Here is a 141,757-nt window from a genome sequence, read left to right as displayed (position 1 = left end):
TCAAAAAGGTTATGAGCTTTTGCCTTGAGACACTCGCTCCTATATCCTTCACCAGAATTTTGCACACACATCTGGCATCTAGGACCCACTCTGCTTTTCTCTCTCTCTCTCTCTCTCTCTCTCTTTGTGTGTGTGTGTGTGTTAGCTAGTAACTTACCTGTTCCTAGGCCCTGGGTTCTCTTCCTTGAGAGTACAATCTGTTTCGTTGTATAGCTGTGAAGGCTGTATACTGCACAACCCAAGGAGACAACTTTTCTGGAACATTTTGGGTGAATGTTTGTATGCAGTTTTAGCAGGTGGGAAGGAAGTCTCTTCAAGGGGTTTACAGAGAGGAGATTTTTTTCTAACTTGCACAAAGAAGTCTATGGATTTTCAAATATTAATAATGTCTGCATTTCTGATACATTTCAAAAACCCTAGATTTGAAGTTCCTTCTTGATCATGAAAATCATGAAAAGGATATTCATAATACTGATAATGTAGCTTTTACTTATTTTCTAAAAATACTTGGTGTTTCTGTTCTGACCAATGTATTTATTATTGCATGCATGATTTATAATAATTTTTATGGAATAGCTATCATTATTTCTCCCTCCTCGTCCTCCTCTTCCTCCTCTTCCTCTTCTTCCTCCTCTTCCTCTCTTCCTCTTCTTCCTCCTCTTCCTCCTCCTCTTCCTTCCTTCCTTCCTTTCTTCCTTCCTTCCTTCTTTCCACTGAGGATTGAATGAAAGGATTATATGAAAGGTCTAATGTCTGCTAGGCAAGGGCTCTATAATTTGAGCTATGACCTCAGATCCCAGACCTTCTTTTGTTCTTGTGATCCGTGTAGATACATTCGTATTTTTTGCCTGGGACCCACCTCTGACTATAATATTCCTACTTGTCTCTCATGTAGCTGGAATTGCAGTTGTCCACCACTACAGTCAGATTGTTTATCAAGTTGGAGTATGGCTTTTTGCCAGAGTTGGTCTAGAACCTAAGAACAATAGGTGCTTTTAGGATTTCTCTGTGCCAGATATGTCTTCCTAGCCCCATTACTCTTTGTAAACAGTTTGCAACTTTTTAATGTCTCGAAGAAGAAAACAACACATACATGTAGCATAGCCCCTTTAGGTCTTCTAAACATCTAGTTATGGTAGGAAAGTAGCTACTGGCTGGTTTTATTGTTAAGTTTCTGTTTCCTAGTTTTAATATCTGAATTTGGCCTTTTGAGTATTTGTTAATGTTAATTTCCCTGTCTCTTCATATATCCTATTTCCAAACAATCTAACCAAGGCAATTTAGAAATTAAATTTTAAAAATATGATTCCTCAAATGACCTTGCTCAAAGATGTGATGTATATGTATGTGTGTGTGTGTATGTGTGTGTGTTTGTGTGTGTGTGTGTGTGTGTGTGTGTGAGAGAGAGAGAGAGAGAGAGAGAGAGAGAGATTGAGATTCATCCAGATGGCATGTGTTTACTTTATTCTGCTACATATATATGGTTTGGTAACTGTGGTGTATGTATTCTTAGAGGGAAAGTGTCTAAGGAAACCAAGCATAGCTCAAAAGTTTGTTTGGTGGGCACTAAATTGGAGTAGAGAGCTCAACATATTTTTTAAACCTTTTTATTTTCTTCTGGCTATGAAAGTTACATAGAAATAAAAGTAAAATTTGTACTTATTGTGTTAAAGTTGAAAATGAATAGAATGAAAACTATAACCAGTGATTAAACTGCATTAACAATGTGTATCCTGTTAGTACTTCTACTGTTGAAATATATGATTAACAAATAAATGTTAATAAGTGTACAATTGTGCTGTATAGTGAGTGATTTCACTGATGTGCTTGTCTATCTTATGTTGGTTCTTAACTATTATATCATTTGAGGAACATTTATATCACTTGTATTTTTCTCTAACATATTTTGTTTCATGGAGTATTTTCACTAAAACATAATATCTGAATTGTAGGGAACTTCCTGTCTATGTTGTGACACACTAGTTATTTTAACTGTCCCTACCATATAAAACAACAGCAAAGGTCTTCTCTTATTCTGAGCCGATATGTTACAATTAATTAGACAATTGCTTATTTTATATTGTTGTTTGTTTTTCACAGCTTAGAATTACAAGAAATTCTCTCATCTTCATAATAACACATTTATAAGATGCTAGCAACTATGACCTTTCAGTGGTATTTACCAAGAAATTATAAAACTCTGTTTTACTTCAGTGGTAAATCTATTTTTTTTGTTACTTTGCTTATTTTTTCTGGTTTGGTCATCTATTTTTAGAATTGAATGCCTACAATTTAAATTTTGTCTTATTTCATCATTGGCAAACATCGTGTCAAAGGGTGGTAGTAAGGGGAAGCACGACATCTTGTGGCCGTAACCACACATACCACAGTGGTCACATGACTAGAGAGCTAATGGGGGGGGGGGGGGAGGGGAGGGAATGCCCTTTTTTCCTGAGAGCAAAGAGTTACATAGAAGCTGGTACAAGTAGCAACACTTGCAGATGAAAGCTCATGAATGCTAGAGAACACAGCTTACCAGCTAGAATCCCAGACATGCTGAGTTGCCTGAACTGGTAACAGAACAAAAGAAAAACAACCTGGGAAGTAAAAGCTGAAATTTTTCTCATAGTGTATATGATGTGTGCTTAATGTTGCTGTGGTTACTTGAATCATTATGAAATACTCTTCGTGATCACACTTTAAAAGATAAAAACTTTCTATGAATGGCCAAAATTTCTCATTAGATTATGTTTTAAACTACTATTTATTTTTTCTAATTAACTACAGTGAATGCAACAGTGACAATCACTCTAATTTGCATGACTTTAAACATTAAACACGTTCATGTATGGCTCGGTATTTATAACTTTGAATCTGTAGAATCTGGATGATAATTTTTGTTTCAACGAATGATCCCTGGATTATAACAATATTACAATATTTCTGCATGACATTACCATTTTGTATACACAATATATTGTTACTTTCACAATTCAAAAGCATGTAGAGCCGGGTGCCTGTGGCTTATGCCTGTAATCCTATCTACTCGAAAGGCTGAAAGCTGATCGTTATGATTTGAAGCCAGCCTGAGCAAGAAAGTCCATGAGACTGTTATCTCCAATTAACGACCAAAAAAAAAAAAAAACAGAGTAAAGCTGTGGCTCATGCGGTAGAGTGCTAACCTTGAGCAAAAAAGCTCAGGGACAGTGCTCAGCCCTGAGTTAAAAGCCCAGGACTGGCACACATGCACACTACACACACACACACACACACACACACACACACACACACGTTGAGATTCTAGAAATTTCCCAAAGACCTCAGGCATTGCACTTTTACTCTGTAAAGCTTGATCTTCAAGCTTTACAAGGTATTTGTGGTAGGAAGTGGATAGTAGATGCTGAGTTCCTAAAAACTCAATTTTGGGGTAAAAAAACACCACTTAATTATTTTTAAAGTTTTAGAAACTAAATGTATTTTGAGTTCTCCTGCTGTTTTTGAGCATCTTTCCACTTGTCTTTCTCTTTTTATGTGAGCAAGTTTGATGCTAAACTATGCTGTAGTTCTCAGGTCACAGTTTCATCCTAAGTTTTCAAATAGGGATTTGTGTATTAACTACAGTGTGGGAAGGTTGGGTGATTTCTTATTGGTATATTGGTTTACTTATTTATTTTAAGCTTAATAATTCTTAAGGTGGAAATTTTCAAAAGCTGTAGCAGGAATCTAGGGAGAATTTGTGTCTTGAGAGGTTTCCTGAACCATATTCAGTCCAAAATCTACAGATTACTACCATTCAGGGTAGCATTCTTTATTACTGGTAGCTGAAGGAAAACCCATGGTACTTTGAAACAAAAAGACCTGTTTCAAGGCCACCCACTAAGTCATGAAAAAGGCTGAGATACTTTGTCAGAAATACTTTAAATTTGACCAGTTACCTTCACTGTAACAAGTGATAAAAAGTTGAAAAGCCCCATATTAGCGTTTATAGACCTTATTGTGATTTTGGAAATCTTGTCATACTAACATGGTGATAAAATAGGTATTTTTGAAAAGCAAAGATGCAAGCTGAGCACTAGCAGCACATGCCTGTAAGCCAAAGCTACTCAGGAGACTTAGGTCACATTTTATGGCTCATACTGCACAAATCCTCCCCTCCCCAAATCATTTGCAAAGAAGTACTTTCTATAACTCATGTTTTGTGAAGGGTCATATTCTATGGCTTAAAAAAAAAAAAAAAGGGCCAAAGGGAAAAAAAAACCTTCTAATAGGCTCCTCAAATTAGAAGAAACTTGAGTGGCTAACCTGCTTTTTGTTTTTGTTTTTTGCCAGTCCTGGGGCTTGATCTCAGGGCCTGGGTGCTGTCCCTGAACCTATTTGTGCTCAAGGCTAGCCCTCTACGACTTCAGCCATAGCACCTCTTCCAGATTTTCTGCATAATTTATGGGAAATAAGAGTCTCACAGGGGCTGGGAAGGTGGTTCAGCGGTAGAGTGTTTGCCTTGCATGCATGAAGCCCTGGGTTTGATTCCTCAGCACCACATAAATAGAAAAAAAAGGCCGGAGTGGCACTGTGGCTCAAGTGGTAGCGTGCTAGCCTTGAGCTGAAGAGCTCAGGGACAGTACCCAGGCCTAGAGTTAAAGCCCCATGACTGACCAAAAAAAAAAAGTCTCACAGACTTTTCTGCCTGGGTTGGCTTCAAACTGTGATCCTCCAATCTCAGCCTCCTGAGTAGCTAGGATTACAGGCATAAGCCACCAGCGCCCAGCAGTTATCTCATTTTAAACATCATATACTATGATCTACTGAAAAGCTGGAGGCACAGAATTATACACAACCCCCACTTTTTTTTGTTTTCGTTTTTTTGTTTTTGTAGGTCGTGGTGCTTGAACTCTGGGTCTAGGCCCTTCCCTGAGCTCTTCAGTTCAAGGCTAGTGCTCTACCACTTGAGCCACAGTGCCACTTCTGGCATTTTCTGTTTATGTGGTGCTGAGGAGGAATTGAACCCAAGGCCTCATGCATGCAAAGCAAGCACTCTACCACTGAGCCACCTTCCCAGCCCACACAAACCCAATTTTAGGGGGATCCCCCTGGTATTGAAAGACATGTTGGCTGCTAGCCATTTATCTTCATCCCTGAGGGATATTTAAGATAGCCAGTAGCTGGCAGAATGGTCAGATCAGGGTCACATAGCCATACTAGGATAATAAAACCATTCTTATACTATCTTCACAATCCAACCTCACAGGAACCATGTTCATCATATCCAGTACAGCAAGGGCTATGGTTGAAACTATACAGTGAAGCCATTTATGTTTAGTTGTTCCCTATTTTAGTACAAAAACCAAAAAGGTCCAATTACACAAGGGAGTGTGGAGAGGTGAGTACCTAAGGAACCATCCGAAGAACATCCTTATATGTCAAGTAATAAAGCGTATAGTTTTGTCTTGGGCTTTAATCAAAGCTACTCCAGTATGGAATTAATATTTATAATAATCCCCAGGGCAGAACAATCATGGTAGTGACTGGCTGAGATGACTATTGGCTTCAAGATTCCAAAGAAGCATCTCCTGGACTGAAGCAAGCCCTGTATTCATGAAAGATACAAGACTTGGTCTGTCCTGGCATGCTGACACACTGATTACTACTCAGAAAAGGACACTCTCTTATAGGTCCTTTCTCTGGAAGTAGAAGAAGGAATTGGGAACTATAGGTTCTGGTCAAGTACTTTGGAAGAACTTCTCAAAGTCCCAAACAAATGATGTCTGGCTTAAAAAAAAAAAAAGGGCAACTAACATTTAATATACAGACTATGTGTAAAGGCAAGATTTTGGCACTAATATGTTATTGTAAAAACACTAAACCACAAATTAAGAGAAAATCCAAGCATTTAAAAGAAAGGCACTTGAGCTCAGACTCAACTTCCTGGTACAACTTTTTAACTTATGGAAGGTTGATTTCAATGTTGATTTCAACATGGAACTACAAATGTTTCCATTAAGGTTTCAAGTTCTTAACATTTTACAGCCTATTGTGTGTTCTAGCTGATTTTCAGTTGACATGTTCTTTTTATAAATTATACATATTAGAATTACAATCTCATTAGGCCATAGTATTACACAATTTTATAATAATTACCAGTAATATATGTGCATTCCTTGGTACGCTAGACATCTAATAGTATAAACACGATCCAATATACTTGCAACTGTACCCAAACACTAAAAGGCATTTTTTGTGATTTTGGTGACTCCAACTTTCACCTAGAGGCTAATTTTCCTTAAAGCTATTTCCCTCTATCCCCAATTCTGAGACACCAGGGCTTCATATTTGATCCTTTCAAAGTCTGAAGACCAGGAAAACCTAGGTATAATGAGGGGGGGGGAGATTGAAATAACGAACTGATGGCTACTTTCACATACATCTCCCTTTGATGGCTATTCCTAGAATAGAGTGGATATTTACATGCAAGCTCTCCTTACATTAAACTCCCAACTGTGCAGGGAGGGATGAAATAAAACACACAAGAAGCTCAGTGTTTGCCCTCTCAAGATCTCCATTGAGCCCATTGGCTTTGACTTCACTTCATCGCAACCCCCAACTTGCTCAGCGACTTCTAGTCAAATGCTGAGCCCTTTTAAAACTATTTAGGTGGCTCTTAAAAGAGCCTTTGGGTTCTTTGAAAACTGGTTTTGTTTAAAGCTCTTCACTTCGACGTTGCCTTCTTCGTAGCTTTCTGCAGGCCCAGCTTTGGCTTGCCAGCTTTGGGCTTCCCTCCGGTCACCTTCGCCGGACTCTTGCGCTGTTGAATGCCCTTTGCCCCTTTGCCTTTCCTTCCACTGCCGGCGGTTTTCTTAGGTGTAGCCTTCGGCTTCTTGACGCCCTTGTTGTTCTTGGCGTTCTTTTGAGATCTCGAATCCCTGGATAACACCAGCTTCTTGGATTTTCCAGGCTTTTTGGCTTTGCCCTTTGTTTCAGGAGCAGCCTTTTTGCCGAGTTTGAAGGATCCGCAGGCACCCGTGCCTCTAGTCTGAACCAAAATCCCCTTGTTCACCAAGCTCTTCAGAGCCAGCTTGATGCGGGTATTATTCCTCTCCACGTCGTAGCCGGCAGCTGCCAGTGCTTTCTTGAGCGCGGCCAAGGACATCCCTGACCTTTCTTCAGACATGGACAGAGCATCAGTGATCAACTTGGATACGGAGGCATTCCGAACATTGCGACTGGCACCAGTCAAACCAACGGGTTTCTTCCCTCGCTTTTTGACCGGAGGCTTCTCCATAATGCCCGGAACAGGTACAGTCGAAGCTGCGGGAGCCGTCTCGGACATAACACTGCAGACAACCGTAAAGCATAAAAACCGGCAACAAGTGCAAAGTGCTGCAGGCCCCTCAGCGCCTTATATAGGGCAGGGCGCGCTGTGATTGGTGCATCTCTCAGGCGCCACCAACGCCCATGAGAGGGAGAATTTGTGTTTGTTTTACCCTCAAAAGTTGAATCCCCCAAATTTGCTCTGGACAGAATCACCCAGGTTCCACTGCCAGATGATCCGTGGGGACCCGGATTTCACATGTCTTTTTATCTTTTAATGATAAATGACCTTTCATGCCAAAACTATTCGAGAAAGCCTTCAATTTGCAGCCGAAGTCAAGGAGAGAAATCAAACTTCCACTTTTCATTGTAAATTCAAAAAGTAACTTTTGGCAGAAAACTTATTTCATCTCATCTGAGTGGTCTTCTATATAGATGGCTTCTAAGTGGGGAAGAAAATAAATTATTCTTATCCCAATTTTATTGAAAATTAGTTATATGTGTGAGGGAAGTAACACAGTTTTCTTGGGCTATCTCTCTATGGAGTTAGACAATATGTACTAAACTTTAATAAAAATTTCGGGTTATGTGCTTATTCAGGTAAACTTATTTAGGTAAGCATAATGCAATAAGGCCTAATCTACACAGCATAAATTGTCTGTGACAAAAGCTACTTCATGTCTGAAGCAACATAGGAAAACCCATAAGGATGGAGTAAAACAATGAAACAATGACTGTGTCTCCACTACTGAGTTTTTCTTCTCTTTTCATTAAATTAATCCTCTGTGCCACTGTCCACCCCCCACCCCTTATTCTGCCTTTAAACAGACACAATCCCTGCTTGTAAATAATTACGTATCATGAGTCAGGAACCTTGGCCTGAATAGCCCAGTGGAAACCACAGATCCAAGCTGTGCTAGATGTGTCAGAAAAGTGATACTCTGTTAAAGCTTCTCCTGGGAGGCCTTTGTGATAAGGCTGGAGCTAAATGCTTGATCATGAAGGCCAGGCCTTTCAGGAAAATACTAAGAAAAGCTCAATGTGATTGGAGCCCAAGGTTTCAGATGAAGAAAACCCCTTAAGACTATTTTGTGAAGATCCTCAAATGTCTGTATGATAACTTTGGTAATTATTATAGGCCAAGGAACTGTAGGAGTTTATGTTTTGTTTTCTTGAGAAAAAGTTCAACTCATGGTCTGCCTGCTGTGCAAATTGTGGGACAAGCATAGCCTATTCTTCATCCCTCCCTCCCTCCTCCCTGCCCCAGCCCCTTGTACATGCAAGGCAAGCACTTAAGCAAACAATCTTGGCCATTTGTTGACCTAGTTTTCTCCTTTTAAGAAAAGGTATAGGGGGGTGGGAAGGTGGCTCAGTGGTAGAGTGCTTGCCTTGCATGCATGAGGCCCTGGGTTCGATTCTTCAGCACCACATAAGCAGAAAAAGCCGGAAGCAGCACTGTGGCTCAAGTGGCAGAGTGCTAGCCTTGAGCTGAAGAACTGAGGGACAGCGTCCAGACCTAGAGTTCAGGACCCATGACCAGCAAAATATATGTGTGTGTGTGTATGTGTGTGTGTGTGTGTGTGTGTGTAAAGATAGGTGATTTGCATGACCTATATTGCATTTAAAAAGGATTCAAAATACTCAACAACATAGAACTAATCACATAAGTCTCCATTCATAAATACTAAACATCCATAATTGATTTTAACTGAAGCTATAAAAAACTATGTTTATTTATATCACAACACACATTTGTATTATACATTGTATTTATTTATTACATGTAGATCATATATTCATATTTATATAGGTAATTACCTCACATATATGTAAAAAGAACAGGAGATACCAGGAAAAATATTCTTTGTTGTACATTTCTGTTTTTCACAGATTTCAACAATAAACACTTAATATTTTTATACTTGGAGGAAAAAAACTAATGTTTTAATATTAAAATACTGGTTGCTTATCTTCTTCTAATATCATCCATTTTCATCATTTCATTTGTGAGATGAAACAGAGTCCAGCATAGAAAAGATATGTCTAATGGCTGCTTCTCCTGTTTAAAAAAAAAAAAAAAAAGACCAATTTAGTTCTTTAATTCATCAGATATCTGATATTCTGACTCTTGAGAATAATGGTATGTTTTCTCGTTCTAGAAAATTACTTAAGCAATTTATAGATAAATGTGTTGGTAAAATTTTTACATATCTGTGTCCAGAATACCTAGAATTTAAGAGAGGAAGGATTTACTTTAGCTCATCGTTTCAGAAATTTCAGACCCTCATAGTGGGGAAGAAGTAGCAAACCGGATCAAATCACGGTGGGCAGGAAGCAGAATGAATATAGGAAAGGGCCAGAGCAACATATGGCCCCAAGGACACCCCCTAACCCCAGTAACTTATACACTCCATAGATCCGACCTCCTACTTTTTTTTTTAACAACTCCCAATAATGCCATCATCGTATGTCTCCACCAAAGGATTATTAGTATACTTATTTACTTATAGCCTGCAGAATCCAGTCACATTCAAAAGCCCATCAGCTAACAACAAGATACCCAACACATGAGGCTGAGGGGGAGCATTTCATAGTCAAAATATAATGATAGTAATGCATTCAGTTATTGCAACAACTGCCATTTTCCCTGCGTTATAGATGAGGAGAAAAGGCATTCATTTCCCAGGTAGTACAGCTGTTGAGTGGTGGGCCTCTTCCATGAATCCACACACTGTATACTTGTGTGTGTATACTGCTAAAACAAATGATGACTGTGACCTAGTCAGTGTCCCATGAGTACCATTTTAGCAAAATATTAAAGGATATGAAGTTGTCATGTGAAAAGAAGAGTTTTTCACAAAGGAGACACACATGCCAAGGTGAAAAGACTGTTTAAAATGGTTACATTAGATTGGCCATGATCCCTGTGGAGCTACCAGTGAGGGATACCAAAGATCCTTGAATGATGATAGGTTACATAGTTCATGCTTCTTATTCACACCAAGAGCAGTTGTTAAAAGTTCTTAGAAAACTGGGAGAGAATGAGGAAAAGGGTGGCACTGTCCCAAAAGAAATGTACTCATTACCTCACCTATATAACTGTACCCCTCTGAACATCACCCTTATGATAATAAAAGTATAAAAATATAAAAATCAAACCTTCTCTTCATAAAGTGAAAAAATAAGTTCTGAGAAGCATCCCTTCTGTCAAGTTCTAATCCCTTTGAGTAGATGGCAGAGGAAATGACTCCATGCCTTCTTTCTTTTTAAGAAGTGATATCAAACAAAATATATCGAATGGAAAAGTGACCAAATAAATGCTCTTTCTTGAAGTATTATAAAATGTATTTTTTTCCTTCTTCTTGACAACGTAATAATAATGAATCCTGTTTTATGCTCTCCACATGTTGGAATCTGCTGTAGAGAAAGGTATGCAGTGTTTGCTTAATAGAGAATCATCTCAACTATCTCTGGGCTGACCCATTGGTCTACCAGGAAGATGTGGGTTTCTGTGACAAGCATTCCCACATTCAGCTCATTTGAGGGTTTGAAATTGTGACTCATACTTGTTACATCAAACATAACTTCATTTTTGAGAGATTTTTTTTGGGTGGGGGGGGAGGTCTGGTCGTGGAGCCTGAACTCTGGGCCTGGGCACTGTCCCTCAGCTCTTCAGCTCAAGGCTAGCACTCTACCATTTGAGCCACTGCGCCACTTCTGGCTTTTTTTTTTTCTTCTACTTATGTGGTGCTGAGGAATCAAACCCAGGGCCTCAAGCATGCAAGGCAAGCACTCTATCACTGAGTCACCTTCCCAGCCCTGAGAGATTTTTGTTACATCTTTTGCATGCACTTGCTTAAAAGAGGATGGGGATAATCAAAGTCATGTGGATTTGATAAAGATCTACCTGGCAGAAGAGCCTGTAATCAGTGTAGTCACAAAGAAGTTATTCCTTCCTATTGGTGAGGGTCATGGTCTTTGACCATCTCTACAAACTCAAGATACCATCTTTGATGTTCCCATGCTTATTTGTTAAAGCCCAGTAGCTTTAACAAATGTAGTGTACATGTTCTCTTAGACACTATTGAAAAATCACCAAACTTAAAGACTGCTGAAAGTAACCCCATACCTCTGTGTACTTTCATGCATCTGTACACCAACCTTCCTAATTTCACACATACAATCAACACAGCAAAAATAATAGTGAAGGATAATAGGACTTTATTTCTCCATTTTTTCATGATTGGTTTATCCCTAAAGGGCTTCCTTTATGCTTTCCCACTAACATTTTACTCCTGGACTATAAAGTTAATATGGCAAAACACTAGAACACTACCTGGTGCTTATTCAACATCACAGTTAGCTACTATTATCATATTAAGCATTTGCATTGATATTCATGTTTGCAATATCATATCATATCAACTATATATAATCTCCCTTTCCCTGTTTTGTCTTTACCCTTTTCCTAGACCTTATCCCTTGCTTGAAGTCTATATACTTAAGTTCTATTGTTTGCTGCCAGTCTTCTTCAGTAGAGACATTTTATATATATATATATATATACACACATATATATGTATACATATATACATACATATGTATATATACATATATGTATATACGTACATGTATGTATATATGTATATATAGATATATGTATATATACATTTATATATACATATGTACATATATACATATATATACATATATACATGTACATATATACACATATGTACATATATATAATGTATGTATATAAAGTCATTACTCTCAGGATATATATGTATGTATGTATGTATATATATACATACATATAGATGTATGTATATATGTATATATACATACATCTATGTATATACATATATATATATACATATATATGTATGTATGTAAATACATACATACATACATATCCTGAGAGTAATGACTTTCTCCTTTTCCAGGGAATTAGCCAGTGACAATGGCTCCAAAGCAGCTGGAGGAACAAGAACCAGACGAGTTCTTCAGGGTCAGGGCAAAGTGAAGAAGCTCCCTCTGTCAGTCATCTAAGAATTGGCCTGTATTCAACCTGAGCTAGATATTGTTATGGCTAATGAAAAGCCCTTGTAGAGCCTTTTAATAGGAACCAAAGGGTTAGAGGAATAAGAGAAAGGGAAAGAAGAAGAGGGGGAAGACAAAGAAGAACAGGACATAATAACAGAATGTACTTGCTTCTCACACATCAAACCTTGCTTTTTACCTGCATACGTACATTGACAGTCTCTTGCTTCACTGGGACATATGTGAGACTGAGAATAAGTTATGGCCAATGGAAGGCATTCAGAAATGATGTGTGCTACTTCTAGGCCTGGTTCATGACAATCTCTCTCACAGTGGCACTTGTCTTTCTTCCACTGTCTGTTGGACTGATGTGGAATTTCCAGCAGAGATTTCTGGGACCCAAGGATACCAAATGTACAAGATGGAAGATGTTCTTCCTGAAAGTGGAACCTCATCCTCTCGCAATGCTGAGACAGTACATAATGGAGTAATAAACTATGGTGTTAGTTACTAAGTTTTGAGGACTTGTTTAAGGCAACAGTATTACTTACCTTATTTGGATCTTTGGTTTATCTACTGAAATAAAGTCAATATTCCCATCCATATTAACATACCTCCTTCACCCGTGCTACCCCCTAATTTAGCCCATCATGCCTAAGTCTTAATATCATCACAACTGGTCTCCTAGTCAGTGATTTCACTAAATGTTATCCCCCAGCAAACCTCAAATGCCTCAAAGCATCAGAGATACTAGCTGGCTTAGATGATCACAGAATGAGTAAATTTTCTGAATAGAATAGAAAGGAAAAACTTTAAAGAACACGGTGAAAAATATGGTAACAACAGGAAATCAGGAAAAGCTTGATGTATGCATATTTGGAAATACACTGCATGACAGAGAGAGGAGCAGAAGAGACACAACAGAAGGAGGAGGGGAAGGCCTGCCAAACCATATGTCTCAGGTGTTTGTGGCATTTCTAGAAAGCAAGATAAAGCACTTTCCAGGCCATTCTAGAACTGTGATGCCACAAACCATGTTAGCAGGACAAAGGAACTTCCTCTCATTTGCAGCTAGAATTTTACTTTGCCTAGGCTGAAGGTATATGGTTCAAGTAGTAGAGTCTCTGCCTAGCAAGCTCAGTGCTTTGAGTTCAAAGCACAGTACTGGAGAGAAAGAAGGACCTGCTTAGCCTTATTTATGCTTAGAATTGATGTGTCTAAACTCAGGCTCTGATTCTTAAAGTATAGAATATTAAGTGATTTTTTTTTTCAAACTCTCCAAAAGACTCTTACTTCTACCTGAGCATCTTCAGCCCACAATTGAAGCTACAAGGTTTTTATTTCCACTCAAGATATCAGAACTTGCATCGTTTCTGTAGAATTTCTGAATTATACTATCATATATATATATGTATATATATATATATATATACATGTATATATACGTACATATATTCTCAAACTGCATTTATTTCCACACATTAAAACACAAAGTGGGCATTTAAGAATCTAGTATATGGGGCTGGGAAGGTGGCTCAGTGTTAGAGTGCTTGCCTTGCATGCATGAGGCCCTGAGTTTGATTCTTCAGCACCACATAAACAGAAAAAGCCAAAAGTGGTGCTGTGGCTCAAATGGTAGAACGCTAGCCTTGAGCTGAAGAGCTCAGGGACAGTGCCCAGGCCCTGAGTTCAGGCCCCACTACCAACAACAACAACAACCAAAAAAAAAAAGGAGACTTATCTCCAATAAACTACTCAGAAAAAGCTGGAAGTGGCTCTGTGGCTCAAGTGGTAGGTGCTCATCCTTGGGCACAGAGAGGCTCAGAGACAGAGCCCAGGCCCTGAGTTCAAGCCCAGGACTGGCAAGAAAAAAAAAAAAAAAAGAATCTAGTATCTAAGGTCCACCACCTAAATTGTTTAACAAAATCTAAAAATAAAATCAAATTTAAAAATTCAGTATTTCTATATACTATATCTAAATTTGGGCCAATTACAGTGAAGAAAATATAAAAATTAAAGGACAGAAAATAATGGAAAGGTGAGAACAAAGTTTCGGGTTTTTTGGTTTGTTTTGTGAGTCACAGCCTCACACTATATTTTAGGCTGACATTGAATTCACTATGTAGATGCAGTTAAGGCTAGGCTCAAACTTTTGATCTTTCCTTAACCTGTCCAGTGGATCAAAGGAATGTGTCACTAGGTCAGCTTATTCTTAACTATTCTTATCAAATTGTCTTAAGGTTGAGAACATAAGATCAAAGGATAAGGAAAAATAATGAGGTCACTAGGTTTACATCAGAGTTGCCTCCTTTAGTGTGACTATCTCCTCATAATGAGGTAAGTTCCATTGTTTTTATCCATTCATCCCTAGTGAGCCAGCAGCAAGGACTAATACTGGGATATGATCAAGTATAGTGACATGAAGCCAGATTTTTGTAGAAATTATTCTACCAATTATTCATTGGGCAGTAAGGGCACATGAGTCATTAAGTTAACCAATGTTTCATCTTTCTGTTGTTGTTGTTCCTACTGAGATATTGGAAGAAAGTAGCTTATTGTCCAGATCAACTTCCCTTTGTCTCATTTATGGTCAACCCACAATTCCCAAGACACGTCAAGCTGACTTTTAATCCAAAGCATTGAATTAGGACATAGTGGTATGTCTTGCAGATAAAGTCCCAGTCAGCTGTGCACTCTGCCTAATCTAATTTAATACTTAGTCAATACTTTGTATTGCATGAGGTAAAGGTTCAGAAAAGCTAATTTTAATACCTTTTAACAAATTACTGACATGATCTGATAAGATGCTAAATCTACATAATGTTCCAAATTTGGAAGATTCAAAGTCTATAGCTATGGATTTTTTTTAATGTTCTTAGAAGTAATCCTATAGAAATAATTATGTGTTCATAAAAATGAATTTTCTCTCAATCTGTTGGGTAAAAACAGTACAATCAGTTGGCATTTATATATCAAATAATTAGTAAAATTCCAATATGTGACATATTAACTCCAATCAAGGTTTTCAACCATAAGCTGCCTCATTTTTTAGTATAAGAATGTATATAAGAATTTTGTGGGGGCTGGGAAGGTGGCCCAGTGGTAGAGCGCTTGCCTTGCATACATGAGTCCCTGGGTTCGATTCCTCAGCACCACATAAGCAAAAAGAAAAAAGCCAGAAGTGGCGCTGTGGCTCAAGTGGTAGAGTGCTAGCCTTGAGCTGAAGAGCTGAAGGACAGCGCCCAGGCCCAGAGTTCAGGCCCCACTACCGGACCCCCCCCCCCCCAAAAAAAAAAAGAATTTTGTCAAATACCAGCAGACAGTACTTTGCATGCATTAGAGATCTTTAATCCTTACCCACTGTTAGAAAGCAAGAGCTGTTATTATCATCTCAAGGTACAAGTGAGGACTCTGAGGCACAGACATATTGAATGACTTGCCTCAAAACCTCACAGCTAACAAGTGGTGAGCTGAAAACCAAATTGGCTCCAAAATCTTTCTTCAGAAGCTTCACGTCTTTCATGAAGGAAGGATGTTTTGTGACCATTTTATTGAGATAATACAGTTAAGAGACTAGTGTTTTGTTTAATTTACTATTTCATATAATCCTTATCCTGTCTTTATGATCAGGCATTAGCACCCTTTAGGCTCAATGTGCTTCATATTGTCAAACAGTAACTCAAGGACATATAGACATACATTTACTTATATGCAAGGTTTGTCAAACAATAGAATGATTTAATCCAGTAAAGTTAAAAAGACTTTTATAATAGAGAAGTAAAACCTGTAGACTATCTGCAATAGAAAAATTAACCAAAAGTTCTGCAAAGTTTGTATCTGTGCCTGTTGATCTGAGCTATTCTCTGCTGTAGTTACTTTACAACCACTCTGTACTGCAAGAAAGACAGAATAAGAATCTAGAAATGGTTACCAAACTGCCCCTCAAACTGATAATATCATCTTCTTAATCATCTTAAAAAGAACAGTCCAAAACTAGAAGACCATCTTCCAGGCCCAATCTATTCTATTCCTTCCAATGGTAAAGTGAAAACTCATCTGAAACTCCTTGAAAGGCAGACTTAGCTAATGATCACCTAGATCATACTTATGACAAGACTGTTTAACTTATTCGTACTCTTCACCTCCTGATTCCAATTGTTCTATGTAACCTAAAGCCAATGTCGATACCTTCCAAAAATGGCTGAAGATGTACTGAAATGCTGCCTTCCCATGGCTACCATGTAATAAATGTTCTTTCTCTACCCTTTACCATGTCTCTTTGTTCAGCATATGAGGGTTGAGTGCCTACACCTATTCTGGGAATCCAGAACTTTGGACTTGAGGTCTATAAAACCTGGTATTATACCTAGACATAGGATATTAGGTTTCCACATTATTTTTAGTAGAATATGGTATAATTATGAAAAATGATTTTGCATAGAGCAAAAGGGATTTCCAAGCATTAAAAAAACAACAAACCGGGGCTGGGAAGGTGGCTCAGTGGTAGAGTGCTTGCCTTGCATGCCTGAGGCCCTGGGTTCGATTCCTCAGCACCACATAAGCAAAAAAGAAAAAAGCCGGAAGTGGCGCGGTGGCTCAAGTGGTAGAGCGCTAGCCTTGAGCTGAAGAGCTGAGGGACAGCGCCCAGGCCCAGAGTTCAGGCCCCACGACCGGACCCAAAAAAAAAAAAAAACAACAAACCATTACATCAGTGAACACATAAATGGACATGTTGAATTAAAACCTGCTCATATAACAACAGAAGATATCAATTCTCATTAACTGTTCTTTAGAAACAATGAAATACAACTAGTTGTTTTGGCATCCTACCTTTAATTAAGCTATGGGGGAATTTTTTTCCCCAAAAATGTCATCAAGCAAAGTCCAAAGATAGTTTTGGTGCATAAAAGGCATGTAAATTGTTTCCTTATTTTGAATTTAGAGTTTGAAATTAAGATAGGTAAAGAATAAAGGTGCCTTAGGAAACAGGTTATCATATGAACATTCATTATGACTACATAAAAACAAGATAAAGGATGTAGTTTTAGAGTGACTACATAATAAATTGAATTTGCTATATTCTAAACAGCACCAACTAAACATGTATGTGTGTGTGTGTGTGTGTGTGTGTGTGTGTGTGTGTGTGCTTCTCTGTAACTACAGAACCTGGCAACACTAGTCTTGAGCATAAAAGCTCAAGGACAGTGCCCAGGCCCTAAATCCAAGCCCCAAGACTCTCTCTCTCTCTCTCTCTCTCTCTTCTCTATCTCTCTTCCTCCCTCTCTCTCTTCCTCTCTCTCTCTCACATACACACACACACATACTATAAGGATTCACTGGACACTGTTGTATTTGTATTAACAACAGTCCTTAAACAGAACAGGCAATTGTTTCCTCAGAGGGACTAGGAAAACAGGCAGCTATCCAATACCTGTCTGTCCTCTAAGCTCACGTGTATATTGTATATGTCAAAAACACATCTGTCATTCTTAACGCACTGTCTACATGTTCTATAACTTGTTAATAATGGATCACTATAAAACACATAAAAATAGATGACTAGTAGAAGCTCTTTTGTGATTTTTACCTTATAATCTTCAAGTTAGATACTATATTGGTAATATCCAATGATTAGGAAATAATTGATTTAATATTTTAGTTAAGAGTTATCATAAACTGTGTTTTCAGTTTTTTAACTTGACATATTGAGGCATAGGAGTTTTTTTTTTGAAGGAGGTATAGTACTGGATCTTGAACTCAAGACCTGTCCTTTAGCTTCTATACTCATGGCTGGTGTTCTACCACTACAGCCACAGCTCTACTTCCAGCTTTTTGCTGGCATATATATATATATATATATATATATATATATATATATATACATATATACGTATATATATGTATATATATGTGTGTGTGTATAAATATACATATATATTTATATATATACATATATATTTATATTGATGCTGATATATTGGATACAAACTTTCTTGCCAGGGCTGGCTTTAAATCTTGATCCCCATATCTCAGCCTCCTGAGTAGCTAGGATTACAGATGTGAGCCACCAGTATCCATTGAATCCTTATAGTGTGTGTGTGAGAGAGAGAGAGAAGGAGGGAGAGAGAAAGGGAGAGAGAGAGAGAGAGAGAGTCTTGGGGCTTGGATTCAGGGCCTGCCTGGGCTTTTATGCTCAAGGCTCATGCTCTATTACTTGAGATGCAACTCTACTTCTGACTTTTTCTTGGCAACTGTAGTTGAGAATCTGACTAATTCCACTACCTCAAATCACAGCCTCCTACGCAGCTAAGATTACAGGTGTCAGCTGCTGGCACCTGGCTTAGTCCATATAATTTTGAACATTATAAAAATATATTCAACTTTTAAAATGACATGATTTATTCTATGCATAAGTTACAATTTTTAAATTATATAAAGTGATTTTTACTCTTCTATATCTACTCAAATTTAGTAAATGTAAATGGGTTCGATTCCTCGGCACCACATAAGCAAAAAGAAAAAAGCCAGAAGTGGTGCTGTGGCTCAAGTGGTAGAGCGCTAGCCTTGAGCTGAAGAGCTGAGGGACAGCGCCCAGGCCCAGAGTTCAGGCTCCACGACTGGACCCAAAAAAAAAAGAAAAAGAAAAAGAAATATGTACTTTTTCTTACAAAAAGATATACCAAGTATTAAACTTTCCAAGTTATTCTAAAATCATATATGCTTTTTATTACAACCTGCTAACCAAGACCACTAATGAAATTCATAAAAATCTTTCATTGGGTTACAACTTAAAGCAGCACCTTAAAGCACCTTAAAGTTTGAGATTTGGAGCTTTTAGAAAATGAGCTTTGGGGGCTGGGAAGGTGGCCCAGTGGTAAAGTGCTTGCCTAGCATACATGAAGCCCTGGGTTTGATTCCTCAGTACCACATACTCAGAAAAAGCCAGAAGTGGGTCTGTGTGGCACAGGTTATAGAGTGCTAGCCTTGAGCAAAAGAAGCTCAGGGATAGCGCCCAGGCTCTGAATTCAAGCTCCAGGACTGGCAAAAGAAGAAAATGACCTTTTAATGAAAATTAATGCATTATAAAGTCTTTCATGTAATCCAATTAAATTTGGGTTGATATTATAATGTATTCATTTCCTGTTGAGGTACACAGTATTGAAAAATTACTTACATTCAAACAAGTAGAAATTTTTTTTCAGTGGTTGTACAAGATAGGATAACTGTAATAATGCAATAACTCAAGTTAAAAATCAGAGCCACAGACACAAATTGAAGTTTTCAAAGAAATATAAAAGTATGTAGGGTCAGAGGCACTATTATTTAGATGAGCAATTTTGTTACTCTGTTAAATTTGGTAGGAAATTCACTTTATCCCTTATAATAAATGCATCAAGGTTTAGAAAATATTAAATCTTTGTTTTACACACGTACTAGAAGCACTCTTTTTTTCAGACTTAGTAGCCCGATTTCTCACCACTTTATCCTTTAATAGAAAGCCTGAAAGGACAATCATTTGGAATTACTGGATCATATTTTAAATGATTTAAGGCAAGAAATTCTTGGCCTTCTCTTGTTAGGTTCAACATGGAATGTGGCTTAGTGGTAGAATGCTTGCCTAGCATGCATTAAGTCCTGGGTTTAATTCCTCAGTACCCCATAAACAGAAAAAGCCTGAAGTGGTGCTGTAGCTTAAGTGGTAAAGTGATAGCATTGAGCAAAAGAAGTTCAAGGACAGTGCCCAGGCCCTGAGTTCCGAGGGGGGGTGGGGGACGACATATTGTGGGGAGCTATTTTATATTCAAATTGTCATTGACACAGGCATACTATTTTTGCAGATAATGAAAAGTATTTGGACTCATAATGTATAAGCACCACACAAAAGAAAATTTTCAGGAGAAAAGATGCATACAAACACAAACATGAAACACAACTTCCCAGCAAAGGCCAGAACCAACATTTGATTACATGTTTTCAAACAAAAAAGTATCAAAATTCCCAAATATCATCAATCCTTAAAAAAATTAATGAGCCAGATTTCATCCTTAACCATCAATTAGTCAAAATACACACACATACACACACACACAAACACACACACACGAAGAAACAAGACTTGGGAAATCACAATATTTTATCTTTCAAGGGCCAAATGGAGGGCTAGAATGGCTCTGTAGGACAGTATCTTCTGTTTAAATTCCAGGAGCACCAAAAAGAAAAGAAAGGAAAATGTCAAAATGAGAACTTTTCTACTCCTCATTCCCATCACTGCCGATTCTTGTTATAGGATTAAGATAAACCATATCTTGATGTGGAACCTTCAAAAATAAACCCGCTAGGAGTTAATGACTAATGTACTTTTTAATTGCATTGGAGAAAAAAACAAGTGACACTTGTAGTGGGGAGAGAATAAACAGAAGATAATTAAAACAGCAAAAGGGGAATTTATGTAGAAGTTAAGGCTAATGCATCCAGCCTGTGCAATGACTGCATTTTATGGTTAAAATGATTACTCAGCAGGCAGGGAAAGGACTGAATTATACAAAAAGCAATCTTGCCATACACTGAAAATCTTTGAGGCCCGTTGTGGAATCACAAACATCTTCCGTGTCCTGACTTGCACTTTCACTTTAATTAAGTGTAATAGCTCAAAAACCTAACACTTTATCAGGATATTGCATATCCAAGCAGCAGAATGCAAAGCACTGGTCAAAGGGAGGACTCGCCAAAGTCTTTCATTCACTATACACTTCCCCAGGTATCAAAACTGCAGATTTTAAGATGAGGGTCCTATGAGTAATTAGGTAGCCTATGTATTTTACAACTTTTCATGTTAGCTGTCCCCTAAACTTCTCATAGTCTAAACAAGTTTTAGGTACTGAAAAGTTGCCAGGGACAACGAATAAAAAGGATTGGTGAAACACACCAGACTAAAAAATACCTAGGTAGCAAAAGCACCTCTAGTGGAAGAAATAGCTTCTTGCTAGTTTCTGACGCCAGTACGATCATGACTGGGTCTTTCATTTCCCAGGACATTACAAAATACTCCCCCAACGACAGTGTGTAAGAAATGCCACAAGGTTAAAGTCAGCCTCCACCGTCTTAACCTCATTGAAATGCTAGCAATGTTTAGTCTTTTGGCTGGTAAAAACAGCTTAGCACTACAAGACACTTGCAGCTCTGTTTTGGTAATAGTAGGTGGCTCTTAAAAGAGCCTTTGGGGATACGAAGTTGAAGCTTACTTGGCAGGTTTATTTGGAGCTGGTGTACTTGGTGACGGCCTTGGTGCCCTCGGACACGGCGTGCTTGGCCAGCTCCCCCGGCAGCAGCAGGCGCACGGCCGTCTGGATCTCCCGAGACGTGATGGTCGAGCGCTTGTTGTAGTGCGCCAGGCGCGACGCCTCGCCCGCGATGCGCTCGAAGATGTCGTTCACGAACGAGTTCATGATGCCCATGGCCTTGGACGAGATGCCCGTGTCCGGGTGGACCTGCTTCAGCACCTTGTACACGTACACCGAGTAGCTCTCCTTGCGGCTGCGCTTGCGTTTCTTGCCGTCCTTCTTCTGCGCCTTGGTGACGGCCTTCTTAGAGCCCTTTTTGGGAGCAGGAGCGGACTTCGCTGGCTCAGGCATCTTGAGATGTCCAAAGACAGGAAATGCAATAGTAACAGAACGGGAATTTCCCTTATTTATAGAGCATTTATGCTAATGAGGGATACTAAGCAAGTGTTATTTAATTGGAAGAGAAGCCAAAAGGCTGTCATTCGTGGGCCGGGTTATGTAAATAAAGTATGGAAACTCGGCTTTTCTATTGGCTATTTCATAGATGTTTGCCCTAGCCAATCAGAGAACCAAATCTATTAACCCGGAAATGTCTATAAAAGCAGCCATGTTTTACGCACTACGTGACTATTTTCTTGTGGTTTTTTTCATCTCCTTTTGTGACGTTTGACGTTTGAAGATGTCTGGGCGAGGCAAGCAAGGCGGTAAAGCTCGCGCGAAAGCGAAGTCTCGGTCCTCTAGAGCCGGCCTCCAGTTCCCGGTGGGCCGAGTTCACCGGCTGCTCCGCAAAGGTAACTATGCCGAGCGCGTCGGCGCCGGCGCCCCGGTGTACCTGGCGGCCGTGCTGGAGTACCTGACGGCCGAGATCCTCGAGCTGGCTGGCAACGCGGCCCGCGACAACAAGAAGACCCGTATCATCCCGCGCCACCTGCAGCTGGCCATCCGCAACGATGAGGAGCTCAACAAACTGCTTGGCCGAGTTACGATCGCTCAGGGCGGCGTCCTGCCCAACATCCAAGCGGTGCTGCTGCCCAAGAAGACCGAGAGCCACCACAAGGCTAAGGGCAAATGAATTGGCAAATGAGTTGGCGGACACCTCATCTACCGGAAACGCTTTCAAACCCCAAAGGCTCTTTTCAGAGCCCCCACTAATATCAAAAAAAGAGCTAAAACCACTATCGATAAAGTTAGTAAATAGGATAGTTCTGCCCCAAGCTGTAAAGTTAAATGTGTTTTCTGAGATGTTGGTTGGCACACGATTATAGCTCCCAACCAGAACTAAGATGTAGGTAGTTATCTTAAGTAGCTCACACCTTTAATCCTAGGTACTAAGAAGGCTGAGAATTACGGACCACGGTTTGAGTCCAGCCTGCTGCAGACAAATCAAGGAGACTACAGAAAACTGGAAGTTGGTTGTGTAAAAGCACTAAACTCGAGAAAACGAGCTTAGTGACAACCTGAGAACTTAATTTTCAGTTCTGGCACACGAAAAACAAAGCCCATGAGCTAAGTTTGAGAGATTTGGAAGATGGGTCACATATATATACTCAGGTCTTTGGAACCGAATTTACTGAGCAGAAAGATAAACTGACTTATCTTAGAGATCATGATTCATTTAAATGTTCCTAATCTAAAACACTGCTCAGCATACAAGGATATAACTAAATTTTAAGGACTCCTAATGCCTCTGAAAACCTTTGCTAACTAGTGATCTTGTAACAACTACAAGAGACAAATCTGAGACCATGCAAAAACCTCTTGGATTCTGTTTCCTTGGGTTCTTGGTGTTCAATTTTCTCCAGGATGACAAAGTTGGGGCATGAGTGGGAATACATAGGGAGGGAAGCCCAGTGGACTAAGGCTTGCACATGCCTTCCCAGAGCAGACTGGTCAAGCAAAGCAGTTATGTAATTAGACTTCTGTAATTCCACACTGAATCAGTGAAATCATTCAAATCATTTCAGTTCCTGGCAATCAAATACTTTGATTTGGTCTTTGTTGCTTAATCCAAGCTAAAGCTGTTTCAGATGACTTCTATTTAGCAGATACTTCCATCTTTAGGGTCTTCAGGCAGCCTCTTCTCAAATCTATCTCCAGCAACTACCCTCTCCTCATATACCAACTTAAAAAAAAAAAAAAAGTCGCTACCTTGATTAGCATTTAAATTTTTCTGGGGTGTCATGAGACCGAACCACCTCACAATGCCTTGAGGCATTTTCTGAGGTGTCATAAGACCTAACCACCTCACAATGCCTACTGTGAGTACTGGATTATTTATTTATTTATTAAACATTTCCTTTGTATACTTGGGTCAAAATTACTTACTATGAGCTTCCTAGGTGTTACCCTTAGCCTAGGTGTCTAACTTCTCTTTGCCTCCAACTCTTCTTATATCTGTAGTCACTTGTTATGAATACAAGCAGCTCAGTAATGTGAGTTCTGAAATTAGAACACAGGCTGGTCAAGGGAAATGGAAATAAATACCTAATAAGGCATTATTGTGTGCTAGGCATGTTCCTATGTGTTCTTATTCATGTCATCCATCAATCCAAAAGATAAATTTCATTTCTCTTCTATAATTATTGATGAGCAAATGGAAAAACACAGTCTAAATTAAGTCCCAAGGCCAGAAAGCAGTACTTCTCATACCTGGTATTGAGATTATTTTTAATGACAATACAAAATGACAACTTTGCCCACAAACCAAAACATTACTCATGACATTCTATAAACTCTGTGGATAACTTAAAGGAAGAACTTAGGTTTCTCTGAATCTACTTAAAGAGAAGAAAATCTTTACAATGTGTGAGCATAATAAACACTAGGGAGGGGGTAGAAACCAGCACCAGTTTAATTTAGAGGGTGATAAGTGAAACAAAAAGACTTTTGGTATTAGGTATTTTTCCAAGGACATGATAAACTGATTTGGTGTGGTGAATAAAGGAAAAGATAATGAAGACATGAGATTTTAGTTCTCTCTTCTGTGTTCCAACAACAAAACTTTGTATTTAATTATTTACTAGTAAATGATACATTGTGAACTTTCTTAGCTTTGATATTTTCATCTTCCCAAGACCAGTGTAAGGTCAAGGGCCTATTTTGTTAAATTGTATTCTGCTAGATCCTAGCATAGAATAGATACTTAATAATCAGGGAGGAAATGTTGGCCTAAATAAATCAGTAGCTGAGCAGTCAGGAGGCACTTTGTTCAAGAATCTCAGGTTACTACTAGATAAGGCTTAAGTACAAAACTGTCTAATGCTGACAATAACACCTTCTTTTTCCAATAGAAATTTCCCTATAATCCAGGTTTTGTTGGGAGCTTTTAACTTCAGAGAAATAAAGTGCCAGTCCTTCAACTCTTTTCCTAGAGATATTAGTAATAGCCCTCCTTCAAGCAAAGTTTAGTTCTTACAGATGTATCTCAGCTCCTCACCAAGTTATCTACCTTCTTTTTTAAAATATATATATATAATTGTTATATATATATATGTATATGTGTGTACACACACACACACACACACACACACACACACAGAGGGGTTACAGTTACATGAGTAAGGTAGCACATTTCCTATCAAATTTGTTACCCTCTCCTTTGTTTTTCCCCTACCATCCCTTCCCTCCCCACCTCCCCAACTCCTCCCTCCTTCTACTTTGCAGTATCACTATTTATGTCTAAATGTTCCAGTTACTGCTAGGGAAAATTCTCTAATGCACAATAAATGCTCAGGAACTTTAGCTGGTCTCCAGCCCTTCAGAAGGTCTCAATCTATCTTACCTCAAGGGTCCTGGGAAAAACTTTAATTTAGGGCAATTTGATGAGAAGTTTAGAGTCAGGTCTCTCATTTACTGGTGGCTAATGGAAAACACCAATGACAAAAGTCTATCTTAAGTTTTTAACTGAAATGTGAGCATGAAAAAGAATCATTATTTAGTATTATAAGCTATCATGAGCAAATCAGACCAGTTTTATACAATATTGGCCAATTTTTATATCTCCTTATAAATTTCCAATTTGTCTAGAAAAATCCTTCTCCTTACTACATCTGTAATTTCCACTTCTTTGTTATTTTGTAGCATTTGAACTATTTTTATAGTGTAAGTTTTAAAACCAAATGTTACATATACATACACACACACATGTCAGCAAGGTATAAGTAGCTTCCTAAAGGCATCTAGTGATCTTAAGTTATAATTCTAAATTTACATATTTATATTAAGTATAAATTGCTAGGAATTTAATTGTTTCCATGAACCCTGAAGCTAAGATTAAAGCTCTTATTTTGCCACATGATTCTCTACTCTGTATTTTATCTCAGGATTGTAATATTAAAATATGAAGAAGGGCAGGGAAGGTAGCTTGGTGGTAGAGTGCTTGCCGTGCATACATGAGGCCCTGGGTTTGATTTCTCAGCACCACATACCAGAAAAAGGTGGAAGTGGTGCTGTGGCTCAAGTGGTAGAGTCTGGCCTTGAACTAAAAAGCTGAGGGACAGCACCGAGGCCCAGAGTTCAGGCCCAACGACCAACCAAAAAAATTATATATATAAATTGGCTTCTTCATTTTATATATATATATATATATATGCATATATATATATATATATATAAAATGAAGAAGCCAATTAAAAGACAATCTACCTAGAAAATAATTATAATATCTTTTTAGTAAGTATATCCATTGTACTTTCCAGAGAAATTGGAGTATGGCATGTAGGCTTGAAAATAAAGTGAATTATCAAGCAGTGAATTAGTAGTAATACTCATAAAAGCATCAGAACTTGATTGGATTCTATTTATAAAATTATTAGTTGTAGTGTGGGCAGAGAGGGAAGGATTTAGAGCTTATGCACATTGCTTTTAATTGATCCTTTTCTCTTTTTAAGGCTTGAGGCTTCTAATTTATTTTAATCTGTGTAAGCTTGAGAGACAAGTTATAAGCTTCTAATATGCAATAGGACAAATATAAGATACATGTTTTCATCCCTAAAGAAAGTAAAGAAGAAGGGCAGATGGTTGCTAAGGAAGTCCACCACCTATAATGCAGTCTTGAATAATCTGCTGTGGCTATCTGATACTCTGCCTTTCAGGAGTACTCTAGTGGCAGTGTATCCATCATGATGCTGTCTGGTTTCTCTGCCTGGAGCTTGCCTCTTCAGTATAGTAGAGTCCCACCCAAGCAACTCTCTGTGAGAGACTGGCCCATACATAACTTTGCAAGACATTGTTCTGAACCGAAATGAATTCAGGCTTGTCTGCCTGCTACAAACCTGACTGAATCCCATGCGTACCCAAAGCCTGAAATGGACCTTAATGACTTTGGAACTGTCTTTCAGGTCCTTCTATTTTCTTGAATGACATTAGATGTTTATAGCTGGTCAGCTCTATGGTCTCTTTCTCTGAAATTCTAATAGCAGCCAGATACCAGTGGCTGACACCTGTAATTCTACAGGTGAGGATCTTGTTTCACAGCCAGCCCAGGCAGGAAAGTCGGTGTGACTCTTTATCTCCAATTAACTACCAAAAAGTTAAAGCGGAGATGTGGCTGGCTCATGTGGTAGAGTGCCAGCCTTGAACAGAAAAAGACAAAAGCAAGCAAGCAAACAAACAAAAACTAAGCAAAAGCATTAGGCCCTGAATTCAAGCCTCAGTACACACACACACACGTGTACACACACAAACACACACACAGACTTCAAATAACATCTATCTCTCTACTATTTCATAAGCTTCCTATAGATCTTCAGTAAATACTTGGTACAAATGTTAAGAATGACTAGGTTGGCAACAAAACATACCTGAGCAGAAGAGATTATTCACTGTTTATACTCTAGGGGCCAGAGATTTTTCCTGAGTTATGAACCAGTTTAGTCTACAATTATTCTTAAATTCCAATAGCTAAATTTGGAGAAAAAAAAAACCTAGTACAGCAGCTGTTAGAGCTACTTGTCAGATTTTAAGTTCAATAATTTAAAAAATCATTTTCACAGTCTCACTAACTATATTTCAAGCTGCCAGTGGCTACTGTGTTGGATACAATGTATATAGACAAATGTTGGTCATTACAAATATTACTGTGAAAAGTAATGCTCACATTTGGACTCAGAACTTTATGTCTGTTAGTCCACTGTTTTGTCACTTGAGCAACACCTCTAGCACCATTGTTTGTTATTTTGAAGAGGTAATCTAGCAAACTTATTTAAACTGGGTTGGACTCAAACTACAATCTGCCATATCTCAGCCACCTAAGTAGCTGAATTAACAGTACATGCTACCAGAGCCTACTTATTACAGAAATTTTAGTGGCTAGGACTAGGCTAGGCATTTATTGTCCCTTTAGGCTAATAAGGTAAGTGCACTTAACCAGCTTTCTCCAGGCAATTTAGGATTAAGGTCACCATAATATCAGTTTGATCTGAAATTCAGATAAGAAACAAATATTTGTTTTAGTATATCTGCCAATGTTGAATAAGCCACACTATAGTCAAAACCAAAAACAATTTTTATTTCTCTGAAATTCAATTTTAACCAGACATTCTGTATTTATATGGCTAAATCTAGCAACTGTATCTGAAGAGGAAAATTAGAGCATCTTTCCCAGGAGGTAGGTCCTTTGCCACTGGGAGTTCATATGTGAAGAATTGAGAAGAACTAACTCATTATTGAGAAGCTAACTCATTATAAGGAAAATTGAGAACTGAGAAACTAAGTCATTATAAAGAGAAATATCAGTACATGCATGCAAAGAGTGTGGAGAAGGAGGTTCCCAGATAGATCTAATTTGCTTTCTTCTTGATTAGGTTTCAAAAGCTGCTCATTCCAGAGAGATGTCAGGATTGCAGGTATTTACTGAACCCCTACCGCATCTCAGAAATAAATGGGTGAACAATGTCAATGTTCCTACATCACTGATTCTGAACCTGTAATTTTTTATTGAAAATATATTCTAGGTTTATTTCAGTGTATGTACATGTGTGAATTGGGAATAATCAGGAGCCAGATGACAAAGATTAAGCCAGAGACTCTATTTTTTGTACAAAATTTCTAATCTTTTGAATGAGGAATACATTCACAAAGTTCAAACAACTTGACATAAGTATAAAAGAATTCATCCTGCCTCATCACCCCACTTGATTGTCTTCTTGTTGTTGTTTGTTTACTGTATATCTCCCAGTATTCATTTGTGCTGATGATAGTAAGGAACCAATATATATTTTGTCTCACACTTTTTCAGTCTTAAGAAGAAGTAGATTGTACATACTGTTCTGTAGTTTCTCTTTTAGTAACAATTGGAGAATATTCTCTAAAAGAACACATGGAGCTTCCTAAACACAGTTACATTACATTGTACTGTGAGGATTTTTCTTAATTGTGAAACACATCCTGTATTAAGGTTTAGGGTTTTCCAAAGACACAAACTCAGATGGATAGACAGATTAGGAGAGAGAGGCAGGGGAGAGGAGAAAAGAGAGGGAGGGAGAGAGAAAGATTGAAACATAATTTTTTTTTTTTGGTCAGTCATGGGGCTTGAACTCTGGGCCAGGGCGCTGTCCCTCAGCTCTTCAGCTCAAGGCTAGCGCTCTACCACTTAAGCCACAGTACCACTTCCAGTTTTCTGGTGGTTTATTGGAGATAAGAGTCTTACAGCCCAGGCTGGCTTTGAATCGTGATTCTCAGATCTCAGCCTGAGTAGCTAGGATTACAGGCATGAGCCACCAATGGCCAGCTTGTGATTCATAATTTTTAAGGGCATTTACTTACTCCATAATGAAGAGTGAAAGGTTCCATAACAAACTGTAAATTGGATTCCCTGGGATGGAGACTTGGGCTTTAGCTCTGTCATTTGCCATGTGTCTGATTTGGAGATAGTCACCAGCTTGAATACCATGTTTTTTCCATCTGTAAAATGAGTTATTAGTGCCTTGTCAGGGGTAGGGGGGGGGGGAGAGTCAAAAGCAGAACTCAGAGATTGAGATTTCCATCAGGGATATGCTGACTTTGTCCTGTTGAGATTGAAATCATTGGAGTTGTTAAGTCAGAGCAGTAACATCTGCGCACATTTCACCCCTAAAAGATCTAGAGGAGTTAACCTCATAGACATGCTGGTTTGAAATGGTGGTGGAGTGCCCACACATATCTTCCATTCAACTTTCACCAGCTCTTCTCAAGGTTTCAAAACAGGAGTCCCAATGGCGTGGGTGAATGTGTAACTGGCAAATCCCTTTCCAGTAGCAGTCTCCAAAAACGTTTTGTATTCAAACCATTCTGTTGGGGTTCACTGTGACTGCCTGCCTTCAGTGGGGATATGGAGAATTTATCCTCATGAGAAACCTGAGCCACCTTGATAGAGAAGAGAAAAATATGGATAGCCACTCAGGAAAAAGATCCTGTATACCTTGGTACTATGAGACAAAAAAAAATAAATGGGAAGAGCATCGAAGGAAGCCCCCATTTCCTTCCTTTCAAATAATAGGGAGACTGGGGTTTTGAGCTGAATATTCTTGTGTATACATGACCAGGCATTGTTGGTTCATGCCGGTAATCATCCTACTCAAGAGACTGAGATATGAAGATGGCAATTTAAAGCCAGCCAGGGAAGGATAGTGAGAGTCTGATTTCCAATTAACCACCAAAGAGCTAGAAGTGGAACTGCTTTGAGCAGGAAAAGCTGAGGGACAGAGTCCAGGCCCTAAATTCAAGCCTCAGGACTGGCACAAACATACACACACACATATACACACATTTCCGTGGTTTTGCAATGTAAAACACTGGGTTGTGTTACTGTCCTTGTTTGTCAGTCTCTAGGTCTGCTATTTAAAAATCTATGTGTTGTTTTGAATCCTTTCTTGTTTTCTGCTCTGTGTCCAGTGTAATATTTGGTAGACTGAAATTGGCCATATATGCAGTACTATACAAATATATATTTGTTTTGTTTTTGGAGAGCTAGTTATTAAATATTTCACAGTAAATCACATCACTAACTTAAACACACACACACACACACACACACACACACACTGCTATATTGTTTTCTTCCCTAGAAGGGTCTTGTCCCACCTCCCAAATGACACCCATACTTCTGGCTTAATTTATATTCGACCCTTTCTCTTATATCTTCATCTACCACATAACATTCTGGTATATTTTCCTACCACTTTGGTTTTTATGTATCCTTTTCAAACTTTTATGTGGAAGCCTAGAACACACTTCTTGTAGCATCTTACCTGTCTCAAACTTTTGCTAAACTAACACCTTCTGGGTTAGGTCCTTCTTGATCATTCTCCAACTCTCAGAAGTTGTGGGGGTATATCTTCTGTGGAGGGGGCTGTGGTTGTCAGATGGTGATGCTAGTAGTGGAGAGTGTTGGCACAAAATAATCAGTAAGGCAAAGAAACCATGAGCATACAAGGAGAACTCTTTAACCAGTGACCCAAGGGACTTTCTCTGGGTTGCCTGGCAATGTACTAGGAGGGATGGTTGCTTCTCTCCCTGGAGGAGGATCTACCAATGTTCACAGGTGCTGACAAGCTGACACCCACACAGAAAATGTTTATTGTCTTTATTCAAAACTGCTCTTCGCTTTCTCTGTGAAAAATGGAGAACATAGACTGTGGGACAGTTCTGTGCATGAGTCTACCCCTATCCGGGCAAGTGGCTCTGCTGTTGCATGAGAAAAGGCATTGTTTCACCTGCCAACCACTAACCAGCTTGTGCCTGCTGTCAGGTGATCCAGAAAGCAGGAATAGAAAGATCTGCTAGCAAAAGTTAAATGACCTACAGAGTGGCAGTCAGTAGAAATATGTGGCAGATATGATTTTAGTGAAAGATAAAAGCTTTCAATAAGGGGCCGGGATCTAGCTTTTCTTGGTGGTGGTGGAAATCGGATTTGAACTCAGAGCTTCAGGCTTGTCAACTGCTCTACACTTGACCCATGCCCTCAGCCCTTTTTACTCTAGTTTATTTTTCAGATAAGGTCTCTAATAATTTTTCTTTGGCCAGAGTCTGCCTGCCTCATCGCTGAGCTATCTGGTATGTACCACTATTCCTGCTTAATTATTTTAGTTAGAATTTTATTGGCCTCAAACAGCATTCTTCCAATATCCATCTCCCATTCAACTGGAATTACAGGTGTGGAAAAACCCACCAGTCAAACTTTTAACTTTTGCTTGCTTGCTTGCTTGCTTTTCAGTAGTCGGATTTGAATTCAGAGCCTCACACTTGCAAGATAGGCATTGTACCACTTGAGCCACATCCCTATAGTCAAACTTTTAACCATTATTCTAATCACCTTATTTTTCATCTGCTCAAATGTTCCTAATGGAAGCCACAAACCAACAATTCTCTGTAATTTTCCATTTCATGCTCCCTTTCTGTGTCTATTCTTTTTCCACCATCTTACTTTCCTTTTCATTTTGTGTTGTCTTTTTAAAGAACATTTTAACATTTTTCCACATTGGACACACAGTATTAAATTCAAGTGTGTGAAGACAGCACTTCATTCTGCAATGCCCTAGAAGGCCTCAGTCATGCAAGACAAATCTAAGAGTTCACCTCTCAGCTTCTGGTGTTTTCCTAATCTAACTTGTTGTTCCGAATACACCGAGAATTAAGTTCATACTGGTATTAGGAAAGTAAACATGGTGTGTGACGAACTTAAAGAGGGAAAACACAGAAGGAACCCTCAATGAATTTTAGTTGTTGTTTGCTAATAATATTTACTGTGATATTATTATGTGATGATACAGCAGTATGTTAAAGCAAGCATTGCCTATTTCTTTAGAGATTCTGTTTTGCTTAATTTCACTGGATGGCTGCTCCAATTCTATATTGTACAGTGTATGTTATTTTTCAGCCAATACACCTGAAAAATACCCTAATCTCTTTTTTAAATAAGTTAGTTATAATATTATGAGAGAAACAAATGGCAAATGGTATTTTAAAAAGGAAAGAGGGGCTGGAAAGGTGGCTCAGTGGTAGAGCGGTTGCCTTGCATGCCTAAGGCCCTGGGTTCGATTCCTCAGCACCACATGAGCAAAAAGAAAAATGTCAGAAGTGGAGCTGTGGCTCAAGGGGTAAAGCGCTACGCTAGCCTTGAGCTGAAGAGCTGAGGGGCAGCGCCTGGCCCAGAGCTCAGGCCCCACGACTGGACCCCCCCCCCCCAAAAAAAGGAAAGAAACTGGAAGCTGGGAAGGTGGCTTAGTGGTAGAGTGCTTGTCTTGCATGCATGAGGCCCTGGGTTTGATTCCTCAGTACCACACAAGCAGAAAAAGCCAGAAGTGGCACTGTGCCTTAAGTGGTATTGTATTCACCTTGAGTTGAAGAGCTCAGGGACAGCGCCCAGGCCCAGAGTTCAAGCCCCACAACTGACAAAAAAAACAAAAAAAAAAAGGAAAGAAATTGATTTTGAGCAATTTATTCTATTTATATTTATACAACTCAAACCAGATGCAGCAACCTTCAAGGCTCTTCATTTTGTTTCCTGAGTTTGTATGAGATAATAGAAACAAAAGCACAATTTTGACCATATGTCAGCTCCCTTATTTTGTATTATATTTCCTTGAGACAATTATTCTACTTGTTTTTTTTTTTTTTTGTCGGTCGTGGGGCTTGAACTCTGGGCCTGGGCACTGTCCCTCAGCTCTTCAGCTCAAGGCGAGCGCTCTACCACTTGAGCTACAGCGCCACTTCCGGTTTTCTGGTGGTTTATTGGAGATAGGAGTCTCACGGTCTCTCCTACCCGGGCTGGCTTTGAACCGCGATCCTCAGATCTCAGCCTCCTGAGTAGCTAGGATTACAGGCGTGAGCCACCAGTGCCCAGCTATTCTACTTGTTTTCTCTCACTTGTTTGTTTGTTTTATGCCTTTACTGGGGCTTGAAGCTAGGGCTTCAAACTCCAGCTCAACTGTCTTGCTCACAGCTGGTACTCTGTAACTCAACCACATCCTCGGTGTAGCATTTTGCTGGTTAATTGGGATGAAATCCTGTGGACTTTTCTGCCCAGGCGACATTTGAACTGTGGTCCTCTAAAGCTCAATCCCTTGAGAAGCTAGGTTTACAAGCATGTTTGTTAGCCTTGAGGGGCTAAGTACTTGTCTGGATTACCAGTGAGAATTTTCCATTGATAGTCCAGCCTACAGGCCAACATCACCTGTGAGTATTTTCTCTCAGAAACCTTGTAATATCTTCCATGTTAGGTTCTCTTTGTGTTTCCTGATCACTCATGATGAACTACTATTTAAGCAGTCTCATCTTTTCACTTCTTATAGGTGGAGTTATCAGTGGTTATTTATCATCTACATGTATATTGCAAATCATCCCGAAATTTAGTAGCACCAGGATCTGAGCTCAAGGGAAGCTTGCACCTCTGGATTTGTCACAAGGCTGCAATCAAGGCAATGACCAGGATTGCTGCCATCTCAAGGCTTAGCGTAGAAATAGACCAGAAAAACCCAATATTCATCCATTATATTCAGATCCATTGTTTGTGAATGTAGAATGTATTCACCTACTCTGGATAAAGAAATGAAAACAATCACACTAGAGTTTTCATATAAAAGCATCTTAAAAGAGGTAATTAGATGAGCAGGTGATGTATAAGTGAAGACCCTCAAGGGCAGGAGGAAAAACCAAAGATAAACTAGTATAGAAAGTCACCACCTCTGCTGAGATAGAGAAACAAAGGGAATGCCGCTAGCACTCAAAATTACAGCTGGAATTCTGTGGTAAAGCAGAAAAAAACACAGGCTGATAAGGTGAGAGCTGTCACTGCCAGAAGAAGGGATATCTGCTTGGTCTGGATTCTGATTACCAGAGACACTAGAAAAGACCCAGGAAGCAAAGAAGAAAAATACCATCATCTTCCTTTAGTTTGTCCCATTGGTGAAATCAGAAAGCAGGTGTACTTGGGAAATGTAGTTTTCTGATGTGCAACCACATCAAAGAGTACACAGGCAAAATGACAGAACTTGGCAGAAACTGAACACAACACACATATTTTGTACTCTTAACAATATAGAAGTAGATTTCTAGTTTTTATAATAATGAAAGAAAAAGAAACCCAATATATTGAGTTATCTACCTCACCAATGAGGTGCACTGCTGATGGAGATTGTAGACAAGCAGGCATGAATCCCTCAATGACTTCATCAATTAAGGTGAATAGGTTCTCCTTAAGCACACGTTCCACCAAGCACAAGCCTAAAATAGTCTTGAAAAATTATGTCTGTACTCAATATATTGAAACTTTTTCCTGGTTATTTAAGTTCAAATAATAAAGTGTGACAACTATGTACGTGACATTAACATTGTAGTAGATATTATAAGAGGTCATGAGATTAAAGTATACAGGAGAATTCCACAGATAATATGAAATATGATACTATTGAGGATTTATGGATTTTGGTGTTAATGAGGTCCTGAAACCAATTTTCTTAGAATATCAAATGATTGTATTTTGTATTTCCTTACAAATCATTAGTTGTCCCTTGCTGAATCCCCTGTTCCTACCTTACTCTCAAATCAAAGAACACTTAAAACTAAAGGTAGCAAATATTAAAATAATATTTATTTTTTCCTTCTTTTACTGTGCAGTACAAAGACTTGAACTCAGTGTTTCACACTCATTTGGCAGGTGCCAAACAGGTGCACTGTATATGTTGTTATACTTAGGATAACAATCATTTACAACAGGTGCTAGAATTAGTCACTAGTATCTCCTCAACAAGAGAGCGGCAATTGAATTTGCTGTTTTAGCTGTAAGACCCTAAGACAAGTTACTTGAAATCTTTGAATTCAGTTTAGTCTTCTGGCAACTGTGATAATAATATTACATAAGGTTATTCCAAGGAATGGATCAATTTTGGTAAGGTGCTTAAAATACTTCTTAGTACTTTATATCCATTCTATGCTATGGTTTATCAGTATGTTTCCATATCTAAATAATAACTGATCGGGAAACCACAGCTTAATGGAAAAAATGAATACCCTTTAATAAATCTATAGTCATAGAGTATTGTCCAATGTGTACTTGGTCTCTCCTGGTTAGAAAATAATGCAATAAACTCATCTGTCATATTATTTTAATTCAAGTGCATATATATTAAAATGTGGATTAGAAGTCTACCTCATAGGTATTTAGATTTCTATAACCATGGTAATTGGGAACACATATACATACTAGGTGGAAGGCAATGTTATAAGCACTTCAGAAATACAATCTAATCCTAGCAATAATCCGAAGTAGAAAAAAGTTGTCTTATATTTGGTATAATTATGTAACTCAATAATCTGCAAATCTTGGTGCTTAACAACAGGAAAGGTTATTTCAGACATACAGAGGGATCCAAGTAAAAGGAAAGTGGCACAAAGGGAATTTATTTCTCTTGATGATTGTGCTTTAAAGTAGACACATGCCATTTCAAGTATCTATCCCCTACATACTCACATGTTGGTGACTGGCAAGATTGTACTAAGAAAGATTATTTCTCACATGAGGAGAGATATTACAAATTTCTATCAATGGGAAGGGATATATAATTTTCCTAATATGAGTAGTAAGACAAATGACAGCAACAGTCGAGTATACTGTAATATTCCCATCCAAAGTTTAGGCATGAGAAGCAATGGAGGTTAACATATTTCTCAAAATCATCTAGTAAACAATAAACATGGCCAGTTGAAATGTAGCAGTCTATCTCCAGAACTGCAATAGCCAGACTGCAAAGTGTTCTCAGGAACTATCACTTTCTAATGCTCATGTATTTTCATAGTTTCCTCCCAAATTAGTTTTTATTCTGTTGTTTTGGAAATTGGGAGCTCCCAGAGACTGGCTTACTCATTTTGTTTGCATGCTTTGTTTTCTTTTGTTGTTATTTTTTCCTCCTTATTTTGGGACCTGGAAAAATGTTCCAAACCCATCACATACTTTCTCTACCCCAGCCTTGGAACTACTACAGAACCCTGATTCCTTTCATTGTTCCTTATGTTGAAGACTGGAGCAGAGAGGCCAAAGATTGTGTGCTAGGGTACTAATTGCTACTTGGTTTTTAACTGCTCCTATGATTTCTTAGATGACAGGAGAAGATACATGTGGTATACACATATACTGACCCATGCACCTAAATACACACAAACCTATGCTCTATATAATTGGGGATATTTTAAATATCCCTGATTCTAATTCAGCATATGAGCTTTATTTTAGGCAAATACATCTTGCTCCAATGAAAACACTGAATCTCATTATTTATGATATAGATAATTGAACTTCTTTGTTCAATGCAGGTGTATGCATAGTTTCAGAGTCAATAAGTCACATCCCTGAAAGAACATTTTTACTAGATTACAGTATCATTTTAGTCCTCAGTTTTACAGGACAATATTGTTCTCCACAGTTATGTCCCTTTTACTCAATCCTTTTGGTGTTCTTATATTATTAATTGAGTACAGATTGGTTCATTGGCACTACTTTTATTCTATTTTGGATTCTCCCATTGCTGTTGGTTTTAATATTTTCTTCATTCAATAGTTTGTCTTGCCAGTATGTAAGGCATCACTACAGTTGTAAGTTAGTCTTATATGAAAAGACATACTAAGAAGTGCATCAGGGCTGAGAAGTTGGCTCAGTGGTAGAGTGCTTGCCTTGCATGTATGAGGCCCTGGGTTCAATTCCTCAATTCCTTACGTGGTGCACATAAGCAGAAAAAGCCAGAAGTGGCGCTGTGACTCAAGTGGTAGGGTGCTAGCCTTGAAGAGCTGAGGGACAGAACCCAGGCCCAGAGTTCAAGCCCCATGACCAACAATAACAAGAACAACAACAACAAAAAACAACCTGCATCAATCTCTCTTCATCCTCTTACTGTCTTCCCATCACCCTCCTCTCCATCTCTTCGTCCCTTACCTTGTAAAGGTCAGCAATACTTTTAGATTTAGTTTATCTTTCCTGTATCTTTTCTACATAACCTAGTAAAACTTGCCTTTTTATAGCCCCTTCTGTCTCCCACAAATGGAATCATACTATGGATCTTTTCTGTTTCATCTTGTCACTTAAGTACTTATTTTGAATTTAAGTACATATTAGTCCATAAAGATCTTCCCTAATCATTTTTGTAGTTGTGTATTATTCCATTGTGATTGTTCCCTTATTTTTTCAACTACCCATTTAAGCTTTAAGATTGTTTGTAGTATTGTATTCTATTATATTACTGTATTCTAATATAGTAATCTATTCCAAACAATGTTACAATGAATAACCCTGTACATGCATCCTATAGTTTTAGTTGTTGACTTAAAAGAGAAACCAAACCTAAGACGACACTCTTTGTCTAGTTTAAAACTTGTCTTTCCCAAACTCTGCCTTAAAAAAAAAAAAACAATCATAGTCACATCATATTAAGATGGCAATAACCAGAATTGAGTACTTGAAACAAATGATTATGTAGTAAAATGAATCAAGCAGAAGCCTGTCTTTCTCTTTCTACAAATCATTTTATTACTGGTAGCACACTTGCCAGGTATAATTTCCATAATGGAAATAATCAATGGGTCCACTATTTCTATCACACAGGGTTCCTTAGAGGCTTAAAGAAATGTCAGCAATACAAACTTACTTTTAACACATTAAAGGACAATGCACTTGAGCATATTTAGTGACTATGAAAGCAGTGAATTGAATCCATTGTCCCAGCTACTGTGGACATATGAGACCACACAGGAAGAAATATCCTTTACATGAAAAGAGAGGTAGGGAAGGGTGGGGCACATCTGTCTACAAAATAATGTACACACATTGTATTGTAGTATTTTAATTTTTGTAAAGAAACCCTTTGGCCTCAAACTATGACATTCATTTTAATGTTTTTCAAGACCTGCAATGTTGTAGGAAACACTGGTAAATAACATCACATGATCTGAAATCAAACTGCTATGAGCTGTAATCTGGCATGAACCATTTATCAACATTCTGCTCAGATTTCCTTAGCTTTTTCAAGCTCTTCTTCTGTTTGAAAGGGGAACACTAGCAGATGAGTTTTGAATTGGTTAAGGAAGACCTTTCATGTAGCATACAGTACAGTCTTCAATAAATGGAAGGCTCTGGGAATAGTGGCTCATGCCTAAAATTGCAGAGGCTAAGGTAAGAGGACCATGAATTTAACCTGGGACACAACATAGCAAAACCCTGTCTCCTAAATAAAGAAAAATTATCTTTTTAATGTTAAGTAAACAGAATAAGTTTCTTTCAAAAGAAAGCCATCAAAGCAGTAAAGCTCTCTGTCAGTAGAGGAGCCGAAACAGGAGTCCTGAAAGATACTTGTTATTAAGCATGATCAAATGATGTAAGAAATTGCAATGCTGTCCTAGGGAATTCAAGTTGCACATCAGTAGTTGAGGTTCAATCCAATACTTTGAATGGAAAATAATGAAGTGGAGGATCCTGAATTGGAGGATCCTTCCCCCTTTTGAGCCTATTATAGTGTCTAGTCATATATGAACACAAGAAAATCAGGATTCAGTTGCTGCTGCCTTGTCTTCCCAACCTGTGGTCATATCTACCCTAGACAGCTACTCTGAAGTTGCACAGGCAAACTCAGAAATCTAGGGAAAATCTTTTAGATCCAAACTCATCTGAAGCCTAGCCTTCAAATTAATATTTAAAACATATGAATAAAAATGTGCCTATACAAATGTAATTTTGACCTAGCCTCAACAGCACACCAATAAATAAGTGAAACTTTTGACATTGTTCTTATTTCACTAAAGGAAATTATTTTTTAACTTAATCAAATCAGTCTTCAATGTCTTCATAGTCAAAAACTTTTATTCATCAGAAACGAACTGAATGATCACAGAATTTTGAAAGCTACATCAAGTATAAAACAAAGAGTGTAGCCGGGCGCCAGTGGCTAGGATTCTAGCTACTCAGGAGGCTGAGATCTGAGGATCGAGGCTCAAAGCCAGCCTGGGCAGGGCAGGAAAGTCCGTGAGACTCTTATCTCCAATAAACCCAGAAAACCGGAAGTGGCGCTGTAGCTCAGTGGTAGAGCACTTGCCTTGTGCTGAGGAGCTAAGGACAGCGCTCAGGCCCAGAGTTCAAGGCCCAAGACCAACATAAATAAATAAACCAAAGAGTTTAAAAATAAGGCATTTGGGGGCTGGGAAGGTGGCTCTGTGGGAGAGTGCTTGCCTTGCATGTGGTAGAACACAAAGAGGCTCAAGGACAGTACCCAGGCTGTGATTTAAGCCCCACAACCAACAAAACAAACAAACAGAGGCATTTGAGATCCAATATGTTTAAAAACTTCATTTTAAGGTATATTTTTGCTTTTCTTTAACAACCGATAATATCCTATCACTCTAATTAAATGCCCACAAAGTCAGTTTCTGTGTACTCTTTTGAGGCTTTATGTATTTTTTATTAATATGTATGTATACATTTGCCTTTTACTAGCACACACTACACTGAAACTACATACTAAGATTTAAAAAATACTAATACTGATAATTTGTATCATTTTATGTCAAATTTAACAAGGCTGCAGTGTTTAAAACACCTCATTAATATTGCATTTACATTCTGTGTTGGTTTTGTTCCAAATTTCTGCTGTTTTATATTATGCACATGACTACTTGGAGCAAAAGAGCTAATAATTAAACTGATGTACAATGATATATAATTATCATATCCAGAAAAGTATGCCAAATAGACTTGTAGTAGTAAGCAATATTTTATTCCTTGGGTCTCTAGTGAGTGGGTTACAATTTTAAAAATTCTAGTCACAGTTTCCCAGAAATACTCCCTTACATTGGACTTCCATTATCAACTTATCTTTTTCAATAGTTGAATAACTATCGTTATTTCAACAAGTGGCAAAGAAAGTTTTCAGAAGGCAATTACTTAGCCAGGATAACTTCTCCAAGATCTATTTCTGAGAAGAAAAGTCGTACTTGTCATTCAGTCCCTATATGTCATTTATTTTTAAGGATCTCCTGAAAACATAGACTATACTAATGGTAAGGACTAAAACCATATATGGTGGGTAGATGTCATCAAATAGTAATATTGGGGTCTGTGTTTCTCAAGCAATGGGAATAGTAAGGTTCCAACCTACATTTCTCATTCCTTTCTACTCTATGATCGATGCTTATGCTTCATTTGTAGATATCATATTACAATGTAATCCCGAAACATATGACAAAAGAATTTGGAGAATTTGTCAGCATCTTTGCTAAATTCTTTTGTAAAGTGCACTTTTACTTCCAATGACTTTATGAGCATTATTTACGTGTTACTTAAAATTTATCCTTTTTCATATGTATGTCCGGGCTGTTTTGGATTCCCTTATTTCCCTAATATTCTAAATTCAAGGTATCCCAACCTATGGAGTAGTTGTCCAGAGCAAGAGAGAAGCAACAGCCCCGCCCCCAACCCTTGGGAGCAGAAAGGAATGGAATTATCACAAGGAATTATTTTAAAAGTTAGGTACATCAGACCGAAATAAATGGATTGTTGCGTAGATTGATGTCCTAGGGGTCCAAAATTTAACCCCAAACGGGCAGTTATTTGTTTATCATTAAACTAAACCAGTTTGATGAACTCAAATGCCCTCGGCTCAATAGGCAGGACTCTCCGAGGAGCCTGTGTTACTTCCTTCACTTAAGTGCAGATTTGTAATAAAAATCTTACTGCCAGTGGCATGGATCTTGGATATATAAGAAGCTAACAACTTGGAGAATGATATTTGATAGGTCAAAAAACTCCAGAGTTAAAGATCAGTTTATAATTTACGAAGAAAATAGAAAGTTTTGTTTCTCTGAGTTGAAATTTGCAGAGCAGGGCGGGAAATATTGCTAGTTTTTGGCACAAGGTTTGATCCTTTCCCCATTATTTGAGATGTGCATGAAGCCTGAGACTTCGGGGATCATTATCCATGAAAAATCCCGCAATTCTGTGTAGAGAATTTTTATATTTTTGGCTTTTTTTGAGGTGTAACAAACACAACTCGGGATCGGAGAGGACACTCTGTGTCTGCCAGCGAGGCGGGCTGGACAGCGCACCAATCACGGAGCAGCTCCGCCCTATATAAACGGGAGGGCGCAGCGCCACTGCCCGAGTTCTGGCCAGTGCCTCTGCTTCCGGCTCGAGTTGCTCTCTACAAGCCCGCGTCAACATGTCCGAGACTGCGCCTGCCGCCCCGGCTACTCCGGCCCCCGCCGAGAAGACGCCTGTGAAGAAGAAGGCCCGCAAGTCTGCAGGTGCTGCGAAGCGCAAGGCGTCCGGGCCCCCAGTGTCCGAGCTCATCACCAAGGCAGTTGCCGCTTCCAAGGAGCGCAGCGGAGTGTCTTTGGCCGCGCTCAAGAAGGCACTGGCAGCTGCGGGCTATGATGTGGAGAAGAACAACAGCCGCATCAAGCTGGGTCTCAAGAGCCTGGTGAGCAAGGGCACCCTGGTGCAGACCAAGGGCACCGGCGCTTCGGGCTCTTTCAAACTCAACAAAAAGGCGGCCTCCGGGGAAACCAAGCCTAGAGCGAAAAAGGCAGGTACGGCTAAGGCCAAGAAGACTGCCGGCGCTGCAAAGAAGGCCAAGAAGGCTACGGGGGCTGCCACCCCTAAGAAGAGCGCCAAGAAGACCCCAAAGAAGGCAAAGAAGCCAGCGGCAGCTGCAGGAGCTAAAAAGGCGAAAAGCCCGAAAAAGGCGAAAGCAGCCAAGCCGAAGAAGGCGCCCAAGAGCCCAGCCAAGGCGAAGGCTGTGAAGCCTAAGGCGGCCAAACCAAAGGCCGCTAAGCCCAAGGCAGCCAAGCCAAAGAAGGCGGCAGCCAAGAAGAAATAAAGTTCCTTTGGCCAACTGCTTTGCACAACACAACCCAAAGGCTCTTTTCAGAGCCACCCACCGATCTCAGCAAAAAGAGCTGTTGCACACTCAGTGGGCGTTGCTAGGAGTGGGGGGCGGGCTTATCTGGGAGGCGCCGACTTAGCGATATTACCCGGAAACGTTCATTGATGTTCAATAAACCGAGGAGTACTTTAGGTAACCAGTTCTTATGGCTCGTACTTGTTAGCAGTTCGCACATGCAAACTTTCAGCTCAAAGTATGCATAACGTAACCAAATAAATGTACTATTATGACTTGGTGTTTGATTTGTGGAAATTTTGAATTTCAAATGCCTGTAATAGCCCAACATATTGTGGAGCTGAGGATATTCGTTGAAAGGGTGGACGGGAATTAGCTATTATTTTAGGCGCTGTTCCCTGTACCAGGACATAACTTTAAAATAGTTCAACATAGAACTTGCAGACTGAAAGCACTTAAAGTTATTTTCAGAACTGCTTTCAGTAGTCTCGTTTAGGCTTTCCAATTGGGTGAATCCTGCAACAAAAAGAGCCAATGAAAGAGTAGGTAAAGTGTCGTTTACATTCTCATTTGTGACGACACAGTAAAGTAATCCAATCGAGGAGGAAGTCTTACCAACCTCATTTGAATACCGGCCCTATAAATTACCGGGAAAGAGGACAACGCTTCCGTTTGCATTACTTTTGTCAGATTTTTCTCCCTGCCTTTTTGTACTATAGTGCCATTTGTACTATAATGCCAGAACCTGCGAAGTCCGCCCCGGCCCCAAAGAAGGGGTCGAAGAAGGCGGTGACCAAGGCGCAGAAGAAAGACGGCAAGAAGCGCAAGCGCAGCCGCAAGGAGAGCTACTCGGTGTACGTGTACAAGGTGCTGAAGCAGGTCCACCCGGACACCGGCATCTCGTCCAAGGCCATGGGCATCATGAACTCGTTCGTGAACGACATCTTCGAGCGCATCGCGGGCGAGGCGTCGCGCCTGGCGCACTACAACAAGCGCTCGACCATCACGTCTCGGGAGATCCAGACGGCCGTGCGCCTGCTGCTGCCCGGGGAGCTGGCCAAGCACGCCGTGTCCGAGGGCACCAAGGCCGTCACCAAGTACACCAGCTCCAAATAAACCTGCCAAGTAAGCGTTTTACCACTTAATCCCAAAGGCTCTTTTAAGAGCCATGCATGATTTCTACAAATGAGTTGTAATTCTGCCATTCCCAAATTCTCTCTTAAGTTCATGTACTGAACTAGAAACTACACTGCCCATCTTTTTGGCATAGCTCTGGCTGACCCGGAACTCGATCTTGCCGCCCTCCCAAGTGACGAGACTAAGGAGCATGCGCCACTGCGCCCTTTGTAGTTCGCAGCCAGTTTTAGTTCTGTGTTGTATAGAAAATAATGTGCCTACCGGACACTGCACACGCCACAGTGCTAGTTGTATAAAGTGAGTAAACGTCGTTCTGTCTTCATATGTAGTTCTCCACGCTGATCATGAATTAGTCCACGGGGTGATAATTACTTTTCCTAGGCACAAAACAGTGTATTCTGACCTCAGCATTGTCCCATTTTTTTGTTTAACTAAGTAGCTTTGTGGTATAGAAATAGGGTTAAGACCATGTGAGTCTACGGTGAAATACAGTGCGCTTGCTTTCCTGAGTAGGTGACTTTGAGAGATAGGGTACGGTCTAAATAGAGCTCAATATAGTAATAAAGACTGATGGAGACAGGGAAGGAATAGCTGAGCATATGAGAAACACTCGTTCAGAATCCCACAATAAAACCACGAGATGGATGAGGCTGGATTGGAGTGGGGGGAGTGGTGTCTGAAATGGAAAGTTCTAGCGGAGAGTTATTTCCCAAATAGAAATATGACTAGAATAATTTAAATGAAGTGAAAAAATTCCAATAATATAAGAAAACAGAGCAAAGTAAAAGTAGAAGAAAATAGAATTTAGTCATGAAGAATAAAGAGACTTTTGAACTGTGTCCAAATTCCTTGATAAATTGTACTCTTAATTGTTCACAGCACGTTTGCTTATAATTGAGTTTATTCAAGAAATTGTCATTGAAAGTCTTGAGACTAGGCACTAGAGTTAATACTGGAGATAAAAAGAGAGAAAAGGTACTTTCAGTCACAGAGGATTAGAACTAATTGTTTTCATTATCTTGTTACTACACCTAAAATATGTCTCTCAGTTTAGAAATCTATAAGCAATTGAATGGGCTTGGGGTCTTATAGAAACTGTCAACCTCATTAAATTGATGAAAATACTCATCTCATTTTTGAGTAATAGACAAACTAGTAATAGTTGACATCAAATGAAGTTTTCAAGTCTCCCAAAACACTCTCAGCTAGGAAATAAACTCACAAAACTATGATACACAAAATTACAGTTTCACAGAAGGACATATATTAAAATCGGCCAAGTAAAGAAATAAAAGAATGCATCAACGTTTCAAACACATCTCTGTCAAAGACATAAAACAACATGCACCCAGATTATTCACAACCAGGAAAACTTACCCTGGACCACAGAAATGACTGCATTCATGACTGGTCTTTAGTCTCCTGTTTGTCCAGAAGTATTACAAATATGGCATGGCCCCAAAGCTCCCACTACAAATCACATTGTTCAATGAACTATAGTAAGCCTGGTCCCCAGGTTTAAAAACAAGCAACACAGCAAAAACAACAAAAAAAAACTTCTGACAGGAATTCCAGCCTAGAGATGAGCTCCTACCCAAGGACAATCACTCTTTAGATAAGTTTAATCCTTTACTATACCCATAGGGTTAAGAACATTTTTTTCAATTGTTATTTACATATCATTAAACATAACAGTGACACAACTATTTGCATTTTTTATTATCTCATATTATTGTAGATATTTAGATCCACTGTGCTAGAAATTCCAAGGGGATATCTCATTGGAGAATTGTTTGGGGGAGGAGGTTATTTTGTTCAAATGTACAGTCACAAGAGTATTCTCTTTGATTTACCTTCACTAAATCCTGGCTGAAAGAAAAGATTCAGGGCGGGGTGGGGTGTGGGGCAGGAGAATGAAGAGCTTCTTTTCTTTATATGAGCAGCAACACTTGTGTGTTTCCCCCACATCCTCGCCATAAACTATGAAATTTGCTACATTGACAGGCAACAAGAATTGTAGAGAAATTATTTTCTATTTTATTATTTCTATTTTAAAATTTGGCAATTTCAAGATAGTTTATAAATATAATATCTCATAAATCTTCCAGCCAAATAATGACTCCATTTCAGGAAAGAGGTGTGAGAAGAGTAACAAATTAAGGATTCAGAAAAGGAATGGAAAGTAAACCAACAATAATAGGAAAAGAGTTTATAGATGAAAAGAGAAGCCTTTAGTAGAATGTGGGAGAGAAAAGTCCGGGGGAGTGGGGGGGGGTGCCGGGAGGGCAGAAATGAATAAGCAGAGCTAGTCACATATTTGGTGTCTGAAATGGAATAATTAATAGCTATCATACAATAAATAAAATACTTCCCATTTTGCCATGTTTCTTAAGATTTTCCTTGGTGGCTTGACTAAAATGTCACCACACTTGGGAGGCTTTGTTAACCATCAGATTTGTAATATGGCACCTCCTTTTGTCCCATTCTTCATGTTCTCTACTTACAACAACAGACATCAAGATATTATTAGGGTAAGTAAAGCATACATATGTCTGTAACAACAAGAATAGAGAACTAGGTTATCAAAGTAGTTCAATTGATTGGGTAGCCTAGCAGTAATTAATAGCGCATCATTTAGAGTTATTTTAAAAGGAATTGGGCTATTTCATGTGAATCTCTATAACCAGTAATGGCCATTTACTTCCCACTTGGCAACTGGTAGCAATTATGTCTTCCTTTTCACTGACTTTAAATGAAAATTAAACGGCCAAAATATGAATCTTTTCAAGTCAAAATGAAGGGGAGAAAATATGCACTCTTGAACTACATAAGTTCCACCCAAGAAGAGTGGAAAGATTTGAAACTGAAATCATGTTATACAGAGATATCCTTTGACTAAGCACAAGTTGAGCTATTATCTGTGAAAATTAATAGTAACAAGTAACACTGGAGCAAAGATTCCTAATATAGGCCATTACTCAAGCATAAATAAAAAGATCCCTCTTTATATAGGAAATATTAATTCTGATGGTAAAATGACACCTAACAAATACATATTTTTTATTTCTTTAATCAGGAGAGATATGCTGAAAAGAAGTGAATGTATAAAGTAATTGAAGATATGCATCTGTCCATAAAAGTTACAAAGCATTAAAACTATAATCTGCTTGAAAATGAGAACAGTCTGACATATACTACATATCCCACCCCAGTCCAATCCATCAAGTTTACTAAACATTGATTCATCAAACAGAGATCCTTGAGGAGTGGAGGAGTTTCAACAGGATATTTTATCTTTTTTATTTAATTGGTATTTGATTTATACAAATGGAATTTATTGCTATTAAAAAACCTAGTTACTAAGAATTCCTTATTTAACATAGACTACCTTTGCTAGAAGTCTGAATAGAGGAGTGGAAAGCCTCTAAATGAAACATTATAAATATAATTAATTATTGTAAACGCCAACCCAGAAAACCACTTGGACACACAATCGCATAGAAGAAAGAAGACTTTAATGGCTATCTCTCATGGTATAAAGACTAGCAAACTGCTCTTGCAGCCATAGAGGTAGATATAGTGTCAAGCGTCTGAAGGCAGAAGAAGGGTCTGGGGCAAGAAATCTTTCTAGTCACAGCTGGACACTGGAGATATCAGCCAGTTCAGAACATTCTGTAGCTAGGTTGCAGCCAGGGAAAACTTCTTGTTGCAGAGACAATACATTCTGTATTTGATCCATGGCAAAGTCAATACATCTCACAGCTGTCATGTAGCCAGGGAAAGCATCTTATAGAAGGGACAATACATTACGTAGCTGGCATCTTGTGATTATACACTAGTACCCACATGTGACCAGGACTGGCATCTAGGCATGGCTTGTAGATGACCCAGGGTGAAGGCTGTCAACCCAAAATAGGGGTGAATAAGCTTACACCTATAATTAAAGTTTATGGAGAATTAGAAGTAAATATTCATTAAAATCTTTCTTCTCTGATCCCTACTTTTCAAGGTTATCTATTCATCCATTCAACCATCTGCCTACTATCAATCTTTACATTTTATGGTATCAAGATCTGAAGGAGAGTGGGGATGTGAGTGTACTAAGAAGTGTTCGGCTTTCCAGAATGATCCTGAAGCCACTATTTGAGGTGTCACCCTCTACCCTATCCAATCAATGTAAAAGAAGCACAGTGCTTTGAAACAATCTCAAACTTGTGTGAGCATCAAAATCACCTGAAACACTTAAAAATAAAATAGCTAGGCACCAACCCAATAGTTTCTGATCCATTGAGATCCATTTCTGGATTAGAGGGCAATAGTTTATATTTCCAAATTACCTAGCTGGTAGAAATACTATTAGTACTGATACCAAATTTGAATAGCTTTGTTTTGAAGGACATGCCATCCTATTCCAGGAGGAACAAGACAAGTATGACGAAAATATCCGACTCACTATAAGCTCTTACCTAGGGCCCACTCCATCTGAAAACCATTTTCCCATACTCTAGCACAACCTGAGAATGTTAGGCTCACACCATATTAAGCCACTCCAGCTTCCCCACATAGCAGACTATAGTTTTGTGTCAGTGTTTGGCCAACAGTCTTTTACCAGGATGTTCACAGCTTGTGAACGGGACCTTGCCTTTGAGCAGCCAGTGTTTTAACCTTGACTTTGCAGGCATCCATTCTGAGCACAACTGTGGTCATTTACACATAAGAAACTCCAAACTCCAGAGCTCATTTCACCATATATCTGATGGATGAAGACACCCCTCTTAACTCCAAGGTCACCTTGCTGTTTGTAGGGTATTTCTTGTAAGGTTTCAGTATCTGTGTGTGGATAATTACTTCCCAACTGAATAAATATATTTTAAAATTTGATCTTCAGGTGCATAAAGAGTCAATTAACCATTAGGCACAGCACTTTTCAAGAGCTAACAAAAATATTTTCATTATTTCTAAAAATCAAAAGAGAAAACTGAAATTCTACACTGAAGAAATTTGTAATAAATGTATGAAACTTTGATTTTAACTATTTATAATTTTTCCTTTGTTCCTTGCTATTCTGTTATTTCTTCAAATTTTAATACCTAGTTGCTTTTTTGTCTCATATAATTTTAATCTGAAATTCCTTGTATGACTGAGAAACTGATACATCTAAAGCTTTTTGTTTTGAAACTTGACTGTCTCCAATGTGTCAAAGAAAACTTTGTCTTTTGAAACTTATCTTTTATTTAGACATTCAAAGTTACTAATGGTGCTCCCGGCACATAATAATTTCCCATCAAACAAATTGTTCAATAAATAAATAAATGATCAACCCCTACAAAATTACACTCCCTACCTGAAGGGTATATAGGAGGAAAATTCATTGAACACTCTGGATCCTAGCCATGGGACACTAGGTGGCGATAGAAAACTGCATCATTTTAATTCCAGGACACTCCTTGACAACCTCAGACTAAAGCTTCGCAACAAATTTCCTCTTTCACTCTTCTGCAGTCTTGCAAAAATAAACAAATATTATCCGTAGAAACCTTTGCTACATTTTTTTTTTCTCCAATTCACACTTTCTCAAATAGTTTTGGCTTTATACTAGGTGTCTTAGTTCTGTTTGAAAGCCTAGACCTTTCTCCCCAAGGGGTAGCCTAATTTCCACAGCCCAGAATCTCTTGGTACTTGAACCAGGGAATTGAAGCTGGTGTGTTTATTACCCTTGTTTCAGCTCTTAGGTTGTTATTGTTTGTGTGCATTTTAGAGAAAAATATTTTTCTTTTAAGTTGGGCAAGTATGTTAGTATGTTCGTTCTTTCACTACTCATTAGTTATTTTGCTTCAGAACTTTCTAGAATTTCTAGTTTTTCTCATTGCAGATAAATGTCACTACAGTGTCCTCTGTCTCTATAATACTTTTTGTCTTAAGTAATATTTTGTCTAATGTTAATATTGACTGTACTTGCATGTTTTTTTATTGTGAAAATACTGTACAGAGGGGTTACAATTACATGCAAGATCTTGCATGGTTTTAGTAAACATTTCTAGGCATATTTTCCTGCATACTTAATTCTATTGTGTTTTAAAAGCTATACATGATTTGTTCTCAGAGTAACATCTGTTAATATATAAGTAATATATTTCAGTAACTCTAGTCTGACATAAAATAAACAATAAAGCATATCTTACTGCATACATTCATTTGCTTATATTAAAAATCAGTCACAAACAGAAGGGAAATTGCATATAGTCTAGCATGATCTGAAAAAGGCAAAAGCAAATCATAAAGCATCCCTCCATGAGATCACAATCATATAGCAAAATATCTTAGAATAAATTCCACTTAAATTTATAACATCTTTAAATGATATTTTATGCACATACAAAAAATTTGGGTGTGGGCAGAATTATACTAGGAATAAGTCTATCAGACTTATTTATAAAAAGAATAGTTTTGAGATGACTTCATGGTTATATTCTTTAGCTTACCATCAAAAGATCTGGGCCTCAAATGATACAGAAGCTTTATGTGGTCAGGAAATATCCATGGTATGCAACATGTTTTGATATATTGTAAGAGAGAGCTTAAAAGATGCTTTTGCTGAATCTGTAAATGGCCAACAAGTTCCCCAATCTATACCTGTGCCCTTTGATATGAACAATTCTCTGCTTCTTTCCCTTTGCAATTATTTATTTGCAGGAGATTCAGATAATCCTCTTGTGTGGAAGTTAAACCGCCCCTCAAACAGACAATGTCATCTACTTATGGTTTGAAACAAACTTTGCAGCCCTAAAACTCAGGAGACTACATTGTTCCTGTCCTGTTCTAATAACAGAATGCTAACTTCATGGGAACAGGTGGAACAAAGACTGAGCTAGTAGTCATCAAGGTCTTACTTTCCACTTGAGATTGTTATTAACTATGCATACCTTTCTCATCTCCTACCCCTAAGTTTCCCTATTTAACCTGAAGCCCATGTCTATATATACATATATATATATGGCTGACGCTGTACCAAAGCTCTGTCTTCCGACGGCTGACATTATTAATCTCCTTTCTCTGCTCTTCACTAGGTGAAGAGTATATGAAGGTGAGTTGACTCTAACTTGGGACAACTGGATTTTAGGCCTAGGATCTAAAACTCAGTTTCAGTACATTTCAATAAATCCAGACTATATTAAAATAGAAGCAATTGTGTTTAATTTTTTTTTCATGTAATAACTAGCAGACCCAACAAGATCTAAATGAAAAATTGATTGAAACAGACAAGATTGATTATGATCTGAGTCCTGTTGTAACTGGATGAAAAGGTTTATGAATTTTCCCTTTAAAAGTAGGGACTCTTAGGGTTCTTGACTTGGATCGCAGAACAAGACTTTCTGGACAAATCACAATAGTAAGAGAACTTGGCAAAGCTTTATTCACTAAGTAAGCAAGTAGGGAAGCAGACAGGCAAGCAGAAAGGAGGAGGCACACTATAACAGACATTGGTTGCTGAATTTCAAGGAGAGAGCTAGAAAGAAACAGTTCCTTGGCTACTGGGGGTATTCGTATATGATAAAGACAGGGGTTCTAACTTTAAAATTACACAAAGATAGGTGTTCTATCTTTTGCTCTAATTACTCCTGGTGTTACACTTTCTGAGTTCCTGGATGTTTGGGTCGTTTCTTCCATTTCTTTTATGGCATCCTACAATAAAACAGATGCTTATCCTTTAGATAAGGAAGATATCCTGATGTCCACATTTTAGGTAGGAGGTTGCTTCCACCTGAAGCATTTCTCTCAAGAAGGCCTACATTCTGCCAAACAAATGTTAATTCTTGAGGTTAAAAATGTATCTGTCAGGAAGGAATACATCTTGTTGCTTTTCTTTGGAGCAAAGATAGCACTTCTATGTTTTTAAATACTGTGTTTCTGAGTTGCCTTCACCAGAAGTTATCCTATCTTATTTCCATCATAGATGATTATATCCACTGTCCTATTGATCAACTAAAACAAAATGATTATTTCAGCTACTGACCCCAATATACCAATTGAAGAAAGGAAATTCAATTGTTAGCATATCCACCCCTATTTTGGCTTGACAGCCTCCATCATGCTATTTCTAGAGTCCAGCTGCAAGACTTCCCACTTTCCGTCTCTTTGCCCTGCCTTTAGCTTCCCTGGCACTATATAACCACATCCCTGCATAAGGAGAGGCTGCTACACTATCCTGAGCTTTCCTATCAACTTGCTGACAATAAATTTTACTGTACATGACTTAGTGTCCATGGGGTTTTCTGGACTGGTGCTTTCATCAATGAAACAAACAAACAACCCAAAAAAAAAAAAAAAATTAGCATTTGGGTTAGAGTACTACTTACAGCAAAGAATAGTTAAGTTGTCCCAGATAAAGTGAGGCCTAGTTGATAATTATCTCAGTTTGGATTCTATGAAGGATTTAAGAGATTGTTAATCATCATCCCTTAAAAAAGAGGAATCTGAAGATGGATAAGTCTCTAACTGACTGATGAGGGAAAAAAGAATATACTGATTAGTGGTATCAGCAATGAAAGAGAGCTAGGAATGAAGGTCATTTGCCTAACATTCAGGAGACCATGGGTCTGATTCCCCCCCCCCAAAAAAGTGCTGACATAGTACAGACCCAAAAGACATTAAAGGATAATCAGAACAAACATTATAATTAATTCTTACCACTAAGATGAACACAAATTAGGATAAAAAACACCAAAACTCACTGAACAGGCCTTCATTTATTAATAAAACCTTTTCAGAAAAGAAAACCATTGGCTAGATGATTCAATGGTGAATTCTACTAAACCCTTCAGGAAGAATAAAACCAATTCTATATAGTCTCTATAAATGAGAAGAGGAAACACTTCTGAGATTCAGTTTATTTGGCCATTAATACCCTAATAACAAAACATCAGGAAAAAAAAAACACGTTAAAACATTGTTTTCATTTCCTGATATCTGTAAAGATACCCATTCTTTTCACATGAAATTATAGTAACTGGTGTCCATTTCACTTTAGTTTGTTTCTTTGGAAATACCAACTATAATAAATTCAGTCTCAGCTGGGCCCCGGTGGCTCATGCCTGTAATCCTAGCTACTCAGGAGGCTGGGATCTGAGGATCGTGGTTCAAAGCCAACCCAGCCAGGAAAGTCCATGAGACACTTATCTCCTATTACCCACCAGAAAACCAGAAGTGGTGCTGTGGCTCAAGTGGTAGAGCATTAGCCTTGAGCTAAAGAGCTCAGGAACAGTACCCAAGCCCAGAGATCAAGCCCCACAACTGACAAAAAAATATATAGATATAGATATATAGATATAGATAAATAAATTTAAGAAAAATTCCTCTAATACTATTCTGGAAAATATTTCTCTGGAAAATAGAGTAGGAAGGAAAATAGAGTAGGAAGGCATTAAAGTAAATCTTTACATCATAATTAGAAAGGCTTGATTAAACAAATTTCAGTACAGTAGCTATAACCAAATGTGCTGTCCACACAAGTGACATTTTCATTTACTGTATTAAACTGTTAATGGAATTTTTATAATATAGTTTACACAGATCTTTTATTAGATGGCATTATCTATTTTAAAATATGAGCATGGGACTGGGAAGGTGGCTCAGTGGTAAGAATGCTTGCCTTGCCTGCATGTGGCCCTGGGTTCGATTCCTCAGCACCACATAAGCAGAAAAAGCTGGAACTGTGCTGAGACTCAAGAGGTAGAGCGCTAGCCTTGAGGTGAAGAGCTGAGGGACAGCACTCAGGCCCAGAGTTCAGGCCCAACACCGACAAAAATAAAATAAAATATGAGCAATATGTGTCTAGGTCATAGCTAACAGACTTTGTAATTAAATCAAAGTATATAGCATATTCCAAGTGACCATTACATTATTAAAACTTGAGACAGAAATTCAGTTGAGAGAATGATTGGAAAACAAAGACCCAAGTATAGTGGCTATATCATCTTATTTCTTAATGTTATCAAACTTGATCATTACAGAGGAATGACAAGCTTTAATTATGCATTACTTGCACAGACATTTCATTATTTCTCTAGTTTAAGAAGCAACTTGAGTATATTACTGTTTTTGTCCTGAACCAAATTTGTCATGGCAATAAACTATGCATTTAAGAAAAAGTTAAAAAAAAAAAAAAGGAATCTGGTTCTTTGAGATGATTACTCCTGTTCTGGAATGCAGCATCTTCATTATGGGTAGTTATTCTCAATGGAGGAAGATGATTCTCTCTTTCAGTGTTCACTGTTGTTGCTTTGGGGTAGTTTTGGTCATCTGTTATATGTTGTCCCTCAGTCCAGTCATTTCCAGAAAAAACAGTGACTGCAGAAAAGAACAATTCAGAGCCAAGGAGACAGATGTGAAATGGAAGCAGAGATGTCCAATTTTTATCCTGTCCTTTTACGATTTTTCCTTTATCCTTGTAACATTTGGACATTTACAGGCCCAATTAAAGTGTCAGTTTTGTTTTTTTTGTTGTTTTTTTTTTTTAGCAAAAGTAGATTCTAACTACCTGTTATACATAATCTAGCCATTACAAATGTTAATTTTTCTGGTATACAGAGGGCATCTATATATTAACATTTTGTGTAATGTTTTGCTTGTTTGTTTTAGTTTTTTTTAACTCTCTTTAGCCCAAAACAGCCCTCTAGCAAAACCTCACAGAATATTCTGTTATCCTTGTGAAGGCACGATGTAAAATGCACTATGATGGGGACCTACCTCGGCGTATTAATTTTCCTTTTAAGATGAGAGAGGAAAAAAAGCCTTTTGAGGTCAACTGGTCAAACAACAGGAAAAATGTTGCTAGAAAAAATTATGGAGAAAGTGAAAAGGAAGAAATATTTGAGAAAAAGTGACCTTGATTTCTGTATATTACATATTGATCATAACCAAATTCATGTAAAGAACTGCATTGGCCAGAGAATAAAGAGAAGTATGATCTTCAGTTAAATGTCAAATTTGACTGGACGTTTTGGTAAAAGGTTGTTTTCTTAACAAAAACAAATCTGTCGTGTGTAATGAGTTTCTGACAAAAAAAAAATCATTGAAGGTATTTATTATTATACAAAGCATGTTAATTACTATTCCCAACACTGCTACAAAGGTTATGGAGAATAAAATACTAAATGTGTTTTCAAAAGTATTTCTCATCACCAATTCAGTAAGAAAAACAAATGTAGGATATGTGAAACAAAAGGCTTCAGTGTTAATCTTCCAAGTATAGAAAACATCTTGTCCTCTGAGGACTTAAACCTATCAGTGTGAGGACTGGCAAGAGGGATTGTTTAGAAAAGGGCAATGAAGTTAAAGATACTGGAAAGAGAAGCTACTGTACTTCAACAATAACAAAAACAATAATAAAGCTTTTGTTTTAGACTTTTTTCTTTTAATCTTTTCAGTAATTAAATATTTCTGATCCTGTAACTCATTTCTTCAGTAAGAAATATCATCCATATATTGTCTACGAAATGCTTTTCTGTCTTGTTTCCTTTTTAGAAGTGTTATTTTGCTATTGCTTTGCGGTTTATTTTGCTGCCCTCTCGTTTTATGCTTCACTTAATTCAACAGTAAACACTGTCTTTAGACTCCTGTGAATAAATATAGTTCCTCCTTTCTGCCTCAAGAATCTACAACCAAATGTAAAATTATACCTTTTCTAGTTTTTAACTCTGTTCTCTGTAACAATTATGCTCCTCCGATTTCATTTATGTACTTAATGAAATTGTGTGCCGGTCGCTAGTGAGGCTTCAACTCCGGACCTGAGGCGGGAGCATTGAAGACGCAGCTCCACTTCCGGCTTCTGACTGGTTTACAGAAAATAAGGCGTCTGGACTTTCAGGTCTAGACAAGCCTGAGGGGGTCGGGTGGGGGACTATTGATGTTAAGTGATGTTAAAGAAACTTGATTGGTGAAAAGCAGCTCGACTCAAAGGAACCAATCAGAGACAGAAAAACTCAAGTTTTCATTTGCATAAAGCTGTCTATAAGAGGACAATATCCGCTCTGGGAGACTTCACTATCTTCGGAAGAGAACTGCAGGATGCCTGAGCCAGCGAAGTCCGCTCCCGCGCCCAAGAAGGGGTCGAAGAAGGCGGTGACCAAGGCGCAGAAGAAGGACGGCAAGAAGCGCAAGCGCAGCCGCAAGGAGAGCTACTCGGTGTACGTGTACAAGGTGCTGAAGCAGGTCCACCCGGACACCGGCATCTCGTCCAAGGCCATGGGCATCATGAACTCGTTCGTGAATGACATCTTCGAGCGCATCGCGGGCGAGGCGTCGCGTCTGGCGCACTACAACAAGCGCTCGACCATCACGTCTCGGGAGATCCAGACGGCCGTGCGCCTGCTGCTGCCCGGGGAGCTGGCCAAGCACGCCGTGTCCGAGGGCACCAAGGCCGTCACCAAGTACACCAGCTCCAAGTAAATGTAGTTCTGCAGCCACACCGGTAAACCAAAGGCTCTTTTCAGAGCCACTCACTGTTTTCACTATCTGGGCTGCGCGTTTGTGCCGTGTTGCGAGCTAAGTCTTACTGGAGGTGGTGGTTTGGGTGCAGGTTTTGGTGAGACCTGTCCTACGGTGCCATCCTGGGTGGTCACCTCCACTTAGCAGACGAGTGGTGAGCACGTAACTCCCCGTAGGGAGTGTGGGAACCAGTGGCAACACTTGCTGACGTCAGGTCGCCATTTTGTGTGAACTGCCACTTTGTCGGGAAATCACGCATAACAAGTGGACATTTCTAAACGCGCTCACAAAGCTGCTAATTCTACTCCTAGCGTTTTTTAATTCCCCTCCTCGGCTATGTGCTGGCACATCTTCTATAATCTTTCTGGAGGCAGTTCATAGATGTACACATGGGTTTTTGAGTTGGAGGAAAATACCTCTGTAATAGTGCCGCAACCTCTTGCCACCAGACAGGTAACTTTTACTTCCCCCTTAACAGAAAACCCCAGTCGCTGGTCTTTCGTATTTTTGTTATGGGTTTCCCCCCACCCTTCAATGGCCAAGCTTAAAGATTACTCCATTTCTATTTCCTGCGAAAACAGCTTCCATATTCAGCCCCTGCCATAGTTAGGAAATCTAGGTTGAGTGCCTCAGTTTGCTCTCAAGTCTTCTTAACCCTGTCTGAACTTCTTTTCCTGCTGATTTTAGCAATTGTGGGACAGTCCAGCCGAGGAAGAAATCTGATGGTCCTTGGCAGGTATTGAGAAAGAATAAATGTGGATGTACATTTTAGATTGGTGAAGGGATGGACGGATACTGGTGGTGAAGATCATGCACTGTACATCTACCGATCACTCTGCAACAATATTCACTAGCTAGACAGGTTTGGAAGTCTAAAGCTTATAATCTTCTTTCCCATAACTAATCCCAGGAAAGTAAACAGGTTAGTTTCTCCAGTCATGTCGCAAGCCACTTCAAGAAGTCAGCCTTGCTCAAGGGGTTTAAGGAGTGAGAAAGGTCCCTCACTCAAGTGGAAATATCCAATCTTCCCAAGAATCACTGTCACTGCTGTCCTGTTGAGTGCCCTTGAGAAACATGCCTAGCCAGCCTCCCAAACATATGTGACTTCCATCTGCCTGATTGCTTGTCTCGTTAGTATCCCAAGTGTTTAGGATTACAGGTGTAATCTTACCATGCCAAATTATGCAGAAGCTTGCCTAAAGGACCCAATCTCAGTTTTCTGTTAAATTCGGTCCTAGGCTGGGAATAATTCTTGTCATAAAGATATTTAGAATTATGACACCAGATAATGCTTGTCAAAGCTTAAATTGATTTTACAGATAAGGAGCAGTTGCAGAAAGCTAAGCGGGGACTTACACGATAGGATAAATTGGATTGGAGGGAAGTATTGCTAAAGAGAGGCAAGTAAAAGGAAATATTAACAATATTAGGGCATTGGATGCAGGAAACAAATTATAGAGCAGTTGGGTTTTCCATCCAGTATTTCATCAAATTTTTGTTTCATTTCACAGTATTTGTATTTGTATTGAGATACTGCAAAGATCAAAACTGGCAAAAGTGAACTCTTTGGGAGAAGTGAGACAAACACACACAATAAACACAACACAGCAAGATAATTTCAAATAGACTAGAATTCTAAGTGTTATGATATAAAAACCAAGAGCTATGGTAGTTACTAGTTACTAGTTTAGAGAAAGGAATCTAAGAAATAACAGCTCCAAGCCAAACCAATTATTTGTCGATTGAAAATATTGATAAAAAGGAGTTGTGCTGAAGAAACAAACACGTGTTCTGGCCTATCAGTGATCAAATGTAAATTCGGGTAAGTGGGGGCTAAATAGGTACCTAAACATTTGGGACATTATTATATGTCCAAAGAATATACCTAAATAGTTTTTCACTCCACATTATTGGGATTTTGAGTATTTTTTAAACAGCTATATGTAGAATTAAATGTAGGATAAAAGCCAGGCACTGGTAGCTCACACTTTTAATCCTAACTACTCAGGAGGCTGAGTTCTGAGAACCATGATTTGAAGCCATCCATGGAAAGGAAAGTCCAGGAGAATTTGATCTCCAATTAAGCACCAAAAAAGCCAGAAGTCGATTTCTGGCCCAACTGATAGGAGCACTAGCCTTGAGCGAAAAAGCTGGGGACAGCACCCAGAACCTGAGTTCAAGCCCCAGGACTGGCACACACAAAAGAAAAAAATAAAATTGGCTGGCAACGTGGCTTAGTGGCAGAGTGCTTGGACGAAGTCCTGGGTTCAATTCCTCAGTCCCACATAAAACAGAAAAAGCCAGAAGTGGTGCTGTGACTCAAGTAGTAGAGTGCTAGCCATGAACAAAGAAACTCAGAAACCCAGGCCCTGAGTTCAAGCCCCACGACTAGCCCACCCCGCCCCCCCCCCCAAAAAAAAGAGGCATCTAGGAGTCTAAGGCAGTAAAATCTTGAGTTTAAATCCAACATGGACTACACAGCATGAAACTATCTCAAAACAAAAAATTCAAGGTCAATTGTCAGATGTCAGTGAAAATCAACCAAAATTATTTAGTGGTATGGACGAAAAAACTAGGCGGTGAAATTTATTGTTCCTTTTTATTGAAAGGGAAAAGAAATGCAGGTCTAGAGACAAGATTCAGAAGCTGGCAACAGCAGAAGCCTCTTGCCAAATCATCCTTGACTGAGGGAAGAACGGTTGAGAAAAGTGGGGGTAGGGGGAGGCCTGAAATAAAAGTTGTACCGTAAGTGAATAAAACATGGCAACCCAGGAGCCTTAATTACACATATTAATGGTTCCAATAATCCCTTTGGTCTCTTTAAGTGCATGAATAGCCTAAATATGCTTCCTCAACAAATGTTTAATAGCATCCACTTTCAAAAGTGTAGCCACATATAACTTGAAGCATACCATCTGACAAACCAATACACTCCTCCCAAACTGTCATACAATGCAGTCCACTAATGAGGTAACATAAGCTTGCAAGCTACTCAAGTTAAACTGTGTAGTTTGCATGGCATAGGACTTGTGAAGCTTAATCCTCTGTAAGAGCAGTACCGGTTGTGTAAGTTTACCTTGAGGCTCTTACAAGCTCCTGACAAGTCTTTATACTGGTGGCCCTGGAAGAACCTCCCCTGCCTGCAGTTCACACAGAAAAGCCAACGCTAGAACACAAAAGCCATAGGCAAATCTGCTATGTTAAAATACCAAATAGATCGGAAGATGGCTCTACTAGCCATTAACAAACTTTGACAGCTCTTTTAAAGTGAAAAGATGGGCGGCCCTGAAAAGGGCCTTGATTTGTTGTAGACAATCTCAAGCTGAAGCTCTAGCCGCCAAAGCCATACAGAGTGCGGCCCTGCCGCTTGAGGGCATAAACCACGTCCATGGCTGTGACGGTCTTGCGCTTGGCGTGCTCCGTGTAGGTAACGGCATCGCGGATGACGTTCTCTAGAAACACCTTGAGAACACCTCGGGTCTCTTCATAAATAAGACCAGAAATACGCTTGACTCCGCCACGGCGAGCCAAGCGACGAATGGCAGGCTTAGTAATGCCCTGGATGTTGTCTCGAAGAACCTTCCTGTGCCGCTTAGCACCGCCCTTGCCTAAGCCTTTTCCACCTTTACCGCGTCCAGACATTTTGAAACTGAGCTGCAAAGAAGAAAAGCGAAGTACCATTCGGGTAGTCTTCCCAGAGCTTTTATACTAACATGACGGACCTGTTTGAGAACTACAAGGTTAGGGGTGGAAACCCTAGTCAAGTTCCCGCCCAAAGTCCCGCCCACAGTCAGTTCCCTTCTGAACTTTTAACTCCTGCTAATACACTGTCAAGCAAGAGACAATGTCTAGCCTGCAATTATATCTTAATATGTGTTCCTGTTTTAATGTGAGTTCAGAATGTTTGTATAGTTCCTGCACTATCAACAAATCAGACACTGGTCCCTCCGATAATCCAAAACATGCTCTTACTTCTGGTTTAAATGCAGCAGTAATAATGCATACCATTACTGTTTAAAATCCAAGGTCTAACTTATTTATGTCTGTTCACCCGATCATGCTTGTGCCCCAGAGGCTCAATGAGGGACATAAAAGCCTATGAAATTTATAGAATTAAAAAAATGAAGTGACAGGCTGGCAATGTGGCTTAGTAGTAGAGTGCTGGCCCAGCATACTTGAAGTCTTGGGTTCTATTCCTCATTACCACATAAACCAGAAAAGCCGGAAGTAGTGGTGTGGTTCAAGTGGTAGAGTGCTAGCCTTGAGCAAAATGAACCTCAGAACAGTGCCCAGGGCCTGAGTTCAAGCCATAGGACTGGCACCAAAACAAAAGAAAAAGAAAAATCAAGTGAAAAGAAACACTTAAGATTGAAAACTTTGTATCATTACATTACAAATCTATGAAGATCTAAATCAGTGCATTGAAAGTTTTTGAATTGGCTATACCGGTAATAAAGTTTACTATTGTATCTTTTACCACATGCTAGTTCCCAGACCACTAGTGATATACTCTACTACATACCACGTTCTGTACATATAATCTTGGTCTTGGGCAAGTGATATTGGGTTTTTTGTAAATATTAAAATCTAATTCTAGAACATATATATATATATATATATATATATATATATATAAAGACAATTGATTCAAAGCACTTGAAATATTTAAATTGCGTATGTGCAACCATTGCACATGATAGTGACATATAGAACTGGTTGCCTTGAGCTTCTTCCCTCAAGATTCATCTCTCTAAACCAGATATGGCAACTCAACAAACCTGTAATTTCAGCACTCAAGAAATTGAGGCAATGGGCTGGGAAGGTGGCTCAGTGGTAGAATGCTTGCCTTGCATGCATGAGGCCCTGGGTTCGATTCCTCAGCACCACATAAGCAAAAAGAAAAAAGCCGGAAGTGGCGCTGTGGCTCAAGTGGTAGAGCACTAGCCTTGAGCTGAAGAGCTGAGGGACAGCACCCAGGCCCACAGTTCAGGCCCCACAACCGGACCCAAAACAAAGAGAAATTGAGGCAAGAGGGTCAAATGATTGAGGATACCCTGGACTACATAGCAAGTTCCAAGTTAAACTTGGCTTCATAGAAAAACCTGAGGAATTCACCACTGTAAAGTGATGTGCCTAAATGTGCCCTAATTTAATGATTTTTGGTTTTCAGAATTCATTGAAATAATAACTTAAATGTTTTGACTGGATAACACACCACACACATGTCGGAAGAAAGAATTTAAATGACAGAGTGACAGTCTGCCTCCTTTGGGAATGGAGAACAGTGGTGGCCATTAAGCTAGGGAGGGTAATTATAGAGAGGACCAGAAAGAATGAAGGAGAGCTAGAAACTGTTGTAGATGGGTTTAGTGATTGTGGCCAGACCAGAAGGCCAAACCAGTTACAGGAAGCCAGGCAGAATTTGAGCAGCCAGAATGTCAGCCAGAACAGATGACTTCACCAAAGCCAACAGTAAATACTTACACTTAAGTCATTGAAATGTTTGAGGAATTCAGGTGCTTTCAGGATTGTGCCTTTCCCCATCTATCCAAGATTTGAAAAGCAACGCAATTTATCACATATCTTTCATGAGTTTACTGTACATGGAAAGAGTGGGATTCTTTACAAAGACAGTGAACATGGGATCTGGGAATGGAGAGAAGTAATATTATGGACTTTTTTTTTTAACCAACTTATAAATAAATCATAGTATTCATTCCATTTATGAATTTAGACTAAGCAGTGTGATTGGCAGGACGTGATATTACTAGCATCACACTGTAGTTGTCAACATCTCAAATATTACCTATACATATCACCGCTATACTATATTACATATTAGTCATCAAGTGGATGTAGTTATTTAATATATCAATAAAAAATAATATAAGGATACCACGAAGTTGAGATTTTTTTTTCTTTTTTTTTTCTTTCTTTTTTTTTGTGTCTGTCCTGGGGCTTGAACTCGGCCTGGGCACTGTGCCTCAGCTCTTCAGCTCAAAGTTAGTACTGTACTACTTGAACCACAGTGCCATTTCTGGTTTTCCGGTGGTTTATTGGAGATAAGAGTTTCACAGAAACTTTCCTACCAGGACTGGTATTGAATTATGATCCTCAAATCTCAACCTTCTGAGTAGCTAGGATTACAGGCATGAGCCACTGGCACCCCGCCAAGTTGAGATTTTTTTGAAGTCCTGATCATATTGACAGAGAATCTTGTTCTAATTGGATAAGATTGACTGTCCCTTATCATGTACAGCAAAGATACTGATGGTGATGTTCACTCAAGAGCCAGAGCATTTAGGTCACATAGGAACTTACATGAACCTCCTGTTTAGAACACATAGCATTTTATATGACCCACCAGCTAAAATTGTTTTCAACCTCTCTCACTTCATGCCATTGTCATCCATTTTCAAGTGTTGTTTTTGTTTGTAATCAGAAATTTATTTACCATATCATGGGATGACAGAAGTTGCTGAGTAAAAAAGTTTAAATTTTGATGCTAGAAATTAACTGGCACCGGTGGCTCATGACTGTAAACCTAGAACCTCCAGCATTATAGCCTTGAGCTGAGGGACCACAGCCAGGCCGAGTTCAAGCCCCATCACCAACCAAAGGATAAGAAAACATTCATTGTTTTGTAACCGTACACTTGATATTACTGTCCAAATAATTTCGCAACCCAAATATGACTAAACAGCAGATCCTTAAACTTAATTTTATTAAATATTAAGAACTTAAGTTGTAGGGGCATCAAAACCACTAACAGAAACTTCAAATCTGAAGTTTATATTGTAGGCACATACACCACCAAAATACGTTCACATGTGGCAAGTTCAAAACTCTTAAGTGACATTTAATAAACAAAAAGAAAAAAAAACACTGAAAAATAGTTTTTTCCAAGTCAATGCAATATTAAGACCAATTGGCAGATGAAATTGTAAGTACTGGTTTGTAGTCAAATGATGCCCAGATTAATATAAGTACCGTAAAAAAAGAACAAATCTTATAACCAATGAGTTATCACAACTTTATGGCATTCTGTGATCTTTGCCTCCGTTGACATTTAGAGATGCTAAACCGACTAGCCATTTGGCTAGTTTGAGAGCTGAGGATTAGTATGCCTCAGGTTCAGAATACACTTCTAAAACTCTAGAGCAAATGGAAGCTCTATTAGGGAATGAGTGGATGGATGCTCTTAAAAGAGCCTTTGGTTAGATGACATCTGATACACTTCACTTGCCCTTGGCCTTGTGGTGACTCTCCGTTTTCTTGGGGAGCAAAACAGCCTGTATGTTTGGCAACACGCCACCCTGTGCGATGGTGACTTTGCCCAACAGCTTATTGAGTTCCTCGTCATTACGGATAGCCAGTTGCAGATGGCGCGGGATGATGCGGGTCTTCTTGTTATCGCGGGCCGCGTTACCAGCAAGCTCAAGAATCTCAGCCATAAAGTATTCCAGTACAGCTGCCAGGTACGCCGGAGCACCGGCTCCAACCCACTCTGAGTAGTTAGTTACCTTTGCGGAGCAGGCGGTGCACGGCCCACGGGGAACTGGAGACCAGCTCTATATGAGCGAGTATTAGCTTTAGCGCGGGCTTTCCCTCCCTGCTTTCCACGTCCGGACATTTTGAAATTTTAATAAAAAAGCCTCAAAGAAAGGACAAAAATACTACCAAAATGAAAGTGCAGCAAATATACTTGCTCACCATATTGTAAATTACAACTATTCATTGGCTAAGAGCAAGAGTGTGATGTGAACCAATCACATTGAAGAACACATGAACCTTATTTGCATATAACAAACTGGCAATGTGACTTTACCCAGTCTATTTATATTAAATTTGGACTATATAAAATCTAACAGGTTAAAAAAAATGTAACAGGTTTAGACATACTTGCATACACGCCCTGTAAAAATTGGACACGCATTTCTAGAACTATTTTTTTGAGACCTTAAAGGCAGTTCTCATTATCCCTGAGCCAACGAAGGCCGCTTCCGCACCCAAGAAGGGGTCGAAAAAGGCGGTGACCAAGGCGCAGAAGAAAGACGGCAATAAGCGCAAGCGCAGCTGGTTTTTCATCCCCAAAACCAAAAGGCTCTTCAGTGCTGTTCACATATTCCTAATGTGCCGTAAACAACTTGGAAACATGCGCTGTTGGTCTCACCAAAACCTGCACCCAAAACACCACCTCCAGTAAGACTTAGCTCGCAACACGGCACAAACGCGCAGCCCAGATAGTGAAAACAGTGAGTGGCTCTGAAAAGAGCCTTTGGTTTACCGGTGTAGCTGCAAAACTACATTTACTTGGAGCTGGTGTACTTGGTGACGGCCTTGGTGCCCTCGGACACGGCGTGCTTGGCCAGCTCCCCGGGCAGCAGCAGGCGCACGGCCGTCTGGATCTCCCGAGACGTGATGGTCGAGCGCTTGTTGTAGTGCGCCAGGCGCGACGCCTCGCCCGCGATGCGCTCGAAGATGTCGTTCACGAACGAGTTCATGATGCCCATGGCCTTGGACGAAATGCCGGTGTCCGGGTGGACCTGCTTCAGCACCTTGTACACGTACACCGAGTAGCTCTCCTTGCGGCTGCGCTTGCGCTTCTTGCCGTCCTTCTTCTGCGCCTTGGTCACCGCCTTCTTCGACCCCTTCTTGGGCGCGGGAGCGGACTTCGCTGGCTCAGGCATGACAAAGACGCAGTGTAAGTGCTGTGAGAAAGAAAAGATAGAGCCATGTGAAGACTGTCCATTATTTATAATGGTTGTATGCAAATCGTGATCCAAGAAAAGCCATTTCTGATTTGAAAGGGATGTAGTGATGTCAATATGTAAATTTGATACCAACAGCTCAACTTCGTATTGGCTCATGACAGTAACCAATCTGATCTCACTTTTCACAAGTCTCTCTAGGACTATAAGTAGCTTCTTATTGGTAATGCAAACCACTCCTGTTCTGCTTAAAACTCAGCTCTGTTTCGGTTTTTTCGCACGTACTTTTCTGCAATGTCTGGACGTGGCAAGCAAGGAGGAAAAGCTAGAGCTAAGGCTAAAACACGGTCCTCTCGGGCCGGCCTTCAGTTCCCAGTAGGACGAGTCCATCGCCTTCTTCGCAAGGGAAACTACTCAGAACGTGTAGGAGCCGGTGCTCCTGTATACCTCGCAGCCGTGCTGGAGTACCTCACCGCCGAGATCCTGGAACTCGCAGGCAACGCTGCGCGTGACAACAAGAAGACCCGTATTATACCACGCCACTTGCAGCTAGCTATCCGCAACGATGAGGAACTAAACAAGCTTCTTGGTCGTGTGACAATCGCGCAGGGCGGTGTCCTTCCCAATATTCAGGCTGTTCTGCTGCCAAAGAAGACCGAGAGTCATCACAAAGCTAAGGGCAAGTAAAGCTGCTAACCAGCCCTGGGCCACTGGCTAAACAACAAAGGCTCTTTTCAGAGCCACCTATTTATTCATTGAAGAGCTAGAACGCTTCCTTATATTAAAAACACGTTCAGTAAAGAAACAGATCTCAGAACCTTGCTTCGAAAGCAGGCTGGGAAAAACTTCCAACCTACAAAATTTTTAATCATAAAGGCAGCTACCATACCACATAGTACCGGTCGGTTGCAACATCATTTCTCCTGAAAGCAAGCCGACTGCCAAAAACTTGAAGCACAAGGTATAAAAAGCTCAGTATATTCTATCCATTACTATATTGTAGTCTTATAAAATGAAAGCAGAACAAAGACGCTTGTAGCTATTCGACCAGATGGTTACTAGGATGTCCTACTAGAGTACTGGCTATGAGTTTGAAGAAGCACCACTATTATCCACCCAACCCATTCTGTCACAACCACGATTCAATAGAGCCGCATAACAACTTTAGTATGTCTAGGAGTGGAAGGATCTAATAATGATTGGAAGCAAAAATTCACTGGACAAGCCTCAGAAGCCTGATTCATAAGGGCAACAGTTATGACGGTAAAATATGAAATTGTAAACCAAGTCTTACATGATGCATATTTTCCCATATATAATTCCTCACCGAAGGAATCATTTAGTCAGGCAAACATTGTTCAAGTTGGGACATCAAGAATATACGTAGTGCATGAGTTTGAAACATAGTGGAACAACGTTAGAGAATTGTAACAACTCAAAATTTGTCAAAACGTCAATATATTACTAAGCACATGTGGCCCTCCTACAGTTCAATAGAAGCATATTCCAGTTAGAAGCATATTCCTTTGAGACTATGATCTTACAAAGTAATCTCTTTCTCTTTATTAGATTTGGTGTCTTCAAAGAATACACTAAGAAAGTGAATTACTTTGCTGCTGACCTTTTCCACTTTCTTGTCATGTACATGGCAGTGACAAAGCCATTAAGAAACTATTACTTGGGGCTGGGAAGGTTGCACAATGGTAGAGCTCTTGCCTTGCATGCATGAGGCCCTGGGTTTGATTCCTCAGCACCACATAAGCAAAAAGAAAAAAGCTGGAAGTGGCTCTGTGGCTCAAGTGGTAGAGCGCTAGCCTTGACCTGAAGAGCTGAGGGACACAGCACCCAGGCCCAGAGTTCAGGCCCCCACGACTGGACCCAAAAAAAAACACAACTCTTTAGGAACTAGTTTATCCTCAATCATAAAAAATATATTTCTCGGGCTGGGAAGGTGGCTCAGTGGTAGAGCACTTGCCTTGCATGCCTAAGGCCCTGGGTTTGATTCCTCAGCACACATAAGCAAAAAGAAAAAAGCCGGAAGTGGCACTGTGGCTCAAGTGGTAGAGTGCTAGCCTTGAGCTGAAGAGCTGAGGGACAGCGCCCAGGCCCACAGTTCAGGCAGGCCCCACGACCGACTGGACCCAAAAATATATATATATATTTCTCTTTGATCTGTAATATATAGATACATAAATAGATTTAGATATACTGGTTATTTTTTGAGTACTAGGGTGGTTTTTTGTTCATTGTAGGGCTTAAACTCTGGGCCTGGGCACTCTCCCTGAGTTCTTCAGCTCACAGCTAGTGCTCTACCACCAGGGGTACAGTGCCACTTTTAGTTTTCTGGTGGTTAATTGGAGATAAGAGTCATGACTTTTCTTCCTGGGCTCCGATCCTCAAATTTTAGCCTCCTAGGTAGCTAGGATTACAAGTGTAGCCACCAGCGCCCAGCATAAATGTATTTTAAATTGTGTTTTCTATGCTTTTGGTTTTACGGCCACCGTGTTTAATCAGAGAAGGAACAAAATGGAAATAGGAACTAAGGCCAATTAAAACAAGTAAGCTTCCAGTATAATTTTTATTCTTATTCTAAAAGGTGATGTACAAAGGGCTTATAGTGACATAATTCAGGTAATGGGTACATTTGTGATAAATTCCTTTAGCCAAATTAACAAATAATTGTTTCCATGTTTTCAATTTGATTGAACAATCAAAAAGTAATAAATATCTGGAGGAATATTTGTTCCACTAAATGGAAGTGATTTAGATTACTATCACATGAAAGCCTAGAGTTTCATAAATCAACTGTAATGAACAGTACATAGTGAGATGAGGAAAGTACATTTTACCACAAACCTTTCTGAGGCCTGTAATCTTTTTTACAAAAGATATTAGCCATTCCTGTTTTTCTTACTTTCCAGTCTAAAACTTATTGTACTGGGATTCCTTAATGCAAAAAATATTAAATAATATAGGCAAGATAAATTATCCCACTGTCACATTTTCCTCAATATAGTGATTGAGCAAATACTAGGCAATTTAACTTTTATAGACACTAAATGATAAAGTAGTTTGAGAAATACAATAATTAAGTTACAAATAAGAATTTTTTTGTCTTTCTTGAATTTTGAGTCTTCCAGATACATGCATTTCAAATTTACATTCACTTCATTATTTTTATACTTCCACAACTTTTTTACAGTCCTGCCTCAGGTCCTATGGGTTGTCCCTAAGCTTTTGTGCTAAAGGTTGCAGTCTATCACTGGGACTACAACACCAAATGGATGTTTTTTTTTCTTTTTTGGGTTTTGTTTTTGTTTTTGTTTTTTTTTGGTAAGGATTCTCAATTGGAGTTAAGTCTCATGGGCTTTCTCGTCTAGTCTGGCTTTGAACAGTGACCCTCAGATCTGAATCTGTTCAGTAGCTAGGATTACAGGCATAAACCACTGGAACCCAGTTTCATATTGTTTTTAACAGAAGAGAAATATATTGTACATACATCTAAGGCTTAAATTTTGGGACAATAATTAATTTAAATTTTTTCTTGGAAAGTGACAGAAGACACAAAATACCAAAATACATAGGGCCTGTGTGACAAGAAAAAAACATATTTTGCATGCTCTATCCCAGGAAAATAGATATTTAGCAAAAGGTTAGCATGGATTTTCAAACAGTACCTGCCTACTGACATGCTACCTCTGAATTCAAATTTTAGTAATGAAGGGTCCCACACATCCATCCCAGGGGACCATGCAGAGGCAGGCACAGGACAAAGATTATTATAAGGTTTATTAGAGGAGCCATATTTCCCCAAAGAGGGTGCACATGGCCTCCATCACCATCCAAGTAGCAGGAGGGGTCTGACGGCCATAAGTGAGGCAGAGGGGAGCATGGGTGCAGCTAGGTGGAGAGAGGGAGGGTCCAGCTGTAAAGTGAGAACTCCAGAGGTAGGAGGGGCTCACATCTGGGTAGAGCTGAGAACCAAAGGTAAGACTAATACTATTTTCTATATTTTCTTCCTTCATACATTTAAAAAGCCTCCCTTCGTTTCTATAAATGCTTTTTAATAATTCTTCATTCTCACTTCAATCCAAAGTTTCTTTGAAATATATTTAATTCAAACACCCATGCTACCAAGAAAAAGATATAATCCTTGTACAATGGTGAACATAAAATATATTCACTCCCTAGATCATTATACGAATGCCACTGACCATTATACTTGAGTACCTTTTTTTTTTATCAGAAAGAAAGGGCAATTGAAATTCAAGTATGCTTCTAAAATGGATAGCAATATTTCAGGTTTTCAAACATTCTCTATGCAAGACAGATGATGGCATGGTTGCAAGAGCTTCAAGACTAGGATTGAAAAGAATGTTTTAACTGCTCTAAAAAGAAATTGATCAGTCGGGAAATGAGAAGAAACATACAAATACCTCTCAGGCATTCTTGGAAGAGCATCAAGGGCATTGTTGTGGGAGAGTAAGTTCATTGACCCCGCCTCTCACACTTTCCCGCCAGTATTTCCTGCTTTCAATAAGGTCCGCAGTGTGGTTTTAAGTATTCGTTTCCTTTAGAAGTTGCCATTCAGCTCTTCCTGTCCAATACAATAATGTCTGGCCGTGGCAAAGGTGGTAAGGGGCTAGGAAAAGGCGGTGCTAAGCGCCATCGCAAGGTCCTCCGTGACAATATCCAGGGAATCACCAAGCCCGCCATCCGTCGCCTGGCACGCCGTGGTGGAGTCAAGCGCATCTCCGGCCTGATCTATGAGGAGACCCGCGGGGTGCTGAAGGTGTTCTTGGAGAACGTGATCCGGGACGCTGTCACCTACACCGAGCACGCCAAGCGCAAAACTGTTACAGCCATGGATGTGGTCTACGCGCTTAAGCGTCAAGGACGCACCCTCTACGGCTTTGGAGGTTAAGTTACCAAGTTATACTTACATCAAAGGCCCTTTTCAGGGCCATCTATCCTTTCACACAAAAGCGCTGGATACCTTGGCCTTAAGAATTTTGACTGCAGTCAGGCTAAACCTTTCATGTGCTTTCTGGTCTTGAGCTCTTCAGCTCAAGGCTAGTGCCCTACCACTTGATCCACAGCACTACTTCTGGCTTCTGTGTTACAGAGAAATCGAACCCAGGACCTCATGCATACAAGGCAAGCGCTCTACCACTGAGCCACCTTCCTAGCCCGGACTTTACTGTTGCTAACACATCGACACGTTTTAAACATCGCGCTAAGCTTGTATACTTTATGATAATGAAGCATAAGGTTTGAATACTGAAACTCAGATCGTCAAGTGGTCTCAATTTCATTGACCGGAAATATGCAAATAAGGGTGTGTGAGTCGAATCACTGATTGGTTGAAAAAGCCAGTGAAATAACCCAACTGTTTATTAAATAGTTAAAATGATCAAGACAATAGATGGAAATTTTCAGTAATTTGCTCACTAAGAACTATTCCATGCAATGTTCTTTGTATATTTCTGAAGTTATCGTAAATGATCAGGTTTGATCGACAAAACCAAAGGAAAGAATTGACGTGGGATAGAGAAGTGTGGGAAGTAGCCTTAATGATGTGTCAAAAATTGCCTCTCTTCCATACATTCAATGCTACTGATATAAGCAAATCTGTAGAGAATTTTCAAGGTTTCGTGGCACTCATTAAACTTGCCAGTCATAAAGAGCAGAGATGACGAGTTAACCGTTTCAAAGAAACCAAACCGCCTTTAAACAAGAGCTTAGGAAAGACTGAGGTAGATTTCTTCACTCTAAATGTAATGAATGTAATGAATTTAAGGCTTATGAAGATATATTTAAAAGGTTTTTGTGGGGATGCAGCCCAAACTCCGGAAAGCTAGACATATGCTCTACTATTGATTCAAACACCCAATACTGAATTCTTTTTCATAAAGAGGGATAAAGATTCTATTTTGTGCAAATAGCGTTCAAGACAATATATAAAGTATTTAAATGTAGCGGATGTGAAGGATTTTTAAGGAAAAAAATTAAGGGGATTGTCTAGCAACCGCCTTTGACCAATGAGAAACTGCATGTAAAAGAAAATCCAATAGTAGAACGCTGAACCACTTCCTATATTCACCAACGGAAGAGTTAAAAAAAAATGCCCAGAATGCAACCTGAGTGATTTGGTTCCGGTATAAAAACACAGCTCTTAGGGCCTGTTCTCTTCTTGATTTTTGTCCTCATCTGGAGCCATGGCTCGTACCAAGCAGACCGCTCGCAAGTCCACCGGTGGCAAGGCTCCCCGCAAGCAGCTGGCCACCAAGGCCGCTCGCAAGAGCGCTCCGGCCACCGGCGGCGTGAAGAAGCCTCACCGCTACCGGCCCGGCACCGTGGCCCTGCGCGAGATCCGGCGCTACCAGAAGTCAACGGAGCTGCTGATCCGCAAACTGCCGTTCCAGCGGCTGGTGCGCGAGATCGCGCAGGACTTCAAAACCGACCTGCGCTTCCAGAGTTCGGCTGTGATGGCGCTGCAGGAGGCGAGCGAAGCCTACCTGGTGGGTCTCTTTGAGGACACCAACTTGTGCGCGATCCACGCCAAGCGGGTGACTATTATGCCTAAGGACATCCAACTTGCACGCCGTATCCGTGGGGAGAGGGCTTAAATAGCTTTCTCGTGGGTATCAAAGCTAAAAACGCAAAGGCTCTTTTAAGAGCCAACACTTGATCTGTAGAAAGTGCTGTAGATGCTCGTGAATGGTGTGATTGGTCAGAATGTCAGCCTGCTCTCTATCACTGACCTACTTGATCCTAGGGTAATCCAGGTCAAATCAATTGAACCTTGAATTTAGAATGTTCGTTGCTGGAATTACTCGTCCAAAGGTCCAAGTTTTTCAAGTGTAAATCACCGTTGTGATCAGCAGGTTTTGGGTCTAACACATGGGCAGCTGCCAGTCCATTTGAGTACTTTAAGAAATTGAACATCCTTTGTGTTTTTTAGTGTGTAAATGCTTAGGTTATAAATGAGATTGAAGTCCCTGCCTGTGGCTTCATGATTTATTGGGATAACAAGATTTTGTCACGGATTTCACTCCAGGGGCATTAAATATTAACTTTATATCCCATTGTGAAGGAATCAGCAGTGAAAACTTACTTGCAGGCCATGCATTGGTGACTCAGGCCTGCAATCCTATGTACTCAGAAGGCTGAGATCTGAGAACAACACCTCGAAGAGAACCCTGCAAGAAAGTCCATGAAACATCTCCAATTAACTACCAAAAAAGGCAGACATGTAATTGTGCCTCAATTGGCCAGGGCACTGGTTAGCATTTAGTAAAGCTCAGGGACAGCAGCACCCAGGCTCTGAATTCAATCCTCAGGACAGGTTCCTAAACGGAAAAAAATCAAACGAATATCCTTGAGAAACTACTTTTCTCATTGTAATCTGCTAAGGCAATTGTGGGAAGTTATAAGGCCATATTTGATGGTACAGGAAAGAGCAAGGAAGGGTTAGTGATGACATACTAGAAGAGGAGGGGAGAAGGGGACAAAGGGGACGTAAGACATTTTGTATATACAGCAGTTGTATCTATACTATAAAACTTCCCATCTAAGAACTCTTAGCTTATAGCAAAAGGGCATTCCTGAGGGTCTTATTTTCTGTAAAAAGTGGCTATTAAAGTAAGATTTCTTGTACTAATACAATTTTTCATACTGTATATGCTAAAAGGAATGGTTGGACTTTAAATGTATACAGTCCTCTAAGATTGGGAGGTTTTATTGTACTGTAGTAAAACTACATATATGTGAACAAATAGAGAAGCATTTAACATCGAAAATTTTTCTTTCTGTGCAGCAGTATAGGTTTATGACACAAGTGAAAACACCACATTCAAGATCTTCCCCCACCTACTCACCCCACCCCACTCCCAAAGGTGGGAGTTGAGGGGGGGATTGCACAAAGTAATGATCAATACCAGACTTTTTTTAATGAGTTGAAACTTTTTTCTGGAAGATCACAAATACATATAATTCTCTGATATACTCATGTTGGCACGTTGTGTTGTATATACATTTCTGGATTATGTGACTGCCTTTCAGCATTGTTGGGACTTAAAAAACTAGACTTTGAAGTGAAAGCCTCAGAAACTGGTTTTCTAAGCTACTGTCCTGTCATGGCTCCCTTTTCTCCCCAGGTAAGACAGAAAACTCTAAGTCCTCTCCCTCTACTGATAATAGAGAACAAAGCCACTTTTCCCCAAAGCAATTTAATGTTCTCATATTCCCTGGCTTTACTGACTTGAAACTGTCAGCAACAAAATTCTCTGACCTAATTCCCTTGATAGTAAATCCATTTAAGAAAGAGTATAACCACGAGGGGTGGAAAAGGGAAGGGATGGGTAGGGGAAACAGAGGAGGAGACAACAATGCTTGATAAGAAATGTACTCACTATCTTGCCCTTGTAATTGTAACCCTTCTGTATGGTATTTTCACAATAAAAACAAAAAGATAATTTTAAAAAAGAGTATAACCAAGGGTCAAAAGGAATGAATACCACATAGAGAGGCCAAGAAGAATCTGGACACTATATTCATTTAGTACCATCATTTCTACAGGGCTATCTATTCTTCCCAGAACAGGAACATAAAAAAAGCAGTTTACCTAATGGGTCAAACCTGCAATCCTAGCTGCTTAGAAGGCCGAAATCTTAGGTTCATTCTTCACTGCTAGCATACTCCAAAAGACGTGAGACTCTCATATCCAATTAACAAGCAAAAAGCAGAGGAGCTATTGCTCAAGTGGTAGGATACTAGTCTTGAGCCAAAAGGTTCAATGACAGTGTCTAGGCCCAGAGCTCAAGTGACAGGACCAGAATAAAAACTAAGAAACAGACACACACACAAAAAAAAAAGATGTAAAATATAGTTTTATTTAGGTTTCTGACCTTTACAAATGTCTTCCAAAACAATGATCAGTGAAAATTTTCATTGTCTTTATTAACCTGTCTTTTGTTATATGGATGTCAGCAAAGAACATGACCATTTATAATGGGTAAGGAAAGAGATCATGTAATTTAAAACAATAAATAAACCAACAGGGTTATCTAACGGAAATGATAGCTAAAAGAAACATTTTTCCCCAAATCTTCTCCTGTCCACCTAACCATGACAACTATTAACATTGCAAATATGAAGATATTTTTATTTGCAAAGGTGTACTTATTATACATTCTTGTTTCAATTTTATACTTTTGCCCAAACTTTAGGATGGCAATTTTTTTTGGGAGTGGGGGTGGTTCTGGTCCTGGGGCCTGAACTCTGGGCATGGTGCTATCCCTCAGCTCTTCAGCTCAAGGCTAGTGCTCTAACACTTGAGCCACAGGGCCACTTCCAACTTTTTTCTTTTTGCTTATGTGGTGCTGAGGAATTGAACCCAGGGCCTCATGCATGCAAGGCAAACGATCTACGACTGAGCCACCTTCCCAGCCCCTAGGGTGGCATATTTCAATAAGCAAGGGAATGAGCCTCAGAGAAGAAGATTGTGTAAGGAACTAAATCTTTATAACCCTGTCTTTCTCATACATAAATGCAAGTGGAAATAACTATGATCAGCTTCATTCCATGTAATAATGTAAACCAATTGATCATATCTTAAAAAATCACACAGAAACAGCATAGGAAGAAACAAGGCAAATCAACTATGGATTTATTAATTAATGAGAGGAAATACTGTCATCCAATTTTTCAGAAGATAATTATGCAAAAGACATGTAACTAGATTTTTAAATTAGATTACTGTCACCAATGTGAACAGAAGATATTATTATAAAAAAGATGCTATGTTTTCCCATAAACAAAGACAATGGTGAAACAGTGACCATTGTAAAGAATACCTTTGGTTTTTGAGAATGGCCAGAATTTAGGAACAAGAGGGTGGCAAATTAAGGAAAGAATGAAGTCATCCTTACTTTGATAGCCAAAATGGGAAGAGAAAAATGTTAGATTCAAGAGGAATCCCTTAAAATACCAACCTGAATTTTTTTAATGACTGAAGGATGTACATAATTAAGACTTTTGATCTGCCAGCTCCAGTTCAAAAGAACCAATCTATAACCAAGTATATTGGGAAGGTAGAAAGTACAAGCTGGTCCAAAACAATGTTATTGTTTCAAATATAAGCAATACAAAGCAAAGTACTCAGCCATCAATGAGTCTTAAAAGGGACAAGAAAATCTTATACCTTTTCTATTACAGGTAAGAAGCAGTATGAGGAAAGAAGGTTAATTTAGTTACTGAGAAAAAGTATTCCTTTCAGGTTATTGCATCTCCTAAAGCACAATTTCCTTAAGTATAAAATAAGCATTTTAAGTACACCTAATGCCAGTACTGTATAAAAAGGCCAAAGTTTAGCAGTAATACAACAAGTATTTACAAACATTAAAGGACTGGAGGAATTAAAAACAGTGGACCACACCAGTAATCCCATGTACTAGGGAGATAGATAAGGAAGATCACAATTGAAGTCAAACCTAGAGAAAAAGTTAATGTAAACCCTATCTCAACAAGCTGGTTCAATCTGCCATGCCAATTATTGAGGATTGTTAATAACAGCTCTTGTGTAAGCTGGCCAGGTCAAAACAACCCAAAAGTAACTAAAGCAAACTGGGCTAGGGATATGGTTCAAGTGGCATTGCTTCCCTAGAAAAGGTCAAAAGCCTTTACCCCCCCCCCCCCCCAAAAAAAAGGATTATGTTTGCTTACCTTTACTGACCTTGACACCTTATCTTCAGGGAAAGCATGGCCCAGATCTTTCCCTTTCTGCCTTCTCTGTGATAGATTCAAGCTCTTAGTTTATTTTGTTTTCTTTTTGTTTTTTCCTCATTCCTGCGGCTTGAGCTCAGGGCCTGGAGGCTGTCCCTGAGTTTCTTTTGCTCAAGGATAACACTCTACCACTTAAGCCACAGTGTCACTTCTGGCTTTTTCTGTTTATGTGGTACTGAGGAACCAAACCCAAAGCTTCTTGCATGCTAAGCAAGCTACCATTAAGCCACATTCACAACCCTAAATCTCTTGTTTTTAAGAGGATTTCTGGCAATTTCACATTTCTCTATTTATCCACATCTCCTTTTCAACAAAGCAATTCTCAAAAAGCGACCGAACCTTTCTATCTTCTCTAGAAAGGAAAATTATGAGATGTATCTCTGGCTTTGAGAAAACAGAACTGTTTTGAATGAGAAAATTTTAAATGTTTTTAGCTTTTGTTTTTTATTAGGAGCAGGGCCCTGGTGGCTCATTCTTACAATTTGAGCTACTCTGAAGGCTAAGATCTGAGGATTGCTGTTTATAGTCACCCTGGGGCAATAAAGTCCTTGAGACTCTTGAACTCCAGGTGAACACAAAAATCATGAAGTGGAAGCATGACACAAGTGGTAGAGAAATAACATTGAGCTGAAATGCAATGGGACCACATCCAGGTTGAATTCAAGCCCGATGCATGTGAGCACATACACATACACACACAAAGCTTGAAATGTAAAACTGAAAGTTATTAGCTGTTGAAAGGGATATAATAGTGTTCTAAACAAAGAAATAACATGAACAGCCATTTCAATCTTGAGGTTCAGGGCTTCAAGACCTGTTTTGTGAATTTGATGCTATCATTGTTATTGTTGGCAACATTAGAATTTGAACTCAGGCAGGGTATAGAATTATAAAAGGCAGGTGCACTACCGCTAAAGACAGACAGTAACATCAAAATACTTCCAATTTTTCAAGTACATATATTCATATGTATGTACTTCTTTGGTAGCATATTAAAGTCCAGCAGTAGGAATAAACATGTCAGTTTGAAGAACACCACTTCAAAATCCTGCAACTGATGTTAACTCACTACTGAATTGCATTTTAGATGTACTTTTTGCTCTTACATCCACAGTTCGTGTTTTCAGTACTTATCACCAAGATGAAGTACTATCCAACAAAGAGTAAATATAAATATGTGCAGCGATAAAATGCTAGACCACCCAGAATAAATCCTTGTTCCTACAGCTTTCTTTGTCCAACTTGGTTGCCACTGGCAAACCATGCAGCATTGTCAAAAGCTTGGTTTCCCTCTTGTGTACTGACCTAATAGGTAAGTGGGGACAGAAATCCCCGGCTCCCTAAAATCATGTAAATAATCTATGAAGAAATATGGAAGAGTAAATGTGAAAAACGGAGGCACAACTCGCCGACTTCGCGCCAGGCCAGCATTCCAGGGCGGCGAGTTCGAACCCCGGTGTTGCGGGTGGGAAAGAATTGCCGCCGAAGATGTCCTTTGTCTAGCACAGTACCTTGGAATTCCGGAAGGGGGCGGAGGAGGAATAAAGATTCAAGTACAATGACAAAAGGAATTGCCGAAAATTCCTTTAACTGGTCGTTAGGGGAGGGAGAATTCTGCGCCGTGAATGGCTGCCTGCACACGTAAGCAAATTTTAATATGTCAATCTGTGATTGGTTGGGCACTCCCTCTTCATAAAAAATAAAAAAGAACGTCCAAAGGTATGTCATGATTGGGTAAATCTCAACCGAGTCACTAACACACAACCCCCAGGCCAATGGGAAAGCGAATCTTACGACACCGGCCAAGCCTATAATAAAATTCCCGGATTGGCTTACCGAGAGTCGACTCTTTTAACGTTTTAGGCGCGAAAAACAAGGACGAAAACGCCCCCTTCTCCCAGCACCAGTTCTCCACGAGCGTTCATGCTCCGCCCCTCATCTAGGGATTTGGACAACCTCAGATCAAAGCCCAACAAACACTACACGCAGCGCAGCTCAAAATGGCACTTAAAAAAAAGGGGAATAGGTCCGCCCGCCAGGACCAGCATGAAAGACACCAGAGGGAAGGCAAACACATAAACCCTTTAAATTATAGAATGAGAGTTGTTGCATCTGACACCACAGAGCCCCAGTCTAAAAAGCCCAGTATAACTCGGCTTTAAATTGTCACCCAAAGCTCAGCTCTTTTGAGTTGAATGTGTGGGTGGCTCTGAAAAGAGCCGTTGAGATTTTCACAGCAGGACGTCCTACCACAATCTTATTTCTTCTTCGGGGCGGTCTTCTTGGCCTTCGTAGCCTTGGGTTTGGCAGCTTTCGGCTTCGCAGCCTTAGGCTTAGGGGCTTTCGCCTTTGCAGGACTCTTGGCAGGCTTCTTTGGCTTGGCTGCCTTCACCTTTTTCGGGCTCTTGGCAACTTTCTTGGCCCCAGCAGCCGCTGCTGGCTTCTTCGCCTTCTTAGGGGTCTTCTTGGCGCTCTTTTTCGGAGTGGCGGAGCCAGTCGCCTTCTTCGGCTTCTTGGCTGCGCCGGCAGGCTTCTTAGGCTTAGCCGCACCCGCCTTCTTGGCCTTGGGCTTGGCCTCCCCGGAAGCCGCCTTTTTGTTGAGCTTGAAGGAGCCGGAGGCGCCGGTGCCCTTGGTCTGCACCAGGGTGCCTTTGCTCACCAGGCTCTTCAGACCCAGCTTGATGCGGCTGTTGTTCTTCTCCACGTCGTAGCCCGCTGCCGCGAGCGCCTTCTTGAGCGCGGCCAGAGACACCCCGTTGCGCTCTTTGGAGGCGGCCACAGCCTTGGTTATGAGCTCGGACACCGGAGGTCCGGTAGCCTTGCGCTTTCCAGCGGCAGCGCCAGCTTTCTTCGCCTTCTTCTTCGCAGGTGTCTTCTCCGCAGGTGCGGGGGCTGCAGGAGCAACAGGAGCAGTCTCCGACATCTTTCTGCCTCGTAAGAAGAGCCAAAAGTAAGCTCAAACTGTGAGAATGGCTTGTCCCCTGCGCGGAAGGCTCTGGGTTTATATAGAGAGACGCTGAGTGATGATTGGTTCCCTGCTCCAAGCACTGCGCGGCTGGAAAAGGACTCCTCGGCTCTGCCTTGTGACTGTGTTTGTTGCCACTTAAAAAAGAATAAAAATATTAAAAATCTAGGAACGAAATAACTGGGAACTTGTGGGAAACTGATCCGAGAGGGTTTAGGCTTCATAGTTGCCTTACTTTCTACACCTAGCATCAAAACTGGCATTCTGAAACTTCCCTGATTCCCCCAACTCTCTTTCAAACTTCGGTCAGATTCAGACAACTTTCGGGTTTTCCTTAAAAATACAATTTCTCCGGGTTTCATTTGCAAATGTTTTTATCACGGCATTGTTCTGCGCATTCTTATCTTCCCAAAATCATATAAATAAACTTCATTTTACTCAAGTGATTAGGAAAATTAAGTTTTTTCGCAGGAGCAATAGCACAGACTCACCCTCGAGCTGTTTGCACCGATCTAGGAATTGGCACTGGAATAGAATGTTGTATATACAGCAAGGATGATTATTTATTAAAAGAACAATATATTTTTAAAATATTTGAGATACCAAAATGTAAATTGGGTTGATTGGCATGGTTTAGTGATTTAAACTTATTCAAGAAGATGGGGCTAAAACTGTTCCATTCTCCTTCTAAAGAGTTCTAAGCAGATTTTTCAAACCTAGAATAGATATGTGACCAAGAAACTCATCTACTAAAAAAAAGGAAAAAAGAAAACGCAACTGGCAATTAATAGAATAGCATGATATATTTTATTAGATGTGTAATAAAAATATTGAGATAGCATTCATCTTCATTTCCAATTCTCTTAATATTGTAACGACTGACACCTTGTTTTAAGGCTTTTGCTCTCTTATATGAACATATCTGTATATTTCCTATATTTCAAGATTGTAATTCAAATCTTAACGCTGCAAAACTGACCATAAAGAAAAAAAAATCTATTTCTGAAAGTTGATATCACTTATCTTACTAGGCTATAATGTGTGTACCCAATGACCTGAATGAAATTTGAAGGCAAACATGAGTGACCATTAATGATCTCATTCATCTTATGTTACAACACTGCTGATAAAATTGTGAATTGTTATATAATTAAGCAAAAAAGTAATAGTGTCTAAGCAAATACAAAAATGATGCCCTATATTTCTTACAATGAGCAAGAAATGTATTTTGTTGTTTCCCTAAGCAATTACTCATTTTTCCAAGCAACCATTCTGGCTTTATTCCAAACAATCATTTATGGCTCAATGATTACTTGAGGCTTTTTTTCACATAATTGAAGTCAGGTTGATCAACTTCTACAATATCATTTTTCCAAAAATGTACTAATTCCAGAGAAGCAACTTCACTTAAACAATTATTTATTGGGTGACAAGACTGGAAGCAGTGTTTAGGGCCTACCATGCTATATAGCATAAATATAAACAAATCTGTTTAAAGGATGTCATCTAACAGAACTGGGAGAGAAGCATCAGTAACTCCTCTGAGAAACGTAGTAGTTTGAGGAAGGGATGGTTTGTTATCATGTAAACCATTATGTGAATGAGTACCAATTGTCACAGGCATTATATAGGACCTTTTCCTTTTGGGTATACACATTCATATTGCTGAAAGCCTAGACCTAAAGATAGAATTAAAATGCAACTGTGATTATGATTGCAATAATAATTACAGTTGAATTATTGATGTTTTTGTTAACCAAGTTAAATATCTTTGATTAGCAGATATCACCATTAATTCTCTGCCAAACCTACTGGATCTCATGATCAAATTCCCAGTAAATGAGAGATATTCGAGCTAATGACTAATTCCAATATTTTTTAAAATAAGTTCTTCCCTTCCTGGAGGGCAATACCGGCTGAAGTTAGTCTTAATAAATGCCTAAGAAATATTACTGTTGTTCAGTTGGTCATTCTACAGGAATTATTCCTAAGAATTGCAAAATGAAATAGTGCATTTCAAATAATTCACAAGAAGTAAACACAGAATAAATACCAAGAAAGAGAATTGGGGGAAAAAAATAATGAATACAAAGAAAGTAAAGCTTTGTTAGAATCAAATGTGTTCAGAAGGTAAGTGAGAAATGAAGTCTATTTTAACTTCCAGTCAGGGAACCTTACGTGGAACCTTACAGGGAACCTTACTCCTTTTAAAGTACCTGATGCCCTTTTGGTGACTCCATGCAAGAGTGACTAGGAGATAAATATGTCTAAGCAAGGAGGTACTTGAGGTAACTCTTAAGCCACAGGTAAGTTCTAAATTAAGGAAATGAATACTTTGCTTTGCAAGCACTTGAGAAATAAGCACCATCAAAGAAAAGATTTTTATTTTTAATTACCTGTCTAGGAAATAGAAGGCATTTGTCATATGTTTGAACATATCACACTATGATTTTGAGTACATTACCTCCGTAATTTATTATTTGAACATTTCACAGAATGCATCCAAGCTGCTTTTGTTAATCCCATTATCTAGCAAATGCTGTTCACTGTGATACACTACATAACAGTAATGGGGTGGCAAGATCAGAAGACTCAAGGCCAAGTTTACACATACAATGTAGAAAAGACCTAGTTCTCCAAGCCTGGAATTCTTTACATTGCAGACAGTTTATAAATTGAACAAAGAAAAGTACAAGTAGGGTCCTCCTTATCAGTACCTATCTACAGAAAAGAGTGTACTGTATATACTATTGTCAAATACACAGCTTCATTATGGGCAAAATGGATATTAAGTTGTAAAGCTGAAAATCAACTATGAGAAAAAATTGCTCGGATGTTCCTCAGTTTATAGTGCTACAGCACACGCGCGCACATATATATGCACTTTTTTGTTGTTTCACAAATTGTAAAACAGTTTGGATTTGTACAGTAACAGTGGGGAGACACATGCATGTTCCAAGAGGTCGCAGAAACCTGGATTTAGAATTCACATGGTAGGAGACACCCAATAAGATGAGGGAGAGGCGGATACAAAAGTCTCCTTCCCGCCCGCGCCATTTCAGTTTTCTAAAAGGTCCGCATTGCTGATATATAAGGGACTGCAGAGGGCGCCTTAAGAAGCTGGTTTTCAACAAAGCTTACACTATGTCTGGTCGTGGTAAGGGTGGCAAAGGCCTTGGGAAAGGCGGTGCTAAACGCCACCGCAAAGTTCTTCGCGACAATATTCAGGGTATCACAAAACCCGCAATTAGGCGTCTGGCCCGCCGTGGCGGAGTCAAGCGCATCTCCGGACTGATCTACGAGGAGACTCGCGGGGTGCTGAAAGTGTTCCTGGAGAACGTGATCCGCGACGCTGTCACCTACACCGAACACGCCAAGCGCAAGACCGTCACCGCCATGGACGTGGTTTACGCGCTGAAGCGCCAGGGCCGCACCCTCTATGGCTTCGGCGGCTAAGTTTTGCTGCTGCCATTTTATCTTACCTATTCCAAAGGCCCTTGTAAGGGCCACCCATTTAATCATATGAAGGGCTCCTCACTTTTAGGGAGCATGTTTATTCCATGGAAAATACACAAGTACGTATGGGTTACAAGGACACGCAGAGGCCCCTCCAGATCTGAGCCGATTAATGTTATTATTAATTAATGTATAATATATAATTAATGTTATTATTGCATGTTCTTAATGCTCCAGCTCTCCAAGTGAAGTTGTAGTGGCTCTTAAAAGAGCCTTTGGGTCTTACAGCTGCTACTGGCGCTAGGGAACGAAAATTAAGCTCTCTCTCCGCGAATACGGCGCGCTAGTTGGATGTCCTTCGGCATGATGGTCACACGTTTGGCGTGGATGGCACACAAGTTAGTGTCCTCAAAGAGACCCACCAGGTAGGCTTCACTCGCCTCCTGCAGCGCCATCACTGCCGAACTCTGGAAACGCAGGTCTGTCTTGAAGTCTTGCGCGATCTCGCGCACCAGACGCTGGAACGGCAGTTTACGGATCAGCAGCTCTGTGGACTTCTGGTAGCGCCGGATCTCCCGCAGCGCCACGGTGCCGGGCCGGTAGCGGTGGGGCTTCTTCACGCCCCCGGTAGCCGGAGCGCTCTTGCGAGCGGCCTTGGTGGCCAGCTGCTTGCGGGGAGCCTTGCCACCGGTGGACTTGCGAGCGGTCTGCTTGGTACGAGCCATGAGGACGGTTAGAAAAAATTGGGAAACCTTTCTTTCTCATTAGTATTTATAAGGGCCAAGTCTTGCTGATTGGTCCGAATCTTCAAATTCCGCGCCATGCATAATTAGACAGGCCTGATGATTGGCTACCGGTCTCAAATTTTAAAAATAGAGATCTATTGAAATGTTTGCTATCATCATGCATTATATGTATAGCTTGCTTTTCCTTCATTCTTATTCTCTTGTAGAAAAAAGCGAAAGTTAACTTGTTAGGCATTGAAAAATCGCGCATTTGAAAGTAATTGTTGCAGCTCAGTTTTCATTCATTGTAATACTTTTGGGGCTTTTTTGTTTTGTTTTTTATTTTTTTATTTTTCATTTTATTTAATACTTTGTTCTATTTTTTTATTGTGAACATACTGTACAGATGGGTTACAATTACATAGGCAAGATAATGAGTATATTTCTTATCAAGCATTGTAGCCTGCTCCTTTGTTTACCCTTCACATCCCTTCCCAGCCTCCACCCGCCCCTCAACCCAATCCTCCCCCCCACCAAAGTTGTAAAGTTCGCTTTCCACAAGACAACTTTTTATTTAATACTTTTGTTTTTAAATGCTTTAGCAACATATTGCATAACTCTTGGACAACTGCGTTTTTTCCCAGACGCTGAGTTCTTTACGAACATTTATAACTATACTGCCTTTGAATTGTGCAGAGATCTTCATTGTAAAGCTTTTAGATTTAGTTTTCCCATATGTGATCAAAGTGCACAAGAATTAAGCCTTGGGCATTGAGATATCTGATTTCTGTATTCTATTTCTTAATTGTTCATAATTTTAAGCGGAAACAAACTCGGAATGAAGTTTTAAATTTGTATTTCGCTTTCCTTACTGTTAAGCTCTGAACCTGGAGACACAGAGCTCATAACTTACATACCACTGAATTTTGGAACAAACTACTAGCATTCAACATTGTTGAAGTGGGAGTCGGGGGCCAGTGGCTCACACCGGAAATCCTAGCTACTCAGATCTGAGGATTGCAGTTCGAAACCAGCTTGGACAGAAAAGTCTGTGAAAACTGGAAGCAGCGCTGTGGCTCAAATGGTAGAGTGCTCAGCGACAGAGTGGTAAGGTTCCACTATCAGCTATTTGATTTGCATAAAGGCCTTTCATAGGCTTATATCCCCTAATAAGGGATGGAGAAAGCTAAAAATTATTTTTGCATAACAATCCTATATAAATAAACTTTCCCATGGTTTTCAGTTTTCCTCTCTGGGGGCCTGAACTCTGGGTCTGGGCACTGGCCCTCAGCTCTTCAGCTAGTGCTCCATCTACCACTTGAGCCACATTGCCACTTCTGACCTTTTCTACTTATGTGGTGCTGAGGAATCGAACCCAGGGCCTCATGCATGCAAGGGAAGCACTCTACCACTGAGCCACCTTCCCAGCCTGGACTTTTCTTTTTAAATATTAAAATCAGCCAAAGCCCATTACCATCTTGAACTTTTCATTATTTATAATGTAACAGGGTGTAAATGAGAGAAGAATATGAAGACCTCAGTTAAATATACCTAAATTTATTCATTTATTTGCTGACCATTCATTAAGCTTCAAAAAGTACTTACTAGGGAACAAAGGAAAAATATTATTTACCTAATAAAACTTTGCTAGAAGTACAGTATACCAAGCATTGTAACAAGTTTTGCAAAAGAGTTTATTCCCAAAGTGACCAAACCTAGAGATAGAGGACCCAAGACTCCAATCATCTGAATTTTCCAAGGAATAAGGTTTGTGAATACTTGTGAATAAAGATGGAGGATAATCTGACATGTGCCGAAGTATGACTAGAAGTCACCAATACATATGAAATTATACTTCATGGCCCTTCATGCAACACATGTTCAGAAAATTGTATTAGCATGATCTGAGGATGGAGTTTTTAACTTCATCTATCAGAATGTCATCCATTAGGCACCTGTGTAGACCTGAATGACTTCTTCATAAAATTAAAATTTAAATTAAAAAAAAAGGCTATCTCCTTTTTCTTTTGTAACACTGGGGCTTGAATTCAGGGCCTTGGGCTCTTACTTGGCTCCTTTGTTCAATGTTGGCATTCTATGCTTGACCTACTTCAGGCTTTTTTCTTGTGAATTGACAAAACAGTCTCATGGCCTTTTCTGCCTACACTTGGCTTCCAACTATGATCCCCAAATCTCAGCAGATTTCAGCCTCTCTAGTAGCTAGGCTTATAGACATGAGTCATTGGCTCTCAGCCCAACCAGAATTCTTACTAATACTTCATTGCTATTTCTATCAGATTAGCAAAGAATACAGGAAAAGACTTTGAGAGCACATAATTCAGCTTATAATATCTCTTACATGCTTTTCTCAAGGGGCCAGTCCTCTCAGAGCTCAGTATCTTATCTACAAAATTGTGTACATGAAGCTGGTATGTACAGCCCTTTAGTGTCAAATTCCACACTACTGTGAGAGCCAGACTAGTGCTGAGCACCTGTGGTTGGTGCAGTAATTAAAGGACACATTTATAAAGGTGAAAGGTAGAGTTATCACTGTCAGTGCCTTTAACCTTCTGGAGTTGAATGAAAGTACTAGGTTCTACTGGGCCTGTAGGTGGCGCTCAGTGCCTGTGGCTGGTGTGGTATTTAAAAGACCCTGTTTTATAAAGGCTGCAAAGGTAGAGTGAGTCATCATAGTCAGTGGTCTTCAAGTTTCTGGAGATGAATCAAATCATCACATTCTAGTCTAATGGGTGAAGTATTATAAGGCTCTTTCTGGTGCAGAGTCAAAATCAGACACAATTAGGACCTCCAGTGTACTGTCAGAGCTGCTAACTATGATTAATCTGAGAGGATAAAGGGAACATCCTTTACTGTGTTAATAATAACAATATAGGACACAGACCTTTCAAAATAAGACAAAGTAAAAAAGATATAACAAAATTCAGGTATCTTTAAATTACTGCACATAAATGATAGGGTAAGACAGAGGGGAAAAAGACAGACAAACACAGACAGACAGATACAGAGAGAAATGGGGCTAGGTAGGCCTGTAATCCCAGCAACTCACTAGGAGGCAGGAAAATCATGAGTTTTAAAGACACCCATACTGAGCTACATACTCTTATAAGAACGGAAATTAGAAAAAACTCTTTTCTGCATAAAGATTGTAGATATCAGCAGGTTTACTAGGAAAGGAATTACAAATAGGAGAAAGTAGTATGTATGTGGTGTGTGTGTGTGTGTGAATGGCACTAACTCTTGGCCCTTACTTGCAAATAAACTCTGTATAATCTTGCAAAAGTAAAACTTAACTGGCTATTAATTTGATCTCATTCTTCTCCTTGGCCCACATTAAAACATTTCCCAGCCTTTCTTGTAGTTACATGTTGCCTTTTAACTGAGATACAACCAATGATATGCACATAAGAATAAAGTTTAATATTTCCACTCTAGAGTATAATAACCTGTACTATAGATTTTCCTTGCTTTTTTCCCCCTAAGACAAATGTATAAACATGTTTTGGATAGCGGAACCTTCTGGACTGCAGAAACATAGCTTGAGGAAATAGAAATGCAGATTGATTTACAACATTCCATACTCTAGGAGAGTATTCCAGGTTCAGGAGAAAGGAGAAATATTCACATTTCCTGTGTGTGTTTTAATTGCATGGTACCTAGCTATGCTGGAGACAAAATTTCCTCAGGAACTCTCTGGAAATTGCATAATAGACGTCCAAAAATAACACATTACTAGCTATTTTTTTATCCTTTCAAATGAACCTTAAAATTATCTCAGAAAAAAAAAAAAAAGCAAAAGATAGTTGGTTTTCCTCTCAGTAATAAATCAAGGAAAGAAAAGCTTTATTTAGGAACCCAGAAGGACCCAGACTCCTGGGTCCTTTCTCCTAATACCACTTTTAAAAAGGGAGAGTAACTAATAGCCTACAAATGTTAATAGAAGCCCCTGCATCTTGTATTGACTGGACTGTAGTTTTGCATCCAATTTTAACGATTCAGAAGGAAAGAGACTTCTGAAGATTCAGATCTAGATTAACAATTGTGCCTGTGCCTGTACTCCCACCTATATAAGAGACTATGACCAGGAGGATTATGATTCAAAGATAACTCCAGAAGAATAGTTTAAGAGACTCCAACTGCAAAATAACAAGTAAAAAGTGGGCTGGGGATGTAGTTAAGGTTATACAGTGATAGCAGAGCAAGTGAGAGCCCCTCTCTGAGTTTTAAATCATACTGGGGGAAAAAGAAACAGCAACTGAATGTGTTTCAACTTTATCATAAATAATTTTATTTTAATGTATTTAACTTTGTTTTAAAGATGGCTGGGCACCCATAGCTCATGCCTGTAATCCTAGCTACTCAGGAGGCTAAGACCTGATCTCCAATTAACCACCAAAAAGATGGCTCAAGCGGTACAGTGCTATCCTTGAGCAAAAAAGCTCAGCAACCGTGCCAGGCCCTGAGTTCAAGCCCCAGAACTGCACATGCCCACACTCATATGCGCACGCGCGCACACACACACTATGGGAAATCTGACATGTTAAATTGAAATTACTTTATACCTAAATACAAAAAATTTAAATTTAAATTATGGTTTTTGCCACTATGTCAAAACTTTTTTGTTGTTGTTTTTTTGTTTTCCCTACCCAAGCTGGCTTTGAACAGTGATTCTCAGATCTCAGATTCCTGAGTAGCTCAGATTACAGGTGTGAGCCGCCAGTGCCCAGCAAAGTTTAGGGTGGTTTTTTTTGTTCTTTGTTTTTTGTGGGTTTTTTTGTAAAGGTGATATACAGAAGGATTGCAGTTACAGAAGTCAGGTAATGGTTGCGTTTTTGGGTTTTATTTAACCCCCTCCCTACTTTTCTCCCAGTTTTTTTTTTTTCCTCCTCCTGGCCTCCCCCTCCCCCCCCCCCCCCCCCCACATTTTCCACAAAATTCACCACTGAATTAGTTCAGCCTTTGTCCTACCCTCTCTGTGATTCCTCTTACCCCAAAACTTTTGTGGAGCTTCACTACATATTGCTTAATGGCAATCAAATGAGCAGTTTCATTTGTACTCATTTATAGATGCCTAGCATAATGAAATCTCAGAAAGTGTACTGTTATATGAAGCTATTTGAGAAATATTACATTTGCTATTCTTCTGAAAAGTAAAATAGTAATATTGATTTTGCAGATGTCCAGATCTCTTTTTTTAAAAATTAAGTAAATTACTGCATAACGTTCCTTAAATACTAGTATGACTGAATCAGGCAGTCCTCCATGTGCTGAAGAGTCCTCTGTTTCTGCCTCTTCCTCTTTGTCCATTATCTTAGCCATGTGTCCTCAGGAACCTGGAAGAATATTTGGAAAATTACAAGAATAAATCAACATGGAGTTACCTGCAAACTAAAGACAACCCTGGTTTTAGACAATTGAGTATAGAAGCCCAAAACCTCAAGTATTGTCCAAACTTGGAATGGGGTACAATGTTTCTTCTTTGTGGAAGAATCTTCTTACAGATTTGTATCTCACTGCTTTCCAGATTTCAGGCTTATGTTCAGTGTCCTGTTAAGAAGTCTCCTACAAAGCTATTTTCAATTGCAACTGTTCTCTGGCAGTATTTATCCACCTTATCTACATTTTTCTTTTCTTTTCTTTACCAAGATGAAGTACTAGCATCTCATTTTTTTATATCTTTGGTCTATTTCTGTAGCTCAAAACAAAATGAATAAACTCCACACAGAAAGGACTGTGCCAGGAATTGGTGCTCAAGTGGTAGAGTGCTTGTCTTGAGCTGAAGAGCTGAGGAACAGGGCTCAGGCCCAGAGTTCAAGCCCCATGACCGACCAAAAAAAAAAAAAAAAGGATTGTGCCTATGATTTACTGCTGGATTGCCACAAGTACAGGGCTGAGCATGCCGTAAGCATATAAACCATGATTTTTAGCAAGTGGTTAGCAAGTGGTAATAGGTTTGAGCTCAACTCAATAAACAATCTTTGTTGAAAGAGTGAAGTAATATCATAAGATAAAAATGAGTGTGGGGGGCTGGGAAGGTGGCTCAGTGGTAGAGCGCTTGCCTTGCATGCCTGAGGCCCTGGGTTCGATTCCTCAGCACCACATAAGCAAAAAGAAAAAAGCCAGAAGTGGTGCTGTGGCTCAAGAGGTAGAGCGCTAGCCTTGAGCTGAAGAGCTGAGGGACAGTGCGCAGGCCCAGAGTTCAGGCCCCACGACCAGACCCAAAAAAAAAAAAACAAAAACAGAAAAACAAAAAAAAAATGAGTGTGAATGTAATAAAATAGGTGTGAATGCAATACATGAAGTCATACTGTCTTAACCCCAGGAATAACTAATGTCCAAGATTTGATTATCTAGAGGAACCCTGTGAGCAAGCTCAATTCACTATGCTATCATGTGTTAGTCCTTGTAGTAGATCCAATAATGACCTCAAATCCATACAGATACTGTGCATTAAATGAAATAATTTATCTGACGCCTGCTACAGACTTTCAAAGTAATAAAATTACTGTTGGACTGATCATCTGGACAGTTTCCAAGCAAGGTATATCTCCATTATTAGTATCTCCATTTGGGTTTTTTGTTTTGTTTGGGGGTTTTTAGGGGTACTTGAATTTGCACTCAGGGCCTCCAAAATCCTTGGAGGGATCTCTCATCTAAGCCATGTCTCCAAGCCCTAGCATCTCCATGTCTCAAATGATTTAAATGCCAAATACAGAGAGTACAAATGGTAGTAGGATGCTGTCCATTCTCCCAAATCATGTACTAACTAAATGACCCTCTGAAAAAACGCCTGGATAGCTCACTCACTTTATTGTCCCTACAACCATAAACCCGCTCTCAGAAAGTACTCAAATTTGCAATCACGTAAACCCATTTTCTTAACTAGGAGCAGAAAAAATTTGTCTAAAACAATAAAACTGGTAATGTTCTTCCAGCATAAATGAAATCCAACACAAAACTAATTTTTACTGGTTTTCCTTTTTTTCTTTTGTCGGTCACGGAGCTTTAACTCTGGGCTTGGGCCCTGTACCTGCGCTCATCAGCTCAAGGCGAGCGCTCAACGGCCTGAGCCAAAGCGCCACTTCGGTTTTCTAGTGGTTTATTAGAGATAAGAATCTCATCAGCTTTTCTGCCCGGCTTGGCTTTGAACCACGATCCTCAGATCTCAGCCTTCTGAGTACCTAGGATTACAGGCGTGAGCCACGGGCACAGGGCTCTGGTTTTCCTTTTCTCCAAATTGATAGTGGAGGGAAAATAATTTGTTACCCAACCTCGTAAATTTTACTTGCAAGAAAACCTAAAATCTACTGTTAAAGAAAAAAAACAACAGAAATATATGAAGATGTATACTGTATACATGAGACATCCAGAGAAAAGTAGTTCATAGAGTTCTTGAATTAAAACTTGTATAACACCATTAAACACACCCATGCACAAAACCAAAAAACAGCCAGTTGCCAGTAGCTCACAACTGTAAACCTAGCTTCTCAGGAGGCTGGGATCTAAGGTTTGAGGTTTTGAAACCAACCCAAGCAGTAAAGTCTGTGAGACTCTTATCTCCAATTAACCACAGGCGTAGCTATGGCTCAAGTGATACAGTAGTAGCCTGGAGCAAAAACTCTCAGATCCTCAGTTCATGCCACAAGGTTGGTACAAAGAAAAAAGCATATGAAGTATATATTGCATAAGAGTAAAAATCTCAATTACTTGATTCCCCAAATGCAACACCAATGCAGCCACTATTAACTGTCAATAAATGTGTTTGCATTAAATAAATTTTAAAATCATTATTTTTTATTAATTCTAAAATCGCCAATATTATTTGCTGCAAAAATACTAAAGGCATAGCAATTAGGTTTCTAAATGATGTCAAAGACAAACAAAACATTTTCTGGTTTATAACAAGGCAATGGAATGAAATGGTCCTGACAAAATGCTTTCTGGCAAATTTTGTGGGAGGTGGATGAGTACATAGGCTTTTAAAAATTCTTAACTTCTTCCATGTATTCAAAAATGTCATACAATAATTTTTAAAAAGAAAATATCTGCAAATGGTGAATTGCCAAGATGGCCATGAAGAAGTATCAGCTGACTTAAACAGGACCTTGTGTGTACAGAAAAGACATGTGACAGTTCGAAGGGCATCTTCGCTATCTGCCAAGAGGCCAAGAATGATGTTTTTTTCGTATAGCATCCTCGAACATGTCCAGTACCAATCACTGATGGTACAAACTATGAAAGTTGCTGTGTCTCAGCATACTCAAACATTAATTCTTCCCCTCAATTACTCTAAAAGCACTATATGATTCTTGCTGCAGTGTTAAGCAAGCAATCCAGAAAGTCTTCTCTTGGAGAGCAGTATCTAAGCAATGGCAAACTACAGTCAAGTCACCTTCTATTGTGTAAGTCCTTACTAAATTCAAACTCAAGCAGAATTTAAATTTCTTCCGCTTTTTTTTAGCCCCAGGTACCTGTGAATAGCACTATCCCTTTTAACACCTACTTACAATTACTTGGGCCTCCTTCCCACAGTGAACCTAGACTGCAGGTGTAGCGCAAGTAGAGGATCAGCAATTAGCAGAAAAGCCAGGAGCTAGGCCCTGAGTTCGAGCCCCGAAGAGAAAATTCGTCATGATTAAGGTTGCAGGCAAAGGTAATTTTACTAATACTTCCAACGCCACATTGAGACCATTGCGCTATGAGAGCAATCTTAAGGAGGTGGGGGGGGGGAGGAGAAAACAAAACCTGATTGACACAAGCCTTATCCAAAAAATAAGCCTTTTCCCACCAAGCTCAATATTGAGTACGGAAAAATCTCCAAGGCATTATCAATTTTACCTAAGGTAGACTAGATAAATTGTCATTTACACACCTGACTAGCTCAGAAGGCTTATTGCACCTAAACTCTCCTTGCAGTAACATACGATCTATTGCAATGAAAAGAAAAGACACTGAAAAGCTAAGAGTATTTCCCAGCTACTTTTACAGACATTAGTAGGTGGCTCTTAGAAGAGCCTTTTGAGTTTCAGCCAGTGCCAAGAACACGTTACGCCCTCTCTCCACGGATACGGCGCGCAAGCTGGATGTCCTTTGGCATGATGGTCACCCGCTTGGCATGGATCGCGCACAGATTGGTGTCCTCAAAGAGGCCCACCAGGTAGGCCTCGCAAGCCTCCTGCAGCGCCATCACAGCCGAACTCTGGAAGCGCAGGTCGGTCTTGAAGTCCTGCGCGATCTCGCGCACCAGCCGCTGGAACGGCAGTTTGCGGATCAGCAGCTCGGTAGACTTCTGGTAGCGCCGGATCTCGCGCAGCGCCACGGTGCCGGGCCGGTAGCGGTGAGGCTTCTTCACGCCGCCGGTGGCCGGAGCGCTCTTGCGAGCGGCCTTGGTGGCCAGCTGCTTGCGGGGCGCCTTGCCGCCGGTGGACTTGCGAGCGGTCTGCTTGGTACGAGCCATAGCAACCCTAGAACGAAGAGGAAAGAAGTAGGAAAGCAGCAGCTGCCCTTATATACACGTAGGAATGCTCTGATTGGCCTAAACCGTTATTTTGTTTTTTCAAAAGTCCCGCCCAATAAAACTATTGGCTAGAGCAGCGACAACGTGATTGGTAGATTTTGAAACTCTTAAATGAATTACTGAATTTTCCAGTTCTCCATTTTTTTTCTTTTGAAGGGTTCCAAGCGTAAATTTTGTACTAGACCTCTTTCATTACAATTATTTTCAAACAAGTCATTAGACATGTAAAAGAGAAAAAATTTAAAAGCAAAAAACACTTGAAATGTTCAGATTGGATCGTGGTATCACGTATAATTTTTCTCCAATTTCTTGTTTTCTAATTGTTATTGTAAAGGCGATGTACAGAAGTTAGTTACGTATGCCGGGTAATGAGTTATTTTTTCCATTTCTTTGTAGTCTTACTCGGGAGATGTTTTCCAAAATTTTGTCCCATGATTCCGATAGGTCCATAAGAAACCAAACTCTGGGATGTTAAGTTTCCATATGTGGAAGTAGTAAATTCTAAAGATTACACCTTGAAAATATGTACTAAGTTTACTGGTAATATTTCAGATTACTTCCAGGACTTCCACCTTCTAGCAGTCGAGGGACGGCAGAGTACCAGGGACATCACCTGAAAGCACTGTGCCTGAGTGAGTTGGCAACTGTTTACTTCCTAATGTTAGCCCAATTAGTTTTATGTTCACAGTGAAAACCTCAGGCTTACTTCTGGTTGCCCAATTTACCACCCATCGTTTTAAATCTCAAAATTTTACACCAGACTATTGCATTTTCCCCAGGAAAACATCCACTCCACCGCCCAAAAGCTCTAACAAGGCTTTCCTTTGTTTCCCTTCTTGTAGAAGATACCAGCAACACTGGGTCTGCTTAAAATTCCACTTTTCACACTTGACTTTCACTTGCTTCCTCCAACCTTTCGTGTACCACAAACATAGGACATATGTACAACCCACCCACTTGCAACCACAGAAAGAAACTGTGCAACTTATGAAACACCATTTCCAAGCGATTGTTACGAGCTCTCATATGAAGATGTGGGTGGCTCTGAAAAGAGCCTTTGGGTTTGAATGCAGACAGCTACAAGGACCGTTTTACTTTCCCTTAGCCTTGTGGTGGCTCTCGGTCTTCTTGGGCAGCAGCACGGCCTGAATATTGGGCAGGACGCCGCCCTGAGCGATGGTCACTTTGCCAAGTAGTTTGTTAAGCTCCTCGTCATTGCGGATGGCCAGCTGCAAGTGTCGGGGAATGATGCGAGTTTTCTTGTTGTCCCGAGCTGCATTCCCGGCCAACTCCAAGATCTCAGCGGTGAGGTACTCCAGCACTGCAGCGAGGTAGACCGGAGCACCAGCACCAACTCGCTCGGCGTAGTTGCCCTTGCGAAGCAAGCGATGGACACGACCAACAGGGAACTGCAGTCCAGCCCGTGAAGACCGGGTCTTCGCCTTAGCGCGGGCTTTGCCTCCTTGTTTTCCACGTCCAGACATAGTTATGACGAGACAGAAAAAAACCACTCCAGAACGTACAAACACCCAACAGCTTAATATTTATACAGTACGGTAGGCTTCTGAACTAACGAATAGCATAGGCAGTCCTCACATTTTAGCCAATCAACCAGCAGGTCTAAGAATAATATCTAGTCCTAATTTACATAAACGTTTCAGGTTGAAAGGTTAAGGGATTAGAACACTAGCCAATGAGAGAATAGAATAAAGTAGCCTATCGGTGGCCAAGATTCTAAAAAGACCAACCACAGTCCTTCATTTCACAAGTGCTCATTTGCATCTACCCCAAGCAAATAACTAGGGCGCTCGGGCCCTTCTTACACTTGTTCATTGTAATCCAGGAGTAATAGTCCGAATATGCCCGAACCAGCGAAGTCCGCTCCCGCGCCCAAGAAGGGGTCGAAAAAGGCGGTGACCAAGGCGCAGAAGAAGGACGGCAAGAAGCGCAAGCGCAGCCGCAAGGAAAGCTACTCGGTATACGTGTACAAGGTGCTGAAGCAGGTCCACCCGGACACCGGCATCTCGTCCAAGGCCATGGGCATCATGAACTCGTTTGTGAACGACATCTTCGAGCGCATCGCGGGCGAGGCGTCGCGTCTGGCGCACTACAACAAGCGCTCGACCATCACGTCTCGGGAGATCCAGACGGCCGTGCGCCTGCTGCTGCCCGGGGAGCTGGCCAAACACGCCGTGTCCGAGGGCACCAAGGCCGTCACCAAGTACACCAGCTCCAAGTAGATTTTGTTGGTCTACTTGGAAAGCCAAACAACCCAAAGGCTCTTTTAAGAGCCACTCACTTACTTTTTGAAAGATCTGCAAACAAACTTGGCCACGTTGGTAGTGGGTACGCTAGGAGGTTGTAAATGCTGGCGTTTCATATACTCCGATGTTTAGGGAATGTCTTCAGTAGAGTTACATACAGCATGCTAGAAAGAAAAACCCAGCTAATGTCAGTTACCCACAAAACAGGACACCTCCACCCTATTCCACTGTAGTTTTCTATAAGAATTCCTTAGTCTATAGCAAGCGGATTTTAGTGCACCTACATGTAAGCACTGTGGAAAAATCGAATATTTAGCAATTTGTCATCTAATGGGATACGTTATTGGCAGCTGTTTCCTGGACACATCTCTACCTGACCCTTTCCCCCATTCTGGAGTCTGCATGTCTTCGCAGAATTAATCGTTCCTGAGTTATTTAATTAGTAATGTGCACTTGGCACTTTATTCTGGAGTGCGAGTTTAGTTGCAGGAATATGGAAATTTAGATGTAAGCAGTAAAAATCTGATGGGTTTGGAAGCCATCCGAGTCCTGTAAAAGACTCCCTTCAACAAAATCATTTTCCAGGAACCTTTGATACGCCTCACAAGAACGCCCATTTAGTCATTTCAACAAAATATAGACCTCAGATACAAAGCCAAGTTTTATTTTAGCAAATCACAATAAGGAAAGCTAGCAAACAAAAAGACGTTCTGAAACAAAGGGCGGATTTACATACGGTTCCCGAGCTGAGTGCTATGCAAATGAGGGATTCAAACGAATAATGTTTGATTGGTTAATTCCAATGCGATTGGTTAATTCCAACAAAAACTCCGTGATCACTGGGGAAGGGAGGGTGAAAATGAGTTTCCAAAAACTGTAGAGGCTGAAATTAGTCCAGTAAGAGCTGTAAACTTAAGTTTCTTCCCGAAATACTGGGTGTAGTGCCCAAGTCGCAGGACCCCTACCAAGACCACCACCGAGGGTCAGACGTTCTGAAATGCAAAGGCAAGGTTTTATTTAGACGGGCTGCAGCTCGGGCCTGGGTCCTACACTCCGACACAGCGGAGCCTAGGAGGAGAGCCCCGAGCTAAACATTTACAGAGCTTATAAAGGCAAACAACCATGTGTTTGGATTTCCACCACGTGTTGCTCTGCTAGCTGAGATAATTGGTGGTCTAGGTTTGCTCACAGGATTTGCTTATCTTAGGTTTAACCTTTCAGTTTAAACAAGCAACAAATGGTCACTGCCTCAAAAATGGAGTTAACCCTTCCTGGGTACCTGTGTGACCCCAGTCAGAAGATGGATTCCATCCCTAATTTTGTATTTGGGTCTGTCAGCCATTTGAATCTCGGAGATTCAGCTTTTCACAATACTCAATGCAGAAATCAGAGGTGTTGGGTTGTAAAAAGAATAAGTATCTTAAGAGTTGCTTACTAATTTATTCCTTTTTTTTCTTCCTTTTCTTCCTGCTCCCTTTACTGCCTCATGACGATTCTTTTTCCTCCATATTTTTTTTTCCGGTCGTGGGGCTTGAACTCAGGGCCTGGGCACTGTTCCTGAGCTTCTTTTGCTCAGGAAACACTCTACCACTTGAGCCACAGCACTACTTCTGGCTTTTTCTGTGAATGGGTGCCCAGGAATTGAACCCAGAGCTTCATGCACTCTACCGCTGAGCCACCTTCCCAGCCCATATTCTTTTTGTTGTTGCTACATTTCCCCAATATATCTTTTTTTTTGGGGGAGGGGTCCGGTCGTGGGGCCTGAACTCTGGGCCTGGGCGCTGTCCCTCAGCTCTTCAGCTCAAGGCTAGCGCTCTACCACTTGAGCCACAGAACCACTTCCAGCTTTTTTCTTTTTGCTTATGTGGTGCTGAGGAATTGAACCCAGGACTCAGGCATGCAAGGCAAGCGCTCTACCACTGAGCCACCTTCCCAGCCCCCTCCCCAATATATCTTAAGCCAAAAATATTGAGGTGAGGGTGCTTATGATGAATTTCTGCAACTTCATAAATTTGTTCTTTAATTGGAACATAGGAAAATAGCTACTTGATGAGATTTAATTGGCCTGGAGTTATATCCTTGGACAGTAACTCCAAAGAAAACTCATTGGGGTACATTGCTAACACCTAAATAGCTGAAGAACATCAGCTCCCTCAAGCCCCAGGGTTGAAGTATTTGGCTCTAGTTCTAGTAGCTACTACCACTACAATCATTAATGCTTTAGTACCTGGTTTTCTAAAGGAACCACAAAATAGTTACTAAGTTTTGTGAACCCCCTACAGAGTATATATTGGTGGAGTTAAAAATATACTACCCTTGGGCTGGGAAGGTAGCTCAGTGGTAGAGCACTTGAGGCCCAGGGTTCAGTTCCTCAGCACCACATAAGCAAAAAGAAAAAAGCCATCAGTGGCACTGTGGCTCAAGTGGTAGAGCGCTAGCCTTGAGCTGAGGGACAGCGCCCAGGCCCAGAGTTCAGGCCCCACGACCGGACAAAAAAAAATATTTTATATATATATATATATATATAAAACCCAAAAAAATATATAATATCTTGACATACTGAATAGTGAAGAAATTTAAGAAATTGCATGTGTAAGAAATTATGCTGTTCCTCTTTTCCCTCAAAGCAAATCCTAAGTATCTACTGTAAAACATGCTGACCCCAAAAAGGAAACTGAACAAAAGGTTTTTGCATCATCACTCCAGTTCATTAACATTAGCTCATGTTTTTGGGCTATGTTTCTGCAATACTGTCCACTCTCATAAATACAGCATAAATTCATAGGTGTGACTGCTTTTACTCAGGCCTGACTGATTTCTGTATGAAGACTCCCTGTCATCTTAAATAACTTAAATGAATATGTATGCTTTTGTCATTAATATATTTTATAACAGGCATACTAGCTAACAAACCTGAAGAAAAGGAGAAAAAGATACTTCTGGGTGTGCGTGCATGTTTTGTGTTCATCTTTATGAACTGACCACCGCAAAGATTCAAAGCAAATGAATTACAAAATGAAAATGGTTAAGTTTGGGGTTTTGTTTGTTTAGTTTGCTAGGGCATTCAGGGAGAAAGTACTACAGAATGAGTGGTGGCTTAAACAACCTATTTTCTTACAATTTAGATGTCACTAAGTCTGAGATCAACCCTGTGGCAACAATTAACTTCTGTGGCTTTTTCTGTTGGCTGGTAGATAGTTTTCTTCTCTGTCCTCACATGATGTCTCTGTATTGATGCCCAAATCTCTTCTTGCAATTAGATCATTTGGGGCAGGAGGTGGGGAGGGGGAGAGACACCGATATTTTTATAACTTTAAAGACTATTTCTCCTGGGCTGGGAAGATGGCTCATGGTAGAGCGCATGCCTTGCATGCCAGAGGCCCTGGGTTCGATTCCTCGCACCCCATAAGCAAAAAGAGAAAAAAGCCAGAAGTGGCGCTGTGGCTCAAGTGGTAGAGTGCTAGCCTTGAGCTGAAGAGCTGAGGGACAGCGCCCAGGCCCAGAGTTCAGGCCCCACGACCGGACCCAAAAATAAATAAATAAATAAAATAAAAATAAAGACTATTTCTCCAAATTCAGTCATATTTTCAGGTGATAGGAATTTATCAGATGAAATTGAAGCAGATACAATTTAACTCATAACAAGAAATATGGAATGACATTGACCAGACATTGAGCTTTGTGCTCATAATCTGACTTATGGAATTATAATCATTTTGTACAACTACTTAATAACAATTTTAAAAAAGAAAAAAAAAGATGGAGACTAGGCTTTTAAGTACTACATTAACTACTAGTCCACAGGTGTTGCAAACAAAGCAGGAGACCAAGATTGCCCTGTCTATATTCCTCCTCAGCTCCATTTACTCATCCTTGAATATTATTTTTTCTGCATGTATTTCATGTAAAATCTTTTTAAAACTTAAAACTTAAAATGGTAATCATTTTAAACTTCTACTTATTATTGCAATTCTTGTTTTTAAAATCTAGAAATATAAATGTTTAATATTAGGAGTTTGGCAAAAATAAAAAGGTTTTTGTATCCTATGCAGCTCTTAAATATTGTAGTAAAAATAAACATAAATATAATGGTAGGATACAATGGGAAAAAAGTTACCAAATAATATATTTTCATTTTTATTATATAAAATTACTTACAGGAGGAACAAACAAAGGATGAATGCCACAATGTTAATAGTATTTTTACATTTGGAGGAGGAAGGAAGGAAAGAATCAACTCCTTAAAGATAACTATCTCTACTTGGCTTTCTCTCAAATCTCAGCTGTTTGTTTCACAGATAGGAAATTCTGCTGCAGACCCTTCTTTGCCATATGTTAAGGAAACCAAAACTTATGTATTAGACAATTATTGAGTGACACCTTTTTAATAAGCATGCTAGGCACCTGGCATACAAAAATGCCTTAGAGAATTTTAGAATACAATTAAAATTCAAAAATAAAGTAAATGGTATTTAGCTTAAAAGGAAAAGAAAAAAGGTGAGAATTATTTGTAAACCACCTAGTCATATAATTGTGAGCACGTGGTAGAGCACCAGCCTTCATTGAAAAAGCTACCCAATGGGGCTGGGAAGGTGGCTCAGTGGTAGAGCGCTTGCCTTGCATGCCTGAGGCCCTGGGTTCGATTTCTCAGCACCACATAACCAAAAAGAAAAAAGCCGGAAGTGGCGCTGTGGCTCAAGTGGTAGAGCGCTAGCCTTGAGCTGAAGAGCTGAGGGACAGCGCCCAGGCCCAGAGTTCAGGCCCCACGACTGGACCAAGAAAATAAAAATAAAAAATAAAAAAAATGAAAAAGCTACCCAATAGCACAAGGCCTTGAGTTCAAACCCCACTACCAGCACAAAACAAAAAAAGAAAAGGGAGGGAAGGAGGGAAGAAAGGCAAAAAGAAGGAAAGATCCTTAAGTAGGGCTCTTTGCAAAAATAGCTGCTAATATACAGTGATTTGACTTACATTCTCACTAGATATCCTATGTACTATTATTCCATTCCTTTGATTTTCATTGTGATGTTTTAATTTTCGAAAAAGAAAACTGCAGGCTCCTCAGGGCATAAAAAATAAGCCTGGTATTTGGTATGGAGTTTGCAGAGAGCTTAGTATAAGACAACCTCCTGGAAAGGATGACATTCAAACACAAACCTGAAGAAAAGTGGGGTAGCAGTTACCTATAGAGACCTGGCAGTTCACTGCTCCTGCAGAGGGAACTGTCATTACATAGTCCTGAGATAGACATGTACTTCAAGAAAGTTCTAGGAGTAATGAAAGTGGAATAGAAAGGAGAGAAAAAGTATTGGCAAATAAGTATAAAGAAGTAATAAGGGCTAGAGATTGGGGACTTGTGGGCCATTGAAAGAACTTTGGGTTTTGAGTGAAATGAGGTTTTCAGCAGTCATGACCCAACTATTTCCAAAAAAAATCAGATTTTATTTATTTTAGCAATCCTGGAGCTTGAACTCAGGGCCTGGGCACTGTCCCTCATCTCTTCAGTTCAAGGCTAGCGCCCTACTACTTGAGCCACAGCACCACTTTCAGCTTTCTGAGTGGTTTATTGGAGATAAGAGTTTCACAGCTCTTCCTATTGAGGCTGGTTTTGAACTGTGATCCCCAGATCTCAGCTTCCTGAGTAGCTAGGATTACAGGCATGAGCCACCAGCACCCAGCTGTCCCTGGATTCTTTTGCTCAAAGTTAGCCCTCTACCACTTGGGCCATAGTGCCCTTCTGGCTTTTTCTGTGTATGTGGTACTGAGGAATCAAACTCAGGGCTTCATGCATGCTAGGCAAACACTCTACAACTGAGCCACATTCCAGGCCCCAAATCAGATTTTTATCTAAAGATCCATCTTCTTGGAACCATCTGGATCAGGCATGATAAACCAAAATTAAAGTGTTAAGCAGAGTTCTACAAAATGTTTCAGGAGGCCTGATAATTGCTTGAAAAATCTGTGAGGAAGATCCATGGATCTTCATAGATCACCCAAAATCTGTGGAAAGGCTGTGTTTATGTTGAAGTCTTATTACATACTCTTATTACCAAATCCACTTTCCTACATCTGCAAAATAATGATATACTCTACCTGAGAATTACAACAGAAAAAGAGACTTATTTGAGAAATACCCATAAAATCATAATGTATTGCCAGGCACTGGTGGCTGGCTCACACCTGTAATCCTAGCTAGTCAGGAGGTTGAGATCTGAGGATCACAGTTCAAAGCCAGCCCCAGCAGGAACATCCATGAGACTCTGATCTCTAATTGACCACCAGAATAGTGGAAGTGGTGGTCTGGCTCAAGTGGTAGAGCACTAACTAGCCTTGAGCTGAAGAGCTCAGGGACAGCATCAGGCCATTAGAGTTCAAGCCCCACGATCGACCAAAAATAAAAAATCATAACGTATTAATCGACAGAGCTTGAAAACAAACACTATTTCTCTAGCCTGGTTCAGTTTTTAAACTGCTTCTCTTCATTATCAAATTTCCTGAGAAAATTCATCTGATCTTGTTTTTCTTTATTTTCTTTTTGGTCAGTCATGGGGCCTAAACTCTGGGCCCCCGCACTGTCCCTGAGCTCTATAGCTCAAGGTTAGTGCTCTACCTCTTGAGCCACAGCGCCACTTCTGGCTTTTTCTGCTTATGTGGTGCTGAGGAATCAAACCCAGAGTCTCATGCATGCAAGGCAAACACTCTACCACTGGGCCACCTTCCCATCCCTGATCTTGTTTTCGACTCATGGTAAATATTTTTTTTTCTCCAAAACTCCAGCTTTATACCCAATCATTTCACATTTTCTTTTAGATACACCCAACCATTTCATATTTTTTTAGATACTTAACAGTATTTCAAACTCTCTGGATAATCAAAATTAAGCCTCTAATTCTCTCCAAAACATATTTCCTTCATTTTCTTCCCTCTATTAGTAATTTTTTTCTCCCTCCAGTGGCTATTGCTAAAATTATCAGAATCATCTATGAACTTTCCTTCTCTCATTCCCTACTATCATTTGGTCAGGGGAAAAAAAAACAGCAGGCTAAAAAGTGTTAAATCTTTCTAAATGTATACAGAATCTACAGATCACTAACACATTGGTCCAAGTCACTGTGTGTAGTAGTAGCAGCCTCCCAACTGCTCTCCTTGCCCCTACCCAGTCTATCAGTCTATTTTCCATCAATCAGGCAAATAGGTCATTTCACACTATAAATCAGAACCTTTTTAGTCCTCTGCTCACAACTACCACCTCAGTCAAAGTACAAGGTAAATACTTAATATTAACTTTCAAAGTCGTACAGGAATTAGTCACTTTCATTTTGCTTCTTAAGCCTATCTCCTTTTAGGTTTCAATATCTTTTTTCCCATCAGTTATGAAGCTTTGGATGACCATATCATTTGAAGTATTACTTCTCTTCACACATTATAAACTTTTTCCTTCAAAATTCACCACCATGACGCTTAGCACCATCAGATCCACTGTTTTATTTTGCTTACACTTTTACACTCTAAAATATAAACGGTGAATGTAGAATTTCATTTACTATAGTCATTCACTGTTAGAATTCCAAGAGTATAAAACACTGCCTGAGGCATACTACATGCTAATTTCTTTTAATATGTTTTTCTTCTCTAAGTTCCTTATCTACATCTGATTGTTTCAATTCTTACAAGAACATATCTTTTAAAGGTCAAATCTATTAACACCATTGGTCTTCTTAATCCAAAATGACCCTACAGATTACTCACAAGGAAAAAAAGCCCCATTTTACACTGGAATTCCCATGTCCCTGATATGGTGCAAGAGAATATACATATCATCGATAATTTCCTGACAAGAATACTAACCTGATCTCAACTAAGCTTATAGAAATCACCGCTATTTTACATAACAGGAGGCAAGAAAATGTATCCCATCGAAAGAGCAAAAGAACATATTAGATCTGATCCCCAGGAAATCTGTCTTAAATGGAAGGGAACAAGGATTCTCTAGCAGAATGGAGACAGCACCGGCTAAGTGTTGCATATTTGAAAGCACCAAAGTATCTAAAAACTAGAGCACAACTGGGATGTTCTCAATGTGGACTGCGTACAGAACTCAAGGAATTTAGCTTTAAAGGAAAAAGAAGCATTAAAGTATTGCATACTTAAGGATGAATTGTCATGCCGACACTTTTCTTAATCACACTACTAGCTAACTAACACCCTATCTGCATTTTTAGTGCCTCCATATGAAATCAGCATTAAGCCTCTATGAAGCTCTTTGCCGCCTTCATAAATGCTTCTCACCCAACACAGATCTAAAGAGGCCAGGAAGAGCTCGTAGCTCACACGGCAGGACCTGGGACGCAAGCTCCGCCCAGCCCCGGGGCAGTTCCGCTCACACTCGCACTTTGTTCCTGGGTTTCCCCTTCGCGCCAAATGGGCGCGCGGCTCTTTGTTCCGCCATTTTGAGCGCCGTATCAGGAAGCCGGCTTTCCCAGGCTCCGAAGGACGCGGGAAGAGCCTTGCCCAGGGTGTTTAGTTATAAAAAAAAAAAATCGTTCGTCTGGGTCAATAAACCGGACACTCCAGGAGCGAGATTTAACTACAGTGCCGAAAAACTAAACCCAACTTCATGGAGATAACAAACCACATTTGGGACACTTAGCCGGAGAAAATGTTCGCTCTTTCATAGAGAATGTGGGCGGCCCTGAAAAGGGCCTTTGGTTCAGTAAATTGGGCTTTAGGAGTTCCTAGCCGCCGAAGCCGTAGAGGGTGCGGCCCTGGCGCTTGAGCGCGTAGACCACGTCCATGGCGGTGACAGTCTTGCGCTTGGCGTGCTCCGTGTAGGTGACGGCGTCGCGGATCACGTTCTCCAAGAACACTTTCAGCACCCCGCGAGTCTCCTCGTAGATCAAGCCGGAGATACGCTTGACGCCGCCCCGACGAGCCAGCCGCCTAATAGCGGGCTTTGTAATACCCTGGATGTTGTCGCGAAGGACCTTGCGATGACGCTTAGCGCCACCCTTCCCGAGGCCCTTACCGCCTTTGCCGCGTCCAGACATACTGAAGAAGCTACAAGAACGTCCCCAAAACGCAGCTGAGCAAGGCGGCTCTTGCCTTATATGCACGGATTTCGGACCTAATTGAAGACTGAAGGCGCCAGCCCTCTGGTCCCGCCCTAGCCCCGCCCCTCGAACCACATGTGATGTGACGTCACCAACGATTTGAATGTCCGTTCACGGAGCTCTATTGTCTGCTGAGACCTCTCCAAAAATTCCTTTCTGTAGTTTTCACTGTCAACCTAAAGTAAAGAAATTTTAATGATTGCCATTTTCCACTTGAGATGCTTTCGGGTTGCTGAGGGGCGTTGCTCTGTAACACAATTCTGTTTAAGATGGACCCCGGGTTTTTTAACTTTTCCCTCTTCCTGCTGTACGGGTCCAAAAATACAAAAGAGTTGGAAAATCGCAACCTAATCTCCGTATCACATAGTTAAGGGAAGTATGGCCAGAAAAAGGTTTTCCCGAAGGAGGCAAATACATGGTCGGATACCGATTCTTTGGTATGATTCTCAACTCGCGCCGAGATTCAGATTCTAATTCCGGCTAGTTTCTTTCCTTCCCCAGTTAGTTAAAATGTGCCATTTTATGTAAACTTTTTGCTACCTTTCACAACTCACTAGCGTGTTGTTTCTCTACTTTTTACTTTTGTCTTCTCTTCGATTCTAGTAGCAACATTCTTCCAAACAATTGGCATCCTACAGTAACCAAGTATTGGAAGAGGGCTTACATAGCAGACGGAGTAGAGTTGAATGTTAGTAGGCAACATAACACATAAGAGTGTTAATAGGACGCTTCTTAGCAGCGAAGCAGAGTGGCGCAGCGGAAGCGTGCTGGGCCCATAACCCAGAGGTCGATGGATCGAAACCATCCTCTGCTAGGTTGTCTCTTTTCTTCCAGCCTTCTTTTTTCCTACTTTTAATACTAACTTAAGCTACGTTTGGACCTAAGCTACCTTATGCCTATCCTCTTCCTCATACCAACAACCTTTCTCCCCCTCTCTCCTCTCCTTTCTCCAAATCTGCCTTCCTGTCTCTCTGTCAGACTGCTGTTGCAGGTTGTCTTTTATCTAATTACGCTGACCTTCTGTCACTGTGACGCAATCATGTTACCCTCTGTCTCAGCACTGCCCGTTCTTTATTGTCAGCATCTGTAGTCTCTACAAACATCCATCTCTGCCCCTGTCTGTGTAATTCTTCAGGTAACATTAATCATCTCTCTTCTGTATCTCTGTGAGCTTCCCATTTTCACCTTTATTACCTGTTTGCTAACCAACAAGCATTTGACCAAAGATGTCGGTTCAACTTTACAGACTCCTTGGCCTTAATGTGTTAGATTTTGCTCTGTAGAAAGAATCTAATTGGTCCATACCTGGGCTGGGTTGTTTGGTTAATAGGCACTGTTATTTATGCTGTACTTTATTCTGTAACTGAGGCTTGGATGGGGAAAGTTAAATAACTAGTTATGTAATAGGTGAAGTGGGGCAGATAAAGGTAGATGAGCAAGATAGGTATACATTTCAAATGTACCCGTGTGTCCCCGCCATTTCTGCCAGATAGGCTAGGATAAAGGAGATACTTACATATTTGTTATATCAAACTGAACTTTTCTGAGATCATTTCTAATGGAATACTGTATCTTGGCTAAGAAAATAGCAGCAGCAGCAGCAGCAGTGAAGGCAAATATACAATTAAAATTTTCTAGTCATTAGTTAACCTTTTCAGAATTCTTAGGCATGATTTGTTTTCCTAATGCTACTTAGTATTTTTATAAGGCTTGCTTTGAGTCAATTTTCTGAGAATAAAATTTTTGTTACTCAAGGGTGATCTAATGTGCCTATAATAAATTACTATGAAATGAGAACGAAACACCTATTGAAGCACTTTTTTTAAATAATGACCACATAAATAAATGCAGCAGTTCAACATATCACTTGCCTCTTACTTATTAAAATGTAATTCCATAAATAAAAAGTCTCTGAAAAAATATTTTCATTCACTTTCAGACTGCTACGAAACTGATTCATCTGTTTTTCTAGCTTCATTATCCTTAATTTGATGTTGAAAGAAAATAAAGGTTATGCATTTGAAACCGTATTTAGGAATATCTACCCAGTAAATGAAGTTCTTTACTTGGCTTTTAAAATTAAAATTCTCTTTCCATTATTTACTAACTTACTGAATTAATCAGAAATATATTTCTGTAGGACATTAAAATCACAACAAAGCAATTAATTATTGAATATCTTGAGAATTCAGTTGTTGTGTGCAAAAAAATTGGTTCCTTTATAATTTATAATAATCTTATTCATGAAATTTCATTGTTAGACACAGAAGGGAACATAAAGATAGCATAAAGAAGCCTTCCAAACGTGTTTTGGAAAATAGAGAAAGAATATGATAAAGGAAGTGCAAAATACACTGTATATATCCACAGAATAATCACAACGAAACCTTCTTGCACTATCAATGTGTGTTTAAAAAAAAGTTAAGGTAAGATTTTTTAAAGGAACAAAAAGCCTGGGCTAGCCTGCACAGCGATCCTATTTATGCTTTCTACCGTACCTGGAATGACAGGCATAGATATAGATAGATAGATAGATAGATAGATAGATAGATAGATAGATAGATAGATAGATAGATAGATAGATAGAGACAGATAGACAGACAGACAGATAGACAGATAGACAGATAGATAGACAGACAGACAGACAGACAGACAGACAGACAGACAGACAGATACCATACCTAGTTTTGAATTGATTGAAATTGAATCTCCAAACATTTTGCTTGGACTGGCCTCAAATGAAGGTCCTTCCAATCTCTACCTCCTAAATAGCTAGAATTACAGATAGGAGCTATCATACCAACCTATGGTGGTTGCTGATTCCTCAGCAGGACCTGGGGATGTAGTGCTGAGAGACAGAGAGTGGACTACACCAAGCAGGTATGGACAAAGTTTAATTTTAAAACCCTACATCCTTATATACTATTCACAGACAAAAAAGGTTATTTTTAGCCACAAAACATAAAACAGCTTTATGTGCTCAGAAGTTACATCAAAGGTTACAGAAAATAAGCAGGATGCAGATGATTTCTTTTACACACAAAAAGGGAGTGTTACGAGGTCATTCAGAGGAACACCATAGGGCACCTTCTGCATATCCCCGGAGGTTGTGGCCAGATGTCTGGACTGTTGTCCTCGGACGGGGTCACGCAGGCCTGTGCCTCCAATACACCTAGACATGTTTTTAAACAAGAAAATACTTTCAGTGAAACACTATTTCTTGCCAGGCACCAGTGGCTACTCAGGATGCTGAAATCTGAGACCAGTTTTCAAAGCCAGCCCTGGGCAGGAAACTCCTTGAGATTCTTACATACAATTAACCACCCAATAAATACATAAATAAATAAGAAAAGCAGAAATGCTGCTGTAGCTCAGATAGTAGAGTGCTACCATTGAGTAAAGAAACACAGGCCCTGAGCTCAAGCCTTGGGCAAACAGAAGAGAAAAAAAAAAAAAAGCACTATTTAAAAGAATACTATACTAAGTGCAGAAGGAAAGGAATAAGAAAACCTGGTGGTTGTAGCTGTCTACTAGTTCAGTGATCAGGGAAAACTCTTAGCTTAACCTATATTTGCTACAGTGAAGAAGACAATGCAGGACAGAGAGAGGGGGGAGGAAAGAAAGGGGGGAGAGAACAGAGAGAGAGAAAAGCTAGTGAAGGCTTTCTGGTGAAGACTTTCTTGCTCTCTGTCTTCTGTGATGGCATACATGCAGGGACATAAGTCAGCTGTGCTGACCAAGAAAAGTCCACTTGAATATTGGAGTTGACGTTGTTGAAGAATTTGTGGGGTAGACCCTTAACCAAACACTGAATATACATCATGAATTGTCTTGTTTACTTCAAATGTCCTGTCTACTCAGACCATAAAGTCTCATTCGTTGCTCTAGAGATATAGAATGATATCATTATTCCAGGAATTATGTCAAAAGTGTCACTGTCATTATCTAGAGGATTCAGTAACAATTGAGTAAAACTGTTTTTCTGCAGTAACTGTGTCATTATCTACTTCAGGAATGGTGGCAGGTTTTGAGGCAAGACTTCAGTGAGTAAGCAACCAAGCACATTCTAGGCAAAAGAAAACAGTGTAAGTAGACATAATAGTTAAGTTCCCATGGGTGAAAGAGTGAAGCAGCAAAGTCTATGATAGCAAATACTCCCTTCTCCATCCTCTAGCATGGAGGCGAAGATGGCTATGTAAGAAAAAAGGGTTTGGAGAAATTTAAAAAAAAAAAAAAAAGTGGCTAAGTGGCTATGTTTAAAACACCTCCTCGTCACCCATTGAAGGAGGAGCTTTGTCCCTAAGTAATAGGAAATGGCTGAACAAATCACACTCAACTCTGTACTCTACCCCAGCGTAGCGGAGTCTGGCCCAATGTATTAGTTACATGTACTTGCAGCCTGGATGTAAAGAGCACTGAATGCCAGAGAGGGTGCTTTGGAGCAGAATGAAGCAAAGGACTGGGAGAAGCCGACTTTCTGCTCCACAGAGGATGAGGAGCCGGGCTGGCATCCATTGGATGACTTCTGTTGCCTCTGCCTTTTCGAATTCCTTGGTCAGTTAAACATAAGCGTTGGTGGTGGAATTTCTATTTTCTCGTCCTGTGCTTCTTCTCTTCACTCCTTAGTATATGAGAACTTCTGAAATAATACTGCGGGCAGTTCGCCGACATCACATCGTAACAAGCAGGGTGGTGAAAACCACCATCCCGGGTGATCGCACCGCTGTGACCTTATCCACCTGGGGTTTTCGAACAACCAAACACCTAAAGGCTTCAAGGGTGAATGTGGGCGATCACGAAAAGGGAAGAAAATCGGAGTAAGCTTATCTTTAAGCGTATCACTCGGGAAAAACAAAACACAGCGTTCTGACATCTCGGGAATTACAGGGCTTTTCTCTTCGCGAAGCAGCCATGTATTACAAGACAAAGGATTAGCATTCCAACCTTTCCTGAAGCCCACGCTGCAGCCCCTCGCTCGCACAGCCCACGGCAGGGAAAAGCGGGTGCGACGCAGACGTCACTGCGTCTGGCTGCTATTGTGTGGCTGATAAATACGGGTAGAAAGTTCATCCTATTTGCAAGTGTTAAAACAGCTCCTTCCTCACGGGGACCACGTGGCCTAACGGATAAGGCGTCTGACTTCGGATCAGAAGATTGAGGGTTCGAATCCCTTCGTGGTTAATCAGTTACCCTTTTGTTTCCCAGCTCTTGTCTTTCAGTTTATGGTACCTATTGTATCACAGAATACTTTAAGTTCCAGTCACCGTGGGTTATCACAAACCTGTTGCTTGTTTTCTAGCTTTGCACTTGTACACAAGTCTCCACGTTTCCCGTCTGATTCATCAAGCATGCAATGTTTTGGCTTTGGGCTGCTGTTTGTTACTTTCCTTCTCTGTCCATGTTACCTTTTCTTTTTTCTTCAGTTTTGTTGGCATCAAGAGGAAGAGGACAGCTCATAATCAATCCTAAATTGGAGAACAGAAATACTAAAGACATTAAAAATGAACAGGTGGTTGAGTGGGCAAAGGTGTGGCTTTCCATGCTGCAGAATAAAAGCCCTTAAGTTCATTGTCCCACCAAAAAACGACAAAACTCTGAAAACATAAGTAGTGTAGTATATAAAAATCTATTTTGAAAAATAAAAATTACCCCTGTTTTCACTGTATTTGATGTTGGTATAATTTGTGGAGGGGAAGGGAAAAAACATTGTTTAAATAGGGATACAGGTGGATCCATTGCAACAATGAGATGTACAAGACTCGAAAAACGAACTTTACAAGTTTGGCGGGGGAGGGGGGCGGAATGGGAAGGGATGGGAAGGGGAAACAAAGGAGGAGGCAACAATGCTTGATAAGAAATGTACTCATTACCTTGCCCATGTAATTGTAACCCCTCTGTATGGTATTTTCATAATAAAAAATAAAAATTATTTCAAGGAGATATAATTTCCAATTGTCACCATGGAGAAGCATGTTTGACTCTAGCTCAGAATACTGATTGCATCTCTTGGAAGATGTAGGTTTTCTGTGTTAAGTCTAAACTATGAATATTAAAACAGTAATATTCCACAACCACTTCCTTAGCACTGCTTTCTGATACTGGTTTTTTTTACTCACCTGAAGATTCCAAATAATATAGAAAAGTTGGAGATTGATCATTGAGTCCCAGACCTGGAGAACTCTTGGATTAAAAAAACATCCTAACCAGGTGCTGGTGGCTCATGCCTGTCATCCTAGTTACTTACAAAACTGACATCTGAGGCCTGCAGTTCAAAGCTAGCCAGGAAAGTCTGTGAGACTCTTATCTCCAATTAACAACCAGAAAACTGAAGTGGAGCTGTGGCTTAAAGTGGTAGCGTGTTAGTCTTGAGCAAAAAAGGTCAGGGATACTGTCCAGACCCTTGTTCAAGGACCTGTGTATCACCTTTATACATAGTAATTTTTTTCATGTTCTAATGTCATGAAAAGCCTACTTTCACCCTACTCCCTACTCCCTAATCCTTACACCCTACTCCCACCCCCATGCACACACAAGACCAAAAAAGGCCTACCACTTGTACTAGTTACCAGAAATTCAACTCAGCTAATTAATCTCAGTCCTTTTGTCTTGCATGAGAAATTCTCCTAAACTAAAATCTATAGCCTTACACTTGAGGATTGGTAGAAGAGGAGAGAGGGAATACACAGAACACAAAATGAATAGACTACAAAGTAATACATTAATAAATTATGTTACATATTTGGGAAAGCTGGTTCTGAATGAGTTTTAAAATATGTCTGACATATTGGTGATTTTGAATTAAAGGCAGAGTAGGTACAAGAAAATCAGTCTTTTTTTTTTTTTTCCTTAAAGGAAGATGATGGCATTTCTCACAAAAGGTCTCCTTCCTGAACCAGAAGGAAAGTATCATTGTTATCATTAAGGATGGAAAATTGATGTCAAGGGAAATCTACAAATCAACCTTGTTAGCCTAATTCTTGTACTTCTAACCAGTACACTTCCCAATTGTCTACCCCCAGCTGCCAGTGCAGACTGTGGAAAGCTGTTGCCTCTATGTCTGATGGTGAATTGAGGGTTGTTGGCCAACAGAGCCTCCAATCAGGAAGAGCTAGACATGAAATGGAATAAGCTAAGATTGGAGCAAAATATGCCTCAGGAGCCCCACCAGATGCTAAACAGATGAGGGCACTATGCCCTAGGCTCCCCAGACTCCAGAAGTAGGAAAATAATAATGATAATGATAATGGTAATAATAATAATGGCTTTAGAACTTATACATTTTGAAATATATACATATACTTTCAAAGCTTTTGGTATGAATTGTGAATGCTTCTCCAGAAGGAATTTCTAATTTCCATGTTTTCCAGGAGTGAGATCACTACTAACCAAGTGAATCCTAAACCTTACTAAGCTAATTTTCACAACTTAGCAGTGTGCCTTAGTAGTAGAGCACTTATCTAGCAACACATGAAGCCCTGACTTTGATCTCCATCACTACCAAAAAATGAAAAACAATAACAAGAATTTGTCAATAAATGATTTATGGTACATATTCTGCATTATATACTAATAGTGTAAGCGCTCATAATTTATCACTAGTAATATAAGTGGTATGTTTTGTCTCAATGGTGTATCTCTGGCACCTGTACAGCACCCAGTACAACAAAACAGTTTCCAAAGGCTAATAGGTGTTAAGGAAATAGCAAGCCCATTGGGGAAAGATTAAAAAGCAGTGATCAGGGATAATTTGAGTCTGAATATTTAAACATGTGTGAGGATTTGGGCTAACATGTAAGAAGGGTTCTGGGAAGAGGGAAAATAAGTGCAGAGGATCAAAGGTAACACTGTACATGCAGTATTGGAGAACAGTGAGAAACAAGATGGCTAGAGAAAATACAATAAGAGTAAAAGGACATGGTTTCTTTGGAATCCATATTGGATCAGACCACTTCGGGTTTTAGTTTTCTAGGACAGAAAATAATTGACTTTCACGCTAAGTAAAAAAAAAAGAGGATAGAAAATTTGGAGCAGAGCTGGGTGCTGGTAGCTCACACCTGTAATCCTAGCTACTCAGGAGGCTGAGATCTGAGGATCAAGGTTCAAAGCCAACCCAGGCAGGAAAGTCCAAGAGAGTCTTAACTCCAATAAACCATCAGAAAACTGCAAGTGGTGCTGTGGCTCAAGTGGTAGACCTCTGGCCTAGAGGTGAAGAGGTCAGAGCCAGTACCCAGGCCGAGTTCAAGACCCACAACTGACAAAAAAAAAAAAGAAAAGAAAAGAAAAAAAAAAGACAAGTGATAAAGGGGAGAAATGTGTCACTGAGATCACCTTTTTAGTCCTAGTGAATTTTATTGTTCTACTTTGGATATACTCTTTCTTCCTAAAATGTAGTACATACAGTGGGTGATTGGTGAGCTTTAATAGGACTACATATCAACATTAATTAAAATGAATGTGGCAGAAGATAATCAAAATGGAGAGAAATCGCAGCTGGAATGATCTTCAAAGTTAATTTAATTATGATTGAATTCGCCCTAAGCATTTGATCTGGGTCTTGCAGGATTTGCTAGTGGGGACATGTTCTTCAAGTAGAAGGAACAAAAAGAGATCAAGGGAGGAAAGGAGAGGGGGTGGAAGGATATTTGGCAGACAAAGTGATATAATGCATTAAGACAAAAGGTTTTGGATGTAACTGTGCCTGGAATCTCAAAGGTAAAGAGGATTTGAATTACAACTGGGACATGGGCTAGGACCATCACAATGATCTGGATTACAGTTGCTAACGTGGAAGTGTGAGAAACAAGTGGAGACCCAAATTTAAATGATTCCCCAGCATCATCGATCACTTCCTTAGTTGAGGAGAGGCGGCATGCTGGGGAAAACTTCCCACCTGGTCCGGGGTTTGTGTGAGCACAGAGCAGCTGTTGGCTGAGTTTGTGCAAAGTATAAAAGCTCATGGGGTTGTGTAAGTGGTAAAGATTAAAATCCTACCAACCGACGAGGATGGGATTCGAACCCACGCGTGCAGAGCACAATGGATTAGCAGTCCATCGCCTTAACCACTCGGCCACCTCGTCACCTGTGGGGGTGCTGCCTGGGACAGCCTATCTGTGGCTTTATGTTACATTTTCTTTCGTTTTAATTCCTTTCTTATGCAAAAGTTTTGTCAATTTCTGTCGCTCTATCTCGTGGCTTTATTGATTGTACAATGACTTTCTATAAAGGGCCTTGTTAATTTCATTTTTTAAAAATAAAAGAAAAAGCGGACACTGCGGGGACGCGGGGTGGACTCATCATCTTACTAAGGGAAGTGGGAAGATTTAATAAGGAAAAAATGGAGCTTGTGACTAATTTCATTTTTTTAATCAAATTGGATTCTTTTTCCTACACGTGTATTGATTGATTCCGTCGTTAAACCGGTTGCATCTGGGATGCTTTTAGGTAGGAGCCTACTCTAGGACGCGAGACCTTTTAAAAATAAACCTCTCTGAGACGCCTAAAGGATTTGCTGGTTGAAGAGATGGGAACGCAGGGCGACACAACCAATCAAAGCCGTGATTGGTTCCGAATGTCAGACCAAAGATTTGGGGCAAACTTGAGGGCAAGATAACCAAACCCTAAGATGAATCCGCTGAAATTCGAAGTTCATGACTCCAGCTGGATGGTTACTGAAGGAATCGCAGACTACTTTATCTTCTAAATAAGCTGTGGTAGCACACCTTCAGTTTATTTTGGTGTTTTGATGAAGCTACCAAATACACAGGGTACTGTTAGTGTTTAAGAGCCAGTAGAGCATTTCAAATAGGTTCCAGGAAAGGGGGGCAAAATTAGCTTGTAGAATTGGAAATCCTGGCAGGTGTGTATGGGAGAATGAGGATAAGGGAACACTAACACGTTACTGAGATCCCAAAGAGGTTTGGATTCAAATTCCTGAATTTGGAATCCTGAGTGTTAACCATACATTATAGGCAATATATGTAAATATATAGATATATAGCTATGTAGAGATATCTGTATATTTATCACTACAATTCCTGCATATATTCTTGCATCTGAAAATACATTTCAAAGGGGTTTCAAAAGACAAAAGGCTTCAGGAAGAGGTTTTTAATAAACTGTTAGTGGTCCCATACTGACCATTTATGTCAAAAATGAGATCTAGGAGTTGAGAAGGAAAAATGAGCAGAGCTGAGAATGGTCCCTGCTCCTAGGTGAGCCATCTGAACTACAGCAGGTCCCACAGAGATTGGAATTCAGGTTACTGAACACAAAGTCTACAGGGCTAGCCATTACACCATGGGGCCATGAAACATAAAGCTTTCTGGAAGCAGTAAAATATAAATCGTAAAGTGTCTTGACATTTTAGTGAACTATACATTTTTACTTTTATTTTATTGTAAAGATGCTGTACAGAGGGGTTACAGTTACAGGAGGAAGGCAATGAGTACATTGTTACCCCCTCCCTTGTGGTTCTCCCACTATCCCTTCACTCCGCTGTTATCCCCCAAAGATTATTTCCAACATAGTGTCTTGTGACCCATTGTTGCAATGGGTCGTCCTGTGTCCTTGTTTCAGCATTTTGTTATTCCCTTTCCTCTCTCCCCAAATTAGATAAATGTGTATACAAGATGTAGGGTACCAAATTCAAATATAGTGACAACAGCGGATATATTATAGGGGGAAGAACATACAAAAGAAACAGCAACAAAAAGCACACAGTAAATAAAAAACAACAACAAAGAAAAGCCTCGTGTCCATATCTTGGGGTTCATTTTGCTTAGCATCATTTATGTGGTCATATGTACATAGCTTTTGAGCTTTTCTGCTCCTCTGATAAGATTATCCTAGATGTATACTAGTTATTGCAAATAAGGGAAACCCAAGAGACCTGTTTCTTTGGGTCTGGCTTACTTCACTTAGTAATTTTTTTCCAAGTCTTTCCATTTCCTAACAAACAGGGCAGTGTTATTCTTTCTGATGGAAGCATAGAACTCCATTGTATATATTTTAGTGAAGTATAGGTTTTAAACGTAAAAATATTACCTGTTGGATCTCAGATACCAGAACCTGCAAAAAGATCCCATCCTTTAAAAGAAAAACAAAAATCAAAAACAAAAACAAAGTGGTGTAGACAAAACTCATGCTCAAAATTCATGAAACTCGAACTTATTGAACAGTCCAGAATATGAAGGATGCCTTCTTAAGTATCCAAATCTGGACGATAAAAAACAAACAAACAAACAAAAAAAAAAACTGGGTACCTTTGGTTTCCAAAACTGAAGAGACAAACGAAGCAAGATATTTCAGGTCAAAGAAGGGGGTGAGGTTATAGAAGGACTATTTATAATTCGAATCTATAAAGGATTATGTAAGTGCATAAATAATCAAATGCACTAAAACTTTAAGCAGGTCCCACCGAGATTTGAACTCGGATCGCTGGATTCAAAGTCCAGAGTGCTAACCATTACACCATGGGGCCAACCATACCAAAGCGCTTTTGAAAATATTTAACAAGAACAGTAATTGCTGTGCACAGACTCACAAAATCAAAAGTACATTTGTTTGATTAACCTGGGCCAAGAACTTCTCTTCAAGCTTATAAAGGAAAGTGTCAGCATTTAAGAAATGTTAATACATCTTTTCAAAAAGAAAAAACCTAAATTCCAGACACTAAGAATTTACTAGTAATTTCAGGAATAAAATGAAAATTTGCACCTATATAATTTCTACCCAAATAATTTTTACTTTCTTTTTTCTAACTTTCATTACTTAATTGAATGATTTTTTAATATTACTAAAACAAATTGTATTTGACTTATTTTATTCTTATTTGCAACAACAGTGTGTGTGTGCGTGTGTGTGTTAGGAAGAGTAAAAGTGAGTTTTAGATAGGAAAAGGTTTTAAAATAAGATTTGCCCAATATCTAAAAACAGTTTTAAAAATTTATCTCCTCTTTAACAATTCTGACCTCCGAAAAAAATCCAGGATGAAGAGTCTGTTTATTTCTGTTTGAAATACTGATTTTAAAACATCGAATAAACTCATGAGTAGAATAGTGATGCACTATTCTTGGGAGAATATCAGAAAGAAGAAGTGAAAGGGAAGATTTTGGAAGTTAGACATGAATTAGATTTCGAATAGGGAGAGAGCAATTCAAGATTTGAAAGCAAAACAGCATGACGTTTCCAGAATCTTTAGATGTCTCGGAAAATCCTAGGGTAGACAGTGATTTCCAAAGACAGTTACTAAGATTTCTCAGCGTCTGCTTCCCTTAAAAAGAATAAAATCCTTGTTCCCAATTTGATGGATAAAAGTAACAGCAGAAGAACATTACGCATCCTTTAAACAGAGCCTGAGATCGTAACAGGATTCTGACACATGCAAAGAAAACACCAAGCCGTAGTCGGCAGGATTCGAACCTGCGCGGGAAGATCCCAATGGATTTCAAGTCCATCGCCTTAACCACTCGGCCACGACTACAAACTGATGCTAATCTGTCTGGATATAATCCCAAGAGAAGTCAAATGTTTCCGTTATAAAAACCTTATCTTCATTTGTTTTAAGAATGTAAAAACAGTTCCGGAGTGTTTATCTCATTATAAGATAAGGTCAAGATTTTGACGACTGAGATAACTAAACGCATCATAGCTAACAGCAAAACTCCATGCATAAAGACTTTAGGAAATATGATAAAGACTCTATGAAAAGCAAATGTCAACCCCGAAGTGAAATCTGAAAACACTCTCAAAACATACTAATAAAACTCACCGTTACTGAAGACTACATAAATCGGTATTTCTGACCATTTGCAGGCTTCGTGGCTCCAAATTTCAAGTGTCTGTGAAACCAATAGTTGTCCTTTTAAAGAAAGGATAAAAGAGCTAGCAGAGGATGGTTTCGATCCATCGACCTCTGGGTTATGGGCCCAGCACGCTTCCGCTGCGCCACTCTGCTTCCATGGAAAAGATGCCTTTCAGTTGTTTGTTCTATGTTATCGTTGTCAGCAATCTAAAACATTCTTTTGTCTAATAATCGTATTCTTGATGTTCATCGTTACTACGTTTCGAAATATCAGAGATTTAGAATTCTCCCTGCAAAAAGCCACAATCAGCCGAGGATACAATTCTACGGAACTCGTTATAAATTACTTCAGACTATTGAAACACCCATGGAATACTGATTACTGCAGTCATTTCAGGATCTCAGAACAGCACTGAAAACGCTTACCTTGGAAGAAAATTAAGTTGCATTGGCCGGGAATCGAACCCGGGCCTCCCGCGTGGCAGGCGAGAATTCTACCACTGAACCACCAATGCTCACTTGACAAAGTTTCTTTATTTACCCTAATGTAGTTCATGTACATTATTTTTAAATTACTAGTGAAACGTGAATGTAATTTGTTCTATGGGACTTTCAAAACGCCAACTAAAGAAGAAAGTATATAAAAACATCTTTTAAAAAATCTTTACTTCACAAGAAAGTTGAAAATATACTAACATCTAGTAATTATCAATATATAAAAGTATCTTTCCTCATCCTTCTCCAAATTTAAATACTTAAAAACAGTTGTTTCGTGTATTTCTCTCACTTAAGATGCAAGCTATTTCGATTGACATACCAAATTAAAATACTCTCCATCCTCTGAAAGACCAATTTAATGTGTTTTGGGGTAAAGATCGTCTGCTGAGAACAAAGTTTAACAAAGAAGGTACAGTCGTTAGAAGAGAGGATGACAATGTAAGAAATCTGAAAATTCTGGTTCTTAGATATTGTAATTGTATATGACCCTGGAGAAGATGACCACCTAGTTGCTGCAGTCACTCTATCAGTTTGGAACAAAAGCCAACATGGTACTGGGAAATAAATAAACAGGAGATATGACCCTTGTTTTTGATTACTTCAGTTGGCTTGGAGAAAAAAGCCAACACATAGAAACCCATTATCCAGCAATGAGAAAAAAGATTGCCTCTACTAAAAAAAAAAAAAAAAATGAAGCTCTGAGAGCTCTAAGCTCTTATTTGTAAAACCTGAGTCATGAGTGTAGGTCATTACTCAGTAAAATTTTAAAGGTGTCTATTAAAGCCCATTGGGGGAAAATAATTTAAGAAATATAAATGAGAAAAATTAAAAACAAAAAACCAACCTGCTTAATAAAATGAAATGCGGGTACTAGATCATAGTATCTTCTTATAATTACTCTATGTTAAATCGATCATAAAACATTTCTACAAATATTTTTATTTCTGTTAGAAACATATCTTCAGTACCATGCAAATAGTAGCTATTCAACATCTTAACATGAACTATTCTTAGAACCAACCTCCAAAATATTTTTGTGTGAAACGTAAAAATAATTCCTATTATATACACTACTTCCTCAAATTTTAATTGCAATTTGTCAACTGCTGATGATAACAGAAGAGTATACAGAAAACCTAAAAATAGACTATCATGTAAGACAGTATTAATGAAGTAGCCTCTCAGACTTGAGTGCCGGGTCAGCTGTGGTCTGGGCCTCGGCTTCAACAAATTCACTGAGATGAACTCTCACTAATCGGGTTCATATTATGAGTTTAATGTTACTTGTCTGGGGAATCTATAGCTTTTCAAAATTGAAATCCTGGTGTTAGGTACATAATCCCAGGGAAGAGTTCCTCCATGCTTACCACAGGTAGGGAAAAATAAAAAACCAACCAAACAAACAAACAATCTAGAACCTTTTCTCACAGTTCAAGTCATTTGATACTTGTCACAAAGTCGTGCGAGGGTGTGACTGAGAGGAAAGAGACCCTGAAGGTATAATACTGACAGACTTCTTTAGTGACCAAACTTTAATCAGGTTTCCCTGAGTGCCCTTCTTAGCTTAGGCTTCATAAAACCTTGTTTTGGTCTAATCAAGTTCCTCTTTGTAATTTTCCACTCATTGTCCTTCCTTCTCCTCACCTATTGTCTATAAAAGCCCAATTTTCCTCTCTATTATTGTAAGTTGAATTAAGTTTCACACTGAAAGTTTTTCCTCTACTTCAATCACTTGAATAAAATCTGTCTTGGCATTTTTGACACCTGTCAGAGGAGAAGAACGTAAGTGATCTTAAATCCAAACCTGGTGATGCATGCTTGTAATCCTAGCACTAATGAGGCTGAACTTCCAGGTGAACAGAAAGACAAGTCATGGAAATAGCAGGGGAATGAAGAGTAGAGTCAGCAACGGACACAAGCATGACGTTTGTGCAACAAAATATCCATACGCTGTTGGGAGAAAAGCAGAGAACAATGCTCTTAGAACAAACACTACAACTGAAAGAAGAAAATAAGGGGTTAAACCAGACTGATGTGTCAGAGTATGTCTTTAGTATCTTTAAGACATTCGGAAAAGATTACTCCTGAAGATTACAGGTGCAAGATTTGGTGTTTGTTATCCAACAATTATGTGTTGTTTATTGTTGGCCTTACTTGGTATTTTCTGGATCCAGTATCTGCTTGTCCTAGAACTCAAACCAGGCGAGGGCGCTACAGGTACATTTAGAAGACCCTGGGTGCAAGAAAAAGGAATGGAAAAGGAATATCATCTAGCTAAAAGGGAAAGAAAAAAAAAAAGATTTAAAGTTTCTTGGGGGACAGTGAAAACTGTGTCATGGAATAAGAAAGTATAATTTCTGGAAGATGTTACTACATTTTGTCATTTTCTAATTTGTCCTCCAAGTGCTTATGAATTACTCCATATAAAATCAACATGGAAATAAGCCTCACTGGTTACATATTAGGAACAATAAATTCATTGAGATCCTTGGTTGAATTTTTTTTAACTACATTTATTTTGTTTAAGGGGTGGCAAGAGATGTACTAGCCAAGGTGTTGTCTCTATTCATTTGTTTTGTTTATTTTGTCCCTGGGTGGGTTTTTTGTTTTTGTTTTTGTTGGTTTTTTGTTTTTTGTTCGATCTGTAACTGGAGCCACAGTTCCACTTCTGCTTTTGTTTTTTGTTTGTTTGAATTTCTCTGCCCCAGCTGGCTTCAAGCTTCAATCTTCAAGTCTCAGCCTCTGGAGTAATTAGGGAGGAACCAGCGGAGCCTGTTTTATCTCTAAGAATCCCAGCAGCCAGTCCACAGAGGAAAAGGGAAGTGAGATCTGTCTTGTTGACAGCAAATATCCTGGTTTAGAAAATTTTTCACAGCCTCCGATTCTTAATCTTACTTTACGAGGAAGTAAACATACCTCAAAGTAAAAAGCCACTAGTTTTATTTCTTACCAGTCAATCCCTGCCCAAAACGGAAACACCCTTTGACCCCGACGTGATTTGAACACGCAACCTTCTGATCTGGAGTCAGACGCGCTACCGTTGCGCCACGAGGTCACGGTCCCTGAGGTTTTTTCACTGCTAATTAAAGGATTCAAAATGACTTTTCTTTGTCCATCTCTAGGTCTAAAGTTTTCTTTTCTATTACTTCTTTCTCTCCTCACTATTCACAGCCTCATTAAGACTTTGATGACAAAAATAAAGAATTTTGCCACATTCAACATTGAATCCCAAACCCAAATGGCCCATACAAGAAAATTTCATTATTTCCTTTCTTTCAACCTGCCCATTTTTTACTGTCTTAACAAAAATCATGGATGTATTGCTTTGATATTTGAAGTGAAGAAGAACTAAAAGAAATGGTTATGACGTTCGCATATTACTTTTCTTCCATGTTTAAGTTCATTACACTTCTTCTGGAGGCTTCCAATCTTCTTCCCATAACCACTCAAGCCTATCTGAATGCTAGCAGCATTCTTCACCTGAAGGGCCCAAAAGCCTACCTTGAGTGGCATATCTGCCCAAAGCCCTCCCTTCCTAGTTAGAATCCATGTCCCTTCCGGTCTCTCCTTGAAGCCACTCCAAGCAGCCCCAACAAACGGACAATCTATATTACATTCTTGGCTCTTTTCTGCACTCCAGCTCAGCGATTCTCAGGAAATCCTCCTGGGCTCAACAGCAGCAGGGAATGTAGAAATTCAATTTTTCGGTCACCCCCCAAACCTACTGGATCTGAAGCTGCACGTGTTTTAAGCAAACTCCTACATGGTTATGACACAGGGGAAAGTTTGGAAATCACTACTTCCAGGCCTAAAGACCCTCCCCTGTCTATTGCTCTTGAAACACAAGGAAAACATGAATAAACTTACCTGTTCTTTGTTCTAGAATAAACCCACTAGATGTCACCTGTTCTTAATTATGGTGCTTTTCATTGTCAGTAGCTAACAACTCTGACTTGTGAGTCCAATTACCTTTCCCAGTTCCTCAACCCACAAATATTCTTAAACCATGTACTCCTAGGGTCTGATTTGAGACTTGATCTCCCGGTCTCCACAGGCAGATGATCTGTCTGAATAAACTAGCAAAACTTGTTTCAGTGATTGGCACACTCAGCTACTAGCTGGTATTCATTCTCTCTCAAAAAAAAAAAAAGAAATAGAGCTTCCTGTCTTCTAAGATGGGAGAGAGCAGACAAAGGATTAAATTGCTAGGGCTTCCAAAACCAATCGACAGAGTCGTTTCAACACAAACTAATTTTCTCACAGTTTTGGAGACTACAAGGTGTCAGTTGCTTTGGATTTTATTTGCTTTGTTTTGTTTCCTGAGACTTTTTGGTAGCTTGCAATTGATCATCTTTTCTATCTGTATGTGGTCTTTATATGGCTGTGACCCAATCTCTTATAAGGATATCTTTTATATTAAGATTAGGGCCGAATGGTGGACATCATTTTACTTTACCACTTCTTTAAAACTTTATCTCCAAATACAGTTACATTCTGAGGAACTGAAGATTAAGGCTTCCACATACAACTTTGAACACGTTGGAGGACCAGACAGACAATGAAGATACACAGGCACTTTCCAGATGAAGCCAGGGTTGTTGACACTTTGAGTCTGCCTCGAGGATGAGAATGAGAACTGGTTGGTGTGAATTTGCAGACCATTCTGCATTTTCCACCCCCATGTTTGTATTTAGCCTTTTCAGGACTGACAAATCAACCATCACTCCTCCATCAGCCTTCCAGATTGCCAATGTTCATTACTGTCATCTCTTCTCCTGAATTTTATTGTCCTATTTGAAATTATGTCTTCAACTCCATTGAGTTGGGGTATGTGGAAGTTGCAAAAGTAAATTCTTCGTTAATTCCACAATCATTACCTGAGCATAGCATGGCAGCTCTCATTCACTGGGCCTGCAAAGCAAGATGGTTCTATTTTCACCTCAGCCTTCAGCTCTCAGCAGAAGCATTTTCCCGCAACTTGGCCTTTATTCCTGCTTCTCATGAAAATAAAAGCAGTGGATGGTTAACTATTGAAACATTACATTTCTACCTGTGGTCATTTTCTTCATAGATTAAAATTAAGCTTCCTCCCTCAATTAGGCAGCAAGTTTGGTGGCTTTGTTGTTGTGGCCATTTGAGCTGGTAATTCCAATAATAATTTTATGATCTCACACTTAGAATTTGTGAAATACTTAACAACATAGCTACTACACTCAGCCCAAATTTTGAATGTTTAAAAGAAGCTTGGCTCATGCCTATTATTCTAGCTACTTAGGAAGTATATGAGGAGGTGTTCTCACAACAAATTTTATATTTTAATAGAAATACCATTATGTGGCCTAATGGATAAGGCATCCGGTTTTAGATCAAAAGATTGGGGGTTCAAGTCCAGGAGGAAGCTTGCCTTTGTACAATGTAAGTGGACCTTTTATTAGGTCCTTACTGCTTTTCTACAAGAAACTCAGCAAATTACCTGCTCCTCTCCACATCTATAAAAGTTATACATCCTGTAGATTTTTTTATTTTTTTGGTCGGTCATGGGTCATGAACTTTGGGCCTGGGCACTGTCCCTCAGCTCTTCAGCTCAAGGCTAGCACTCTACAACTTGAGCCACAGCGTCACTTCCAGCTTTTTTCTTTTTTCTTATGTGGTACTGAAGAATCGAACCCAGGGCCTCATGCATGCAAGGCAAACGCTCTACCACTGAGTCACCTAAGATGGAGCATTCTAAAACACATTTGACTTTAAAAACAAAACAAAACAAAAAAACCTGTCAGACTAAATCAACACCAAAAAGTTGGGAGACTGTTCTGAACTAAAAGAGACCAAGGGGAAATTATAACCAAACGCAATGACTGAACTAAACTTTAATTTGATATTCATTAGACTAGCTGACATGTTTGAGAATTTTAAATAATGATTGTATATTAGGTTTTTTTTTTTTTTAGTTGGGCTATGGCATTGTTGTTATATAAATGCATGTGTATGTGTGAAGTAGAAAAATTCAACCTACAAATTAATTTCATATGATTCACACAAAAAAGTAAATAGACTAACACGGTAAAGTGTTCATTGTTGAATATGGGTGATCGATGTAAAAATGCTTATCTATAGTTTTAATTCCTTTATACAGTGAAACTTTACTTATATTTCTAGTCCTGAGAATTGAACCTACAAGTTTGAACCCAGTTAAGTAGTTAACTACATAGCTATGAGCAACACAAATTTGGAGCGTTTAAAAGAGGATTGGCTCGGAAGGTGGCTCAGTGGTAGAGTGCTTGCCTTGCATGCCTGAGGCCCTGGGTTCGAGTCCTCAGCACCACATAAGCCGGAAGTGGTGCTGTGGCTCAAGTGCCAAAAAAAGAAGAGGCTAGGCTCGAGCCTATAATCCTAGCTGGAGGCTGGTAATTCAAAGCCAGCCTGGGAAGGAAAGTTCTTGAGATTGTTATCTCACTCTCTTTTTATTTTGGGTCCGGTCATGGGGCCTGAACTCTGGGCCTGGGCGTTGTCCTTCAGCTCAAGGCTAGCGCTCTACTACTTGTTGTCCCTCAGCTCTTCAGCTCAAGGCTAGCACTCTACCACTTGAGCCACAGCACCACTTCCGGCTTTTTTCTTATAGTGGTGCTGAGGAATCGAACCCAGGGCCTCGAGCATGCAAGGCAAGCACTCTACCACTGAGCCACCTTCCCAGCCCTCTCTGTGAGATTCTTATCTCCAATTTAATCACCAAAAAAGCCAAAAGTGGAGCTAAGGCTCAAGTGGTAGAGTACTAACCTCTAGGGGGTAAAAACAAAAAAGAAATTTCAGGGGCATTGCCCAGGCCTTGACCCTGAGTTCAACCCACAGGATTTATGGGTGTGCTGAAGTATATGAGCACGATGCTCTAAACAGAAAGGCAGAGGGTTAAGGCAAAGAAATCCAAGCCTCAAAGAGATAGAACTTTTAGGAATCCCTGGGCAGGGAGAGCAGAAAATAAAAGGTGTGTGTGAGGGTGGGGTGGGGGGTATTAGACACAGCTGCAGACAACGATGTCAAGTCCAGTGCAATTCTGGAAGGTCATAGACTACGTGAAAGTCATTAAGGGCGATGAGGAACTCAATCAAATGTGCATTTTCCATTAGTGCAGACTTAGCCCTAACCTACACAATCTGCCCTCAACAGTGTTTATCACTCCTTGCTGCCTCTCTGAAAAGCACTATTTCAACGAGGCAAAATTGTCTTTACTTCCTCCCGTGCTTTTAAGCCCAGAACACGACCTCAGCCCCCTCCAGTTTGACTCTTTTCAGATCTGAGCTTAAATATATAATATAGTCTAATATATTCAGAGATAAGAAAAGTAGAATTGGAACTTTTCTTCATGAAGCTTGGAGTTAACAAGTGACTCTCCAGACAAGCATTTAAAACGTTTGTGGACTGGATCTAGTACACTTTCCTATGAACTAAAATGGGTAGACTACTCAGTACTCAAGTTTATTCTTACTTCTGGAACTGCTTAGAAATTCCTGAGTGTGGTGCCTGTATTTTTTTTTGCTCTCCACTGAATGAGAAGTACCTGTAAATGTGTTAGATGACTATGATCAAATAAAATATTTGAAATAATAATCAGGGACTAGAAGCCAAAAGACTTCTCAGAAACTATCGCAAGAAACTGTGAGAATGTGATCTGAGAAAACAGGCTTGAGGCAGAGAAGGAAAATTTAATTTGAGAAATAATTAGAATGACTTGAAGATCTAGGAAGGAGAGAGTCAAAGAGGGGGGAAAAGCCAAGAGTTCTAGGACTTTAACTCTGGAATCTGAAGTCCTCTACAAACAATCCTGAATCTTATACAAAAACTGGAAGGAGACTGAAGTTTGAGGGGAAGGCTAGAACATTCCTTTTTGAATATGTTGCTTTTATGATGTGTTAGGTTTTTAAAAAGAGGTAGCCGAGTAAGAACAGCACCACCACGCATGTGGTATTCAGGTAAGGGGTAGGTTTATTCAGTAGACCTGCTGGGACCAGGCAAGGGTGGCACTCCACGTGGCTGGGAAAGAGAGAGAAAAGAGCTAGAAAAGAGCAGGGAGAGCAAGAAAATAACAGAGAGAGCTAGGTAGTAGAGAGAGCTAGAATAGAACAGAGAGAGAGCTAGAATAGAACACAGAGAGAGAGCGCTAGAAAGGAACAGAGAGAAAGCTAGAATAGAACAGAGCAAGCCTGGGCCTGGGCTAGGCCTTATCTAGGGTATGGGCGGGGAAAGGTGTGACCTCTTCCAGGTGTCCCAGGAGACTTTGCTGCGAGGAGGGTGGAGTCTGCTTGCCATCCAGGGGCGGACCTTACAATGTCCATGAATAGACAAGAAGAAACCACTGGAACAATCCAGTATTATGAAGCTCCAAAGAAAAGCCTGGAGTGGAGACATTTTTTTTTCTACATTGTACACGAGAGTGATTTATCAAGCATCCCTTACTCTTCTATTCTTTGTAGCCATTGATGAAATCAGAATACCCTATATGCTTTTCTAATATACAGACTCACATACACTCTCACATACGCAGGGAGAAAAAGGGAGATATTGTAGTGTTAATAGCATAGTTTCACAAATGTTTAGTTCCTACGTGTCATGAACTACACTTGTATCTTTCCACAATGTCAGAATATATTTAATAACAACAAATTTACAAGCTGCATCAATTTTGTTGGCATTAATTAGCCATATTCTGCTAACTGTGCTCTATAGCCAGAAGCCAATTGGAAACTAAATTATTTTATTCCAATCTTATTAATACCGACTCTGAGATTACTTATTACACTTCACAATAATACAGGCTCTAGGCTGGTTTTGAAAGGTTAAAGTGATTCAAAGGTTAAAGGCATTTAGAAAGATCTAGTTGATGGCTAGAGCAGATAGGCGGAACTGATGCAGAATCTCTGCTAGTGATTAGATAAGATATTAACAGGAGGAACTTAGTCTTAGAACTGAAAGAGCTGGTAGTGTCCAAAATCTAAGGCAAGTGGCAATGTTGGTTCAAAGTGCAGGGCTGCTTCCCGTAACAAAGTTGATTTCAAGCTTACTGAATTCAGAAAATAACAATTCCTAGAGTTAAGCAAAACAAAGGGGGTGGAGCCTAGTTGAAGCCCTGGGGTCAACGGATTAGTTTTTGACAGTTACCCTGGTAATCTGCAGCCAGTTTAAGTGGATAATTCAGCCTTAGATATCACTTAGATGTCACTCCTGGGTGTAGCTTGTTCAACAAGTTCATGGGCTTCCTTTTACTCATATGGGTTGATATACTATATGTCTATGTGCTCTTAGTTTACTTTGACAAGTTTGTAGGTGGCAATCTTTAATTTTCATAATAATTTGTCAATCTGTTCCATGGTTTCTGCAGGACAGATAGTTTTGTTTAACGTGTACAACAAAAATATAGATTCATTTTGCCTCATCATTTGAACTCAAAATGAAGCAAATTGCTGTTTCATCAAATAGAGTGACTCAGGGCAAGGCATATCCTGAAAGCTACTGTTCTATACAAAAAAAGTTATTATCTTGGGAGCAAGGCACAGCCTAAGCCTCATACTTGCTTTGGAGTCTATCTTTGTATATATTTTTAGTATATTATTCTCTCCTTAGAAAAAGCTGTAAAGTGAAAAGAATTTGACCCTCAGAAATATCTCTTACTGTCCAACTTACTCAGAGGAATTGTCTGCTGACTAAAAAATTTAGAACCATATTAAGAAGCAGGAGGTAGAATTTTTCTATAGAATATCTGGTAGATATAGATTCTAACTTTCTTATTTTAAATTCTGAATTTTGAGATAACAATGAAGTGAATATTTGATGTATTTTTACTATACTGCAAGTACCCAACTGAGTATATGAAGATAAAGGGAATTCTTGTCATAATATTGTCTTAGGGCAAATTTCCTACACAGTGAAAAGTTCTTGGAATGTATTGCTGATTTGTTTTCTAGAAAGGACCTAGAAAATTCTGTTCACCACACATATACTTGGAGTTTAATAATAATACTCTGATTATTTTGCTGCTCATGTGGCTTCAACTCTGGGCCTGGGCACTGACCCAGAGCCTCTTTGTGCTCAAGGCTAGCTCTCTAGCACGAGCTGGGGTGCTACGTCCGTCTTTTTCTAAGTGGTTTATTGGAGATCAGAGTCTCACGAACTTTTCCGTCTGGCTTTGAATCGCGATAATCAGATATCACCCTCCATACTACCTAGGATTACGGGCTTGAGCCACCGGCACTACGGCGAGTTAAACTCTCCGTAATCTAATTCTTAGTAAATCTCTAATTAAAGAAGAGGCAGGTTAGAAAGTGAGATGGTAACATATAGAGCATGGGAAGAGAAAATAGCACAAACTAGTCGTGGCCGAGTGGTTAAGGCGATGGACTAGAAATCCATTGGGGTCCCCCCGCGCAGGTTCGAATCCTGCCGACTACGAGAAGTATCATTTGGTCATCTGTTGCGGCTTCAGATTTCTGTCTTTAGAGAATAAGCACTTCCTTTGGATCTAAATAACTCTATAGAGTTATGTGTTAGTAAGGAAGAAAAGTTTTTGGTTGTAGCTCTCAGGTGTCCCTGTGTTCAAAATCCTGATAATTAGGGGTAAACAAATCAGATACACCGATTAACCTTTACGGTGCTATAGTTCCTTAATTACCTTTACCATTCCGTATAATATCCGAGGTGGGCCAGTGGCGCAATGGATAACGCGTCTGACTACGGATCAGAAGATTCTAGGTTCGACTCCTGGCTGGCTCGAGAAGCCTTAATTTTGTAATTAACGCTCCACAAATTGCACTGTAAAACTTCTATGTATTATTTAAATTTTACCTGATAGAGATTTCATTTTATACAAAACAGAAAGAAATGCTCATAATACAAAGTAGGCCAATTTGCTCTTTGTTGATAGACATTATACCCTTTACTTCCAACCACTATCACTTGGATCCCTTTTTCTTTGCTCAAATATCACTCTTTTAGGGATAGACTTGTAAATTAATCCAATACAACACACAAATACCTGAGCATGCACATATATGTGTACATACACACTTTTGCTCTTGGAAAAGTACTACACAGTAACTAGTTGCCTTGAAATGGTTCATGAGAAAACACAGTCAAAAGAGACTGTCCCTAGCAGAGGATGGTTTCGATCCATCGACCTCTGGGTTATGGGCCCAGCACGCTTCCGCTGCGCCACTCTGCTACTGTGCCAGACGTACTTGGTTATCTTTTATTTAACTGCTCTTTGGTTTACCAGTTCTTGTTTTTGTTTTTAATTTGTGTAATTGTCTTGCTTTTGTTCCAAAGCAATATATCATTTTTATGTCATGCCCATGGGAGTACACTACTAAGGAAATGCTTAAAAGAAATAGAAAAGGGCTAGATGCCGGTGGCTCAGGTCTATAATCGTAGCTATTCAGGAGAGTGAGATCTGAGGATCACTATTGTCAGCCAGTCAGCGCAGGAGTAAGACTCTTATCTGGGCAGTGAGACTCTTATTTCCAATTAATGACAGAAAAAGCCAGAACTGATGCTGTGGTTGAGAAAAAAGGGGCTTAGGTACTGGGCCCACGCTCAGAGTTCAAGTCCCAGAAGGAAAGAAGAGAGGAAGGGAGAAAGGGAGAGAGATAGGGGGGAGGGAGGGAGGGAGAGGGGGGAGGATAAAAAGAAAGAGAGAGAGAAAGCGGGAAAGGAAAGGAAAGAAGGAAGGAAGGAAAGAGAAAGAAAAGAAAGAAAGGAAGGAAGGGAAAGAAAGAAAAGAAACGAAAGAAAGAGGGATACACTTCTCCAGTGCACAAATACATTAGACACACACCTGTGTGTTTTGTGCACATTTTCACCTCTATCACAAAACATCTCTGATATCGCAAAGACCTTGTTTTAAGTCACCGTAAATCATACAAAATAACAGAATATCTCTTCTGAAGAAATAAATGTCTTCCTTTCTTCCAAGATGCAAAATGTTAATTCATAATCTGTTGGAGGATTTATAAATATAAATGTATAAATATAAATAAATGTAAATATAAATATATATAAATTTATTGTTATCATTAAGGTGTTATAAGCCAGGTAACGAACAGTTTCTTTTCCCGAGAACATTCACTACGGAGTGTTTTGAGGAAGGTACTGTAAATGAGGACCCTAGAGGGAAAGTGACCGCATGGCCTTTTTCCTTCTTTCTACACGGACCTGAACTCAACTCTTCCCACTGTAAAATGTTTGACCCCGACGTGATTTGAACACGCAACCTTCTGATCTGGAGTCAGACGCGCTACCGTTGCGCCACGAGGTCTCCTGAGAACACCTCTTTTAAATACTTTCTAACCCAATCCACGTGATTTTCAGCATTTCGTGAAGATGGAGCACCTGGTAATTTTAAATAACATATGCGTGTTCGCTTCTCCAGTCTCTATAAAACAGGGTGGGGCTTGAACTCTTCCCAAAATTGACTGTGAGTCCTAACCAGTGTTTCAAATGACTTCATACAGAAGGTGAAGAGTTTAATCTATTCATCTAACCCCATTTTCAGCACCTCTGCTTACCTTCCTTAGTTGACAAGAAACAGGACTGATTTCATACCCTGAAACCATCATCCTTCAGATCACGGGATTTGCAACTGGACCTAAGAAGAGCAAGAAATTTTGCTCTGCAGGAGCTAGTGGGTTATTTTGGAAAGAAAAAAAGAAAAGGAAAAAATGAAAGGAATGAAAAAAAAGAAAGGAAAAGAAAATGCATGTCTAGGAAAACTCTGAATCTAAGTGGAGTTTTTTTGTTTCGCTGTTTGTTTTAGATCATCTCGGCAAATAGCAACTCCTAGAGCAAGATACTCTGACAGTAAGTGATCTACTTACCATTTTCTCTGAAAATTAAAATTTCCTTTTCTTCATCCTGAAAACTCCATCCAGAGGCTAGGGTTCCTACTGGGAATTGTATAGATCATAAACAGCATTTTGAAGAAGCCTATGTCTGAACCTCTAAAGTAGCAGATTATCTTTGGTACGTTTTTAAGGGATATTCATTCACCCATTGAACAAGCAGTAGGTTAGTCTCTGGGGTGGTGGATAGAAATTAGGGAGCCTGAGATGGATGTATTGGCAAACTGAGCTATTGACAATGCCAGGAAGCAGCTTTCAGCAGATAAATTATCCAGGGCTGGGAAGATCTGCAAACCCATACAGAAAGAGTGAAATCTGTGAATCTGGTGTTGTTGGATCTACTTTTGACTTAGACTTGAAATTCATTTTTCTCATCTGAAAAAAAAAAAAAGAGGTATGATAACATTACCCACCTAAGGTCATCACTAAGGACTTATATATGTAATGCTCCCTGAGAATGTCTGGTGCATAAATGAATTTTCAATTGATGTTAACTAATGTAACTGTAAAGTTTGATGAAATGTTTACTTTTTCCTGTGTCATCCATATTCCCTCAGCAGATGTTATGCTAAAATTTATATTCATCAATTGTTAGTTTCTCCCATAGATTAACTTGGGTGTTATTAAACAAAGTTAAATAAATTTATTCATTTTGAATGTTCAAATTATTCTTTCTCTTTAAAAAGCAAAAGTTAGTATAAATTGCATGATCCCAGGTGGCAACTAAGAGCAGACAGGACATTGATAATATCTGGCTATAGAGAAATTTGGAAAGGAAATTACCATTAATTTAACCTGATAAACACCACAGTATATATAGTTTGTTTGTTGTTTTGCTAACTTTGTCTGGCCTTGAACTTGAGATCTTCCTGGGCCCTTGAGTTTACAGATGCAAGCTAGGTGTGCAACACTATGCTTAGCTTGCAGTGGAGGTGATTGATGGGTCTTGAACTCAGGACCTGGGCACTGTCCCTTAAACTTTTTTCACTCAAATCTGGCACTCTACCACTTGAGCCACAGCCCCACTTTCTACCTTTTGATAATTAGAGATAAGATAAGATGTGATGAGATGAGATGAGATAATTGGAAATAGGGTAGGCTTCCAACCACAACCCTCAGACCTTAGCCTTCTGGAAAACTAGGATTTCAGCAGCACCTGGCTCAGTAACTGTCTTAATACAAAATTGTTTTTCTACAGCTTGTTCTTCACTTCCAAGACCCCCAGTCACATCATCTTCACTTTTCTAAGCACATGTCTGGGATATTGCCAACTGGCCCATCTGAATTCAAAGGCCTCATAATATGAATTCCTATTGGCAGTGTTGTAGTAAGGCTGTCTATGGGCTGTCTATGGGCTGTGTATGGGCTGATTTCTAGTCTTGGCTTTTTCCCCTGAAATTATCACTATCTTACATCATAAGTGCAGGAGGAAAAATACACAGTTCAGAGTTCTATCTGTCATCATCTGGTTCAAAGTTGAATGGTAGGGGGTGTGGCATCCTGGTTAGACAAATCTATATAAATTTCGAGCCCTGTTTAACATCAAACCTGGCTCAACACCCCAACACTTCCCTGCCTCTAACTGTATTCCAGTTTGAGATGCAGGAATTCAGAAAAGTTTTGATTGAAGTTCTGGACCATGCAATAGCCAAATTCCAAAGTGATCCAAAGTCAGTCAATCAGAAGAGAGGTAAGGCTTTTGAGAATGGCCTGTGAGGAGACTTCCAGATGAGTATGGGTGAAGGAGAGAGAAGGGTGTGCATGTGAGTTGAGATGGAACCTCCCTCTGTCCTGGTCCTTTGGGTCTGACTCCTACGAAGTGGTCTGGGGGGTCTCTGTTTAGAAATTGAACCTAGCTCTTGTCTCCCAGAACCAGTATGGAAGGAGAAACAGGGGAAAAAATATAAAATTAAAAACTCAGGAATGGGCTGGATGCTGGTGACTCATGCCTGTAGTCACAGTTACTCAGGATGCTGAGATCCTGAGGATCATCATTCCAAGCCAGCCAGGGCAGGAAAGTCCATGAAACTCTCATTGAAGTGGTAGAGCACTAGCCTTGAGGAAAAGAGCTCAGGGATAGTGCCCAGGCCCCAAGGTCAAACCTCACAACCAACAAAAATTAATCATAAGTCAGAAATGGCAAAGGGCCCCCTGACACTGAGCTGGACCAGGAATCTAGGGGGTTCTTGAAGCACCTTCTGGTGTAGCCCCAGTGCCACGCCTACTCCAGTGGAGTCTGCTTAGCATGGGAAACCTGCTTTCAGATCTGAGAATGGGGCTTTAAAGAGGCCTACCTCCTGAAAAAGGCTGTCAAGCCCCTGGGAAAGATGTGTTGCTGTTTTTCTTTTCTTCGCTGTATAGGAGCGCCTATTAATCTTTTACTGTTCCTGCTGCTTATTGTACTTACTCATGCTCAACGTTCCCTTATTCAAGGCTCTTTCTTAAAAGTGTTGACGACTCCAACATCTGATGAGTGTCTTGAGAATATGACTAACTCACCAGAGTTAAGTGCTACTCTGAAAGCCCCTCTTATGGAGGCTAGTAGACAAGTCATAAGTAAATATAAAAGTATTGGGGGTTTCATGATGTCACTTCAACAGTAGGAATTGTTTGTAAGAGATTTACAAGAAGCTGTAGGCACAGCTAGAGCAGAAAGAGTGTATGGCTACTGGAGACTTTCCTTTAATTCTAAAGCATATACAATAGACTCATATACATATCCTGTAGGTAAGAAAGATGTAGAGGGATATTTAGACCAAAAGCTAAATAAGATTCCTAAAAAGGTTGGTAGATAAAAGGTGGCAATGGCTTATCAGAGGAAAATGGTGGGATCCTCCATTATCTAGAGGACCCCAAAGACTTCCCCCAGATCCATAGCCTTTAACAGGTGTGTATGATAAGGATGACAACCGTTGGGAAAACTACTTAGGAGAAAGAACTTCCTATTACTCTCTTTCATTTACTGAGAGACTTGCTAGATCTAGGCCTCCTTGGTACTTACTATCAAAGAAGGAACAAGAAAGATCTTATGAGACAGTTAAGGCCTCTATGGAAAAGAGTAAATGATTATGTGAAAGGGTTACAGAAAAGACACTATGAGCTTAAATTTGATATATGGCCAGATTTAACTAAGTATACTAAATATCATGATTTTTGGCCACAAATTGGGGACCCTCTAAAGAATGGCAAAGAAGCACAATTGCTTAGAAAAGATTTAAAACGTATAAAGTACAAAACTAAACAAAAGTAACTATAAAGTACTAAAGTTCATGCCTTTCTGTTCAACACCTTGCCCATATGCTCTGGTTAATGGTTAATTGGTGATAAACATCAAAACCCATCGTATTTCTTAAAAATAGAGGTAAAGCGGAAAACAAGTGCCTATCGTCATAGCTCGTCATTCAAAAAACAAGATCAGGCGACTAGCTGGTGACCACCCAAGAACGAAGCCTTGCAGCAAGATTGTGTAACCTTTTGCCCTTTCTCATGGAGACGTTTGCTATAAAAGCTTGTTATCCTCTGCATTAAATCGCACTCAGCATCCACTCCTCTTGTGTGTGAGTTTGTTTGCCATCTCCCCACCTATTCCAGTTCCTCCTCTAGGTGTCCTCCGTCGTCCCGACAGAGCCGGTGCGCGGCACCCCAGCACCCTCCAGATCTTTTTGCTGTCCTGTGTGTCTCCCCAGGAATAATGTTCATCAATTCCAACACAGGTACTCCCTTGATGAAGGACTTTCTGTGGGTGGCAACTCAGACCCCACAATTGCTTGTTCCGGTGCTTCTTCTGGTGGTAGCACTTGGCTTTATCTGGAAACTTCACCAGGAGAAAGAACAAGAACGTCAGACCAAAGGTAAAGTTATCAGAAGTCCAAGGCAGTCAGATCAAAGGAGGAAATGGAAAGAAAAGTTGAAGAGGATCAAGTGGCCTTGTTTACCTGAAAGGGTCTATGTTGTTGTTTGGTTATTTTTGTTTTTGTTTTTTTGTGCTCTTAGTGGGCGTCAACTCAGACCCCCTCCCCCCAATTCCTTAGCTTTTTGGTTCAAACTGGTATTCTATCACGTGAGCTTCACTTCTCTTTCTGGCTTTGTGGTCAATAATCCTCTCAAACTAAATAACCTAAAATTATAGCCACCAGTGTGGGCTTAATTGAAAGGTTTTTGGTGTTGTTTTTTGAGATGACGTCTTCCTATGTAACAAGACTGACTGAGAGCTATGAAGTTCAGACTGTCTGTGAACTTGATCCTCCTGTCATTCTCCAAAAGGCTGGGGTTACAAATATGCACCACCCCTCTGAAGTTTTGTATGCAATATTTTTTCATTCATTTCCATCAACCTTGCTCAGTTTACTCCACCCAAACTATAACCCTGACTATGTCCTTGAGTTCCTAATTCCGCAATAGCTCACGTGACCACAGAAATTGAAAGTCCTTTTCAAAGTGGGCCTGACACCTCTACTAATTCACTTCTTGTCCTTTTACAGAAAAACTCCAAAGAGAACTCAGTAAGTTCTGGCTGTCACTCTGCCCTGTGTTTGGTTTGAATCCCTGTCATATGCCATTTATTTCATGAAATTTCTTTGCTCTACTTCAGGTTGGAGGAAAGCCCAAGAAGCGAATGGTAAGAATATTGGAATTTTATTCATTTAGTCATTATTTATTTAGTCTAAGACCTCACTAAAATTGACATTGTACTGATTCTTTTCCCTGAAGCCTCACCGGCTCTTACACAATTTGGAGTCTTAGCCCATCTTAGCCTTTGGTTCTTCATTCATAGATATCTCAGAGGTTTTTCAAATCTGTGTCCAAATCAAACTGGGTATATATTTTAGGTCCTAAAATATATTCCATTTTAAGCAAATTATTGGAATGTCCATTTTAATGTACAAAAAACAATGCAATCTAAGCAAGGTATCAGTGACTCACACCTATAAACCTGGCTATTCAGGAAACAGATTCAAAGAAATATGGTTCATGGCAGAAAATTCTTTGAGCCATCATCTCCAATTAACCAGCAAAATGTCAGACTGGAGGCATAGTGGTAGAGTGTCAGTCAGAAAAGCTGAGAGTATAAAACCTTGAGTTAAAGCCATGGTGCTGATATAAAACAAAACACAACAACTGAAGCAAAACCCATCATCGTTTTGTTTTTTATCTAAGACTAGGACTCAAACTCTGTATTTAACTCTTTCCCTTACTGGCTGGCAACTCTACTACCTGAGCTATACCTCCAACCTCCCCAAATCTATCATCTAAGCCAACTTTTTTTTTTTTATTATTATTATATTGTTAGCATTCTAAAGTCAATGATTGTGGAGTAGTTTTAGTTTTCAAGCTATATTGCCAGTCATATTCAGTGACAAATGACCTCCCTAAGGCCAGATTTTATTTTTTGTTGGCTTGGGGATTTGTTGTTGTGGGGTTTTTTTGTTTTTTTGTTTTTGTTTTTGCTGGTCCTGGGGCTTGAACTCATGTCCTGACCACTGTCTTCATAGTCTTTTTTACTCAATGCTGGCACTCTACCACTTAAACTACAGCTCTAGGTTTGGCTCTTTAGTAGTTAAATGGAGATGAAAGTGTCGTAGACTTTCTTGCCAGGTCTGGCTTTGAACTGCAATCCTCAGATCTTAGCCTCCTGATTAGCTAGGATTACAAATATGAATCACCTGTACCTGGATGGTTTGGTTAATTTGAGACAAGGCCTTACAATGTAGCTCAAGCTGGCATTGAATTTGTAATCATCCTGCCTCAGCCTCCTGAGTTTTGAGATTATAGGCACAAGACACTACACTATGCTGGATTGACCAAACAAAGGAAACAGAAAGCTTGCCCCCTTCTTTATATGACTGAATAAAATCACCCAAGTCATTTTAAACTTTTCTTGCTCTCTCATACTCAATCATATGACTCACCATCCAGTCCTGCTTTGTACTTCCTCTCACAAGATCCAGCTTTAAGTTTCCTACTGTGCATTCATTCACATGGATACTAGTAAGACCTTCTATCTTTTAATGTACCCCAAATTCAGAATCCTTTTCTGTGCTACTTCCCCCCCTCATCTCCACGACCTGTTTCTGCTTCCCCATAGCATTAATGGCAACCCCTTCTGTACAGTGTTCACGAAGTTAGAATATAAATCTAGAGACAGAGTTCCTGGGCTCAAATCCCTGTTTAGTCAGTAACTACTTGAGTGATTTGGATATGCGGTTAAACTTCTTTGCACTTAGGAAACAAGATAACAATAGTATTTAACACCTAATGTAAATGCAGCAAATATATGTAAATCCCTAAACATAATACAAAGATTATAGTAGGTTCTATATCAACACTAGCTATTACTAATAGTAAGACTTAATCACTTCCCCAACTCCAGGCCAGTATCTCACTTCAAGACCTCATTCACATCTTGCTGGAGTGTCATAGTAGCTTTTTATTTGGGCTCCCTATCTCCTTCCATCTGTCTTTCCAATAAACACTAGCCATAATGTTTACTACAGCAGGCTTCATTCCACACAATACAACCATTGGGTAAACCCAGCTTAGTTCTGTTCTCTTTTCCTGGTTCACGTCCCAGGCTGTTACATGAGTTTGTATATGTTGGTGCATTGTAGCTATAGAGGTACAAAAACAAACAAACAAAAAACCAGGGTGGGGAGGAGTAGTTGGGGAGGTGGGGAAGGAAGGGGAAAAACAAAGGAGAAAGCTCCATAGGAAACGTACTCATTACCTTATTCATGTTACTGTAACCCCTCTGCACAGTATTTTTACAATAAAAAACCACACACACATCTAATGTGAGCAGAAACAGGAGATGAGTAAAGAGCTATCAGTGGAATCCAAGGCTATACTTAGGTGCCAAAAAATGGAAATTGAAAAGCCCATTCCTTATGACATCTTCCCCCCACCCCCACCCCACCTCCACACACACAGTGTTCAGACACTGTGGGAAAAGGAAGGAAAGGTACCGGAGTACACAATGGACCAAGGAATTTTTTCCCTTTTTTTTTGTCAGTGACAGGGCTTGAACTCAGGGCCTGGGCACTGTGTGTGAGTTTCTTTTTTGCTCAAGGCTAGCACTCTACCACTCTGAGCACCGCTTCCAGCTTTTCTGGTGGTTAATTGGAGACAAAAATTTCAAAGGAGCTGTGTTGCTAGTGGTAATCCTGTAATCCTAGCTACTCAGGAGGTTGAGATCTGAAGATCATGGTTCAAAGCCAGCCGAGGCAGGAAAGGACGTGAGATTCGTATCTCCAATTAACTACCTAAAAACCAGAAATGGAGCTATGGCCCAAAGTTGTAGAGCACTAGCCTTGAGCAAAAAAGCTGAAGGACAATGCCTAGCTCCTGAGTTCCTGAGCCAAGACTAACAACAGCAACAACAGCAATTGAAGAGTCTCATGGAATCGTTTCTGCCCAGTCTGGCCTCAAACCACAGTCCTCAGATCTAAGCCCCCTAAATACTAAGATTACAGGTGTGAGCCACCAGTGCCCAGCAGGCCAAGGAATTTGTGAGTTCTTACCAGGGAGCACTTATCTCTCTTTTCTTTCTATCACAGATTGGAGGAAAGCTCAATCTTATGCTGGTAAGTGACCATTGAATTCCCAATGTCTTAGATTCAAACCTCCATAAAAAAAGATTTTCATGATCTTCATTCATCTTCTAGCTTTAGTTAGTGAGTGTATTAGACAGACTATAGAGAACCTGGGACATTGCACAGCATTGAAACCAAGTACTTCTCTAATCCTACTTCTGATAGTGCCTTTTACTCTTCTCCCAGTTTAAACCTTTTCCCTCTTTTTCTTTTTAAAATCCTCCATTCTCATTTTTCTCACTTTTTTTTTTTTCAAGTCTCATTGTTTTCAACACTTTAGACCTAAGAGGACACCATTGGATCACAAATGAGTGATGTGAATTTTTTATTTTTTATTAGTTGTGGGGCTTGAACTCAAGGCCTGAGTGCTCTACCACCCTGAACCAAAGCTCCACTTCTGGTTTTCTATTGGTTAATTGGAAATAAGAGTCTCAAGACTTTTCTGCCCAAGCCAACTCCAAACCTTGATCCTCATATTTCAGCCTCCTGAGTAGCTAGGATTACAGATGTGAGACATAGACAACCAGCTGTGTATGCATCTCATAGAAGATCCAGACTTGATCTCTGCATAGTTATGCTCAACTAGGCCCCTCTCCAATGGCAGACTATTGATGGAAGAGAAAAAAAAATGTTTCCACCCAGCACCAGTGATCATGCCTGTAATCCTAGCTACTCAGGAGGCTGAGATCTGAGGATCATAGTTCAAAACCAGCCTGTAGAGGAAAGTCCATGAGACTCTTATCTCCAATTAACCACCAGAAAACTGGAAGTGGAACTGATCTGTGGCTCAAAGTAGAGCACCAGCCTTGAGCAAAAGAGTTCAGGGTCAGTGCCCAGGCCCTGAACTCAATCCTCACAACCAACAACAACAAAAAAGTTGATTAATGATTCAAAGTATATTGATCCTGGAGTTCCTTGGACAACCTAAGTGCTGCTGCTGCTTCTTCTTCTTCTTCTTTTTCTTCTTCTTCTTCTTCTTCTTCTTCTCCTTCTCCTCCTCCTCCTCCTCCTCCTCCTCCTCCTCCTCCTCCTCCTCCTCCTCCTCCTCCTCCTCCTCCTCCTCCTCCTCCTCCTCTTCTTCTTCTTCTTCTTCTTCATTTGTGGTGGCTGAACTCTGAGCCTGGGTGCTATCCCTGAGCTCTTCAACTCAAGCTAACACTCTACCACTTGGCCACAGCATCACTTCCAGCTTTTTCTGCTTATGTGGTACTGAGGAATTGAACCCAGGACTTCATGCATGCAAGGCAAGCACTCTACCACTGAGCCACCTTCCCAGCCCTACTTGTTATTATTATTATATTTTGTGCCATTATGGTATTTGGACTTATGTCTTGGAACTTTTGCTCAGCTTGCTTGCTCAATGCTGACACTCTACCACTTGAGCCATTCCTCAATGCCCATATTTTTGCTGAGTATTTTTTTTTTTTGTCAGTCGTGGGGCTTAAACTCTGGGCCTGAGCACCATCCCTCAGCTCTTCAGCTTAAGGCTAGCACTCTACCACTTGAGCCACAGCCTATTTTCTGAGTGGTTTATTGGAGATAAGAGTCTCACAGACTTTCCTACCCATGCTGGCTTTGAACTGTGATCCTCAGATGTCAGCCTCCTGAGTAGCTAGGATAACAGGCTTGCTGAGATGGAGTATATAGAACTTTTCTTCATGAGATGGCTTTGAACTATGTTCCTCTGATCTCAGTCTCCTGAGTAGCTAGGATTACAGATATGAACTATTGGTACCTGGCTTCCACATTTTATTTTTATTTCTTTCCCAATCTTCAAATCTACCAGTTTCCTAATTTGTCTGCCTGGATTATCCTGGCTAGCTAAATCAAACTAAATTCAATATTCTTCCAGTCACAAGCAATATTTTGAACTTCGGAGATAAGTATATGTAAGTATGTTAAAGGGAAAAGTAATCAAATTTAAAGGACTTTCTGAGGCAAGTAAATGACAAGTTAAGGAGATTATGAAGACTTTAAAAAGGAAGAACCATCAAAATTTTGTAAATGTTCCTTTTATACTGATTTTTTTGTTTGTTTTATGTCATAAGAAAAAATATTGTCAGGGATTGTGATTTATCATCTGGGAATCTTCAGAATCTAGAACAAATGGCCCTTGAGTTATGATTCAATTTGAGATTCTTTTTGAGTTAGTTATGATGTGAAAGTGATATGTAGAAACTATACTTTGACTTTTCCTGGACTAGCAATGTACAATAAGATTCTCAGCCAGGGATGGGAGTGTGGCTTAGTAGTAAAGTGCTTACCTCACATGCATGAAGCTCTGAGTTAAATTTCTCAGTACCACATACACAGAAAAAGCCGGACGTGGTAGAGTACTAGCCTTGAGCAAAAGAAGCCCAGGGACAGTTCACAGCCCTAGAGTTCAAGCCCCAGGATGGGGGGTGGGGGGAGAGGGAGAGAGAAGATTCTCAACCAACCATCTACAGCATATCATTTTCCCAAACCCAAGCTTTGATGTTCTGTAGGCTAGGTGTATCAAATGTATTTTGACATATTATAGTCTGTTGTTTGTAACATGGATCATCTGTAGATATTCTTTCTGTCCCTTTTTCTTCTTGCAGAAAGAGTCTGTCAAAGGAGCTGATATTTGGTCATGGCTTAGATATATCAGGCTAGCCTAACTATTATAATAAACTTAAAGACTCATTAGATAAACATAATAAGAGTTTATTTATTTACCTCTTCCACATTCGGCCAGAAGATGGGAAAGAAGGGGAAGAAAAATTATGCACGTTCCCTACAGGTCAGATCTAGGAGTGGCGAAGTCTTCTCCTGCATTATGTACAGAGGCTACAAAATGTCATTTAGCTGAGTCTCTGGAAGGAAAGGAGCCATACTTTGTTAAGTTTATGAAAGATTTCCCCACATAAATCTTCTTAGATTATTCCTCTTAGCAAAATTAAAATTTCTCCAGAGAACCACACAGACATCCAGGTGCAGAGAACAAAGAAAGGTTTATTGCCAGGAAAGGGGGCCAGCAAGACTCCTTTTCACAAGGGAGGAATGAGAAGAAGCACCGGCTATTGTCTGGGGTGACCTATATAACCTAGGAGGTTTAGGAGGGGCTAGAAGTGGGGCTAGGAGGCGGAGACTCTGGTGTGGACATGTGGCCAGGGGCTTCATCATGTTGGACTAGGATTTATGGCTGCTATCCAAATAGTAGATAAGGGTCCTGCAACTGCCTAGACCTGAAGGTCACTCTAAGGGGCTCTTGTTGCCTTAGGTGGTGGTAGCTGCCCCCAGAGAAGCGCCATCCCAATGTACAGGGGGTTGGAAGTTGATTATTTACTGCCTTTACTACATGGGCCTAGTGTTGCCTAGGAAGGGAGCATGCTAACCTGTGGAGAAGGGAAGAAATGAACTAAGCTATGGGAAGGGACTCATTTTTGCTAACAATTCCTGTCAGTACCCGGCTCAGAGATACAATCGTTACCTGTGGGGGCCTCAATCTAGTAGAGAAGGGAACCATAGAACAGTGCAGTGACATAAGAGTGATTTATACAAAATGCCATGGGAGATGAGACACAGGGAAGAATGGTGGTTCCTGAATAGCTAGCTACACTTGTTCCTGGGGACTGGATCTCCAGACTACAAAAACCCAGATGATTTGTTCTTCACAGAAACATCGGTATTTTCCCAGGATTTCTTCACGGGTTGGAGTCATCTTCTTTCTTTCTTTTCCCAGTCATTGAGGGTCCTGAGATGTTAGATTTACCTGGTGCTGTGTGTCCTTTTTTCTTTCTGCAGCTCATGTGACTCTGGATCCAGATACAGCCTACTTCGAGCTCTTTGTTTCTGAAGATTGCCGAAGTGTGAGCCGAAAAAATATATGGCAGGATCTTCCTGAAAAACCCCAAAGGTTCTTATTTGACCCTTGTGTACTAGGCCAAGAGGCCTTCTGGGATTTCTGGGGGCTCGGTGTTTGTGAAGAAAACTTCAAAAATACATTGTGGGTTTCAGAGTCACCTCAACATGGATTCTGGGCCATGGAACTGTACAGTAATAAGTATCAGGCCATCACCTCACCTCCAACTGTCCTTCCCTTGAGTAGCCCCCTTTGTCAGGTAGGAATCTTCCAGAACTATGAAGCTAGGTATGTTTCCTTCTATAATGTGCCTGAAGAGTCTCACATCTACACCTTTCCCCAGGCCTCCTTCTCTCAACCCCTCCGACCCTATTTCTGCTTCTTTTTCTATCACCCAGCTCCTCTGACAATCTGTCACAGAGATGAACACTGCTTGGCCTTTCCCTCAGTTAAACCCATGGGAAAGAACTCTGCACTGGGCTTTAAAAGTCACTTCTAGTCACTTCTGA

General features: G+C 39.9%; 13 protein-coding genes, 12 non-coding genes and 1 pseudogene across 25 annotated transcripts; 11 read left to right on the top strand and 15 right to left on the bottom strand.

The window, feature by feature from the left end:
* Positions 1-6,370: 6,370 nt before the first annotated feature.
* H1-6 (H1.6 linker histone, cluster member) lies at positions 6,371-8,436 on the bottom strand. Its single transcript, XM_042684395.1, has one exon. It carries the CDS (start codon positions 7,322-7,324, stop codon positions 6,704-6,706), a length of 621 nt encoding a protein of 206 aa, XP_042540329.1. The 5' UTR covers positions 7,325-8,436; the 3' UTR covers positions 6,371-6,703.
* Positions 8,437-9,003: 567 nt separating this feature from the next.
* LOC122111540 (histone H2B type 1-C/E/F/G/I) lies at positions 9,004-22,004 on the bottom strand. Its single transcript, XM_042684406.1, has 2 exons — positions 21,591-22,004; positions 9,004-9,364 (listed from the first exon to the last, which is right to left on the bottom strand). Exon 1 carries the CDS (start codon positions 21,978-21,980, stop codon positions 21,600-21,602), a length of 381 nt encoding a protein of 126 aa, XP_042540340.1. The 5' UTR covers positions 21,981-22,004; the 3' UTR covers positions 9,004-9,364; positions 21,591-21,599.
* A 290-nt stretch (positions 22,005-22,294) lies between these two features.
* Positions 22,295-22,745, top strand: LOC122111534 (histone H2A type 1-C). The gene has a single exon (XM_042684400.1). It carries the CDS (start codon positions 22,309-22,311, stop codon positions 22,699-22,701), a length of 393 nt encoding a protein of 130 aa, XP_042540334.1. The 5' UTR covers positions 22,295-22,308; the 3' UTR covers positions 22,702-22,745.
* Positions 22,746-41,735: 18,990 nt separating this feature from the next.
* Positions 41,736-42,753, top strand: H1-4 (H1.4 linker histone, cluster member). Its single transcript, XM_042684393.1, has one exon. The coding sequence runs from the start codon at positions 41,798-41,800 to the stop codon at positions 42,455-42,457; it is 660 nt and encodes a 219-aa protein (XP_042540327.1). The 5' UTR covers positions 41,736-41,797; the 3' UTR covers positions 42,458-42,753.
* A 424-nt stretch (positions 42,754-43,177) lies between these two features.
* LOC122111541 (histone H2B type 1-C/E/F/G/I) lies at positions 43,178-44,558 on the top strand. The gene is made up of 2 exons (XM_042684407.1): positions 43,178-43,849; positions 44,495-44,558. The coding sequence occupies exon 1, from the start codon at positions 43,214-43,216 to the stop codon at positions 43,592-43,594; it is 381 nt and encodes a 126-aa protein (XP_042540341.1). The 5' UTR covers positions 43,178-43,213; the 3' UTR covers positions 43,595-43,849; positions 44,495-44,558.
* Positions 44,559-55,677: 11,119 nt separating this feature from the next.
* Positions 55,678-56,116, top strand: LOC122111544 (histone H2B type 1-C/E/F/G/I). The gene has a single exon (XM_042684410.1). The coding sequence runs from the start codon at positions 55,682-55,684 to the stop codon at positions 56,060-56,062; it is 381 nt and encodes a 126-aa protein (XP_042540344.1). The 5' UTR covers positions 55,678-55,681; the 3' UTR covers positions 56,063-56,116.
* Positions 56,117-59,431: 3,315 nt separating this feature from the next.
* LOC122111268 lies at positions 59,432-103,604 on the bottom strand. The gene is made up of 7 exons (XM_042683987.1): positions 103,283-103,604; positions 102,040-102,050; positions 94,404-94,529; positions 94,102-94,247; positions 93,374-93,814; positions 91,886-92,225; positions 59,432-59,755 (listed from the first exon to the last, which is right to left on the bottom strand). The coding sequence occupies exons 1-7, from the start codon at positions 103,587-103,589 to the stop codon at positions 59,432-59,434; spliced, it is 1,695 nt and encodes a 564-aa protein (XP_042539921.1). The 5' UTR covers positions 103,590-103,604.
* Positions 62,858-64,127, bottom strand: LOC122111531 (annotated as a pseudogene).
* LOC122111542 (histone H2B type 1-C/E/F/G/I) lies at positions 64,357-64,803 on the bottom strand. Its single transcript, XM_042684408.1, has one exon. The coding sequence runs from the start codon at positions 64,789-64,791 to the stop codon at positions 64,411-64,413; it is 381 nt and encodes a 126-aa protein (XP_042540342.1). The 5' UTR covers positions 64,792-64,803; the 3' UTR covers positions 64,357-64,410.
* On the top strand, positions 65,066-65,517 carry LOC122111535 (histone H2A type 1-B). Its single transcript, XM_042684401.1, has one exon. It carries the CDS (start codon positions 65,107-65,109, stop codon positions 65,497-65,499), a length of 393 nt encoding a protein of 130 aa, XP_042540335.1. The 5' UTR covers positions 65,066-65,106; the 3' UTR covers positions 65,500-65,517.
* LOC122111557 lies at positions 69,425-82,018 on the top strand. The gene is made up of 4 exons (XM_042684423.1): positions 69,425-69,731; positions 71,029-71,359; positions 72,632-72,639; positions 81,699-82,018. The coding sequence occupies exons 1-4, from the start codon at positions 69,425-69,427 to the stop codon at positions 82,016-82,018; spliced, it is 966 nt and encodes a 321-aa protein (XP_042540357.1).
* LOC122111526 (histone H1.3) lies at positions 77,745-79,161 on the bottom strand. The gene has a single exon (XM_042684392.1). It carries the CDS (start codon positions 78,518-78,520, stop codon positions 77,855-77,857), a length of 666 nt encoding a protein of 221 aa, XP_042540326.1. The 5' UTR covers positions 78,521-79,161; the 3' UTR covers positions 77,745-77,854.
* On the bottom strand, positions 93,302-93,775 carry LOC122111537 (histone H2A type 1). The gene has a single exon (XM_042684403.1). The coding sequence runs from the start codon at positions 93,760-93,762 to the stop codon at positions 93,370-93,372; it is 393 nt and encodes a 130-aa protein (XP_042540337.1). The 5' UTR covers positions 93,763-93,775; the 3' UTR covers positions 93,302-93,369.
* LOC122111550 (histone H2B type 1-C/E/F/G/I) lies at positions 94,137-94,520 on the top strand. Its single transcript, XM_042684414.1, has one exon. The coding sequence runs from the start codon at positions 94,138-94,140 to the stop codon at positions 94,516-94,518; it is 381 nt and encodes a 126-aa protein (XP_042540348.1). The 5' UTR covers position 94,137; the 3' UTR covers positions 94,519-94,520.
* A 790-nt stretch (positions 103,605-104,394) lies between the features above and the next one.
* On the top strand, positions 104,395-104,466 carry Trnam-cau. The gene has a single exon. It is a non-coding gene; the product is annotated as a tRNA-Met (tRNA).
* Positions 104,467-108,760: 4,294 nt separating this feature from the next.
* On the top strand, positions 108,761-108,833 carry Trnar-ucg. Its single transcript has one exon. It is a non-coding gene; the product is annotated as a tRNA-Arg (tRNA).
* A 3,814-nt stretch (positions 108,834-112,647) lies between these two features.
* Trnas-gcu lies at positions 112,648-112,729 on the bottom strand. The gene has a single exon. It is a non-coding gene; the product is annotated as a tRNA-Ser (tRNA).
* Positions 112,730-115,059: 2,330 nt separating this feature from the next.
* On the bottom strand, positions 115,060-115,131 carry Trnaq-uug. The gene has a single exon. It is a non-coding gene; the product is annotated as a tRNA-Gln (tRNA).
* A 920-nt stretch (positions 115,132-116,051) lies between these two features.
* Trnas-uga lies at positions 116,052-116,133 on the bottom strand. Its single transcript has one exon. It is a non-coding gene; the product is annotated as a tRNA-Ser (tRNA).
* A 402-nt stretch (positions 116,134-116,535) lies between these two features.
* Positions 116,536-116,607, bottom strand: Trnam-cau. The gene has a single exon. It is a non-coding gene; the product is annotated as a tRNA-Met (tRNA).
* Positions 116,608-116,898: 291 nt separating this feature from the next.
* On the bottom strand, positions 116,899-116,969 carry Trnag-gcc. Its single transcript has one exon. It is a non-coding gene; the product is annotated as a tRNA-Gly (tRNA).
* A 2,966-nt stretch (positions 116,970-119,935) lies between these two features.
* On the bottom strand, positions 119,936-120,007 carry Trnaw-cca. The gene has a single exon. It is a non-coding gene; the product is annotated as a tRNA-Trp (tRNA).
* Positions 120,008-127,307: 7,300 nt separating this feature from the next.
* On the top strand, positions 127,308-127,389 carry Trnas-aga. Its single transcript has one exon. It is a non-coding gene; the product is annotated as a tRNA-Ser (tRNA).
* A 248-nt stretch (positions 127,390-127,637) lies between these two features.
* Trnar-acg lies at positions 127,638-127,710 on the top strand. The gene has a single exon. It is a non-coding gene; the product is annotated as a tRNA-Arg (tRNA).
* A 376-nt stretch (positions 127,711-128,086) lies between these two features.
* Positions 128,087-128,158, bottom strand: Trnam-cau. The gene has a single exon. It is a non-coding gene; the product is annotated as a tRNA-Met (tRNA).
* Positions 128,159-129,178: 1,020 nt separating this feature from the next.
* On the bottom strand, positions 129,179-129,250 carry Trnaw-cca. Its single transcript has one exon. It is a non-coding gene; the product is annotated as a tRNA-Trp (tRNA).
* Between the last annotated feature and the right edge of the window lie 12,507 nt (positions 129,251-141,757).

Source organism: Dipodomys spectabilis, unplaced genomic scaffold (assembly GCF_019054845.1).
Source record: "Dipodomys spectabilis isolate Male_0828 unplaced genomic scaffold, ASM1905484v1 ptg000085l, whole genome shotgun sequence".
Taxonomy (NCBI): Eukaryota; Metazoa; Chordata; class Mammalia; order Rodentia; family Heteromyidae; genus Dipodomys; species Dipodomys spectabilis.
Note: the sequence above shows the minus strand (reverse complement) of the source record. Positions and strands in the feature narration are given on the sequence as shown.

Bases quoted from the DNA above. Each gene is read 5' to 3' on its own strand.
- H1-6 (XM_042684395.1), bottom strand. From the start codon at position 7,324: ATGTCCGAGACGGCTCCCGCAGCTTCGACTGTACCTGTTCCGGGCATT.
- LOC122111540 (XM_042684406.1), bottom strand. From the start codon at position 21,980: ATGCCTGAGCCAGCGAAGTCCGCTCCTGCTCCCAAAAAGGGCTCTAAG.
- LOC122111534 (XM_042684400.1), top strand. From the start codon at position 22,309: ATGTCTGGGCGAGGCAAGCAAGGCGGTAAAGCTCGCGCGAAAGCGAAG.
- H1-4 (XM_042684393.1), top strand. From the start codon at position 41,798: ATGTCCGAGACTGCGCCTGCCGCCCCGGCTACTCCGGCCCCCGCCGAG.
- LOC122111541 (XM_042684407.1), top strand. From the start codon at position 43,214: ATGCCAGAACCTGCGAAGTCCGCCCCGGCCCCAAAGAAGGGGTCGAAG.
- LOC122111544 (XM_042684410.1), top strand. From the start codon at position 55,682: ATGCCTGAGCCAGCGAAGTCCGCTCCCGCGCCCAAGAAGGGGTCGAAG.
- LOC122111542 (XM_042684408.1), bottom strand. From the start codon at position 64,791: ATGCCTGAGCCAGCGAAGTCCGCTCCCGCGCCCAAGAAGGGGTCGAAG.
- LOC122111535 (XM_042684401.1), top strand. From the start codon at position 65,107: ATGTCTGGACGTGGCAAGCAAGGAGGAAAAGCTAGAGCTAAGGCTAAA.
- LOC122111557 (XM_042684423.1), top strand. From the start codon at position 69,425: ATGTCTGGCCGTGGCAAAGGTGGTAAGGGGCTAGGAAAAGGCGGTGCT. The intron at 69,732-71,028 runs GTTAAGTTACCA...CCTCATCTGGAG, and splicing joins CACCCTCTACGGCTTTGGAG to CCATGGCTCGTACCAAGCAG.
- LOC122111526 (XM_042684392.1), bottom strand. From the start codon at position 78,520: ATGTCGGAGACTGCTCCTGTTGCTCCTGCAGCCCCCGCACCTGCGGAG.
- LOC122111537 (XM_042684403.1), bottom strand. From the start codon at position 93,762: ATGTCTGGACGTGGAAAACAAGGAGGCAAAGCCCGCGCTAAGGCGAAG.
- LOC122111550 (XM_042684414.1), top strand. From the start codon at position 94,138: ATGCCCGAACCAGCGAAGTCCGCTCCCGCGCCCAAGAAGGGGTCGAAA.
- LOC122111268 (XM_042683987.1), bottom strand. From the start codon at position 103,589: ATGTCTGGACGCGGCAAAGGCGGTAAGGGCCTCGGGAAGGGTGGCGCT. The intron at 94,248-94,403 runs GTCGAGCGCTTG...TATACCGAGTAG, and splicing joins GGATCTCCCGAGACGTGATG to CTTTCCTTGCGGCTGCGCTT. The intron at 59,756-91,885 runs GCGATCCATGCC...TCTTCTTTGCAG, and splicing joins TTGAGGACACCAATCTGTGC to CTCAGTTTCAAAATGTCTGG.